The sequence below is a fragment of the Opisthocomus hoazin genome, chromosome 4 (assembly GCF_030867145.1).
Source record: "Opisthocomus hoazin isolate bOpiHoa1 chromosome 4, bOpiHoa1.hap1, whole genome shotgun sequence".
Lineage (NCBI taxonomy): Eukaryota > Metazoa > Chordata > Aves > Opisthocomiformes > Opisthocomidae > Opisthocomus > Opisthocomus hoazin.
The window spans coordinates 78644731-78788909 of record NC_134417.1 but is presented as its reverse complement, the minus strand read 5'-3'; positions in this window follow the sequence as shown (position 1 = coordinate 78788909).

Sequence of the window (144179 nt, the reverse complement as noted above, 5' to 3'; positions counted from 1 at the left end):
CACACTACAGCTGTGGTATTGTGCTGTACAGAAGAGGCTGCTTCTTGTAACTGAACACCACACAGATGATGCTCTGCTTTGTAGACAAGCTATTTTGTAGGTTTGGATGCTACAACAAGGATAATATTTTGAATTTCTGAGAGTGAATAGCTATGAGTACCGCACCTTTCTGATGGGAATTTACTGGGAATACAGCAGTAGCCGGTGATGTGTAACGTGGCTTGAAAAGGAGCTTTGGCTGTAACAATAATCATAAAACCTTAATAACATCCCTTTGTGTGCTTCCTGCCCTTGCCTTTGGGTGTGACTGTGGGGAAGGTGGGGTGGGTAGGAGGAAGCAGTGATGCCATGGCAGAGCTGGGGCAGGGGAGAAGGTAAAAACCGATCCCTTGGCAAAGTTGGGCTTCCTGATTACAGGAGTCCTTGGTGGCATCATGATGAAGAGGAGTTGCCATGGAAACCATTGCAAAAGATTAAGCATATCAAGGAAACCTGATTGTGAGAGAATGGGTGGAAAAAAGAGAATTAAATTAATGCAGAAATGATGTTTTTGTTTCATTCCACAAGTCATGGTAGAAACCTTTACATTCACAAACATCCAATTAAGAGAGAAGTTATAGTGAAATCTGCAAGCCCTGTTTCAGAAAAGCATGATTGCTCTATAATTAAAGGAAAATAAATAGTGTTTTACTATCCAAAATGAAAATCCAGTGGTGCAGACTCTGTTATTCTTCACTTTCCCACTGTAGAATCTGCCGAGTTTTTTTGACATTTTGAGGCAGACAGGCCACAGTGACCCCCTGGGATGTACTCACAGGTGCAGTGGCTTCCAGCCATGGACTGGCCAAATGAATTTCAGACATTTGAGAGAGGAAGGGAACACTTAACTCCTCATTCTCTTTTGTCACACGCTGGCCAGGCTCCTGGACCAGCTAAGCTGCACTCATTTGCAAGTTATGAGAACAGAATGGCAAAGGTCAGCAGTTTATTCTGCCTGTGCTGGGCACTGCCTACGCCAGCCCTTGGCATAAAGCAAAGCAGGCTTCAGGCTGTTTTATAGTCATGAGAAATAAGTAGCACAGCTGGCTTAGGCAACTGGGAAGAAGGTGGGCATGGAGGTCATGATCACTCCTTCCACTCCTGGTGACGCCCCAGGGACAACCAGGGCCTTGTCATCTGGACCCTACAAAGGGGACTAAAGCCAAGTACCCAGTTAAAGCTTTTATGCAGTGCCAGAACAACACAAAGTAGCATGGATGTACCGGAGAATCCAGCCCACTGACGCCTGCTCTTGCACCAGCACTTTGATGTGCCATCATCAGCAAGGGATTTGCCTCTTAAAGATAGACTGCTGGCAGAGTATGAAATTAATGGCACTGGCTTCACCCTGCTGCTACGGGAATGTTTCTCGTAAAAGTGGAGATTATGCTTCATTAGTGCAAGCACAAAATCTTGTGTCAAGAAAAAGCAATGAAGTGTTTTGCAATAACACAAGACACCCCAAGAATGACAGAGTAAGAGTGCACAGAGGTTCTTTCTCGGTTTGAAATAGACGTCTTGGACAGGCTGTGTCGTTAGAGCTGTCTTGCTTAGCTCAGAGTCTCTGAAATAATGACACTGGAAGGTCTGAAGAACACAACTCCTCCATCTCCTCCTTGGACTGAGTTGTGTCCATGCATCTGTGCAACTGGCCAAAGCTAGGCAGCTGAGATTTTGTCTTTTAAAGGAATATACCTAAAGATAATGGAACCATTATGTTGTCTTGCCATCAATTAGGAAATACAGAGCTGCACTTTTTTTTTTTTTGTTGAACCTATGTGATGACCAGTGCCTGATTTTCCATTTGCTTAAGGCATTGCCTGAGGTGACAGAAACTCACACCAGAGAAGACTAACACAGTCCTTCATGATTTGTTTTTACTACTGAACCCCAAAATTTTCATCCAGAGTGTCCTGCACTGCACTAGCCCCTGCACATTCATGAAAAAGGACCTAAGTAACTGGCACAGTGTTCATGGTATCAATACCACACCAGCAGGTGGTAGGTGATTAAACTTCAGCAGTGTGTCACTGAATGACAGAATAGTGTTGGTTATTTCACATCAGGTCCAAAAAGTCACGTGTTGAAGATGGCTTTGACACTGCACCTATCTGTTTTAGTTTACAGCTGTCACATAAAAACTGTGACCCTGGGCAATATTTGTCTTGATTTTGCAAGATCCGAGACCTTGTTACTGCATGGTGCTTTAGCTAAGATACCTCTGAGAGCCCTTTGGAAACTTGAGTTGGTGCAGATGATTGCTTTAGATGCTGTGAGTAGAAGTGCCCTGGTACTCAGGTGATGAATGTAGAATAAAACCCCGGATAAAGGTAATAGCTACACCCACAGACATCAACAGCTATACTGGTTTCCTGTTTGCATCTGGCTTCAACTCAAGCTGCTGAGATAGCTCTCTAAAGTCCTGCATGGCTGGAGTCCTACTCTGCTGTGACTGCCTCAGCCTTGTAGTAACAAATTTGCAGTGATATTAAAAGCCAGTTGAGATATATGTGCTCATATTTTGTTGCTGAGGGCAGCCAGGCAGGGTGCAGCTCTCACAATCTCAGCTGTGTTCAACAAGAACAAACGAGATGTTTCCAGGATCTGGCTCCAATCTGGTTTTCCTCTCAGGCTTTGTCAGAAGGGGCTTGGCACTTAGTTTGTTTTCTTGGTGGGTTTATATGCTGGTACACATCAACAGCATAACACGTAGTGTTTGTCACTACTACACATGGATTCTCAGTCCTGTACGGATCAGGAAATAAATAAAGTACAATGAAATGAATCCACAAAAGCGTGTTTTCTTTCTCATTCCAGCAGACAAGGGAAATGTATGGAAAAGAAGAGAAAAAACTTTCAGGTCTTGTAATTATTTAAGGTTGTATCTCAATGTGAATCTCTGGTAAGAATATACAGTGCTACAATTTTTTTTCTTTCTTCTGCCGTTCCCACACTGTTGTGCTGTACACTTTATTATTGCTGTCACAATCTTCTCTCTGTCCAATATGATTGCTATCCCCAAAGGTTTATTCTACATAGCAAACATCCTGTAATAGTGAACTACTCTAATAACAGGAAATTTATTTTTAAACTCCATAATGCCTGCTCCATATTAATCTGTTTCTTTTCCAAAAAAACGTTTGACATGAAAATCTACTAATATTGCCCAATGTCTGATTGGTTTCCACAAAACTTTGTATCTTCTGAAGTCCATGGTGTTCACTCATTTGAGATAGCAACCAGACATTTTTGCTTTCCTCTTCTGGTCAATAAATGCTAAGTAATAAATATCAGCAAACAATATCAAAGCAGTCAAACATCAAAGGTCAATGCTCATCAGTCACAGTGGTTTTGGAAGCAACTTTATTATTCTCATTTCAACCAGTAGCCGCAGAAAGAAGTTAACCCTTGAAGTGCATAGATTGTGGTCTAAAAGGGCTTGTGACTCACCATTCTGGTGCTCCAGAATGAGTTAATTTTTTCTTAACTGTGTGCCTCTTCCCTCCTTCTTTACCTAGCCTTGCCTTTGCGATATCCCTTTGGGGTCAATGACACTGTTATCCAATGGGTGATAAGACACCAGTGTTGATTTTTCTGTCTGTAAGTGATTTTCCTGGGAAGTAAGGAAACCCATCAAGTCAGCTTCTTCTTCAAAAGGCCCAGTAAGTTTGTATTCACTACAGCTGCTGGAATATCTAATGAATAGGTGTAAGCCTTTTGGGTTTGCTAACACAAGGAACTAACACATCTTAGACCATATTTTAATACTCTTAAGCCTGAAGGTTCACATTATCAAATTGCTGTTCTATCAAAGCATTTTCAATTGCTTCTTTTTTTGACTCTCTTTAAACATGATTTGACAGTACTTCTCCCAGATCCATTTTATATTCTGTGTTGCCTGCCTCAAGGATATCGTATGCATCTTTATCTTAATGAGGTTGAGTTCTGTATCTACTACCAGGCTATTTTGTCCCAGATAAATCATTATGTCTGCTTCTGTCAATGCATCTAAAGGAAGACACAGATGAGAACACCAGCTGATTTTCATTAGTCTGTCTCTCTTCTCCCTATATCACGGCACTCTGTGCTGCGTAACTAGCCCCTAGTGCTTCCCTCATCACCGCTCTGACACTGATCACCTTTACGCTTCATGGTTTTCCCTTTTGGATCTTCAGCTGGGCCTCATGCACTCAGACCAGTTTGCAGGAAAGAAAATGTGCTCTGTGTGTTAGACCCTCTGAGAATTCAAACAAAAGAATAAGACAAAATTTAGCAAAACTTCAACATAGCTTTCCTTCCCAACTTGGCTAAGCCCTTCTTCAGATAAAATGCTCACAAAGCTGCCATTGATTCTGACAGGAAGGATGTGCTTAATGCTTCGCATTGGTACTTTCCCTGTTAGCATTTGACTTGGACAACATTTAATAAAAAGCCTTACATGTCATGTCTTAATACTAGAACTGAGGCAGAGTGTAGAGCCATTAATTTTTGTATCTGGTGCCAAATATCCTGAGAATGAGTGCATTGCTACCAGTTCTATTTGCTAAAATGTATATGCTGTCCACTGTCTGATGGGCCACTGCACTCCTTTTAAGGGTTTTGAGTCATTAAAATAAAACAGTTACAAGACGTTTGGTTGGTTGTGTTTCCAAATCTCTAGATGGATAGTGACTTTATCTGACTTGTGCCTAATTGAACTTCTAGACAGGTGACAAATACCTCTTCCAATTCTTTGCTGTATTTGTTTTTGAAATGCTAGTTCTATTTATGGAATCCCTGTTGGGGAGTGGATATGGCTGAAGCTGTTCAGCCTGCATAATGAGGAGCTGCAGCCTGTCCCTCCATGCTGTCATGGTGACAACTTGAAGCCAGTGCACCAAATCCTTCACACTTCCATGGGTGCAAACAATAATGCTAGGCAAACTGTTCTTTACATAAGCTTGTGTCACCATTTTTCTCTTTTCCTTCTCTCTGGGTAGGCAGGATTAAATCTGTGTTAAAAACAAAGGAAAAAGGAAAAAAAGCCCAGTCAGTTACCCGAATGCACAGCTAATTTCTTTGGTGTAAAACACCTTCCTTTTTACTTCTGTTTCATATTTCAATAATTCTACTATATGTAATAAAAATAAAACATAGAAACATATCAGAACACTTCTTAGTTTTTTGTCCATCACCCAAAAGAAGAACATCTGTGTACAAGAGGACCCCGCAAACAATAAAAATTGAATAAAATGAAAGATTTCACAGACTTCTGTAAAGAGTTGGGAACTGTACAAGTCATGCCATGTGGACTGCAGTAGCAATGTCCTATTCAATTTCCTTAGAATTATTTTCCACATAAGCAAACTCTCTTTGATACTTTATTTTAAAATATTACACCAGTTCAACACACTTTTGCAATGAAAGACCAGTTGGCTGACTTCTAGAGAAAGGCCTCTCCTCCTGGAATCACCACAATATTTAGGTAAAAGTAAAGATTACACCTGTTATGATCCATAGTTTACACTCTTAAATAACACAGCAATTATGCTCTCAGATCTAATGCCAACATTCAAAATGTTTACAAAGACAGCTGAATACTGGGGTCAGACAGAGTGAGGTGGAGCTTCCCACTTTCTGGCAAGTGAGTGTTTCTGAATTTTTATAATGAGCAAGCCAAAGCTTGTAAAAAGTATCTATGAACTTGGATAGGAGTCTGTCCTTGAAGAGAAAACAGTCAGTGTGATTATGGGCAATAATGAGGCAGGTGGAGGGATGCTCTGAAAACATGTAATGAATGAATAGAAATAGAAAACAAAAGTTGAAAAGAACTTTCCTTGGCATTTACACTGTCAAAACTGTCCTGATCTTTGTTTGGTGCACCTAACACCTTTGCCTAGGCCTATGTCTGGGGTATATTTTGCTAACAAGGATGTCCTAGTATTAAAAGTAACTATGCTCGTAACTTTCTCTTGACCACTAGTTGACCGCTGTAAAAAATTTTAGGGAAATATATCTGAGAAAGAACAACAGATTCCAAAGAAAAGTAATGCATTGTAAGGAACAACAATAAAGTGGTGGAGGAAATGAAGGCAACAGCACCAAATTAGGATCATAGAACAGTTTGAGTTGGAAGGGAGCTCTGGAGGTCACCTGGCCCACCTTCCCACTCAAAGTAGGTAGCAGGGAGCACCCAGCTGCAGATTAAGCAGACTGAAATTCACTTACAAAACAAAAATATGAAGAGAAAGCATTTTTGTACAGTTAAACGCTTGCCTTCTCTTTATCTGAGACATAATGTGGTACACAAGGTGCAAATAATCCCCTCTGTGATACCATTCAATGCCCAGAATACTGCACTAAACAGCCCTCTTTATCAACTGCTTTTACTACCAATTACTGCTACACATGCCAGCTCCTGCTCCTCGCATATACTAGCTGACTGATGCTGCTGAAGTCACATAAGTGCTGATAATACCAAGAATTTGGCCTGCGCTTTATCAGCAGCCCTCAAATCTCATTACCAGGTGGGTAGACATCGTTATCTCTTTATCCCATTGGGAATAACAGTGCACAGAGAAGTTCCTTTCTGAAGGTCATACAACAAGTCACTGGAAGAGTCTGAAAGTAGAATTAAGGTCAGTTGTATCCTCATCACGGACACTCACATGTTGATAAAGCTGTTGGCATTGCACCCATGCAGTTATCAGGACCATTAACTGAACCTCCTTGTAGTGGGCATGGGAGAGCTAGTGACTAAGAACTGTCAGATGTACCTGTCTAGAAAGATGCTCTTTGTCCTGAAAGGTAAGAACCAAGCCAATGTTTACCTTATGGTCAAAATCCAGGCTTCTCTAGTGTTTCATGCTGCTGTCATATTTTACTTTGTGTTGCATAGTGGGCCCTTACAAAATACTTCTTCTGCCTTAGAAAGATCCAGAGTACAAGACACCTAAAACTGGAAGTGTTACTAAAGCCAGCACATATATCCTGAACTAAAATGAGCATTTCAGGTTTATCCACTGTGGAAGATTCATGAAGATAGCAAGACGGGCTACTGAGGCTTGCCTCTGCCATGATGCTCTGCCAGTGATCGAGTGAAATCCAGTGATGTTTTGCTACCCTTCCCATAAGTGAGTTTTATTTCATTTCTTTGTCATCCTTTTGTAAGATCAGGCAGGTCTTTCTGTTTATCTATGCAATTATTTTATTCGTTGTTGCTTTCTTTTCTTTGTTTCTTTCCCAGGAGACATCTATATTCATTAGATCTCTAAGTCTTTTTCTTTAAGTTCTCTAGCTATGAAATGCAATATATAATCCCTCAATTTATTCCAGTTTAAGAAAGAAAATCAACAGAAGAAAAGCTCAGGATATGTCATAAGATTTATTCCCACTTCAGTATTTTAGACAACAGATGATCCATTTACAAAGCAGTGATCTGTGTCCAAGACTGGACTTTCCTGACAAATGGACATTCAACGCAAAGCTACGCATTCTGAGTATGATTTCTGATTACCTATGACAGATACCTGAGGGTGTCTGTCTCTCTTATAGTTTGAAAATCTTTGTATGGCTCTTCATGTCAAAAATAAAATTCTGCTGAATTGCACTGAACTGATAAACTTAGGGGATGAAATGAGCTCCTGATTGTTGCCAAGAAAAATGGTATGATACTTGGTTCTGTTATTAATCTTGAGAAAATGCTTTAGGGTAAAGAATTACTGTTTCAAATATATGCGAGCACTTTTCAAAAAATGTTGAAGAGCTGAAAATAGCAGAAGAGAGGCAACTTATAAAAGAATAAAGGATTTTTTTTTTCTAATTCAAGCTCCTTAAAATAAATTTAAATGTCTGTCCCTAGTGTAGTGTCTAAGATAAGCTACAGATATTCACTGTTGCCAAGAAGGTGAAGGTGTGGTGAAAACACCACCAAGGGAATTAATTTCAGCCTATTATTCTTCAGCGTGTATATTGTTCACAGTATAATTCTGTTACCAGATACTATACTGAAATGGAGCAAGCAGAGCCAATTGGAGTGCAGGGATCTTGAAGAGATGCTCACAATAGCACATTCATTTTCAGCCACTATACAATATGCAAACGTATTCATTGTGATTCGTCATTGACCTTAGAACTTACCATCTACATGCCACAGTTCCCGTATGGCAAGTACTGTTCACAGTTTTCCTGCCATTTTGTCAATAAAGTATCTCATCACAAAAGTTTCACAAATATAGAATACAGTCAGAAATATCTTGAGAATTTTTTCCTTGCAATTTCAGAATTAGCCCTGTTTCACGCTAATAATTACATGGGGCCTGTGACATTCCTCAGCTCAAGATATAGCAATGACTTGATAAATAGAAACAATTCCTTTTTATGGTTTATCGAAATCGAGCCATTTGAGTGGGCAAATGAGATTCTTCTGAGGCACATCTGGTGTAGATAGTGTTTGGTGGAGCTGGGTTGACAGTTGGACTTGATGATCTTCGAGGTCTTTTCCAACCTTAATGATTCTAAGGTTTGATGATTCTGTGGTCATAGTGGGGCATAGGTAAACAGAACTCTGTTTCACCAGCTCTTTGGATTCTGGTGAGATGGAGAAAGGGACAAGGATGGAGAAATTTGTTGCCTTGGGGTGACAGTAGAGTTAGTGCCTGAAGCAGTCGGCACTGGATGTGAATTCTTCATCGGAGTGATAGCAGACTGACTGCCCTGATTCAACCAGGGAAGCTGTTCAGCACAGCCGTAATAAGATCCTCTGCAGAAGCACAGGCTATGTGGATCAGGGCTAAGGGAAAGGGCTACACCTTTCTACCTCTGGCCTTCTTTATGTGCGACTAGAATGAAAGGAACATCATGATGGATTTCCTGCTCTGATGCTCCTTCCTATCCCATCCCTAAAACAATTCTATTTCAACCAAACAGTACTACTGGGAGTGGTGAAGGAGACGAAAATGGCTACAAGCCATGAAGCTGAGACACTCCCTGACCATGGTGGGAGCTTGATCATGCATCTATTGAGTACTGTTGTCCTTCTCTGCCTCTTTCCCTTGTCACTGAGTACAAACAGTTACTGAAGAAACCCAAGGTAATGGGTAGAAGGTACCTTTTACAGAATGTGGTCATTTCCCTGTTTTGTGGGGGTCTGACAATCTGGAAGTGCCGCTGCTCATTTTATTCTTGGGAGTGTTTATCCACAGTCTTCCTTCACATTTTAAATTTTTAATCTGAGAAGTTCTGCTTGACAGAGAGACCTTTTACTGGCCAAGTTAAATACTATTCTATTAAGCAAAACTGTTCTGTGGAACTATGAAACCTACTCAGCTTACCAGGAGGCTCAGTAAGGGATAGTACGAATGGAGATTTAAATTAACTAAGACATTTGTAAGCTGAGATCTAGCCAACATTTCTGGAAAATTAGAAATCAAGAAAAGAAGGCCAGCTATCCAAATATTCTTATCCCAGCTATTTAATTTGCTAAGCATACTTGCATTGTGTTTGTATTGTATGGTGTATTGTATTTTACAGGGGTTTAGAATATTGTCTCTTGGTGGAAAGGAAGTTGTTAAACAATTGTCTTTTTACATCTGTCAGCTCAAGGCTATTCAGATTTATTCTAGTGGAAGGTGAACCTTTCAACTATTTCCTCATATTCATCTGTCTTATCCCTTGCACAACAGGCACAGAATCCTCCAAAACAAATCTGAGACTTTCACAAATGATGAGGTTACTATATGTAATTGTGAGCTCCCCACAGTACTGTACTCAGTACATATAAATAGATTATATGTTTTCTGATTATAAGAAACCTTGCCAGATAAATGCTGTTACACAAGTGTCTCATGCTAGATACTCTTCGGCACCAAAATGATGATATATTACACATTTTGAATAGTCTAGTCCACACACAATGTAGGACCCACTTGAACATTTTCATTTTGAAAGTTTGATTTGGGCTGATAATAAATGACTTTGTATTCCACTAATAAGAGATTGTGGGAAAGGTGGATAGAAGAGAAAAGACACAAGCTAATGAGGAGTGAAGCTACAGAGACTGAAAAATGAAGGGGAGCAGGTTTATCCATCCTTATTACTTGCACAAAAGTTAAAACAGGATAGGAATATCTGTTAAAATGTAGACCAAAAAAAATGGTTTCTGGCATCTCTCAACTCTGCAGAAACATTCTTGATAATTCATATTTCACACAGGATATCATAGCCACATATGCCATTTTGAGAAATTCAGATTTCTGAGATTTGAAAAGCTCTTCTATTTTTTCAGCACAATAGCGCTACAGTGCCTTAAATTATAAGGGAGTAAATCAAGAATAAAAGATTTCACTTTAGTGGAGTCTGTCTGGATTTACATTCTTGTGATTGAAAGTCTTGTTGTTGAAAAGCCATTAGATGTTCTATGTACTTGTTCCAAAATGCAAGAGGGCTGGTCGGTTATCTCCATAACCCGAGTAATGAGACCATTTCTTGCATTTTTGGGGGGAACAAATAATTTGTGTGAGTTTTTCTTTCATTTATTTCAAGTAACAATGAACAAACACTCTGAAAATGCAGGAAGCAGAAACAGCAGCAGGGTTCTAGCAATTTCAGTGGCTCTATTAATAAACTAATCAAGGCCAAAGCACGGGTGCAGGCACTGTCCTGTGGCAGCGCAGACCCTCCCCACATCAGTTCCCTCTGCCAGGCATGGCGTGGGCCAGGGCTGGGTCCTGACACCCAGCGGGGCCAAGGCCAGCCGGCTTTGCAGGGTAAGAGAGTTTAGCTTTGTGCCTTCATCTGGGTCATGCTACCTGCCACAAAGCAGTGAGAACCAGCCACAGCTTGTTTTATTTACGACTATAGAAGTGATCAGTGAAGTTACTCAAGGGTCACAGGAGGGAAATGAAGTGGAGCCACTTTGGAAAGGGAACAGTGGTTGGCAACAACTCTTTCTTCATAACACCTGGAAACAGTTTGATGAGAGAATGAAGAAGGTTCAGGCCAGTTCTCACTTTCATTAGTTGTTGGAGTTTGTTTTTTTCCCTCCTTTCTTCAGGTATGAACCAACAGGCTAAGAGAAACCCATATGTCACTGCAGTTTTCTTGGAGTTAGGTGTGAAAGCTAAAACAGGCATGTTGTACCTAGTGGCAGAGAAGCAAAAGCCCCAAATCCCAATCTATACAAGAAGGAGAATGACCTGGCAGTTGAGGGACTTCTGCACTGGTCGAAGAATGGGTAAAATGCAGCTTTATGGGGCAGACTCTTCCCACACACCTCTTAAACACCCAGATCCAAGTAGTGGGTGGGTCACACACACTGGGATGCTGCTAACACCCGCATGGCCCTGGGAGAAAAATGCAGAGGAAATCCAGAAATGCTGGCCTTGACCCCCTTCCTCATGGTCCGCCCATACCAGTCCTGCTGTGGCACTCTGCCCTGCTCCCTCCCAGCGCTCTTAGCCTAACTCCGCTGACCGAGAACAAGCACCAGTGGGAGTCTGTGGCGTCCCCAGTTGTTGGCTCTGCCTGCGAGCACTCTCCCACTGTCCCTCCCTCCCTTTCTGCATTCAAGGAGTCTCTTCAGTTTGTAAACTCTTTGGGGCAGCAACTGCTCGTCTGCGTGTGGCACTAAAGGACATCACTCTTGGCCGGCCTCAAGGCACATCAGAATAAATGTGAATAACAACAATAGTGACAAACAACATCAACATTAGTAATGACAATAATAATTATTATTGTTATTATTATACAGTCTACCAGAATGACTTGGTAATTATTTGCATAATTTGTATATATAATTTGCATAAGCAGAATAGAAGACTGTTCCCATATCCAGAGAAGATTTCAACCATAATGTTTTGTTCCCTGTATGTGCCAAGGATTCCCACTGGTGTCAGTGGGAGATTTTTTTCCTTACTTATTCTCAAAGCCAATTGCTTTGATGACAGAAATCAGTGGGAGTCCCAATAATATTTGGCTTCATCCAGCCGGGTGCTGAAGGTGCTTTGCTACCTTTATCTCCAGTTAAGCTCTTTGCAGATGGAGGTACTCAGCACTTTTCAGAAGCTTCTCACGATGTACAGGATTGAGCCCCCCAAGACAGCTGTCTTTGGGCTCTGTCTATGCAAAGCTGAGCAGAGATTATTTTCTTCTTCTTCATTTTAATTGTCTATTTACAAAACAGATTCCAGCAGCTCAAGAGCATTTATGGCCTAATGGAGAAAGCCGCAGTGGGTGGCTTTTTGGCTCTCAGAGAGCGAGAGCCTCATCAGTGGCAGAGGGAAGAAAGTATAGATTGTGCACACAAGGCAGGGCAAGGAGCGCAGGGGAAGCAGCGGCGACTTACAGAGGTGTTTGCAGAGTGCTCTTCCACAGAGCCTGGCAGTGCCTCCAAGCTGCCAGGCTCAGGAGTACAAACATTGTATTTCAGTTTTGTGCAGAGAATAGACTCTGAATGTCTGCAGCAGCGTGTGCTGTCATTTCAAGGGTGTAGTTTCTTAGGCTTCTTGCAGAGTTCTTTAACTCCAAAGCACTTGCGTGCTGGGTCTCCGTGTGAGGGGTGTAGCTCCTGGCACATGACATTGGGGCACTTTGCTCCAAAGGCAGCCTGATAATTAAGTTAGAAGGATGTTAAGGAAAGGGCTGCAAAATGAAAAGCTGGCATTTTATGGGAAGGCAGGGCAGAAACTTCAGCTTGCCACAGAAATACCCTTCCAGGCTTAGGATTTGCAGCTTAATGCTGCGCTGAATTCTCATATGTTGAGACAGTTTGACTTGGAGACAAACAAGAGTCAGCCTGAGAACTTAAAGATTGTAACACAAACTTTCCAAGGCACAGAAAGCTCTGGGCCCCTCTCTGCCCCTCCGTCAGACCTCCCTAGGCTGGGAGCAGGGCTCTGCACTGCCTGCTGCCGTGCGTCACCCTCTGCCTGCCGCGGAGCCCAGCAGAGCCAGGCGAACGCACTGTGTAAACCCTCTTCATCTGTCTCAATACCAGCCGGGTTAGATTATACTGCAGGCAAAGGCATGTTTTCAATGTTTACTTTCTTGTCGAGTAGTCAGTGCTCCCTTTTGCTTCTGGAACTGCTCTGGCTCTGCAGCTGGAGCGGAGTGTAACAGAGGACAGACTGCAATCGCTGCCATCTAAACACATTATTAAATATGGGCATGCCAGATCTCACAGAGATCTCTGTGAGATCTGGCCTTCCTGCACTTCTTTAACTTGGCACTGAGCAAGTCAGAGCTTGCTTCCAGTCCACACAAATGCGTCTGCACCAAGGTGGGAATTTCAGCTGCTAGAGTCTTAAAACTATCAGATAAGATAATTCTTTGTGCGATACTAATTCGTCTTCTGTCTCTGTAAATGGCTCTTACCTTGATTGTGAGGACCCTCCACAGATTCTCAGAAACTTCAAATTAATGATGTGTGACCATGAAGGGAAAAATAATGACCTTTCTGACCGTAAACCCAAATCTACTCACAGTGCTTGTATTTTCCATTTATTTTATGGCCGTAAGGATGATTTTGGGGTGGTTGTTTTTCCGTGCTGGCAAACATTTTAACCCAGCTACCCAGCCACCTCAATAATCTCTTAACTACTATCCCTCATAAACTAGCAACCCTACCCACTGTCAGCTGCAGTGTCATGTTGATTTTCACACAGGCCACATTACTGCCCCTGTCCTCACAACTCATTGCCTTGGGGAATGTCTGTCTGTGTACCTTGAAACATTTGTTCCACCCAAGATTTTAGTTTTAAATATTGACAGACAATGTGGGAAGGAAGATGCTTCCGAATCATTATTCACCACCTTTAGATAACAGTGCGTGCCCAGGAGAAGAAGATTTTTGTATCTTGTAAGTCCAAAATGCTTTAGTGGAAGACACAGGTAAGTAACCTGTACACTAAATGTGAGAAAACAAGCAACCCCTATAGATTGTTCCCAATTTCTCTTCTTATCCATGTTCTCATACACACAGATGTTATTCCCAAAACTATATCTTTTTCTTTTCCTATAAGTGAAAAATTAGTTTAGTGCCTCCAAGTCAGAAAAGGATCTGATACCCAAGTTTTTCTCAAAGTAAACCTCCATTTTTCTGCTCCTCTCCTGGTAATAGCTTCATCTTCCAGAGTTAATTTTCTTTTTGCTGTATTGTTATCTCCAGATTACCAAAAGTGATACCAAAACTGACTCGTAATAGTTGCCCACAGAACATTGTTTTTGCATTATATAGCATTGGGTTTGGAATATGATTACATTATTAGATTTTATATGTGAAAGAAGTATCTGTATCTGAGGAATCAGTTTGGAGGAGAGGAGGAAGGCAGCCTTTATGTCCTATATTGAAAGACTAATGCCTAGGGCTTGATTTTGTGTGTAACCCTGGTTTTTTTTGCACCTGCACAACACTAAAGGCATTTACATGTCTAGTTATTATACCTGATTGCTGGCTAATTATGAATGTGAGAAGGGAGATGGGGGAGGGGGGAAAATAGATCTAAAAATATATTTTTTCCTTGGTGTTATAGATAAACTGAGATATTTCCCATATAAAAACCTTTACAACAAGAGACTTTTGGCAGGGAAGTGGGAGGTATGGCGTATGAATACTGTTACAAATACCATTTTCTAGCCATGGCATCTGAACATAAGTGAAAACATGTTAAATGTTCTCCCAGTCAAATTTCAAAGCAAATTAGTCTTGATTTTATTCTTCAAACTTTCATTAAGGGTTGGAAAAGAAAATGCATACATGTTTCAATACCAAAGGTATAGCAGGTTATTTTGGTCATGGCTTTGTCAAGCAGGACTGTTTGCTCTAGGACTATGCTATTTTACAACTCCTTGTCCTCACTCAAAACAACAGTGTGTGGAGTACAGATGATTTGATGTCCTCAACACCGTAAATCACAGCTGCATCAAAGACATTTGCTAGAGGGAGAGGAAGAGGGAAGATAGAAAAGATTGTACTAGGGCTCCTGTATTTTTCTTACTCTAGAGAGGTTAAGGAAAAAGGAAGAAATGAGAAAGAAACTTTGTTCAGTAATGGAGTACGCGTCCATGATAGCTGACCAAATGCTCCCAAATGTGCTCATTTTGTCTGGCATTATGTAGAAGACATTTTCAGGGGTGGCAGGTTACTAAGTCCTCAAATCCATTTACTGTGGCCTGGAACAGTTGTTGATTTCCATTTCAATAGTTATTAGGGTTTTTTCTTTAGTCATCAGTGAAGCTTGAAATAAATACATTTTATTAGAGTTGGCAAGTCTGAGAACAGATGTGAGATCTCCCATAATCTAAAGGCAGGGAACCCATGGGACAACAGCGTTCAGGATGAGGGCTGTTTTCTTCCAGAAAGCATTAGCTGTGGAAATTCTCAAAGTGTGTGAGGTCTGCACACATTTCAGTTATGCAAAAGGAGAACTGAAAGGTATTTTACTCAGTTTGGGTGCTTGCTGTTTCATTCTGTTAATACACAGTAAGCTATAATGCATTCAGTCGTGATAAATTTCTTTGCACTTATTTGTGATGCCTAGCCCAGGTTGCACAGACATTTTACAGTGTTAGACCCCAAAACCCAGACTCATAAATCACAGAGAACATCTGTCATACCCTTGTGGGAAGGGTCTTAAAAGAGTGTCTTCTGAGCATCTCTGTTGTATGTCATTTATTATAAGTGGGCCCTCAGCCTGGAACAAAAGAGACCTCCTACATCCTCTTCCCCAGACAGCAATTAACTGACCTCATCTTCCCGCCCCCTTCATCAGCCCCCACAATCAATTATCCCAATCAGCCCTTCTGAAGGAGAAAACTGGGCAAACAGGTAAACCATTATTCTAAATAGTTTGGGGTGCCTAGAAAAAAACGTTCAGTGCAACAGTGTACTCATGCAACAGTGGCTGCAGTTGCAGAAAAACTGATTTATGAAAGGATATATGATTGCAAAGATCATTACAATTTTTTCCATGGGCTTTTTTTTGTGAATAAATGTTTGTATACATGTGCCTGCATGTAAAATAAAAATTCACAGATCTTTTGAGTTTTTTCCAATTTACTGGATAGAGTTTATCTAAGTTGTAGTAATTCTGTACGCCTGTTGCTGGCCTCTCAAAAAAAACTCTTGGTAGCATCATATAGCTCCTAATTGTTGTCAGAATAAGAATGTGTGCATGGAGGCTGACATCAGCCCATGGGGTTAAATAGTAATGTGGTAGAGGGCAGCAGACTATGGTTAAGTGAAGCAGAAGTGCTTTTGATCCCTGGACAGACATGGACCACAACGATGAGTATGCAAACTCTGTCATTCAGGTGACAGAAGCAATTCAGCTCCTCCCCTGGAACAAGACAGCTGAAACAATAGACGCTACTGTCCCAATCACTGTCCTTGGGGCAGGCCTTGACTAAAGGAGAAGGGGACATTTCCTGAATGGGAAATAAACATTGATTTGATTGTGGGAGTGCAGAAGAAGACGAACAAGAGGTGCCCTAGAGAAAATGGGAAGATCACTGACGGTAGTCTTGGGAGACAGCAAAAAGAAAAACAAGGTCTTTTGAACAAGTAACTGGTAATACTGGGGTTTGAACTTCTGGAAAAGAGAACATTTGTTGGTCTTAGGAAAAGTGAAAATAGAAAAAAGAATTTACAAAAGTGAAAAACGTCAATTCCTTTCATCAGTGGTATCACAACAGAAGTATTACTGAGGTCTATAGTACTAAGAAAAATATATGACAGATGCATGAATGAAAATGTTAAAGAATATTCTCAGACATTAATTAGAGAAACCACTCCCATATATTTTCTGTGTTTCCCTTCTCTTTTCTGTGCAATTTTCAGCTCACAGTTAATTTAAGCCACATGAAATTCTGCAGTATCAATGGAGCTGCATATAAGAGTTCTTGTGCACGTGATAAACAGAAAACTGGTACCACACTGAGTATAGTGTGCACATATACACCTTTGATTCATACCACAGATTGTGCCTTAGATCTCTGAGAACTAATGCAAAAATAGTAAGTGTCCAGTTTTGTAGCATTTTCCAGACAGTCAATCTTTTAGTAAAGCAACAGGTTTACTGACTGCATCCTTCTTGGCTGGCTTAAATGACTTCAGTATTCAAAATATCCTTTCTCAGCTTGCACTGTGAAACATGGGAAATCAGAAAAGTAGCTGTTTCTAATCCGATTGTTTCAAAGTCCATTCTGAAACTCGTACCCTGCCAAATCAATGGCAAAACTCCAACAGACTTCAGCAGAGCCAAGATTTTATCGATGATCTGGAATAAAGGAGTGATTTTTCCAGACTTCCACAATAAGTATTTTAATCTGGTGTTTATTTATGCACTACAAAATAAAATTTTGAGGTTTTGTCATTCTTTTATTGGTATCATTTTGCCATTATACTTCATATTCTGCCAGTTGACTAGAGATGAGCTCCAAACTACATCAAAATGTTGGGCTTGATACTAATGGAGCCTGCAAAACATGCTCTGGCTAAGGAAGATGTCCCTGTTTTTGTAACTAACGTCTCTATATTGGAACATTTTTACTATGAACAAGGCTATCTTCATGCTTTATTTGAACTAAAAGTCTAATGGAAGTAGGACCCTAAAATTGGAAAATGTCACTGCATTTACGTGGTTACATTGTACAGTCTTGGTATTTTCAGCTGATTCACTGAAGCTTGCTTATATATTTTCTACTGCATTTGTTAAGTTGCATTGTCAATCCTCATGCTGTTAGCAATATCAAGTGATCTTCACTTTGCAGAAAACACCTAGCTCTTGATTCCAAAGCACTCAATTACACAGCAGATAATTATTATTACCCCGTTATATAGACATGGAAAGAAAGGGGGCAAATCATCTTTCTTCAAGGACAAGAGTCCATGTGTTTTGTGTCTTCATCTAGTGTGCTGTGCAGTAGGCCGTACAACTTCCAGCTGGCTGCTGGTGATTAGGTGTTTTTATAGCTAGCTCTTTGTAATTCTTTTTCCTAAGATAAAGGATTGGTGCATGGCTGTAATGTCTATGAAATGCTAAAGCTGTTAAAACACAGTTTTTGTTGTATGTCATCCAATTTGCAGTTGGGAAATGGTAAAATTTCCTTAAATTGAAAACATATGTTGTGCTGGAAAGTAGGTAATGGAATTGCCACCTTTGCATGTTTGAGTCCCATGTCTTTTCTGCAATTTACACAATAATAAACCTAACTAACAAAGCTATTTTAACCATTATAGATCATTTTATTCGGTGATATAAGAGTCTTCATATGAGAGCTGGACAGGAAACATTTTTCATGTCTTGTAAAAGCTTTCGTAATTTTGAAATTGTTGCTGTTCAAAATCAGATGAGCCTAGAGGTTACTAAAAATGCAGTGCAAAAGAAGCTCCTCACCCATCCCAGCATGACATAAACGGAAGGCCAGGCACTCCTTCAGGTTATGGGATGCTCGACTTAGAGCAGGTGGTACTTTCTGATTTTCACTAGAAATTCCATACTTTTTAACTGGTATAAACATTTTAAGGAAAAAAAAGTTTTCAATGAATTTGTTTTCCTGTTTGAAAATTTCTGTCAAATACCCCTTTATATTTTCATCAAACATACTGTGACTGAGCTATGTCTCCTAAGAGACTTTGTACTGCGAGACTTTCTTGCTCTCTCCACTCAGAAATGGGCACTTCTTTCAGTATTTATTTTACGAATTGCAACCAGCCACCCTTAAAGTGTGGATTCAAAGTGTGCTGTGAGAAAAGCCTGTGACAATGTAACACAATTTCTCCATTGCTATCCTTCCCCTTTCTTCTTTCTCTGCCACTGTCTCCCTGCACTTGTTAAATGTCTTTAAAGTGAAGATTTCACATTTATCTTCAAACAAATGTGTCTTAGGTATTTTATTTTTCTTGGCTATATTCTAAATTTCTCTTTTAAACCTTCACTCTTACCTTCCAGAGTTTCTTCCTGTTGTGCTTGACTGTTTTCTTCCTGTCATCTTTTCCTCTTTCTTGCTATCTCTGATTGTCATTCCCTTTAGGATGGGAAATGGCTGCAGGCCAAAAGTCAGAGAGCAATCATAAAAGCTATCAAAGGAGGAGTAAGAGATGAGAGTAAATATGATAGTGTTGTCTTCTGAAAGCATAATGACAGCACCTACCTGCCTCGCCTGGTTATAGACAAGGTTATTCTGGGAGTGTTAGAAGGATAAAAATTGTACACTCCGTTCAGTCAGACACATGACTAATTCTGAGTGATCACTAATTAAATTACATCTGATAAATACAAAACTATTCCCTGAAACTTTATAGAAATAATAACTGTTACCTCCACAGAAGGCCTTAAACTTTGAGGGAGACTTTACTTTGAATATGAAATAATGACAGAGTAAGAAATGAATTTGTATTCCCCCCCTCAGTCTACTTAACATCACCAAAGGTGGTGACATACCCTCTGCTGATATGATGAGCTAGCAAAAGTAGTGCAGCATCTGTCCCCTGAAATTTCCTTGCTACTTCAACTTGGAGTTGTATATTGCTTTGTATTCTCTTCATTTTCTACCAGAAAGGATCACTCCATCATAAACAAAATAAAGTTAAATAATATTCCCATAATCCATCAGTAATGATCATATTTTAGTTTCCTTGAAGTTGACTTGACATTTTTTGTCTAATTTTCTGCTCCTTTTCTGCTAGCCAGTCCAATCTAGCATTTTTTACGTCAAAGAACATAACGTTAGTAAACACCTCGCGCTGAACACCAGGTACATGAAGGAAAACACTATGAACTTTGATGCATACCCAGAATTCTTGCTTTTCCGGCTGAGGGAGGACACAAGCTGGTGAGAAGACCTGGCAAGTGTAAAGGCATGGATAAGCCTATAGAAATTAATTTTTTTCACAAAATAATTCTTCTTCTGTAATTCTAGAAACTTTACATTGTTAAACAAATATTACAACAGGAAACATTTGAAGTACACTAGTAATCACCTCTCATTGCCCAACAGTTTAAACAAGCCACTATTAAAATAAACCTGTTTGCTGAACAAGAATTTCTTCTTTATCTTTTCTGCATTGTTCTCATTTTACTGTTATCTTGGTTATTGCTATTATAATTAGTCCCATTGCTTCTGCTGTTGTGCCACAGTCATGTTAAAAATAATATACTCTTTAAGAAATCCTATTGTAAGAAGAAAACTCTTGCAATTCAACCTCAGAAGGGTCCCCTTTCTCTTCTGTTGAGCTTCTTGTCCCATATATATTTCAGATCCATGTCTCAAGGACACCTCTGACCTTTTACAGCCAAATATCACAGCCTTAGCAACTAAGGTTAAAACTTATAGATCACAGTGGAGAAGACTATTGATGTATCATGCATCTCTGTATCATGTATCTTCAAGTAAAAAAATACTATTGGTCTTTGTGCTGTGCCATCCTCCTTGTTATATATTTGTGCATTGCCTAAACCACTGGATTTCTAACCTATGGTTAAGAAGTCAGCAACAACACAGTAACATTCTTACACCATCTCATGTGTTCAAATGCCAGATATACTCCTTTTAAAGCTACCAAGCAGTATATTGAAATTTGTTTGGGCTGCTGATGAAGTCAAAGTGTATAGCTAATTTACTTTACTAGAAAAAAAATTGCACTGCAGATCTGCCTCTTGCAGATATAACTCGTTACAATTTGCTTTCCCATTTAGGGTCTGGTTAGGCAGAAATATCTGTATAAGAGTATAACCCTCAAACAATGTCTATGGAACAAACCAACATCTTAACACACTCCTGCCTGCCTTAAGAGGCCAATGTAGAGATCTAGTAATGTTATGAGCTTAATAGAGTTAGTCTTTTCATAAACTTACCTCAGAATCATATTCACCATCTTGGGGAACATTTTGACATGACCTCATGCTGCAAGCAGCTCCTTGATTAGAGTGATTTCTGGAAGAAGTTTATCTGTGTTCTGCTTCAATACATTCCTTTTTTTTTTTGTTTCATCATTATGCTGGAGGTGTGCTTCAGCTGCAAAGACCAGATCTGTATTCAAACTTCTTCAAAGTTGGGGAGTGTTTGAAGTCTAAGGGCAAATGAAGGTTCTGCACAAAATAAGGTTGCAGGCAAAGGCACGTAGCAATTACTATCAGATGCAGGATGAGAGTTCCTTGAAAAACGTTGATGCTCTTGTTCTTCACTTTGTTTATGGCTCTAGGGATGAGTTTCAAGAAGCAAAAGAGTGGAAATAGGCCAGGATATGTCTCTGTTGGGCAGTCTGCTGTCCCAGTTGTTCTTCCTGAGCTCTTTTTATTTATATATGCCCATGTCTGATTTTCTGCCACAGTAAAAAATATATTCCCACAGAAAGCAAATATTCTTATAGTCTCTGGAGGCAAAACCAATGCAGTGTATCACACTGTGGCTTTGAAGTCCCAGCACAGACTGGAGAATGAGCGTGAAGCAGAATTGGCACACAGACTGGATGAGAGGTCAGACATCCATGAATTCTACTGGCTGCAGCTCTTGCTGTTGACACTGAAGAAGAGTGGCAGGTTCATGACAAGGTGTGGTGGCACTGACTGGAAAGGACCTGAGAAGGATCTGTAGAACCCTTAGCAGCTGCAAGGAGCCCCGGGGAAGAGGAAGAAGTCCTAAAGGGAATACTGAGACAGGCACAAACAAGATAATAAAGGATGCAGGATCCTGTATGCTACTAGATAAATCTCAGTGTGATTCTGGCTTTATCTGTCTGTTAACTAACATCCTTTGCGTGTGCAAACTTAGCTGCTTTTACTCAGTTTCATATTAGCAATGTAAGGAACCTGGGCAGCTCTGCCTCTTTTTCCATTGTTAGTGCTATACTTTAATGGTTGGTATCAAAGAAGGGGTGAAGTAGGAAGGCACCTCTGGAAGTCATCTAGTCCACACCCTCTCTCCCCTGCTCGAGCAGGGCAACACATAGCCAGTTGCCCAGGACTACGTCCAGATGGCTTTTTAATGTCTCCAAGGATGGAGACTCCACCACCTCCCTGGGCAACTGGTGCCAGCACTCGGTCACCCTCACAGTGAAAAAGTGTTCCCTAATGTTCAGAGGAAACCTCCTGTGTTTCAGTTGGTACCTTTTGCCTCTGGTCCTGTCACTGAGTACCACTGAAAAGAGCTTCTCTCTGCCCCTACAAGGAAAAGCTGAGGGAGCTGAGACTGTTTAGCCTGGAGAAGACAAGGCTCCAGGGGGGATCTTATTAATGTATATGAATACCTGAAGGGAGAGTGCAGCAAAGACAAAGTTACAGTCCCTTAACCACCTTAGTGGCTCTTCTTTCTATCCAATATGTCTATGTCTCTCTTGTACTGGGGAGCCCAGAACTGGACACAATACTCCAGATATGGCCTCATCAGTATTGTACAAGGAGGAAGGATCACGTTCCTCAACCTGCTGGCCATACTTGTCTAATGCAGCCCAGGGTGCCATTAACCTTCTTTGCTGCAAGAGCACATTGCTGGCTCGTGCTGCCTTGCTGGTTGCTATGCTAGAGACTCATTTCAGACATAAGCTCCAGCAATGGCTTCTTAGTAGCCATTGGCTAGACCACATCACCAGACATTGCTGCCTGGTTGCTCAGGAGAAGCTCTGTTCCCCAGAAAGTTACCCTGAATGTTTCTGCATTTCTTTGCCACGCTGGCAATGAAGGCAGAAAGTGCTGCCTTTGCCAGGATTGGAGCTCAGGGCCAAGCCTGTGCTTCCTGATGGGACTATTTGGACCCCCTGGGTTGTGCACAGAGGCAGAGAGCTTCACTTTGTGCTTCCTGTTCAGCTGCCCCCAGGTATGGCAGAGCAGAACAGCGTCCTCTGTTTGTGGCAGAGAGGCTTGTGAAGATCCTCGTTTTCTGCACAAGCTAGCTCACAGTGTTTGTGTACGATTTGTACATTAGTCATGCTCTTTTGGTATTGGTACCTGAGAAGGGGATTAGCTGCAGTCCCTATCAATAACACTGAGCTCTAAAATAGTTCCACATGGCAAAACATAGCCCCAAGTGAGAAAGCATGCATGATTTTCCTCTCACAGAGTGTATGGAACAAGCCATACTGAATGATGTGTCACTTACTAAGAACAACTTTATTTTTATCCTGATGGAATTCCAGGAAGCTAACTCCAGTGCCCTCACACTGACTGCAAATGCATGACGTGTCCTAATAGCTGCAGACGGGACAAGGCAAGTATGTAAAATTGACATCTAATTAGTTGTTCCAGAAGGAGCTGCCTTGTTGTTACATAAATGGTGTGTTTCTGACAGGCTTGAAGGTATCTAATGATTTATAACACTAGAAGAATTTTGATATATTCAGTCTAGAAAGGCTGTGAAGTTTATGAGACTGATCTTTTTATGTTTCTTTAGTGAGGCATATTGGAATTTAAACTAAATTGAAGAAAAGACCGTGTTTCAGGTCATCTTAACCTTTAAACAAGGCCCTATTGTTGGAGTAGGACAGTATCTCCAATTTCAAATTGTTTCAGTTGCATCTTCCAGTCCTGCAAAAAGAGCAGAAATCAACATCTGAAGTACGATGGTACAGTTGTTCTAATTCATGCTTTAGAATAATTGCAATTTGTTATCTATGTGCAGTGCAACACCTACACAATCTTCATCAGTGAGCAGGGCCCCATTTTTCTCAGCATGCTGCAGTTAGATCTTGTTCTGTCTGCATGCGTCAGATAAAATGTGTTTGCATTTGAGCGATTTACACAGTGTATTAAGGGGAACACAAAGATACATCATTCTTCTGACCAACAACATTTGGAACCGTCTTACTGAATTCTGCTATTTTGTCTCTCAGATTTTCCGCTACCTGTGTTTCTTGAAATACGGGATTTCTAACTGTACCTAGCAGCCCAATTTGAATCCCAATCAGATCCTCAAAGCTTGTGACTCAGGCAGGATTTTTCCCAGTCATAGAATAATAGAATCATAGAAAGTTTTGGGTTGGAAGGGACCGCTAGAGGTCATCTGGTCCGACACCCCGGCAGCGGGCAGGGACACCACTAACTAGATCAGGTTGCTCAGAGCCCTGTCCGACCTGGTCTTGAATGTTTCCAGGGATGGGGCCTCCACTACCTCTCTGGGCAACCCGTTCCAGTGTTTCACAACCCTCATTGAAAAGAATTTCTTCCTTATATCTAGCCTAAACCTACCATGTTTTAGTTTAAAACCATTACCCCTCGTCCTGTCACTGTTGTCTCTACTAAAAAGATTGTCCCCATCTTTCCTATAGGCTCCCTTTAAGTACCGAAAGGCTGCAATCAGGTCTCCCCACAGCCTTCTCCAGGCTGAACAAGCCCAACTCTCTCAGCCTGTCCTTCATAGGAGAGCTGCTCCAGCCCTCGGATCATTTTTGTAGACCTCCTTTGGACCCGCTCCAACAGTTCCATGTCCTTCTTGTGCTGAGGGCTCCAGAGCTGAAGCCAGTACTCCAGGTGAGGTCTCACCAGAGCAGAGTAGAGGGGCAGAATCACCTCTCTCGACCTGCTGGCCATGCTTCTCTTGATGCAGCCCAGGACATGGTTGGCCCTCTGGGCTGCCAGCGCACATTGCCGGCTCGTGTCCAGCCTTTCGTCTATAAGTACCCCCAAGTCCCTCTCAGCAGAGCTGCTCTCGATCCTTTCATCCCCCAGCCTGTATTGATAGCGGGGATTACCCCGACCCAGGTGTAGGACCTTGCACTTGGCCGTGTTGAACCTCATGAGGTTCACAGAGGCCCACCAGAAGTATCACATATTCCTGGGGTAGTGAGGGGAAATTAGAGGGAACCAGGAAAAGCAGAGTTTGGAAATGAAATTCTATCTAGTAACTAAAAGTTTTTTCCAAGCTTCTTAAATTATTTAACCTGGAAAGCTGCTCCAGCCAGATGAATAAGAGGTTATACCACATGATTTTCTTGCATTTTTGAAAGCAGCTCATAGAAATAGTTAAGGTTCTTAAAATAAAATTTAGGTACGCAAATTTTCATACAGAGGGTGGCATGTTAGGTATTGTGATACTAAACAGTGTAATTAAACCAAAACATTTCAGACATTTAAATGTCAGGACTAGGAGGTGCTGAATGCAATTAATAATACAATAATGTTTTCTGAAGGGAAAAAAGGTGCAAAAGGAAAAAGAAAAAATATTTAGTTAACATAATAATAAGACTTAGCTTTGAGCAGCTGCTTTACATCTTCAAACCATTGCTATATTATTAACTAATTGATACCAGATCCTCCACACGCTAGCTCAGTGCAGAGTTGCGGGGAGGGTGCTGGCAGAGTGCTGTTGTTGGCTGGGTAGGCAGATGAATGTTGCAATGGGAGTGGTAGGAAGTAGTAGTATTACCATATGCAGCACAGCACCAGGTCCTCTGAGTACCGGTTCTAGCAGTAGTAACCTTGCCTTCGAAAGGATATAATTGCTCTTATGGGGTTGCCTTACATGGAAACTAAAACAATATCAGGCTTTAATAATTAAATTACGCAGCAAGTCAGAGGAGGATGGATTTGTTCTCAATAAAACATGAGAGACTACTTGTTTTGGTGACGTAATTCCTGCAGTTTTTTTAAAAAAATGATTTGATAGCTGATTAAAAGGAGGGAGGGAGCTCAGTCACATTTGCCAAGAGCACACAGCAAATCAAGCTTTATGCCTTGAAATTAACTCAGTGCTTTGTCCAGATTAAATTAAGAAAGGAGGCCACCAAAGTGAGGAGTTCAGAAGAGCACTTGAGACTGGGAGTATGAGAAATGAACAGCAGAACTGAAATGAGAAAGGTATAAGGGAGATAGAAGCCATTTTCTGCTCCTACCACTCATTCTCTTCAGAGACTGGAGTGCAGAGAGAGGGAAAACTTCTTCAGGCACAAAAACCCACAACAATCCATCCCATAAAACTGCTTCAAAAATAAAGTAATGAGAGTGAGTGGGCAGTGACGGGAAATCTTTGGCACACACCTAACCGGTACTACGTAGGACTGCTGCTGTGCCCAGACACCGTCAGGAGAGCTCTATTTGTTGTCTGCTTGAAGGAAACATGCCACAAAAATTTAAACAAAATTAGAGGATTCTGGCACTACAGGCAAGCATCAGTTTCTTTATAACATACACGGGCTTTGGGGGCCTCACGGTACATTCTTTTTTTATACAGAAAAAGTGGTAAAAGACATTAATTGTGAAGTCCACAAAGGGGATTCAAGTGGAGCATTGCAGGCTGTTGTGTTCTGGCAGCCATGACCTTCCTCCCACGGCATAGGCAGCATCTCGTCACTTGAAATAGGGAGGATTTAGGTATGTAAGGGTTGGATTCCTTCATCTGAGGTCCAAGTCTACAGGAAGCACTCCTGATTCCTCAGCAGTCAAGAGAACAAATTCCTCTGACCTCTCTTAGGTGTACCCTTCAGGAGATGAATTGCTATCTAGCACTTTCTCCCTGTCCACTGTGAGAGTTTCGTGTGACTGAGAAACAGACTGCTATTTTTTGTTGCCCAGGTTAGGGAATGTGACTCACAAAGAGTAGCATCGCCAAGTTGTTACAAAGAGCCAGGAGCCTATTACAGTTAGAAAACAGGGAAAAGAGAAGCAGGTGAAAGCTTTTACCCTTTAATATGATTGGCTCATGGCTCTCCTAGGGATTGGTGACAGGAAATCTTCCCTTGAGATTGAGGTCCTACATCTCTTTGCTGCTCTGCCCACCTGGGTGTCAGCTGGGTGGCACATTGCAAGTGCAGAGGAAGCTCCTGCTCGCAGTGGAGCTGCAGAGAGGCATTCAGCTGGGAGACAGGACGGGTGGGCAGGTGATGAGATGCTGTTCCAGCTCTTCCCAAATGATTTACAGTCTCCTGGCACAGTAAACCACAGTATTTCAGGTTAACTTTCCAGGGCCAGTGGGAGAAGGAGGATTTAGCTCAAAGCACATTGTGTCTTGCTTCACTTGACCCACATGAGGGGTGCTAAAAATCTCTTCCATAATTATATGCATATGATACTGGCAGGGTATTTGCCCATTGCCATTAAATAACTTTGCTATGATTCCTTCTAAGTGGAAAATGTCTCAAAAGCAGATTTAGTGGCATGCAAATACCAGCTGGCCAGCTTAACAATCTGCAGTGCAAGAATACATTTAGAAAAATGAGTGTATCAGGTCTTGGTACTTAACAGAGTGGAGCAGCACATGAAGCTCCTGACAGACTCCTCAGCACCTTCACACTTACCAAGCCGTGAATGCTGCTGTGGTGCTCTGCACTGAAGGTTTGTTCTGAAATGTGGTCATCTTAGACATTTTTCATGGACCTTTCCTGAACCTGGGCTGAGTTTTTCACATGTGTCTATGGGAGTTAGCTGTTTCCCAAAGATGTGTAACGGAAGTTGTTCTTTGTACTTTTGAATATCCCTGTATGGGTAATTGATGGCAGCTGCTTAAAAATGCTATTGTAACTTAATCAAATAGGCGACTTGCTATGTTAAAAAATATGTAAAGGAATCATGACACTTTTAATGAGGCTTTTCCATTGGTTTGTATGACTGCTTCTATTCTGTGAAATATGCCCTGTCCATTACAAATTCTTTTATTGAGAGAGGGAATCTTGGCCAGTGCCCCAAGGTTATTACTCACTGCATTCAAAGGGTACTGGGGGGATCTTTAATTTCCAACTGTAGAGCCGGCAGAAGGACAGTAGGTTTAACATTTCCTCTGAAGGATGACACCTCTAAGAGTGCCACACGCTGCTTATTACTGCAGTACACTGGACAGGAGCCAAGGTCCCTGTATGGGACTTGAACCCACAAGTAGTTGGCTGTGAGACAGACATGCTACCCACAGAGTCACAATGAGACCTAGTAGCATCTTAATTTAACAGACAACTTTTTTCAATGGCAGTCTTTTGTCTTGAATTTTTATGATCTGTATCACTGAAAGTTTATTTTTCACTTCAACGTGCATTTATGGAGAATGACACTCTGCTTTCCTTTCCTGTATTGCTATTGGCAACTGTGAACAATATACTCTTCAATAGTTGCACCCATTTAAAAGTAAACAAAAATTGAATATCTTATCACCAGTCGCTCTAAGTTTCTTTGAAAGTTACAGCAAGAAAAAATCTGACCTGTTTTAAAAATAAGCTGGGGAAACATCTGAGTCCACAGCAGGCCACTGCAGCCACGAGTGGTCATACATTTTTCAGGTGTTTTCGTAGAAGTAAAAACGGAAGACATTCAGCCTCAAACACTTAGGACAAAATGTTCAAAATAGAAAGATTTTGTTTGCACTTGCATTAAAATATTAGATTTGAGACACCCTATAAATGTTAACACTTTTTGGAAATCAGGTCTCTTTAAGGTACCTCAAGCTGAGCCCAGAGTATCAGGAGCCAAAATCACCAGTTATTTTCTGGCATTTAAATTGGGGAATGTGAGTCCTACTATAATGCGTCTTGACGTTGGAATTTGCAGCAGCCAGGTGATGGACCTGCAAAAATGGAGGCAAGAAAAGCAGGGACATGAAGTGGGACACTGCTATGCAACTCCCAGGCTGCTGCAGCCCTTGCGTGAGCACTGTCCTGATCTTCCTCCATACTGTTCGTTACTGGTTAATGAAGCCTCTTTCTGAAACACAGCAGATTTTTCAACACAGGCATTTACTGCTTATTTCTAAGTCTGGTGATTTGGGTCCCCAGACATTTTTGTGGCTGCTTGATAAGAACACAGTGTCAAAAACTGCTGTTCTGGCTGGAAAAAACTTGGCATGGGGTGAGGCAGGAGGCAGTGGGGTGCAAGTAGGAAGGGGAGCAGGGGTCTGAGTGTGGCAGTGAACAAGTCTGATGGAAGACAAAGGTGGCCAACACTGGAAACACCTGGGGCAAAGCACCCTTGTTGTGGCACAAAACGCCAGCACTCTGCCAGTGATGCTACTGGTGGTGATGACAGGGGTGTTCGTGTGTTTTATTTTCTTGATCTGCAAAAGGTTGGGCACCCACTGCCTAAGCACAGGTCCAGATTTGCAGGTGCCTAGGAGTGGAGCTGCGGGAGCGCTACCCCAAACCCTGCCAGGCCTGCGGCTCCTCTCGCTTAAACGAGCTTCCCTGTATTTGAGTGTTTGCATAATCCAGGATTAAACTGTGAGAGCTTTACAATGTGTTTGCCCTCCAGATCTGAAAGTTTATTTTTGACCACAGCTAATAAATAGTTAAGACTCACATTTGATTAAAAGAAACTTTTACTAAGAAAAAAACAAACCCAAAGCAAAACTCATAAACTCCTTAAATATCAGAGAGATTAAAAAAATATATATATAAATAAAACATTAGTGCACTCAAGGGAAAATAATATCATTTTGATCTCAGTTAGAAAATATATTTGTTGGCACTTAAAGAAAAATATGAGCTATTCGGTCAGGTAACTAACAGGATTTTTAAGATTGGTGAAGATGATACATCTTCAAAAGCACCACCACTAATTTCTCTGTTCATTTAAATGCATCAGTTTGAATACAACGTGTTCCTCGCTGCAAGATGAAGTTGGTGGGATTTTTAGCTAGCAGGAATTTCTCCACAGGGCTCTCAGGCCCTGCTTGGACACCAGTTCTCCAGTAACCTTCCAGCAGCATCAGAGAGTCCCTAGCCTTGGGGATATCCCTGTGGCCTTGGGGGTATCCCTGTGGCCTCCAAAGCTCTAGGTAGGCATGGAGCTTTTCTCTGTACCTCCAGCTGGGATCTTGGGTCATTTTCCCTAACACAAAAAATGACATAATGTAATTATCATAGGCTCCTTTCATAGATAAGGAGAAGAAGAGTGACCTCAAGAGTGAGACTCATATCATTCCTGGATCCCCAAGATCTGAGACATCCTAGGCACCAAAGCCAAGTCTGATGAATCACTGTCTGATGGTGCCTGTTTTCTCCAGGGCCTGTAAAGATGGCACGAGGTCACCAGCACTGACCGAGAGAGCTAACTTTTTGATATTTGAAGTTAGATAATCTAGCCTAAGGTCAGTACGAAGTCTTCGAAAGATGCATGTTTCCTTAACAAATCACGCTTCTCAGAAGAGCAACCTTACCTTTTAAAACACAGTTTATACTTCTCTATCTTTTCTTGACTTATTCTTGGCATTAAAAACTGTTGCAACAGCAATGTCATCAAGGATGATCTACAAAGACAAAAAACAGAGGATGAAATTTACTTTAGAGATGAAAAACCATGTGTGGTGTTCTTTGCCTTATGGTTTATCTTGTGGTTGAAATCTGGTCTGCACTATTGATAAGACCATTAATTACTCCAAATAACTAATAAAAGTTTTCAGAAGTCTAATTCCCTCATTCTTCCCATAACAGTTGTGAGCACCTACCACAGCTTTGCATATGCTCAGTCGCAGAGCGGAGTCCCTGTCTGAGATATGATCAGTATGTCTATCTCATGCATCTAGTTAAGGAGTATATTTGCCAACAAATTTCATTATTAAGAAGTCACTCAGAGGTTCTTATAGCTGTTACAAGCAAAAAAGAAAAGTAATCAAGGAATTAACTGTTGTACAAACATTTACCTGTGAGTCTATTCATTAGTTAACCAGCAGTTCAAAAGTAATTTTCACTGCTTTAATACTGAAGCTATTTAATGACAATATGTCTATTTTAATTCCATTTTGAAGGGGTTATGATGGTGCCAGTTCCAAGAAGCCCCATTAATTTGATATTTTTCTGAAAATCTTAGCTTGGGATTAGATGAGAATTTCGTCTGTAATTTGGAAAACAATGGGAAGAGCGAAGAAGCAAGTATTGAAACCAGGAGTAGCATCCCAGGAAATCAAAATTATAAAAGTTAAATGAAAATTAACCAAATATTATTTTTAGTCTAATAGTTTATAAGCAGTATCTGGAACTTGAAGGGTGAACTGGAAACCTGAATGTCTTTGGGCACCTAGGTCTGTCAATTCTTTGAAGAAAAATAAAAAAGTAATAAATGAGAAGGGTGTATTAAATGTGGACAAGCTGCTCTACAGAAATATGAAGGTAGAATGTATGTAATAAACGTGCCTCATTGTCACTGACATTTGCAATTACAGAGTTAATAGGCTTTGAGAGCCTGCTCCTCAGTTCCAAGGCATACATTGCAAGTCATGGAAAAAGGAAACACTTCTTATAAATCAATGTCACAAAAAGTGCAAAAATGACTGCATTTTAGACTACAGTGAACAGATTGTAGTTAATGCATTAAGTATGGAGTCTGTTAAATTCAGAATTTTTCACCTCAGCTGCTCTCAGAACACATGAAGTTTTCTTGTTTGTCTTCAGAGAGACAAAATGGCCATGGGCCTGGATTGCTAACTCAGTAATTTTCACTACCTTTAACATCTAACATATAAATTCCTTTAACATTGTGTCCATGTTTGTACATTATATAATTATTTTCATTGGAAAGCACGTTTTAACATCTGGGAGTCATTTGAAAGAATGTAATCAACTATGTCCTTTTTTTTTTCTGAGAGTATCTTCTGTTAATATTTAACCCATAGCTGATTGCATGATTTACCAATTTAACCCTGACCAGCTGATGAAATTTTTCATCTTTGGCTGTTACTACACAAATCTATTATAGTAATAGAACTTTTTTCCCAGTTCTGCCTGTGTACAATGCTGTTCTTGTCTATGGCAGGCTGCTCCATTCATGTTGCTCTGCTGTGTTAGCGGGGCTAACACCGAGAACAGGAATTTCCGAAGTGTGGTGGAACCTCTTCAGGTTGAAGGTTATTTTTTGATTGCAAAAATCTTTTCTTTTTCAACAGTGGGCCAAATCCTGAGGTACATCCTTAGTTTCTACATTAAGTCTTATGTTTTCAGTTTTCACTCAATCTAATACATGGTACAGTATACACATATACATACTATAATGCAACTCAGAAGAACCTTAAAAGTTGATCAGATAATATTAAAAGAATACAAAGGTGCTTAGAAATATGCACACTGTAATACTCCTGGGGTATGATCCCAGGATTTTGTGGCACCTGACAGTTTCCCAAATTTTGCAGGCCTAAACAAGTTTCAGTTATTTTTCAAGACTGCAGTGGGGTAAAATCAAGTCTCATGGAAATCGGTGTCGGCTTTGCCTTAGCCTCACTTTCCTTGCCCTCCCTTCTTTTAGTGAACTATGAGGTCAAAGAAGGGTTGGGGAAAAAGGCCAGAAAGAACAATATAGCAATAGAAAGAGCGATATACGTCTTTTAAATAAGGTCTAGGAAAGGTCAAATAGTAAAGAGGTGAGAAAAAAATAACAAAATGAAAGGGCAGGTGCAAGTGAGAGAGCTATTAAATCAGAGATGAAATCAAATTGGGGAATAAATCAAACGACAGAGTCTAGACAGAAGAAAAGGTTGCAGGCCCTAAAAGTGCTGGGAGAGAGAATATGTCAGTGAAGACAAGACAAATCAAGATTTGCACACTTCTAGTGAAAGAGTGCCCAGCAGAGCACATCGCACATCTTACAGGGGAGGGACATGCAGGGGGGAAATTAATCTGTTGTGTGTATAGCAAGTGTGCAGAAATATGATAAAAATCAATTTGTTGCTTGATTCAGAAGCACCAGCTCTGATTGCTTAAATACTGAGTCTCTTCATGATGGAGGACAGCAGCTTTCTCCACCCAAACAGAGACGCGGTACTGATAATAATACCAAATGTTCATGCCTGAACGGAGAAAGGGGGAGTTGAGGGAGTTCCCCAGACATAAATCGCCCCACAGTTAAGTAGAAATTGAGTCTTCCTTCCTGCCACGCTAATACCACAGTCACTCTGGGGTATGATTTAATCTGTTTTGACCCCAAACTTTTGTAAAGATAAATTTCTGCACATTTTTTGAGAGATCTCATTCACTTGAGAGTAAGAGCCGCAGTGGTTGCACACATGGAAGATGGATGGTTTTGCTATTGTCTGGTCCACAGAGCAGTTATACTGTAACCATGCATATTATTGCACCTGTAATTGCATCCATCATACCTCCTGTAGAAACAAACAAATGGACTCCCAAACTCACTTAAAACTAGATAAACAACTGTTCTTTGGCAATGTGACAGATACTTATTGCCTGTGAGTAGCCCATAACAGATAGGAAGGACAAGGATTAGGGTGGATTTGTAAACCATAAATTGTAGAAATCCACTCAGAGTCTCCAAGCCAGACTCTTCCCTTAACTTTGCCTGAGTTATGCCAGAGGAAAATGTGTCCTTCTGTCGAAACTTGGTGAAACTTTGTGCAATGTCCTTTTACTGTGTTGGTCATTTATGTGTTAGAAAAGCTAGACCTTCAGCAAATCTGTTAGCTTGGTAATTTTTTTCCTCCCAATTTGTAGAAGGATGAAATGTTGCATTTTCTGTGGCTCTGCTTTGCTGTATAAAAATCTGTGAGATGAAATTCATTAGAAATAAGTGAAAATGCTGCAGAAACATTATTTTATCCGTGTTGGTTATGCAAGAGCTGAAAACAAAATTGCCTGTTTAAAAAACAATATAGATAGATATATAAAAAGAATTCAAACTTCCACTTGCTTTGCTTTTGCCCACAATCAATAAAAGTACAAAGTAATTAAGCAAAACTAACCAATACCAAAAAAACCCCAACAACCGAAAAAAACAGAGGATTAGCTAACCCTCTAAACATTAACTTACTGCATGGACACACTAATTCAACACTAGAGCAGATGTGACATTATTCATCCTAATTTACTTGGCCCACACGGATTTTGAATGCGGTGCCTGGTGAGCAGGGGCAAGCCAGCAGTTTGAGCAGTGCCTTGCTTTGAGGCAGTCCTGGCCACACGTGCATATCTCCTAACTCCAACTGGAGTGTGTGCAGGAGTAGGTGTGATGCTTGCTAAGGCATACCCGTAAGCTAGAAAGCTCTAATTGTGCTGTCTTAGCATGTCACTGGTGCTCAGGTGGTGCTCTGATCTTTCAGACTTTATCGCTGAATGAGAAAGTCCACACAGGAGTCAAAAGCAATTTAGGTCACAGAGAAATGTTCATTGCAGGCAGCTCTGACAACTAAAGATCATAGCTCCCTCAGCTCTTTGCTGCTCCTCATCTGCCTGCCAAAAGATTTGAGTGCACTTCTAAATTCAGTCCAAAGTTGCTCAGGAGTGAAGGCATTGCAGGTTCACCAGATCTTTGCATCCTGCACCACCTTGCAGTAAGCAGCCCGAAAGACAAAAATTTTTTAAAATTGAAAACCAGTTTTTTTTTAAGTAACAGCTGAAGAAACAAACTTGCCATGGAGGAAGTCTAGAATTAAATGTAGCAAAGTGAGAGTTTGTAAATGGACTTCCTCCTGCATTGTGTAGTGGCAGGACAGGGGCATTCTTACAGGGCTGCTCTGAACTTCAGCAACTCAGTGATGTCCCGGGTTTTGACAAAATTTGCAGTCTGTTTTGGCTACTATACTAAAAATCTTTCTTTCTGTAATCACTGTTGAACCTGTGTTCCCTACATTTCTCAATGGGCTCAGCACTTCAAGCTCTGTCCTCCCTCGCTGGGTCCCTCATGCTCATCCTGTGCTCCAGAAACATCCATTTTCCTGCACCCCACCATGCTCCGTTGTTTCCCAGAGGGCAGGGTGTCTCTTTTCTTCAAGGTTCCTCTGACCCAGAGCAAAGTAAGCAAGGAGGCTTCTGCTGTACTCCACTCTGAAAGAAACCTGGCATGCATTAGTGTATGACTTCTATGAAGAACAGCAGAAGTCCTCACAGTAAGCTCACATCGCCGAGGGAGAAGATAGTAAGCTTGACCCACCAACTCCAGTCCAGTGGTAGCTTGATTCAGCTATGAGCCCTGATTAATATTCATCTTTAATTCCTCTTGTCTTTTGGAAGCCCAACACCTATCCATGCATCCATCTCTTCAAGGAGGCTCCTCCTCCTCTCTAGGTGTGTCCCCACAGCCTGAGGGCATCTTCACCCTCTAGTTTAGGGTCAGATCTGGAAACTATTGATTTTGTTCTCCCTGAATCAGATGCTCTGGGAAGGATGACATATTCCTGAGGGTGAGACAACCCATCTGATCTGTGTTCAGAGGGGTTAGGCAGTCTTCACATCACACTTTCCGTGGGCAGGAGGGTTATTTCTGGCAACAAGCTAGGAGCCATTGGGAATTGCAGCATCTGCACTTCTACCTCCAGAAGTGGATTTCTGTGGCTTTGTCCAATCTGTACCTAATTTTCCTGCATGTCTCCCTGTAAACAAGCATTGCTCTGGTTAATCTGTATCTAATTTTCCTGTATAGTGCCCTGTAAACAAGTGTTGTGTTTCAGTTTAACAATACCCTGAGCAGTGATAAGCATAAAACATAGCAGAGGGAGACACAACAGCATAGTGACAGGAGCAGAAGAAAGCCACCTGGAAAATCTGACACGTGCTCTGACCACTGGTTCATGTTTTCTGTCTTTAAAATGAGAGTATATACGTCGAATGGCACTAGAGGAGGCAGAGATGAACTAAGAAGATAATGGCAGAAATGGAACAAAGAGCAAAGATGTCACATGGATAGGGCAGTGTGAGGGCACTGAAATAAAGGACCGGAGAGGATGCTGATCCTCCTCAGATGCAAAGCGGTTGCAACCAAGTGCAGATTCAGTGACTAAATGGCCAGAAGCAACAGCATCTTTTCCCTTTTTTCTGCTTTTTCATAGTTTGTGTGACAATAGTTTATTCTTCTAAGTTATAGAAACTCAGGCTTATGTCCATTCCTGTTCCAGGAAGGCAAAACATAAATGAATAATGATGCTTTCCAGAAGCATGCTTCCCTCTGAGGGTGACGGAGCACTGGAACAGGCTGCCCAGGGAGGTTGTGGAGTCTCCTTCTCTGGAGATATTCAAGACCCGCCTGGAAGGGGTCCTGTGCGGCCTGCTGTAGGTGACCCTGCTTCGGCAGGGGGGTTGGACTAGATGACCCACAGAGGTCCCTTCCAACCGCTACTATTCTGTGATTCTGTGATTCTGTGAAGTAGGGTGTCAGCACAGATCGAGTTCTGAAATGGATCCAGCTTCTTGGATAAAAATACCTGACAATTCACTGAGGTTTAAATCCTTGATGTTTTATTGTTTTGAGTTGATAGTTTAACAACAAATAGTTATTTCTTCTTGTGGAAATGTTGGTGTGTACAGATCATTTCACACAAAGGGTTTACTCTCCTTTGCTTGTCTTTCCTTTCCTGTGAAACATTTAACACTGTTATTTGGAAAAATCTCAGCTATGTACTGCATTTGAATAGAAGGAAGCAGTGTTGTGACAGCTAGCAGGGGACATAGCAAGGTGCCTAGTGCAGTTGTTTTACTGTGTGTTGCTCCTTTTGATTCTTCTGCAGAGTTCTGTACAAAGACAGCTGCTGCAGATTGAATAATGCGTCTTGAGCATATTAAGTGTATCCTGCATATTCAACACTGAAAATAAATATCAGATTCTCATACTATTCTCTATTGTTCAATAAATTTGGCCCATTGTGTGCCATTTCCCTGGCATGGTTTGTCTTTTTTCTCTTTTGCCATTTAGCATTTATTTGCCTCCTTTCTTTCTTTTTAATTTTAAGATATTACAATCATCCCAGTATTGCTGAGATGGAAACAGGACTTCTCTTCTTGCAGAGTCCCCAGGTGAACTCTGAAATAAATGGAATATAGTTGTTGTTGTCTGATATTTACTTGTATCTGAAACCTTATATCATTCACACCCTAACAGACTGTATTTTGCAATCAGGAGGCCAAATCCATGGCTGGCACAACTCCACTGAACTCACTGGAGCTGAACTGCTTTACAGAGTTGCCTTGTGAACCTAGACATTGTAACTGGATGTGCTGTAGTCCTTGGAGTGGAAATATCAATGCCTTTCAATATAGCACAACTTTAAATATAACCCCAAAGTCCTTTAATTCCTCTAGGGGTATTAGGTTAGTTTTATTAATAAGTGGGGAGGATCTTTTCTCCGCCATGCTTCATTAGCCTATGCTGGTAGAGAGGCTGTTCCTTGAGCCTATATTTCAGTTGTGAAAATGGAAGCATCTCTATGACATAACCACTTTACAAGGGTATTTGAAACTGGAACTGTACTTCTGGGAATGAGATCACATCATAGGCATTGACTAGTGTGGTTATTTCATTGCTCAAAATACTTGGGGGAAATCACTTCTGAGAATACTTTGTTACTTTAAATGTGTTTCTGTGCTGCATATCCCGCCCACCTCCAAGTTCCAGCCTGGCCTTCGGCTACTTAGACTGTCCTCCTTCACCTCCCCTCAGCCAGCATTAGCTTTAGCTCACACTTCGATTTTCCACTTTCCCAAATGAAAGCGGTTTCCCAATGGACCACTGTATACATGTATGTTCACCAGTCTACCACCAAGGTCTCTCATTTCAGGTCTCAACTTAAACTCGTGCTCATCTGTCATCACCTTCTTCCACTTCTGCCTATTTTAGCCATGTCTGTACTAGTGAATAAGGCTCAAGCGCTCATACACAGTTCTTTGTATTGTCTAATACTACGCTACTTCTGCCATGCCAGCCACTACTCTTGCAGGTAGGGATATAGGGAACAGCATGGGATGGAGATGGTTTCCAGTGGGCAGCAAGGGTCAAAAAACAGTTTAAAGGAGGGTGGAGTTCTGCTTTGACCTCACAAGCTGCCATGTGTCCCTTACTTTCCTGACCTGTTACATATATTAGCAGAGATGCAGCTGATTTGTAAATTCTAGAGAGTCTGGTTACAATTTTCCTGTTCTGACTGAGAACCAGAATCTTATTTCATTTATAGACTACACAAACTATGATGAAGGACTGTGTTTTTCCTTGTTTTTAGTACAATATTATTCAAATGAGTAGTGATATAATACATGGTAACAATAATCTTATTTTTAAGTCTTAATTTAAATTACATTTCACCTTTGGAAGAAAGGTTATATCTTGATGTTATTTATTCTGGCTTTCTCACACACACACTTACTGTACATTAAACTATAACTCAGGCGATGAATATGAGGAAGATGATGGATTTTAGAAAATAAGTTTTTCATTAAGAGGAAGAAACCTCAGTTCAGTTTATGAAAATACTCTGAATATATATTGCTAGCAGTAGCTAAAGCCAAATCACAAATTGAGCTGTAAAAGTTCTGTTTGGATGATTCCATTTTTCAGAAAAATCTGCATTTTTCTTATCTGTGCACCCAGCTACCTGCATTTCTCTGGATGTATCCTAGGATTCGGACAGAGACAGCATCTATAATAAAATAATGAGATAAATGAGTACTTAAAATTTTGTAGCTTTCACATGCCTTGAACATACAGCTATAAACTTTGATTAATATCAAGACAGCTAACAGAACCTGTGCTTTAAACGAGCAAGCAAGCTTAGATTATTGCACAGGAACAGGTGCCCGTACCCCCCTTACTTCCCCACTTGTACAGACTGTAAGAGGGCTACTCCCTGTAGAAGACTAGCTAATTGTAAAAGCAACTGTTCAGTTATCTATCTTAAAAAATGCTCTTGCCCTTGTGTAAGTTATTTGTTCATGTGGACTGCTAGCAGTTCTTTGTATGTATGTTTCTTGGCTGGTTTGCTGCCATGTAAAGCAAGTCTTACTCATTTATTCAACAATTTGTGCAAATTTAACATCACGTGGTTAATGATTTCCCTGCCAAATTCGGAGAGACAATTGTATTTAACTACAAACCTGATTTTAATATCCTATTTAAAAGTCTAATTGAACCATTACAATTTTGTCTTTGATTTGTTGTATCTTTGTGTGTTGTCTTGGAGATTTTAATGTTGTTTCCTTCTAGCTCTAGTGATACTTATAACATGGACGACATGTCTCTAGAGGCATAAAAGGGTGGAGAAGTGCTCTCTGATGGGACACAGTTCAGGTTACAAAAGGTCTGAGGAGGACACTTCACTTCTGTAAGATCGAGATGTTCTATTAATGACAATGATAGAAGAAAACAAGCAGCTAAAACTGGAGTTCATGTTGTGCCAATCATGTTCATGGAATTAGCCATGAAACTTCAGGTTCATAAAAATGTATACTGAACCCAAAGCTAGCTCTTGGAAGATTTCAGGAAAAATAAATATGTTAACAACTGCAAATAAGGCCTTCTAGCAGCAAGAAAAATGCATAGATATCTAATAAAAAGTGATGAGCCAAAGTGCATTCTCAATAAGGCAGTTTGAATGCAACAGATTAAAATGCCTCTTGTAAAACAGGGTAAGCCTTTAGTGGGTGCTGGGATGGGGTACTGGTTGGCTAACTGCTGCTGTAAAAAGGCTGTAGGATCCAGTACAGGATTTCCCAAATTCTGAAATCCAAGGGCATATTCGTCTCACATGTGACAGATCCCATTTACAAACAAGGTGGTTCTGGTGCTATAAAAAAATGTCAGGTTTTGTCCAGTGTAATCACAAAATGGGAGATGAGTACAGAAAACAGTGATTTTTACCATTTTCATTCCTTTTCAGTGTTTTAGCAGTAGTCGTGGAAAAAAAAAAACCCAGAAAGATGTAAGCAAATTCCCTCATTAGGTCTCTATTCATTTTATAGTTCATTAATTGGATGGTACAACAGCCTTCCTTTACCTCTGTACCAGGAACAAGGCATCCATTTTCTCATGCACAGATTGAGTAGCAATACTGCCACATTTTATTTCCAAATTAGAGGAAATGTCACTCAATGCTCATATTTAAAATGAGAAGGAAGAAAAGCATTCCCTTCATGAAATTTAAAGAAAAAAATAGTTCGAATCTGTTAAATATCCACTGACATTTGAATGAACTTAAAGAAAAGCATGCATCACATCTTCGATTACCACAGCTCGTACATCATATCAGGTACCATATATCGATTTTTATACTGAAATATTTTGACTTTCTCTGTGGTAAACAATTTCACTGGTCTGTTTATTATGCAGAAGACTAGGGGAAGGCTCCTGTAGCCAGATAGCCAGGGCATAAAGATGCCCTGTGTACAGCCCGTAGGCCTACTGAAGCATCTCACAGTAAGGATAAGCATAGAGAGAGATATACTGTATCTATAAGTGCATACCTGCAAAGACAGAGGATTCAGCCTCATATGGGAATCTTGGAAATTATTTAGCCATCTGCTCTGCAGATCACTCTGTCCAAATATAAACAATTTGGTCAGCACATCAAGGAGATTTCTCTTGTTTTCTGTCCCACACACATTCAAAAGTAATCTTGAATTTGAGGTCTTTCATTCAAAGTTATAGTCCAGGCTACAATCCCTACTGGGAACTGACATAAAGCATTACCCATAAAAGTTATTAAAGTGTTGGTATCTGCAAGTACTTCTGAGCAGCTGGTCTATATTTGATGTACGTCTCTGTTCCTGGCTCTTATAGAAAGGGACAGTACAGAATGAGCTAACTGGCAGAAATCTCTGAGGATCTTCCTTTGATATCAGCAGAAATTTTAGCAGAGTTTTCTTTCTTCTCTGTCTGCACAGAGAAAACCCTGGCATGCTTGAAACTGCTATGCTTATGGCTGCTTTCGTCAGTGCTGGAAACTACATGGTGTCTTGTAGATGCTCAGGAGCAGCCCAGGGAAACCAGGTTTCTCAGCCTGCTGATTGCTGTCCTAGCTGTGATACTGGCTTCAGATCCTTCAGATCGTTTGAGCCCTGTTTGCTTTTTAGGAAAACATACTTGATTGACTTCTTAAAATCTTAACACGTCACCTTCCAATATTTTTCATACTAGCTGTTGTCCAGTCCTGTGAAGCACTGAGCACTGTTACAGTCACAGGTCTTTAGCTGGACACTTAAGTCTTTGCAATGCTCCTGCCATGTGCCACTACTGGAGTTGGAGGCTGAACAGCTTTGTCCAGATAGACTTATCCTTCCACAGTGAGGAAGTAAAATATTCAGAGTAGATTATGTTAGCTGTCTGTCTGAGCTGCTTTAGCACATCCAAATAACTGTCCTATTTTTCATACAAGCCAGTAGCGTCCCTGAGTTTCATTACTTGTATCAATCTGAACACTATTTAAATAAAAAGGAAGAGCTTTAAAATACGAGAGAACAAGCCTGGATGTTTTCCCATGGGGCACTTCTGAGCACAATAGTATCTTAACTTCAATATTTTTTTTGCACCTCTTTCAAGCTAACCACATCCAGACTGTGGACATGCCAGGAAATGCCATTCTGGGACTAATTTACTGGTACTGAAAATGTTATTTCCAGAACTGTCACTTTCCAAGGGAATTTGAGTATCCACAAGTATTTCAACTGTGAGGATCCATTTTCTGACATTTGGGATCCATCTGCACTCCAGTCCAGCTGGAACCAAACGGGCCTCATCCATCTGTAATCTCCCTGAAACTGGCCAGGACTGTCAAGGAAATTGCGCTATGACCACACTGGAACCAGTGTTGGTGTTGGCTGGTACGGTTCAATGCTTTGTGTGGAAAAGGATTTAAATGAGATCATTTCACTACCCTTTTGGTAAATTCCGTTGGGAAACAGCTGGAGGCAATGATTTCATTGCCTTATTATTACTTGTGTTATAGGACACAATAGAAGCAGAAAAGAATAGGGGTTGTGTCAGAATTTTATGTAAAAATTTTCTCTCCTGCCCAGGCATCAGTAGTGGGTCAACAAAATACTGATCAGACCTGAATCCCATGGGCAGGCTAAAAATGGAAGGACACATCAAATGGGACTCCACAGGGGCTGTTCTTGGCTTGGTATTTTCATTAACAGATGATGGAATAGAGATTATACAGATGATAGAAACCCAGAAGGGACTGCAAGAATATTTACTACAGGGCAGCCCCTGAATGCAAAAAAAGTCTTGACAAGCTGGAGGCCAGTGCATTACTTGTCTGGTGGAAGTACTGGGTAGTCGCCTAGGCAGGGCTAACCATCTGCACAAATACATAACGTAGACCAGGCAGTTGGGTAGAGCAGGACATTGCAGTGGATGAGCATGTGAACAGAAGTCAAGAATTTCAATTTGTTGTCCCAGTTTCTTCTTCTTTGTGGGGATATAAAAGCAAGCATAGCTGGAAAGAAAGGTGAAGCTCTCTTTATGCTCCACACATCCCTATCCGGACTCAGCAGCAGACTTGCCCATTTGGGGCACTCTGAGAAGGATGGTGAGCAAAGGGACAGAGTACAGAGGAAAGCAACCAAGAATGAGCAGAGATCTAGAAAATCCAGCTGGCTGGGTTGACTGAGGAACAGATAATATCTAGTGTGAAGAAGAGATAATGGAGGGGAAAACACAATAACAGTCACCTATGCTTGCCTGGGAGAAATTAATAGAGTCCTGTGCTTTGGACATGAAGTACTATGTTGAATTGCTAAAGGAAAAATGGGACTAGACATTTGGAAAAACTCTTAGATTGTACAGACAGGAAAGAAGTAGGTAGTCTGCTGAGGCAGTGAAATATACAGCTGTACAGATCTGTGAGAACAAGGGTAACAAACAGCTTTCAGACAGGATACAATTAGAACTGATCTTGTTTTGGGAATATCCAACTTTCTGATCCTTCCAGTTTGGAGTAACATGGCTGTGGTCTCAGCAATGTTCCCAAATAACAGCTTTCCTACAGTGAAACTGCAACTAATCTGTGTGCTTCGAGTCCAGCCCAAAATCTGTTGAAAAGAAACAAAGAATAACTGAATTGAATTAAGATTTCACAAAGAGGATGATCTTCCAAGAACAAAGAAACTGTGACTGATGAGAGCTGCGGTTGTTATTTATTTAAGAACGATGAGATCGTCTCTGGCACTGCAGAGATACAAAAAAGAGTGGCATCTTCCCTTGTTACACCTTATGTTTGCGTACTTAACTAAGATCCAGATCTACCTCTTTTGCTGAGAAAATCCAGCAACTTTTTGAGCCTATAAAAATAGAGGGATTGGCTAGACACTTTCCAGAGCTGGCTTCCTGTAAGAGATAATGTCTGCTAAGTTAAAACTCTCCTTTGCTATACAAAGCCAATAGTGGATTAGTGCTTTTCTTGGTCTCAGTCTTACTTGGGATGGGTCAGCTGCGCATCCTCTGGGACATATTCTGGCCCTAAAGATTAGTCAAAGCACATCCTATAAGGAAAATAACTTCCCCACTAAACAAGAAAAAATAACCCAGCCAAACAAACAAAAACTTCACAGCAATCTTCAAATAGCTTCCTCAGGGGAGAAAGAAAAGGCTCCACGAACATGCCTTTCTGCATGTTCCTGAAAGTCAACAGTTTTCATTGGTCATGTGATGCTATGATCTGGTAAGTCAGGTAAACTGGAGCTAGACTCCCACAGTGGTATTTTGACCAGGTGACAGTACAAGCTGGTTTGGAGTGTTCTGGGGACATTAGATCTGCCTTCTTCAGAGCTGAAGGAAAAATTTCTGTTGCCACACAGAGATCCTTAGTCAGGTTCTTATTGGGAAAAGAATTCAGTGACAAATTTTACCTTGGCCTGAAAGAGGCAGGAACTACTTGAGGACCCTCCTCCCAAAAGAGAAAAATAATCCCAAATAAATAATTCATGTCCCTTATTAAATTGTATGGGTAATGAATGACAGTCGGTGTCTTACGAATGGGATCTGCAAGAGGAAATTATTCCTACAATCCACTGACGCTGCTCGTTTGGAGGGCTGCTGGTTTGTTTAGATTTGTCATTTGCGTATTTCCAGCTCCTCAGCTCTTCTGTGAATTGCTGCCTCTACCTCCTCTTCACCCACAGCTGGCCATCCACCTCTCTCTAAGCTGTGTGAAAAAAATTGCCCTCCCGCAAGTACACGGTTTTGGTTTTGTATACGCAGTGATAAATGTCGAGTGTAAAAGACTCTTTGATAATCTAATTCACTTTGCTGAATTATGATTCTGCATGCACCATTAGTTCAATCACAAACCAGCTACAATAAGAATTAGGTCTGTTTTGCAACATGAAGCAGACAAGGCTGTTCAGTGGAGCAGTCAAGGGTGTTTAACTCTACATTTGTTGTTGACTTTGAAAACAAACACATGTGTACTGATGTACAGCAATCTGAAAGTCCCATGCAGATGTAACAGCAGTGGCATTTTGGGATCCTGGGCTTGTGTTCAGAGATGGAAGTGGCAGAAAGGTGACAGTGCTGAGCAAGAGCCTCACATGGCTGTGCAAGTGGTACCAGGTAGCAGCTGTGGGGAAAGTGGCTTTCCTGGATTTTGTAGGAAATCAAAGGAATCAAAAGTGAAAAATAGGAGCTTCCATCATGAGGAGGTGATGCCAGAGGAGCAATGGGTTTAGACAAAGAGCACGGGCAAGAGCAATTTAGGAGGGACGCCACTCATCTCAACGCAGGCTTCAAATTCTGAAAGAGGAAACTTCATGTCACTGGGTTACACTTAGTATTGAATTCTGATCAGCTTTCCCTTCTAATAATATTTACCTTGACCTTAGCAGGGCAATTTGTGTCAGAGACGTAATGTCAACTTCTCCCTCATCACTTCTCCCTCATCACTCTTTCACGCCGCATTTTAACACCTACTCAGGAGAGGTTGGCTGGGAAACTCGAACCAGACACCATCTAACCGTGGCTGAGTGCCAGCCTACAGATACAGCCCAATGCATATATTGCTTAAGAACCTCTCCAGTATTTATTTTGGAAAGCATCATCCTGATATTTTCAAAATTAAGTAGTAAAGTATTTAGTATACCCTCTTCTACTTTCCTTTTGGAGCCAGAATTTTCAAAATGAAGTCCCCAGTCAGAAAAGTGTTCTTGGCAGGGAAATTACTTTTAACCCCTAATATGTTGTTCACTTGTGCTGTGAAGGCTCAGGCTGGTCAAGGGGAAAAGTCAACAGCTTTATCCTTGAACAATGCTGCGTGACATGGAGAGGGGTGACAATTCTGTGATGACAGCTCAGAGTTATTTCAGCACTCCCCTTATCACAGAAATGGTGCAAAGCCACTTTGGCCTGTAGGAAAAGGCAAAGTTGCCCCACTTGGTAACCTATGACAGTACTACAACACGAAAAGCACTGGAACAGGCTGCCCAGGGAGCACTGGAACAGGCTGCCCAGGGAGGTTGTGGAGTCTCCTTCTCTGGAGATATTCAAGACCCGCCTGGACAAGGTCCTGTGCAGCCTGCTGTAGGTGACCCTGCTTCGGCGGGGGGGTTGGACTAGATGACCCACAGAGGTCCCTTCCAACCCCTACTATTCTGTGATTCTGTGATTCTGTGATTCTGTGAAAATGTTTGCTATTCTCATATGACTGGGGACAGTAAAAGGATTTTCTGGTAATGAATTTTACGTCTTTTTTGTTTTGCCAATTAATGGTAAAGCAGACAGAGTAAGTTGCTTTTTGGACGTACATATTGAGAAGCAAGAATTTAATTCATTGCTTGAGATACCTTTTCTTAAATTAAATAAGAAAATATCTCACTACCGTGAAGTCTAGTAAGCCAGTAGATCCTTGTGCTTTCCTGCTTTTCCCGTGGCAGAGCTTATAGACTTGAGCGGCTTCATCCAGCACATTTGCCATTTGCCATGTCCAAGGACCTGTTCCAAAATCTATTGAAATGTGTACAAGATCTTCAGACTAGGCCCCAACTATTAAACAAATAATAATTGAACTTATTTTTGTTGTTCAGGATAATGACCTGTTTCCTGTCACAGGCTGTTGTAGCTTTCAGATCTCTCATTGTTATTCTCTAATATTTAGATTACAATGGCAGCTCAAGGTCCCAGCCAGATGACTGCTGCCTTGTGCTAGCCTCTGCCCATGCATACACATCAAAAAGGCAGTCCTTGCCCCAAAGACCTTAGTATCAATGCCATTATCAGAGAAGATTCTTACTGGTGTGTTTTTATATTGTAAGCGTCCATTACACTAAGGCGGCAGTAAACCCATGATCTCCATACTATTTATGGATTGGTTCATTACATTTCTTTTGAAAAGCAATATATATGTCTAAACTCCTATAAATACATCAGTATTGCTGCTTATCTTGCTTGTTAAACTGGCATTTTTGTAACCTCAAGACACTGCAGCTGTGTAATCTTTCACATCTATCTATCTGGCACAAGAACAGTGATTTTTTTTCTCTTCCTTGCTTCCATGTACGATAAAGGTGCTTTGATACACTGCTTGTAAACAAACTACAACTGCTACTGATTGCAAGTATATCCGCTTAGCCAGAGAAGTGCTGGGCTGTAAGGCAAGATACGAATTTCCACTGTCATTTGGTATTCTGATCTTCAATCAAAACTAGCTGTATGACAACAACAAAAAAATTCCTGTTTTCAGCCATGAATCAAAATCTCTGTCATACTAGAACTCCATTGGCAAATCCTTGAGAATGAGATGCTTTAAAATATTCAGAGTTTTCGAACATTGATGCATCCAAAGACAAAATGTCTAATACAGATATCCTCTGATGCTGCTGCATTTGTCATGTCTCAGAAGACAGAAGATCATGGAGTTCATACTCTCAATGAAGACATCTATAGTTTCTGTTACCTTTTGCAGGGATATACTTGGGTTTTGTGCTGGACTTATGCTGTGTGGCTGTGGTTATGAACAGCTGCAGTGAGGCTGGTGGCAGAAGTAACGAGTTCATTTTTACAGCTCAGTAGCTGTTTATTTTTTCTCTTCAGAAGTTTAGTTTTCACTTAAAATAACAAAAGCAAACCCCAATTCCTTTTTAGTTACAAGCAACTTTATGAGCTTCATGTCAGGAAAGGACCGTTATACTCGGCTCAATAAGGAAGGAGTCACTCCACAAAAACCATCAAACTCGCACTGCCATGAGGGCAACATGCCCGAGATTGGAGTCTGGCCCAGGGAGTGCTCAGTACCTGGAGAGATCTGCCAAGCTGACCTGAAAAGCTGCCCTTCAGAAGATCCTGGGCTGCTGGCTACAAATTACTAATGACTCCTCAAAAATTTAAGAAGCTGAAACCCTCTGTACAAGCACAGCTTTCTGTCAAAACCATGTGAATCTCATCAGGATCAATGTCAGCTAAGCCGACTCTGAAGAACTACTTTGTCGGCTACAAACCGTTGATAACTGACCTCTTGGGAATGGAAGGCAGTGCCTTACACATGCACAGATCCTGTCCCAACTGTGCAAATCAAATCTTGTGGGTGCCCTTCGAGAGGCAGGGAGGTAAGGAGAAGGAAATGGTATAGAAAGAATAATTTAATTCTGTAACGTTTTCCAGAGTTGACACTGGTTCTCATTATCTGCTACGTTTTATGCCTGACTTTTCTTCTGAGACGTTGATTTACATCATCATAATTAATTATGTAGGCCACAGTATGCTTTGGCATCTTTGCTGGTTTAGGAGCCTAAGCAGTGCATTCTTCTTCTGTCTGCTTTTAGCAAGAAATATTTCTCCTTTTATACAATATCTGTACTTCATAAGTAACAAAAAATCCTTTAGCTTTTCCTGTGCTAATCTTAGGAGTTTGATTCTTAGAGCCCTGCGTTTTTTCTGTAAATCCATTAAATGACCTGACCTTACTGCCTTACCTTAAAGTGAATCACATCCGCTGGTCACTTCATCCCACTGCCTACATTGCGGAAAGCTGGGAAGAAGCTCTGAAATGTGCCGTGTGTTCATTTTGTAAGGAAGACCGTACAGGACATCTGGGTGTTGGTGGACTGAGCAGAGAGAGGGTCACTGTGCTGGGGGACACCGTGCTGATCTCCAGGAGTCAGAGGCCAACCCTGGTAGCAAAAACTTTTCTGTTTCACACAGGAGGGACAGAGAGGGAGAAGGAGGGAGGATCTTGCCTGGATATGGACTTACGCTGCATCCAGGAGGTGACCCTGAGCTCAGACGTGCACCTGCACACTCAGATTTGATAACAACTCCAGGGTTAATGCCCTTTTCTCTTCACACTGTGATATGTGGTTGTCTGTCTTTTGCTGAAATCACCTGCCTGTGTTCACTCCGAGTTGGACCCCCTGTCCCTGGGAAGGCTAATCCATACATTGATGACTCTCTACATAAAGAGTCTCTCTTTAAAATGAAAAGAGGAAAAGTTTACCACAGCTAACTTGGATCTTGGAATAGCAGGTGGCAATTTAATTGGAAGATGTAAGCTGCTTACTACTAATTTGCATGATTATAAGATTTTGTAATTGCCCTGTAAAAGTTAATTTGGCATTGGGTTCAGTGAAACTCAACTATGTTAGCATGATATTGATGTGTGTATGAGATTTTTCTGTTGCTGTTTGATATGTTCCCTGCTGAAAGACCAAAGGAGAGATTGTAGAGGTTATTTTTAAATATATACACGTGCACACACAGAGGTGAATCTCATTGTAATGACCCCTGTGGGGCCTGGATAAATGCATGTTTTATCAAGGAGTTCACTGCAGCAAGAACTGGTAATTCATTCCTTCAAAATAATGAGGAAATATCTGATTTGAACTGAACATCGATACCTAGTAATTTTTATGAAGATTACCTCATTGATTAATATTTAACCTGCATTTTAAAAAGAAAAATGTTTAAGAAATGAAAATATACACTAAATATATCTTACACTGAGGAAAGTAAGAAAAAAAATGATTTTGTATTTAGGTCAACCTTGTATTAGTGTTTGCTCTAATATAGCTAATTAGGAAGAAAAAAATGCTTTTGTTATGGGACATGCATGAAGGGGAGTCTGAAGCAGAGCTTATCCTTGTGCCGTTTGACTTTGAGTGTGTATTACCTGCCTGCTGCCTTCCCACATTGTATTAGACACGTCTTGCAGGCTGCAATGTATAAAAGGTTTCTTCTGTGCAGCGCAGGGCCCTGTCAGAGGTTTCAGAGCAAGACTGCAGGATCAAGGAGCCGTGCTGTGCTGTGGAGAGGGATCAGCCTGAGCCTCCAGTGCGGCATGGGAGCCCGGGGCCGTTGGCTGGTGGGTGGGTATCAGTGTGCTTGCCAGCCCCCGTGCCGGACCACCAGATCTGCTGCTCTACAGGGAGCCCGGAGCATGAGGATACCTCTAAGGCAAAACAAAGTGCCCTTGAAAAGCTGAGAGAAGTGCCAGATTTGACACCTTCTTCCTCTTCCCCTCCCTGCATGCTGGCACCTCTTGGGTGTCAAGGGCAGAAATAAGCCAAGAGAGGAAAGATGTAGCAAGGGTTGTGCTAAAATGCCCAATTCCCATCATATATCTACACCAGCACAGAACAAAATACAATTGACCGAGTTGGTAAATTGCGCAAGCACATACCTTGCTAAAAGCACAGTAATGGAGTTGCTGATCATATATGTTTATATTAGTAATATGTCGATGTGCCTCCGTGGGCTGCAACCCAATGCTGCTGGACACAAACACACACACACATCCGTATTGGTTTTTTTATCAGGTGAAACTTGATTTCTGAACTCTTTATTTTTCTCTCCCCCTTTTCTCACCCTCCCTTCTTGTATTCCAGCACGTCTGGGGAAAGAAACAAGGGGAAGGCTGCACATGATGTTTGTAAATGTGATGTCCAAGTCAGCTTCACTGGGCATGGCATGGATGGGTGGATGTCTGTACACTGATCTACAGGGAGTGGAGGAGCCATCTAAAGACAAAAGAATGTATATTCTGCTCTCCAGCAGCAGAAGGTGGCCCTGCCAAAAGGGTGGCAGATCAGGATGGCAGGCCTGGAAAGTTACCCTTGCAACTGTATTTTGTACATGTCAGCAGGAAGAAAAACTGGAGGGTTCAGAATAAATGACTACTGCAGTTTAAAGCACAGGGAAATGTATGCCAAAGATTTAAATATTGCATTATAGTCCTCAGACAAATTATTTTCAGTAGACAGCATGGGAATGTTTTTCTAATGGGATACTGAAAGATGTGTAGATAAAGAAACAATTAGGAAGGAAATTGGAAATCTGCAGATCTGAACCTATCTTTTACTCAAATCCTTTAAAGTCATTCAGGTGTTCACAACTATTTAAATCCTTCACTTGTTTTATGTGCCTCAAACAAAGCAAAGAAGCAGCACTGTCATAAAGAGCCCGGCCCTGCTCCAGCTGGAATTACTCTGACATACAGACAAAACAAAACAAAACACCCAGAAGCCCAACAATGCCATTTCATGTGCAGCATTATATCTACTGAGCAAGAGGGAATGTGGGCATGCATCAGAGTAAAGTACTCTTAAAAGCTCATTTGGATGGTATGTTTTTTACCTAGAGGGGAAACTACTGTATATGCAAAACTCAGATGAATATTTACAATATCCAGGAATAGGTACGGGGGGGGGGGGGGGGGGGGGGGGAACATGCCACAAATGTAATCATCTTCTGAATGGTCCAAAAACAAATTGTTCTCGCTGCTGTTGCTGAGCAACAGTCTCACGATGGGAGTCAGCCTGTGCAAATGTACGGTGGGAGAGTCCAACCTACCCAGAGACTGAGAAACTAGAGTACGGGGAGAGGCAGCAGAGGGGGCCTGGCATGGCTGAGCTCTACTTCCCAGCAGTTGTGACCCCCCTAAGTACATATTTTCACCATTCTCCTGACCTTTCGCTGCCTACCCGCTCTCATAACAGGCTTAAAACAAATAGCGAAGCAAGACCAGAGAGCAATGGGACTCTGGCCGTTGTTGTTGCAGCCCAGTTCTTATCTAGGACATTTTCTGTGAAGTAAAGCATTAGCACTTCTTCTGAGGTGTTCAAAGGCTATGAAACTCTGGGGAGGGAGAGGGAAAAGCAAATAACAAGTCTACCAGACAATTCATGGGATTTAAAAGCAGTGGCCCTCTGTGACTTCAGCTCTGAAGACCACATGTGGTCTCATTAGGTGGTAACACAGTAAAAAACCACTGTCTAAAGGGACAATAATTCACTATATTTTGAAATAAAAATTCTGGAATGCTTAATCATCTGACACAGTATGATGTCAGTTTTCATTCACTTCCCTCAATGGGTTATTCTTTAAACAATTTAGAGACACAGAAAGGAAAAGGAAACCACAAAAATACATGTTCATATAATGCTAATAGACTGTTATATAGTAAAAAAAAATATTAAAATTGAAAACAACGAAAAAGTGATTTGTGGCTGACGGGATGACTTGAGAGAGTTTACTATACTGAGGTGTGGGAAATGGTACATTGGAATAGAGATATTTCAAACGTGTGTATGACAGACCTGGTAATTTAGTACTTGGTTGATTTTGCTGTGGTTGTTCATAATGCAGTGTAAAGCTGGCAGTCCTCTGGGTGGAGGAGTAAATCTGGGCTTGTCCTGGTTTTCATAATCAATACATTTTATAGCACTTTTTATTTTAGCTATTTTTTAAAAAAACTGACATGCATGATCATTATTTTTCTAGGTCTAGGTAACTTTTCTACCAACATGGTATTTGTAGTGTGAAACAAACTTTGCCTGGCTTTCATGTTGTATCCCTGAAATTACTATTCTACGTTAAACTCTAATTGAAAATATATTCTTTTAGGCTGAGGTATCGATGGACAGTTTGAGCCTTTATAGAAAAATGCTTGTAGGGAAGGAAAGAAGTATGACAGTAAAATGAACTACTGCAGCCTCAAAATGTCTCTTTTCAGCTTTGAAAGGTGGTACCCAGTAGGTGTTCTTAGTGATAAGAACTAAGTGTCCATATCCCAATCCCCAAACTGCCAGGGTTGCTCTGACCATCTGTGTGGACATATTTCAAAATTGTCACAGCTGGATCTCACCTTAATATTGGACCAAACTGAGTGGGAAGTGTAAACAAGCGTAACCTTTCACATGCTCCAAATCAAGATCTCACTCCTGTTAGGGGGCAGAAAAAAAAAAACAAAAACCAGAGAGAGTAAGCCCCTATGATCCCGCTTCCTTGGTTCAAGAGTTAAACTTCCTTTTAAAATACTGGAGAACAAATTTTTCCTGCTTGTTAGACTGACTGCCAAGCTGCTGCTTTTGGGGTAGGAGTTTAATAGAGTTCCTCACACACACAACAGGCTAGGTGGGAAATCGCAGAAGAGTACAGAGGAAACTCTCACAATATATTTCCCCCCTATTATTTCTCAGCCTATTTTGAAATTAGGAAATCATACGGAAACAGCAGGAGGATTCCTAGCCTTGCACTATTTCCTTCCCCTGTGATCATGAAGTTTTATTGCTGCATGAGCCCTGCTGCCTACCATTTCAGAGAAACTCAGCAAGAGATAAGGTTTTTCTAAATGTGGGTGGTCATGTCCATGTATTCAGCAGAAGCAACAGGGCTATTCAGCTTGAAAAAAAGGCAGCTCAAGATGAAGTATGGAAGAATAATTTTCAAAGAGAAAATAATGAAGAACTAACAAAAGCACCCAGGGAATTCGTTCTTTTATTTCCCCCCCCTCCTCAGTAATTGCTGCTGAAGAGGCTGGCAGTGAAATGACATCATTAAGTCAAGTTATCTCACTCGTACACTAGTGGGTAAAATTGGCTGAGATTAAGGGAAATTTCCCCACAGCTCAGCCTGTTCCATTAGATAGGTCTTCTGCTGGTGAAAAAGAGTCTTACATGCAGAAAGATGTCCTGATTCATGATGCAGGCAAAAGTATAGATACTTATCAATATTTAGGGAGATAGATTTTCAGTTTCTAGTATTTTAATATTATATGTATGTGCAGATATTCACATTTATATCCACCTTTATGAGTGCATTAACATTATCTGTGTCAGAGCATGTTTCTCATTTTTCAGAAAGTGTGTACAAATGACTTTCTTGGAAGGTAATTTCATCAAAACAAGCCTTTAAACTTTGCTTTTAAGCAAATAGCACATAATATTCCTAGGAAAAAAATGTTGGCTATTAAATATTAGCAACATATTTCTCATATTCTCATAAATAAGCAGCAAAGGAATATTGGCACAAACCACGCAGTGGGTAATGTTGACCCATAAGGAAAAACTTTCAAGAACTTCATATGTTCAGAGAAAGATGAAATTTTTGCAGCAAATTGGTGATTAACTGAATTGTTCCACTCACTACAGCTAATATTCTCCAGTCTCTCCCACAGGTATATCATGGAAAGTCATAATGGCAGAGATCTGTTCTTCTCTTTCCTTACATTATTTGGTATCCCCACAAGCAGTTCCGGGATACATGCTACAGCATGCTATAGCACAGTAGGGTGTGAGGATATAGTCTCCATTCTGCACCTGCAAGTAACCTCTCTGAAGATTATGAGGAAAGGAGCAACTCCAGATATGATACTACACTTAATTATCTTTTTGCTGAAGTTAGTTAAATGAAATTTGACTAGAAAAAGAAGAAAACATTCCCATTTTCACATATTTATGTATTTATTTGCTTATTAACTATAGTAATGGAAAGTCGCTACAAGTAGAGGCATACTGTAAAGCAGACAACTATTATGTAGTCTAAATTATGATATTGGACATACTAGTTTGAGAACACATGAAAAACAGTCCACAAAAAGCCTGGATCTTCCAGGTTCATCAGGGAATGTAGTAAATGTTAGAAGGACGAATCTGTGAAATAATGGCATGAATAACTAGCCCTTTTAACAGACCAACATTTTTATCTCAAAAGTTATGTTGTTAACTTCATAACCAAAGGCAATTTTCTCTTTCCTGAGCACCTGGATGCTACATGATTTTGTTTTAGTTTTGGTGCTCACTTCCTTCCCTCATGCTGGTTTTCAGCCTGCTGTGGGAGACGGGCGGTGGTGCAGTATTCTTGAAAGCAGAAAAAATCTGCTCCTCTGATTTGAATTTACAACGCAAAATGCTCTTCTTTTCAAGCTCTGCTCTGTGCTTTGTGTACTTTCATATGTTTAGAACTGGATTAATTTATTTTCTACACTTTCTGTTATCTCTTCTCTCTCTGGGGCTGTCACATCTCTTGCGCAGACAGGCGTGGGAAGGGAGAAATTATCATTGCCTTTAGACAGTATTTGAGGAAATATTTGGTCAAATTTATTGCTCTGCATCATACCTATCTTCATGATTCACTAGCTTCTCATTGCTGTTTCTCCATGGCCAGGTAGGGAGTGAGCTCTAGAGCCCCCTTACTCAGAATAATTGGATGCTAACAGAGGAGCCTAAGTTGCTTCTTTTTGTAAGTGAAATATCTCACACACACCCCTCCCCCACTCTGTGCCCTCCACAGGAGGATATTATTGCAGTTTCCTACCACACTGTAAGTTAGCTTCTGTTTTAAAGAAGATTTTAGGTTGAGATTTTCCCTTTTGTGCTTTAAGCCACCTTTTCACCATCTCTGGACACAGACGTGTCAGATCAGCAGAGGGCAAAGCCAGAGGATCCAGTACTCTCGTTGAGTTTTGGCTGGTAGAAAATGTCACTGTGCAACCTTTTCGGAGGTTCAACCTAAAGCACAGGACAGCCTGCGCCCTGGCTTCAGCGCTGCAGGAGCGGGTGCCAGGCGCAGCCATGGGGCTGCCTCTCCCCTCTGCCGCACAGTGCCGTCGCCCCGGCACAGACGAGCAGCGAGCCCGCGTACACGGGATGCATACAAACTGCTTATTGTCTTTCTGTCAGAAGCATCACCAAACAATCTCACTTTCCCCAAACAAAAGCAGATATGGATTGCAAAGCTGACAAGAAAAACAAGCAGCAACCCCTTTTAAAGTGAAAACACTGCCAGATGCCGTGAGTAACAAAGAGAACGAGCATCAGACAGATCCTGGGTGAGAGTAGCTTAATAGTTTTAATCCAGGTTTTCTTACCTCTAGCTGTTTAGGAGAACAGTTAAGCTAAAAAAGCCTCTTCTTTCTTTACGGAGCAATGCACACTCTGTGCTGAGTACCTTGGTGTAATGACTCTTTGCATTCTGTCAACTTAACGCAGTAATCTAAATATCACTGAGCAGGTCGGTGTTTGGGCCAGTCTTAATGAGATAGTATCTCATAAGGGATTGATCCCAGCTACATTTAAGTGGCCTCGCAGCTAGTGTTTTGCAATACACTGCAGATTCTGCAGCCTAGTAAAAGAAACAGAAAATCAGTAAGATGTATGAAGAAACGCAGAATACAGACTCTTAGTCCCCAGGACAATTCATGCTCTGTGGACTGCAGACTCTCGTACCAGGCTTACAGAGTCATTTATGTTTTTGTCTGCCAAGCATGGGTGACATCATTTGACAGGCAGTATGCTTACTTATCTGTTTTTGCAAAGTAATGCTTTTGCACATTTTTCTTCATTATAAGCTCTGAACAAGTGAGGTGCAACGTTCCACTTAAATAGCTTTTGCATGAAAACAGCAGTATCACAAATCCAGTCTGTAAGAGAGAATACAATAAGAGATAGAATTTTAAAAGCAGTATTGCAGAAGCAAGGCAAACTGTATTTCTTTAAGTGTTATTTATCCTTTTCAAACAGTTCACTTTGTGCTGTGACAGGAATCAAATGTATTCGATAGTACAAAATTGTTTCCTGGGAATGAAAAAATGATTGACACCTAAGTTTGAATTATTGTGAATATGTGGAAAAAATGGAATTTTACACATTGACAAAGCCAATAAGAGGTTTGAAAAGCATGTTTATATCAGGAGAATTTTAGTATAGAACAGCCTAGTTTTTAAAAGCAAAATGGTCTTCATGCAACAGGCTCTAGCTGTGAACAAAGTGCCATTCAGCAAGAAGGAACTAATTTAACAGCTCAGTTATTGATGATGCTGAGTCAGGAGTCTGTGGATTTAAAGTCTCCATTTGCTTCATCACTGGAAGTAGGGAATCAGCCGTAGTAAATAAACCAAAGATTTCTGATAAACCTGCACCAGAAATTATGCATTTCTGATTACAATTTGATTTCCATTAGACAAATGATGGGCCAAGTACTGAAACCCTTCCTCAGCTATAACTCCTTGCTTAGCCAGGCCAGTACTGCTTCAATCTAGTTGAGCTTTGACTGACAAAAGAAGCACTGCTGTCTGCTCCACACTCCCCGCCATCTCCTGGCACATGCAAAGGAGATCTTTGTGCATCCCCCCGGGGCTGGGCACTCCAGAGCTGTTCACTTGCCCGTGTCTTCAGCTAACACCTCTGCAGTGGAAGCAGTACGTGGTTAAGTACAATAAATTAACTGAATAGCAGAGATTGCTGCCTCTAGTTTTCTCAAATACGAAATGAAACTACTTTGTGTAAAGGATGAAAGAAACTCTGCTCTCCAACAGAAACGTCCAAAGGAAAACCAGAAGCTCATATCAACAGAGCATTGTTTGCCCAGAAGATTGGTCTTTCACATTCACAGTGCTTGCGCTGAATTATGTATTCCCATTGCCTGTATTTGTCTGGACACTATGGAACAAATTGTTCTATTCTACCTCTCTCCAGAAAAAAAGTGCATAAGCTGTCATAGTCTGACAGAAAATATTTCCCCCCCTTTTATTTTCACTGGGCCATTCCTGATAAACCTTTTCACACAATTACTTTACCTTCCAACTGTTAAAGTACTGTACAATTGTCAAGAATAAAGTGACCATTAGGAGGCATTAGCCAAGAAGTGAGAACCATAATTACTTCTTCAAGTAAGCAATAAATGAAAGAGTCTGAGTTTCCGGAGGGTCAGCACCTTTGCAGTCGTTTTCAATAGACCTTTGCTACCCTTGCCTACTTTTATACCAGATGAAGTGGAACACTAAATGTAATGCACTTAGTACCATTAGTCCTACTGTTGTTTTCTTCTTTAAAGAAAAACTTACTGGATCTCCCTGCAGCCTCACCCTTGCCCTATGAAGAAGCATTGAGAATGTAGACTTGTTACTGTACAATATCCTTTGCATGTGCAATAAAACCTGGATGTCCATATGGCCTCCAAATGGTCCATGCCCATCTGAGAAACAATGGAGCTCTGTTGTTTCTTAGATAAAAGAGTATCAGAAACAGTCTGACTCGTGGAGATAGGTCTGGTTTCTTTTACATTTAAGCGTATGTAGTTTTTTGACTCAGTAGGAGAATGGCTGGATGCTGTTTTCTTGAGGGTGAATAATGTCCCCCCTACTTCAGTATGACTTGATTTGTTGTACCACTGTCTGTTACATGTCAGTTCTGGAGAGGAAGGCAATATTCCCCCCAAGAAGAGGCACTGCTCTTTTCCCGACAGACCCTCCACCACCAGAGGGGCATTCAGAGCATGTGGTGCTGCAAACCAGACACCATCTCTAACATACAGCACACTCTGCATCTTGGCTGTTTTCTTGCCAATATATATATTTGTTCTATGCACTGCTTAATCTGTTACCTATCAATTTCTTGCCTTGGTAAATTAGATGACTTTTTTAAGAAGCATCTATATTCATATACAACAAGTAGGTGATGTTTTTCCCTTCTTTGTATAAGTATGGTCTATACCGATTACAGCAAGCCTTTGGGGAATATTACAGGATAAGAAGCTCCTGAAAACTGCTACTTAAGTACTTATCACCAGGAATAAATGAATCAGACCAACTTTCTTTTGTTTTCACTTTCAGGCAGATGATTTTGTAGGACAAGGCTCTTTAATTGGATGTCTCGGCACTGTGAGATAAACACAAATTATGTTTCTCTGCATAAAGAGAATATATCACAGAAAAGATAGTAGAGTGCAGTAATGCTGTCCATTATACAGATACATCTTTCTAGCTCACACTGATTGTCTGCATCAGCTAGGGTTTTCAACACAAATGAAAGCATATTCGCCTCAGAGGCGACCAGTCAGGAGTGCATGTTCCCTAATTAGCACTTTGATGTAGTTTTGTCCAGGTAACATACATAACTTTAATCATAGCAACCATTGTCTGTGATGGTCAGCAAATCCCTGGGTCACCTTTTCATCTTACAGTCTAAAGTCTCAAAGATAAATGCCTAGAAAGACTTTCTTTTAATACCTGCTTACTAGCAGGTGCATTATGGGAGGCTCACCTTGATCCCTAAGATGCAGAAATTGCTTGGAACAAAGACCCAATAATAATGTAAAATCTGCTCCCAAATGTATCTAATTCTCTGATCTTTTCTGGCTTATCTGCAAGTTTTCTGACAGAAACAGTAAAAGTGGTTTTTTATTTAGGAAGAGTGGTAGTAGACCAGGTCCCAACTTCTTCTGAACGTCTGTCAAAAGCAAAAATATTATAAATTCATCATGCATTAATCATATATACCCACTAGGGAATTTGTTGTTTGTGGCTTTAACTGTCATCGGGAAAGTCACACAACCAGAATTATTCCATTGATTTTGGTATTATAATGAATGAAATGCAGCTCGTTATCCCATGGTTCGTGCTGCATTCAGACTGACTCAGAAGATGCTGGGAGGGAACGAGCTGGATCTGTACCTAAGCTTCGCTAAGGAGCAGGACTCCTCATCTGCTCCCTTTTGCACTGCATAGGACACCATTGGGTTTCCGAGACCTCCCTGCAAGCCCGTCGGAAGGCTTGGTGTCACTGGACTGGTCAGGGTGAGGACTGTGGATGGGTGTTCATACCGCAGGGCAGATCTGTTGGCTTGGAATTATTATCAAGACTTGAGAAAGCAAAAATGATCATACAGCATCAGCTAAAGAATTTGAATCCAAAAGGTCTGAATGGAAAGAAGAAATGCAGGGTGATAGTGCAAGGCTGAATATCATTAGTACGAATCTGTTCTGACAAATGTGGTCAATGGTTTGTTTTTCACAGTTCAGTTAGTATTTATTTCAAGGCTAAGAGGAAAACACTATGGAAATTTCCAATCCACTCAGACACTCTATGGTCAGGATATTCTGCTAGGACCAAAAATCATGAAATCTATGTAGCAGAGTCTTTCTGTTTAGAAGCAGTCAGTGAGGGAGTGTGCATGCCTTTACCCTCCCAGCCTGCCTTACCCTGGGCCAGCAAACCAAATGACATGGCATCTGCAGAGCAGCAGCTTTGGAGGTAGTTCGGGACAGCCTTGAAGAGTCACCCTAGTGCGATGGGTGTCAGAGGTGTCCCAGAAGGTCCTGTTCAGAGAGACCAGTTACCCAGAGGGGACTTTGAGACCAGAGAAATGCCAGCAAGTGCGTAATGGAGCAGCAAGGGGCAGGCTTAGTCTGGGCTGTGCTCAGGCACCTGCAGAGGAGTAGTGACAAGGACATGGCTGCTCCTGTGGCAGAGGGGGACCTGGGGAGGGGAACGCTGCCAGCAGCCAAGGGAGGAAGGAGCGCGACAACTTAATGACTCTGACAAATGAGCAGCAAGCGCAGATCACACAGAGAGCAAAAGAAAAAGCAGTGCTGGGCGCGGCTGGGGCAGCCAGCTCCCGAAGCTGCCGCAGGCAGTCACCCCAGCCCCAGCACTGCAGAGCAAACAGCAAAGGGGCACGAGGCAGTGAGCTAATTAGTGGCTTCTGGAAGGAAAAACAGAGCGACAGTATGGCCACGCTCCACGTGGGATCTGATACAGCCCTTGCTGTGGTCAGCACAAAGATCCTGATTCGTCTCTGTGGGCTCCCAGTAAGGCCAGAGGAGTGTGAGGACAACCGCTGGGGAGAGGAGCCAAGCGAGCATGTGAATGACCCCTTTCGGGGCTTAGAGGTGTACCCCGTAACTTGTGCTGATATCTAAATACATGTGGAACAACTTTTTAAAATTATCTATGCTTCTTATCCCTGCCGCTGCGCTTGTTCTGTTAGGTGATTCCCACCCCGCGCAGAGGAGGCCTGCCTGGCCCTGCTGGTGCCTGCCCTCCGCTGACATCCATGCCTGCCTGCCCACAGTGGTGTCACCAGCTCCGGGAGCCCCGTATCATTTCTCCTCTCATTTCCCCTTAGGATTGCATGTACCGCAGCAAGGCCTCCTTTTAATCTTCCATCCTCAGCCGTACAAACCTGGATTTCATCTCCAGTCCCTGGATAATCAAGATATTTCAGCAGCTGTCAGTTTCTGGCACAGGCCTATTCTACCATTTTTTTTTAACAACATATTTTTCATAGTTGGTTAGAAATATGCAATATTTTGTCATAAAACCAGCCTCATTTGCAGGATTTGAATGATTTTTTTTTTTCCTGCTTTACAGTTACCTTTCTCTGTCTTACAGTTTAGAGATTTTTTTTCCAGTTTCTTGCTGCTGATCAGCACTTTTGCTTATGATGTTAGAGCTATATCTGCCACTAACCCTACACACTGCACTTCTGTAACGTCTTGTAGTGTGCGGCTACTGAGTGGATATTCTTTCTTGTTTTTTGTTCCCAGGCTCATTACCTTACATACTTTGAAACTTATGAGCCTCTTATCTGCCTCCAACTCCTAGACCATATATTCTGAATTTTGTTGCCCTCTTCTTTGTTTGGACTGCTCCTTCACTTTATATCATCAGCAAATGTAATCCACTTACTTAATCTTCTTTTTTCCAGGTCATTGATATATAAAGTGAAGAGAATTGATCCACACACTAATCCTTGTGACTCTCGTTTAGTCATATCCTTACATGTTAAACTGTTAGCGTACATAGTTACCTCTTAAAAAAATATTCGAGCTAGTTCATAGCTTACTGAAATCGGATATATCGAGAAGGCTGAGATTGCAAATATAGAGAAACAGAACAGGAAGAAGGGGGGGTATATGGAAGCCATCAGTCTTTCCCCATGGGGCAGGAGCTGAAAGGGGGGTCTCCAGCCTCCCCAGGAACGGCAAACTGCCCGTGGGCGCAGGGGCCAATGCGGGGTATGGGCTGAGACTACCAGCAGCCGCTGACAGGCTTGCATCTCCTTGGTGAGTCCCAACATGAATGACCCCCTGAGCATTTCCCTCTATCTAATGTTCTTGAACACGTTTTGAAGCTCCGGGAGGTTTAAAGCTGTCTTCTCATCTTCGTCTCCGTGATGCGAGAAGGAAGTCTTTGTAGTTTCTAACAGAAAGCTGTCATAGGCAGGTGTTAAAAGGGGATTTCTTATGCATCCCTTCACTCCCCAAAGTCAGGCATACAACACAAAGAACCTGACTTTTCTGCATAAAATTTAGTTAAATAGAATGTATGGATTCCTGTTATCAGATAGTTTTATTATCCACCCTGGAAAAAATCCCATCAGTGAACTGTTAAACATAAGCTTGCTTTTGTGAATTCATGCTGTCTTTTCATAATTAAATCATAATTTCCTCAAGCATGACCCTGACTAGTATTTAAATTTTTTCCTACTGCTGCAGTTAGACAAGCAATAGACGTCTCTTGCTTCAGAGGCTTTCCAGTCACCTTTCCAGAGAATAAAGACAGCCTGTCTTGTGCACTGGGCTGGGACTCGGGAGAGCTGGCTCTAAACCCTAGCTCATACACAGGTTCCCTGTGTGGATTTAGGCAATAGACCTAACCTACTATATGTCTTAGTCACATTTCTGAGCGGAAATAATAATTTCCTATTGTTTAGGAATCCTGCGAAGATAAGTGTGAGGCACTGAAATGCATGAAAAAATAACTATTAAAAGATTTTCATGTTGATGTGGCATGTCTTTATTGAATGATCTTGGTTGAAGATGTAACTCCTCAAAAGTGGTGGGCATCTAACTACAACAGTAATCAGACAGCTAAAGAAATGCTTTTGAGGCACCAGGCCCAAGTTTACATCATCAGACTGGCTTTAGCAGTGGGTCCAGCCTCTTTCAACAGAGATGGTTGAATAACAGACACTGCTGTAGCTCCATTACAACTGAAGATGTCTTTGCAGAGATGTGTCTGGGGCTGCAGCACTGGAGCTGAGCAGGGGGCTGCTGGCGGGCACCACATTCTGTTGGGACAGTTCCCACACCCCCTTGGCACTGGCTCCCACTCCCTCCCAACCAACCTCTGGAGGAGGATGGAGCAAGTGCCTTTTGCTTTCAAGCTGAGGTTCCACACTACCTCCCTGGCTGGTTTTCAGAAAGCTGCACAATACTGGGGTAAAAAAAAAGGCTCTGGCTGTAGAAGAAAAAAAGAAATAAAAAAAAGACCTTGTGCCTGCTGTTGTATCACACTCACTCATCCACTCACCCACAGCTAGCATTCCTCTGGCAGGACACCCTGTCTCCAGCTCCTTACTGAAAAAAAAAACCTGAGAAAAAAATTAGATTCCTTCACTAGCAGTGCATAACATTATTATGTCTATTTTACAGATAGGCTGGCTGAACTGAGGCAAGATTGTGACTTTTTCAGGACACCTGAAAGTGCTCCACACTGAGAATCCTGGATTGTGTCTGTCTTCTCCAACTCAAAATTTCAACAAGTACAACCAGGAGCGAATTTGTCAAGCATGGGCGAAAGAGACCATACCTTCCTTATCAGAACTGGCTAGCACAGTACTTCTGATCCTGTGACAGGGGAGCAGCTGCAAAGACCTCACCCTTATCCCATATCTCAGATGCATTCGTCCCTGCATATGCTGCACAGTACACAAGAAGTTTCCTTTGTTTTATTCCATTTTGATTTTAATGCCCCAATTGTAACTTAGATATCCTGCAAATAATGCTCCGATGAGACCAGGCTTTTTACTGAAACATGCGAAGGTGTTGTTCATCAAACTCATGGGTTCAGAAATTATTCGGGTGCTTATGAACAAAGAATTAGTCTGGCTACCATGATGGACATTCTGAATGGGAACAATTTACCATGGAAGGCTGTGACTTGGGGAAGGGAATAATGGTAAGTGTTAGGATCAATTTTGTTCACTTTCTGTACCTATAAAGAAAGAAAGAGGCAGAAGTGGGTTGATTTGTTGTTCAATTGTGAAGCAGCAGTCAGGACAAAAGAAAAGGGCAACAAAGTTCAGACAGAAAAGATAAGGATCCGGAGGAAGAAAGGCAACTTAAAAAATTCCAAATAATGTAACTTTTTTGGCTGGAAACAAAAATAAAAGCAAAGTAGATTTGCTATGCACTCAGCAGTCATGAATGATGAAATGGATGCATAAAGTACACTTGCATATACAGGTGCTGCCATTATGGATATACATTATAAATCTTCAGGGCACTAAAGTTATTACTCTTTCCCCCATGTCTCTGAATGCCATATTTTTCCAGCATGCTGGAGCCCATCTGGCCTCAAAGTTCCGTCATTCTTCAGACATTTCAATTTCTTGATTACCTGTCAGGTTATGACCCTCTATTGTTTTTCTTTTTTAATATCTCCTCCTCCTCACTGGGGAGATGTCCATGTGTTTCTGACATCTGCCACCCTACCCTTCTGTGGGCCCCATGACAAAGCACTAATTAATGTGTTTGTTTCAACAGTGTCCTCACCTCCTTTCAAGAAAAGGTCCAGGCTTTCTCTCAGAGCACCCATATTGATCTTAGTTTTACATTTGTGCTCTTCCTTAGTTTACCATAACTGTCTCCAGGTTTTTTATTGAGAAAGAATGGCCTTTGTATCCAGCAGTATTGCTCTTCAAGGTTACTACTGAAGGTGTTATCCAAAAACTATTTCCATTGTACTCCTTTAATGGAAAAGCTTATTTTCAGTTCCACTGTCAACCAGGACCACATTCAATCCCTTGATCTTCCTATGAGGTTCTGAATACCTTCAATTACCATTCATTCTAAATGCAAAGGCGTGACTGATTATTTTGAAAAGTAAATGCTCTCATGTTACAGGAAGCATCCAATTGCAAATTTTAAATCTAGTTTTAAATCTAGTTCCTTATTTCCACCTTCCTTCCCACATTCTTCTCATTGTAATGGCTTAATAGCATGAGAAACACATGAGGAAAATCTTGCCCTAAATGAATACACAGCAGGTGTGAAATTTTGGTCTGGACTTGTATGCTAGTACTTGGTCCCTTCTGATGACAAAGGATCATGTAGCATCCAGGGTTCAATTAGAATTGTACCCACTGGTTTTGTTTCATTTCCTATAACCACAACCAGCATGAGTTGTTCTTTGTGTAGTCCGAAGATCAAGCTGGACTTCTGTTGCTTCTGGGGCAGGGATGGGAGCCTTTCAGTGGAGTTCAAAACAGCCAGATGCTCAGTGAAGACTTACCTAATAGAGTCAACAGAAAAGGCAAAGGAAAGACAGTAGGACTCTGGTGTGTAGTAGCCAAGTTATCAATTTCACAATCAAATGAACATTTCTCTCACCAAAATTGTCATTCTTCCTCCTTTCTTCTCCCTCTGATCTAGCTGGGTCTTAATTTCATTCTATCGTAATCTTAACAGATGACATCAATAGTCATTGCCTCTGTATTATGCAGAGATTATGGTTCTTCCAGTGTGTGATCGGCACAGGGCAATGGGATCACTCCCTTTTATAATCTAGTTGGGGAATACTGGATGGTGGACCTTGAAAGAGTTTAAACATGGCCAAAGTGACAGACTGCTTACGAAGGCCAAGGTGGAAGGGGTTGTGAACACCTGCAAAACACTTAATCACCACGATGATTATAGAAGTAACCTCTGCATGAAAGTATTAGTATTACAAGCAAGAGCAGGTTACAGTGCCCTGGAAGTGAACTTGGAATGCAGTAGGGTCATGTCTGAAGCAGAGTTAGTTTTGGCCAAAATTGTGCCCTCAGAGGATTACGTGTTCCTCTCAAGAGGCCAATCCAGACAAAGACTAAATCCAGACATTGAAACTATGGTGCAGTTTGTATTGTTCAGGAGTTTGAGGGTTTTGGAAAAGATACAACCGTTTACATTCTTCAATCTACATTTTATTTGATAGTCTGATTTTCAGGCAGTAGTTATGAGAGAAACAGGGCTGATGAGCAGTTGCTTGATGAGCAGTAGGCTTCAGACTGCATGCTTTAGGTGGAGCTAATTTGGACACACTGATATTTCTTTTGGCTGAAGCCTATAATAATGAAGTGTACAGGATACTGCTTTAGTTATCTCATTATCTTACAACCCCAAGCAACCTTTTGACGTATTATATTGATTAAAGCAAGAGAAAGTTGGGCATTTCAGCATAATTTATGCAAATTGAAACCAATAATTAGAACAGCTAATTAGCTATTGGTATCTGATTTTATAATAATCTAGGAACCAATATAACAGAAACAATACATGCAAGTCTTGTTTGGTAATAGGGAATTTGGTTTCTTTAGACCAGCAGTGATCATTAATTTTGCTGTGTTTTGATGTAGTGTTTGTGTTAATATATTCCAGTATGTCTGAGGATATGAAAGTAACACCTGGTGTGCTCTGTGCAAATGTTTCTCTCTTTCAGGAGAAAAGCCAAAGGGGACATGCAACTAAACCTAGAGCATCATTATATACAGTCTGGTGGGGATAAATGCCCATACTTCCTGAGGCTGAAAAAACCCAAACTGAAATACGTAGTTCTGTTTATATATTTGTATATATGTAAAGAGAGTGCAGGGGGTAGTGCAGAAGGGGTATTTATGCTGAGAGGTTTGTTTGGTGTCTGTATGAACAGTACAAGGGGTTCTGCATCCAGGTTTTTGTTTACATCTACTTTCAGTCTATGTTTGCCATTTGTTAGTGGAGGCAATAAGCCCAATTAAAAGAAAAACCCTCTGTGCTCAGAGTTTTAATTTTGCTGATATCCCAAAACTGTCAAAGATAGATATTCCACCTAGATTTAAGCATAACAGCACTGAGCTTTGCTAGGCTACATTGAAAATAAAGACACTTCACTGCCTTTTATTTTCTCTGCTTCAAAACATTCTCTTCTCTCCTTGTGAACAATGCTTGTCTCCTTATGCAGAACTGAGATCTGGTAACTCCCATAGTTAACTTATTACACTAGAAAAAAGGCTCCAAGAATAACAGGCAGGGCCACTGACCCCGAGACAAAAACAGAACATTGTTCACACCAAGCCAAGCTGCTGGATTGCTGGAGAAATGCGGCATAAACTCAGTCAACTTTAGCAAAGACGGAAGTATCTACTTTTTAATTTCAGTACATAAATACATCAATGTCTTTTGAAAATAGCTTTTATTCTATTACGCCTTTTCAAGAAAGGTTGGGAGCTGAATCAGACCCTTTATCAGATGGCATTTTCCACTGGTGCAATACCTACAGATGAAAACAAAATTAATCTGGCTCTATCATTCACTTTATTAAACTAATCTTTAAAATGGGAAACTGGAGCCTACCTTTATGTGACAGAAAATCAGAAAGATTTGTTCAGACCTCCCATATATCTTACACTTAATAGGTAAAAGCATCTTCTTTCCTTTGTCCACTCACCCTATGTGCACATGCTTCTACTTATATAAGTTATTATGCACCCTTACAAGCACTTCTAACATTTTTATCACACGGAAACTGGAGCTTCCAGTGCATCTATATATTACAATGTATTACATCCTGTGTATCTATACATCAGCACAGCATTTCAGGCTCAATAAAACATGGCGGAGCTTCAGCAGGAATTTTCCAGCCCGTGAGGTGAACGCAGTGGTCAGCGGAGCTGAAGGGTTAGATACATCAGCTAATTTACACATTGCCAGATGCATTTTTGGAGCTGTACTGGAAGAAAATGAAAATTCTACTCTCTAACAAGCCTTCCTGAAGGCAGTATGAGAAAACGATTACATGCACCATAAATCTATGAAATCTCAAATCTCAGCTTTGGGCTGTTCAGAGCCCAGATTTTGACTCATGCCTACCTCTATATAAAACCTGAAAATCTAAGAGTTTGGCCTATAGCAGGAATACTTTCTACTTCTTGAATGGCAGCTTTTCATAATGGATCCAGGCATGGTCCTGTCTTGCAAGTTCGTCCCATAACACAGCCTATTTGAAAAAGTCCCCTTGCCCGCCATCCCTACCCACCCGGTATGTATATACACACGTACATATACACATACACACATATATACATATATATACACACACACATAAAGCAAAGCTAGTCAAAAGAGAAGGAATGTGAGAATGGCTACAAAAAATCAGGCTAAATGTCTCTCTTGCCCATTTAGCATGTCACCAGCAGTGGTCAATGGCTGAAGGCCACCAGAGATAAAAATGTTAGACAAAGGTATACAGTGACACTTCCCTTGAATATTTTTCCACTCTGCAGCAGTCTGTACATCAGGGCATGCCTGAACCAAAGATTTCTTCCTTTTTGATGGGCCTTGATGTCACTTACTGAGCACTTTTGTAAAAAAATTTTAAGCCCAGAAGCATCTGTCACCAACAAGAGCCTATGACTCTGCATTCCATAGGTTAACTATGTGTTATAAAAAGGATCTGATCTCGCTGTGCTCATGCAATATGAAGTCACTTTGCATATACACTGAAAGTCAGACTCTTGATCTCCTGCAGATGTGAGGAGTCCAAAGAGCCCTATTTATTCTTAAGATGCCCTGGCTAGGGAACTGGCTGGGTGAAGAATTCTTAGCCATTGCTGTTGCTGCAGAAGGCTTTTTGGGAAATGAAATCCCCAGTAGTTAAAGGAAGGGAACATTGCAGGGACAGTCAGACGATTACCAGCCAGGTTACAATGGTAGATGTGTAAATGTGCTCCAAATTCACGTTATGAAATAGCAGAAGGGTTGCTTTGGTCATCTCTCTTTCTCTGTACCTACCACTTAAACAGGATTTCATAAGATGCAGAGGGTAGGGGCACATGAAAGCTTGTTTGAAGCCCTCACACTTATTGAAGTTCAAGTGGCTCTGGTGGCGGCACGTGAAGGGCAATGAGGGAGAGACAGCTGCTCCTGCCCAGTCTTCAGATGTTAGTCAGCATCACAGGAAGGTGTTTGGGGAGAGTGTTGTAACTACAGAGGCAACTAAATAATTTCCCCAAAGCCATTTCTAGCCCACACAGCCTCTGCAGAGGTTGAGAAGTGAAATGCTACATAACCCCTGCGTAAATGCAGTAGTAGCAGTTGGAAAGAGAGTGGTTAATTTCCACTGCCACCAATTCCAATGATTGAATTTCAGCTGCTGGGTCAGTGTCCAAGTGTTCTACAGGACAAACCCGGGCTCGTCTCAACTTTTGGGTTCAATAGATGGTGTTCGAGATGGCCGATACAGTCTCGAAAAATGATGGACCACATTTTGAACTGTCTGTATCTGTGTGCATGAGATGTTACATTTTGGGCTGCATTCGGTGCCCTGGGACTAAGGGGCAGGATGGGAGGAGAGATCTACTGTAGACTAACTCCAGCTCTGTAGCTCCATGCACCTTTACACCGATGATCATTGCCTGAATCACTCAGTGGCATCTCACCAAAGAACCAGCAACCCACAAACTTGTAAGAACTGTAATGTACCAACCTTACTCTGGGCAAGCACAGGTCCTTCATCGTAACTATGAGTTCTGTGGTCCATGTGCGCTCAGCTCTGTCATCAGTTGTGTGAGACCTGGCTGCTAAGAATGTATCACGTTTTTGGGGGGTGGGAGGGTGGGAGGGAAGACTGCCCATGAATGCTTGTGGGGGAGGACTATAAAAAAGCTATTCAGTGCCAGTGGATATATTTTCATTCCACTAAAATGTGTGTGCAATTTTATATCTTGCAGTATTTGTTCAGTGTTGGAAACAGCCAATCAAACCACAAATTTGGCTTTATTTTTAGAAGTGCAACAAAAGCTAGAAAGCCAAACAAGGCAGAATTACAAGTAAACCATCCAGTTTCTCTCTTCAGCTAAGGACCTTTGTGGCTAGCTGTTTTACAGTACCTATTCTTCCTCATAACTTTATCCTTTTTGTCCAGGGGATCACTTTAATCTTTAGAAGCTGCAGAAGTCATCCTAAAGCCATTTTTCCTGAAGGGAGTACTTAAATGGAAAAGAATCCTGTTCTCTTGACTTACAGTGTGTAAAATGCTATCCTGATTCTACCAGGCTGAAAGCTGCAGTCCTCATTCTTTCCCCAAACTCTTGCATCTGCAAAGAGACCCACTGAATGCAGAAAGGCAGTGCATGAGCTTAGTGGCATGCCCGTGTGGTTTACATTATAAGGAGTGGCCTAAGAAGCCATTTTCCTTGCACTTTCCAGAGAAACTTCCCTGTTATTAAAGAGCGTTTAATCTGTTGGGATGAAAATTAAAATCAACTGAAAATCCACACAGAATCCTGAGACAATCCCAAATTGAGCATTTTCAGACACTGAATCTTTTCAGTTATTTTCAAAGATGTTTTTTCCCCCATCTGTAATGCCCTGCCTTGTGTCCTGGTTCATTCCCATTAAAAAATTCAGGAGTGCCAGCATACCACAAGTGAATCAGTGCTTCCAACATTTCCTGCCTGGTAGGAAGTAGTAAATACGATGAGAGAGAAAAATTGTTCCTGGGAGATTTTCAACCTAATTTTGTAGACTTAAGATATCTGATTGTCCTGGGAACTCTGCATTTGCAGCTCCCATTAATTTCTGTAGCAGGTGTCTAAATATTTCTCATGCCCAGAGGGTGACATATTTGTAGGAGGATGTAGATAAAGTTTGGATAAGCATGTAACAATACTCAGGTTAAACAAAGCAGAACTCCTTGCCTCTTGCTGTTCACCTGCTGCTACTTATTGTCATATATTAAATATGCGGGTGACAAAGAAGTGCCAAGCTGATCTGAGAGAGAGTCAGAGGATGGTTTCCATTTCCAAAACTACAAGGCGCTCTGCATGGGACGTGGGGTGCAATTTGTAAATTCTCTTTAGTGGATGCACTCAGTTTCTTAAATTTTGGGAGGAAAGAAAAAGGGAACGGAGGTCAATGACCTCATCATCTGTTTTCAGAGATTTGTTCTCTTAATCTAAACCATTTTTCTCCTTCCCTCACCCCTTTTTGGTCCCTGTAGGGAGGGATATGCCCTATCACATGATAAAGTTGCTGTGATTCAGAAGAAGGGAAGCCCACAAGTCTCAAAAAGTACACGACTCACACTTTCAAGGATACCTCTAGCTACCAATATAGCACAGTGATTTCAAAACAACTACGATGAGTAGGATGGTGGCAAAAGCTGTCTCTGAAGGTTTAATTGCTGCTTTGCTGGTGACATGCACGTACACACACAAATATTTGCTTAATTTGCTTCTGGTGACTTCCACAGAGCAAAGAGTTGTGAAGTGACAAATCAGCCTTAGTGCCTTAGCACCTTAGCCCCGCTTCAAGGAAAAGCACACAGGCATCATTTCCCCAGTGCCCTCAGGGTCAGGGACGGCCATCCCCACAGCTGGCTGTAGACTCGCTCAGAGACTCGACCTGGGGATTGCATGCCCAACTTGGGGAAATGGTGTTTAGCAGCAGCCACGGCACAGCACATATTCAATCTGACTATATTGACTGACTTAAGGAGTTGTCAGTGACAGTCTGTCCAAGTGGGACGAAGATGTCTTTTTTTCTTTTCTTTCCAGCAGTGGAGAACATGTGATGCTCATGTCCATCTCTTCTATGACTTGTTCGGGTATGGCCTTTGGCATACCAGGACTAAAGGGCATGCCCTTAACATTTCTGAGAGCAAAACATTACACATTCTTTCCTACGGAGGATTAAAATTGCAGCTTCAAAATTTGATTCATAAAATGAGCATTACAGCCCTGCCTATATACCCAGATTAATCCAAGGGGATCCTGGTCATGTTGCAGCCATTAGTTTCCGACATGCTAAATGATCTGAGAAGGATTCTTTTTTTAATTGAGTTTGGTTCCTTTCTATTTAGTTTGTTGTTTTCCTCATGTCACTTAAGAAAGTCTTAAGGACTATCATTAAAATACATTTTTTAACTATACTGGAGTTGGTATGGGAAAGTAGTGTGAGAAGATGGTTTTGATAGATGCAAAAGCTAAATTTCTATGTCTTTGTGTTAAAAAAAAAAATAATTCTTTGCAGCTTTCCTGAGAGCAGGATATGTAAGGACCACATTTTGACTCTTTGTTTTGATTTTTTTTTTCCCCTGGTGATTTATTTTCTTTTCTAAATATAGAAGTGTTGATACATATTAGCGATATATTAATGCATAACCAGATAGTCCAATTGGAATGGTGAAACAGGATAATGCTGATGAAGTGAAATGTTTCAAAAACTGACATTATTTTAGTATTTTGGGGTTTATTCTGGATTTAGAATAGTGTCTCTCCTGATTAGTTTTTTATCTACAAGTTGCCTGACCTACCTTCCCACTTCATTAAAACATTCTTTAATTTGCATTAAGTGACTAGAATTAGGCATTGAGGGTCATCTAATAAAGGTGTCTTAAGAGCTGGGCACTTCATGTTCTTGCCCATAAGTCTCACACTGCCAATTTTCTCTGAAGTCTATGAGATAACTGTGAGATATTACTCAGTTTAAAATAAATAGAAAATCATAATATGGACCATGCTTCTGTGACTCTGAAAGACATGGAAGAGATTTTTGTGCTTTTCTAATATAAAAATGTTCTTCTGATTTATTAGATTTTCTTGCCCTTTAACTTCAGATGTATCTTGAATGTCAAGCTTGATTTTTTTGTGTTTTAGTCATGTGCATTCATTTAGTGAGCTCAAATAATTTTCCTGCCTTTCTGGTTAAATTATGCCTTTTTAAAAGGTGTCCTTTAGACAAATAGCAGTCTCTGTTAACAAGAACCAAAAGTTTACAGACAGACTAGTACGTGTTTCTCAGAAATTTGATTGCCATGCTCCTGACTTGTTTTGAGTTGGATTTTTATACTTTTTAGAGAGGAAGTGTAGGTACAGATAGTATATATGAGCTTGTTTTTTTTGTAATGTTCTTATGATTACTTGATGGACTACAAGTTGGAATCAATTGTTCCTACAGCAGGATTTGAGCTATAGTGTTTTTACTCAATGGCTATATCTGTTGCAGATACTCTGTTCTACATTTCAGAGCAAAAAATATCATAATTCCCCTGTGTGAAGGATTAGTGAGAGTGTGTGAGCTTTCAAATACCAAGTTTGTGGTTTTTGTACAAAATGCAAAAAGGCTAAAGGATATAAAATTAAGAGTAAGATGGAAAATAATGTTTTAATTAGCGTGAAATGTTATTCTGATTTCACTTTACTTTGCTGAAAATAAGTAATAGTGATGGCTGTGACCTTACAAACAATAGCAAGAACCTAGTAATCTAGAGTCCCCCTTGAAGAAGGATCCCTAGACGATGTGCACCTGCTGACCCCCCCGCAGAGCTGGCTCTGCTGGCTGGACCACTGCAGTGATTTATCTACATTCAAGGTAGATCAAAAATCAGAGTAGTGTAAAATGTTGAATTGGGAAACACCAGGTAAATGAGAAAAGGCTGAGGGTAAGGCAAGAACAGTTTGTTTTTATAGGACATATAAAGGAAGATTTCTAAATGGAGTTTTGTTTTTTCAGCTACTTCTGCCTACAGAAGTTTTAGTTACTTGCCTCATTCCCTTGTCCTGCCCCATAAACTGGATCTTTCACAAGACAGTATCTTGTACAGTGCATATGGGTTGCCTTTTTGAGCCAATATTGGTGTCAGGTTCACATGGTTACTTTATGTTTCTGAAAAAATTAATCACTGATTTGCAATGCATGCAGTAGTTTACTACTGTCATCAAGAAGAACAAAAATCTAAATCTGTGTTTGAATTAAATCCCGCAAATTCTATGATTCTTGATAGTTGTTTCTGTATTTTTCTGAGGGTTGTTATTTTCATGTTAGATTAAATATCAGTATTCTTGAACATATTTTAAAACTAATGCATAACAGCCATTAATAAGGAAAGCATCAACGAATCGTGGCTTTAGAACCACTGGCACTACGTTCATGCTTTTGTTGTACAATGTGTTCCACCTCTTAGAAACATTCAGTTCTGCCCAAGGACAGTGCAGCAAATAATTAAAATTCAAGCACTAGAGGCAGTGTTTTTCTTTCCTTCTGAATAAATGTAGGAAAACAGAAAAGAAGGAAAAATACAGAAAACAAAGCAATGGATGATTCTGCCAGGATTCGTACCAAATATTGCCATGCTTTGTCAATGCGGGTTTAGCTAATGGTTTCCTGTTTGAAAATCGTAATGTGTATGAAAAGATATGGTCCAATATTCTGGTGCAGACCAGCAATTACTATTGCCTTCACTGGGACTGTAGATTGTGAGATAGGAAGGAAGCGGACCCAAACTCCAAGTGTTAAACATGCAAATGCATGTGGGGAACTTGTTATACGGGGGAGCTACCTCGCACGTACGCACTAAGGAAAACATTGGCTTGCTAATTTTTAGCCTTTGGATGACATTTGCAAAATAAATGCAGTTTGTTTAAGAATTTTCTAAAAAAGGGAGAGAAAAGTTTGTCTGCAATAAATGCAAGACACAAGGAAACCCTGGTGAATACGTATGACCAAAGCAGAGCAAACAAATCACGAAGTGCAGTACTCTGCAAGGAAAGCAGAGTCAGCTGTAAGGTGATGTTACAGGAGGGCTAAATCATTTCTCCCACACTTGGGGACACCAGAGGAGGGAAGAGAGGGAGAGCCCCCAGGGCAGCTGTACAGCAGGGACGTGAAAGCTATCGCCCTGCACCCCGGCTGTGGGGAAGGGGTGCTGCAAGGAAAGCATCCCAAAGGTGAAGGCAGGATTGCTGGAGAGGGGCGGGAGAGCTGGAGCTGTCCCTAGAGAGAGCTCTAGCCAGAGCTAGAGCTAGCGCAGCTGCCCTTCAGACCCCAGCGTCCTGCCTGTGCCCTGCGGCTGGGGCAGCAAGGCTTTGGCAGGGGGGCCCTGTGCTCCCCTCCCCAAAAGCACCTCTGGCTCCCAAGAGGTGTGACTGGGCCTCAGCTGTCCTAAGGCAGTGGTGTTTTCCTTGAAAACTCATCTTTATTGCTTTACAAATTCATTATAACAAGGGACTCATATTCAGACTGAAGGGCACACTTATTATCGTCCTGTGGTTTTCAATTAATAAGTTCACAGCTAACAGTTTTTAAGTACAGTGAATCATGCAAATTTCCGTATCACAGCAGCTAATTTATTTGTTTGTTGGGGAATAGCAGGCACCACATGAATCTGTTTTGAAATGAATTTTAAGAAAGGCAGACGATTTTGGTCCAAGCCATGGGAGGGGGGAGTGGGAGCAAGCAGCGGGGTAATGTAACGCAGCCTTTGCACAGTGCAGGGTGTCTAATGTGGGGTATGAAAGTGAAATGAGCAGCAGCATGGATCTAATATCCAGGGGACTGATAGTGAAGACCAGCCCTCACTAACTGGGGAATTTCTGGCCAGAGTTAACATGACTGTATCTCCAGGTCGGAATGATAAATTCCAGGTGCTTTCTGTATATGATTGCCAATGACTTCATTCTGTCTTCCACACACAGTTCTAGCTTTTGTTCCCGAGGCAGTTTTCACTGCTGGTTGCAAACACAAGGATCATTAAGTTACAAGCTGGATGTATTTACAGTTTGCAGCTAGATCTGAAAATAGTTGTCTGTTCTACCAGATTTTAATTTCAAGCCTGTCTGATGGGTATATAAGATGTGTTCTTACCTGTTCTTGCAACTTCACATAATTACTCTTTGGAATCGGTTGTGTCTGTAAGACACATAACAGAGCTCAGAGGAAGACTCAGGCAAGAAAGGCATAGCAGAGTGCTATGCCAGAGGTTTCCAGGACACAGGAATGTTGCAACTTGAGGGATTGCTGCTACAGAGTTCAGGCATGGACACAACACCCACAGAGAGTTCTGCAGAAAGTAGATTAGGCTGTGGCCGTCACTAGATGTTCGCTGGACTCCAGTGGTGCAAAGGCCCTGCTCTGTGTGGATGAATTTCACTCGTCGTTCATCCAGATAATCTGCTCACGTAGATGCTCTTATGTTGAAGCTGCCACTGTGTTTTTGGCCTGGTCTTTGTGGAGAAGGAAACCCTAGATATTTTAGTGACCCTTTCTAAATAATCCTCTTAGGCAAGGGACTGGGCTCCAGATCCATCCCACTGAATTTTAGGTACCTGAGGCTTTTAAGTGGGCTGTCCTAGGCTATATCATTGGTAAAGGGAACCTCATCTGTTAACTTAGATCTGGTGTCTTGATTTCTGATTTGGTTATGGAGGCAGGCTAGGAAGACTGAGCATCAAACGATGAGCTGATTTGATCAGATGTCAAAAGCAAGGTGGGGTGGTCCTGCATCAGCAGCACTGTTCCCGCAAGTGGCAGGTCGCTGACTCACCTTTCTGAGCCCTCTTCCAAGTCATCTTTCTTTTATTTATTTATTTTTAAAATCAGGCTAAGATATGGGCTAAACAAGTCTGCAACCTGTGCACTTTGTCTGCTTTATAAAATGGAACTAGTCTGCCTTATTGTAGTCATCTGTGCAAATGATAGCCCCTAAATGCTTACACAGTGAGACTGTAATCTGAACTATAATTTCAATGTAAAAGTGACAGGACAGCTAAGCAGGCCATCTAAGGGAGAGACTGAATGATGTTCTTGGTGTTTGAAAGGAGATGAAAGAGTCACTGATATGGAGAAGCCCATTTGAGATAATGGCAGCGGAAGAGGAAATCATTCCTGCAACACAAAAGATGAAAGTGGAAGTGGAAACACTTACGTGGCTGTGAGAAGGGATTTGACTGGTTGTGACTGAAAAAGAAAAGATGCTGGGAAGAAATAACATTGTGAAAGCAGCAAGGGGGGAAAGACACTGAACATTTTTTAATAGGGAAATAGACCCCTGGTCAGAAATAGGCACAAACTTAACCAGAGTGCAATAGCACTGCAAAATTTCCTGATGCCTCTCTTCATGTAGGATGGATATTCACATGAAGTGCCGGGATTTAATTAAAAACATATTAAACTGAAAAACTCCTCTGACTGTCCTACATGTGTATTTTTTTTCATGTTTTTCATTTTGTTTAACCATCCATAATGGGGAAAAGGCATAGTTCCTGCAATTCAAGGAACCTGACTTGAATTTGATGGTTTCTTCTACAACCCATAAAACTCACATGGCTAACAAAGACCATTTCTGACCTTTCACATTAAGATCACTCTGACTGCTTCCCACATATTCATCCCATCTGTCTTATTCTGGATCTGTACTTCTCTTCAGCAGTTAAAAAAACCCAACAGAAATAGGTGACAAAAAATGAAACAATTTAAGATGCAGAAGACAGGAAAATACTTAAATAGTGTCTTTAGAAGTGGTTTACATTTTTCTGTTTGTTGGAGTGAAACTCAAATGTCCTAGTGTTTTCTCTCAGTGGAGATGAAGGCAGAACATCACGGCGGACAGAATGTAGAACATCCCAAAAGCTAACATTAAAATGTTTTTTCACTTTGAGAACAACTCCTGCTTCACAAGCACGGAGCTTCTGTAGCATCACTTGTGCCAGGAATGTCTGTTCCTTTAAACAGAAAGGATCTCCCAACCTCTCCTCAACTTGGACCATACTTCTCCAACATAATTTCACATGTTTTTAATAAGTAATAAACAGGTAGCGGGAAAAAGATATTTGTTGTGACTCCTCATGTGGTTCACTAAGATCAAAATCTGGCCATAAACATATTTAATATGTGAACGGATTGTAATCAAAGCCTTCAGAAACTCAATTTCTGGAAGAAAACAAATCCTACAAGTTACAGCACTCAGGTAGACCCACTGAAGTCAGCAGAAATGTCTTCTTTGTCAAGGTGGTCTTCGAATCTTGGTCTTACAATAAACAAAAATTACATGCTGGAGGGTAGTTTAAATACCAACAGGCTCTCACAGAAAAGGAGAGCATGAAGAGGAGGACCAAGAAGAGAGAAGGGGGATGACACAATCAGAAGGGAGGAAGGAAAAAAAAAAGACACAGACTGGAATTGATCTAGAGGACAAATAAAGGTAAAGGGCATGCTTACTGCAGGGGAGAAGAAAATGGCAGAAAAAGAGAGAGAATGTTAGAGAGAAAGAGTGGGAAAAAACATCCCAATAATAGAAAAACAAAGCCTTAAAATAAGAGCAAATGCTGAAAAGATAGACAGAAACAATGGTAAGAGGAAAAGAACAAAACGACTGGCAGGAGGCCTCGGTGGCACTGTGAGGAGAGAGGCTTGAAAGAAACCTCAGCTAAACAATAGAGGGATGCGAGACAGAGGCGTGAGGGAGGCAGCACAGATTAAATGAGAACCAAATGTAACCTTAACAAAGGCTCTGAGATGTAGGCAATGAAAGCATGTTAATAGGGAAATGTTTGTGTGTGTGCATGTGTGTTTTCACATACTGGAAAAGATTCTTTCTCTCCCTCACCCAAAAAAAACCCCACAGCAGCCGAAAACATCTCAGTCTCAAAAACAAAAGCCAAGACCACTCAATGTCATTCTGGACTTCAGTTATCATCTGGGTTGTGTTTTTTTTTCTTTCCATTTCTCAGTTTTCAAACAAGCACCTCCGAGGTTGCTGCCCCTCCTTCAAATCCATTTGAAAAATTCTCTCTTGCTGTGATGGCTGCAAAAGATGTAACAATTGGCAGGCTGCTGCTGTGCTGAAACTAGTGTTTGTCGTGCTGATCAGTTTTTCTAGCTGTTTCCTTGTAATTCCTAGATGGCTCTTCGTACCTGCTTATTGTCTTTGCTCTTGGAGAGGAAGCACTTTAAAATGGGGCTGTCTCTGTGCTTGTGCAGCAGCCAGTGAAGAGGAATATTAGCAAAGATTCTCCAGTGATTGCTATAAGACACTTTTGAAAATTTCTGCCTGTGTCTGAGGGGTTCAAAATTGGCCTTTTTCTTGCTTGAAAGGAGGTATTTAGCTGCAACACTGCATTCCTGTTTACAAATGCTACATCAGGGCTCAGTGAAAAGGCTCCAGATCTGAAGGAGGGTTATAGCAGCACCTTAAAGGACTGACAGCTGTAGCTCCCGTTGTGCTGGTGCAGCAGGGGTGGCCAGGGTTGTGTGGCCCAGGCTTGTCATGCCAACACTTCAGGCTTTTTCCCATGACCCACCGTGGCAGGTGAGCATGCATGGTCCCTCAGGGTGTGTTTGTGTTGGTCCAGTCACCCACAGAACACAGCTAGAGCCAAGAGAGAATGGGGAAGAGAAGCAGAAGTGCTCAGGTTTGTTCTGTGTGTGGAGAAGTTGTAAATCCTGCTCCCTTTGTGCCCATGCTCCTGTGAAGGGTGCAGAGTGCAGGAGGGCTCCTCTGGACACAGAACAGCTCTGTCTGCAGAGGGGTGGATTTAACCCGGGTGGCTGCCCACTGTCACATAGCATCAACCTCCTCTGCCCTGACCCCCATTTTGTTACCTGCTCAGCTTTCTACACCAGTGTCTCTCCATCAGTCATCTCTTTGCCTGGTGCCTGGGACAGCAGATACACCATGGCCATATGACAGAGATGCGTCTGTGCTGTGCAGTCATCTGATGGGAAAGACAGCTGTTGGTCCAGCTGCGGAACGAGACCCTGCAGGGACCTTCTCCGAGCCACAGCCTCAGATGCAGCTCAGTGCATCCTTTCCCCAGCTTTATGAACCTGCATATGCTGCAGTTGCTCAGCTCTCTTCTGCAAAGCAGCACAGAAATACAGTAACACTTACCTCCTGCATAGACAGGTGGTACGAGAGAGCCCTTAAATCTGTGTGCAGCAGTATGGGATGTTTGAAGATGTTCCTTAAATATTGAGTGTCACAGATACTTTGTGTAGACTTTTCTTTTTCAGAAAAGAGCTGAGAACTGGTCTCTTGGGACAAGAAGGGGAACGTGGGAGAGGAATAAAATGCATTTGTTTACAGTGTAACTGAGCAGGGTTTTTTACACAGAGGGTGAAAGAAGCAACAAAAATGAGGAATAGCTGCTAACTTGACAGAGGAACAGCTTCCTGAATCTTGGTTAGATTTTTATTTTGATGTGCTTCTGTACCATGACCAGGGAAAACGAACTTTTAAACTACTAAGGGCAACATATGGAGCAAAGTGGGGAGCTGCCGTGAGTACCATACAGTGCTTCAAGGAGCTGATGCTCCTAAAGGCACTGCCTAGGTACCGTTCAACGCAGAGATTGAAACAGGTCAGGTTGTGAAGTCTGGAACAAAATTTGCCAAGAATTCCAAGCTTCTCTAGATCTATATGTGAATACATTACTGGGAGGTTGCAAGGAAGAAGTTCTGCAAGTGGATAAGAATTTCCCATGGGCCTAAGATGTGCTTCCATGCCAAGAAATCCACATTATTGAGTTTTTAAACAAATGATCATTAATGATGATCTTATTGATCATTGACACTGTTCTTGTAGAAGAGCCAGGAAAATGTTACTCAGTGCAATTCTTGCTGCTAAGGGGTTAAACACTTTCTTGGCTAAGGCTGCTTGCTGACCTTGCTGAAAGAGAAAAAACTATAGATCAGTGAGTGAGATTGTCCTTCCTTTAGAAGAACTGCCCAGAGAGACCAGGAAGATTACAGTAAGCGTGCAGAGACTAAGCTAGGAACCAGAGACTAGGGAATGCTGATTTCAGTTCTTCTATCTGCAGTCTTCGGGCTGAAATCCAGGGACCTGCATTGGCATAAACTATTCCAGTAACAGAGGATACATTGCTAAGGTCGACCTCACCTGGGGACTTGAGCATCACCGTACCTCAGTCTGCTGACACTTGGACAGGGAACTGGCAGAAGAAAAGATAGATTGGTCTGATCAGATAAATGGAGTCACGGCTAAATGATTATGCGTGACAAAGGAAGATCAAGGGAAGAAGCGATTATTAATACTCACAGAATCACAGAATGGTAGGTGTTGGAACGGACCTCTGGGGATCACCTAGTCCAACGCCCCTGCCAAAGCAGGGTCACCTACAGCAGGCTGCACAGGACCTTGTCCAGGCAGGTCTTGAATATCTCCAGAGAAGGAGAATTCACAACCTCCCTGGGCAACCTGTTGCAGTGCTTCATCTGCATTCTTCTCATCACCCTCATAGTAAAGAAGTTCTTCCTCAGGTTCAGATGGTTCCTATGCTTCAGTTTGTGGCAGTTGCCCCTTGTCCTGTTGCTGGGCACCACTGAAAAGAGCTTGGCCCCATCCTCCTGACACCCACCCTTCAGATATTTATAGGTATTTATAAGGTCCCCTCTCAGCCTTCTCTTCTTCAGGCTAAACAAGTCCAGCTCCCTCAGCCTTTCCTCACAGGACAGATGCTCGTCACCTCATCAACTTTGTGGCCCTCTGCTGGACTCTCTCCAGTAGCTCCTCATGTTTCTTGAACTGGGGAGCCCAGAACAGGATGCGGTACTCCAGATGGGGCCTCACTAGGGCAGAGCAGAGGAAGAGGAGAACCTCCCTGGACCTGATGGTCACATTCTTAATGCACTCAGCATACCTCTGGCCTTCTTGGCAACAGGGGCACACTGCTGGCTCATCTTTAGATTTCTCTTCGTGAGATATTTTCTTGTTCTCCAGCTATGAGAGAAAAGCAAATGGTGAAGGAAATGTTGAACATCCATTCACAGAAATGGTGTTACATTTCAGTCAATACAAGGGATAGGAGCTTGTATGAAAAAGGTCAACTTTGGCAAATGCAGGACATGATCTTACTGTTGGCCTGTTAACAAGGTTTGGAGTCTTGGAACAGCAGCAACAGAGAGGGTCCTCAATCCTCTGTTTCTCTGGGTGGAGCAGCGGCAGAATAAAGAAAATGCTTGGAAGTTTTTGACAGAAGAGATTAGAGCTGATATGATTAGAGCTATATAATTTACCAACAGTAATATCTCCAACTTAGCACTCTGAGTGTCTGGCGATGCCAGGCAGCCAATGGCAGCCAAGTTTACAACTGACAGCCAGTGTTTTCTTTTAACAATATTTTAATAACCTGGCTGTTTGAGCTTGCAAGTACCCAGCACCCTGTGTCAGCTAGCTGGCACCTGTTCTCACAAAGGTAATAGAAGTAGTATGTTAGACTTAGGAACAGCAGTTGGCTCTTGACAATGTGACCATGAATAGCACCACGTTCAGCTACAGCCATACTTCACCTTTTGGAATTAAATAGTGGGAAATACCAACAATGAACTCATCAACAGAGACTTGGGTAGGAGGAGAGATGAGTGGCAGTGCATTGATTCAAAACTCAGGTCACAGATGGAGACTGGTAAGGCAGAGGCCTGGAAGTGTTTATAGGAAACTGCATGGTGAAACTGAAAGCAATTCCTTAAGTTCTCCTGGATGAAGCAGAAGACAGGGTGCAAAGCACTAAGTAGAAATCTGGTGGGAGATCTTTCAGACAAAGCCAGTTGGAGGCAGATTGCTTTCAAAGGTGGCCCTGAAAATCACTCTGAAATTAAGGGAGCCTTCCATAACCTTAGTGTATTGCCTTTAAAGCATTGAGACAAGGACCATCTCCCCTCTGTGCTGACCTGCACTCCAATTCAATTACCTCTCCAGCTGATTGTACAAGCCTCTTCCTCACAACTGGGAGCTATTTTCATAGACTTCATTGTCTTAGACAGTTTTAGAAATGATAGTCTATTTCTAATGCAAGAGAGCCCTAACAGTGGCTTCCCTGCTAATGGACTGTAATTACAGGATTGATCCCACATCCCTGGCAATATGAACCTTTCTGTGCTTTCTAAGACAACAACAGCATAAATCAATGGTCTGCCAGAACAAGCTTCGGAGGATTCAGGGTGTATAGACCTTGGCATATATGCACTAAGTCTTGCTAAATGGGGACAATACACACCTGATTAGCATAGTATCATTAGCTTATCTCCATGGACATGTGAAGGTTTGTCCCTGTACTGTACTTTGTTTAACAGCTGGCAAGAAACTGATCATTTTCAAAACGGGTCTTTACACTTGAAAGTGGCCCTATCTGTGCTAGAGGCAACAGCAGGAGCTGCAGAAGACATAGAACAGATGTTGAACAAGATTCTCCCCTTGGGGGAGAATGATCTCTTTCTTCCATAAAGATACAGCACTGGCATGTTATTGGATAGGAGTAGGGAAACAAACATGGACTTTACAGTCTCTCATGGATAAATTGTCTGCAAAATCATGTTAATAAAGAGAAACACTTGTCTGTGGAGAGGATGCCTTTCAGTATATTCATGAAAAAGAATAGCTACTTCATATATTATATTTGAAAGTGAGACATCTGTTATGTCACATTAACAAAACTAAACTTCCGAATGATAATAGATCTGATTCTTCTCACCTTATACATTATGGGAAGGTACCGTTAAACCTGTTGCACAAAAGCCTTGGTCCTTGTCTCAACAAATTTTCAGCTACGCCTAAGTCTGGCCAGACATCCCACTGATGTGTGTTCTGACCCTGAGAGTCAGACTTCACCTCCTGGCTTCACTTCAGACCTGTGTCATCACTACAGACTTGTCTGGCAATCTTAATCAAGACTGAAGCCAGCTCCTGTTGCTGGACCTGCCCTGCTCCTGTTGCTGGTGTGCTATGGGGCTGTGCTGGTGAGACCTGTGCCCTGACTGCTTTGCTGCTGTCCTCAGCTCCTGCCTCACATTTCCTTGCTGAGCAGTCCAATCCTTTTGTCTGTACAATCAGTTGTATGTATCCAGCAAAGACGCCTAGATCCTCTAGCTCTCATTTCAGTGATAGTAGTGACATAACAACGGCAGACATGGTGGGGTCCTGTAGCAAGCTTATGCAGAATACAAATATGTGTCTTTGACAGTCAACTCCTCCACTCAACAGCTTAGGCGGATGCAATAGCATCCAGTGTACCAAGAGTCTGTCAGATTCAATTGTTCTGTATGTCCTAGAGGATGATCTCTAATTTAACAACAGAAACGTGTTTACTTCTTGTGAATCAGGACTCTGTGTACACTGTCACATCAATCAAACTGGTGAGTTAGATCAGTGGTTCAATTAAGCTCTGAGGGAAATGATCAAGTGATTTGTCTGACCCTATTGTTGCAGCCAGAAGATATTGCTGCTTATTAACAGTGAGAGTAGTTTCATCAGGTTTTTCCCGTTTTGGCATCCTATATGTTCCACATCCAACAATAAAAAGTTGCCTGAGGGGACAGGAAAACAACGCCCTTGCCAACGCCCCTGCCATCATGAAGTATACCCAGAAACTAAAAGGCTGGCTGAGAACTTTATGTGACTTTGCACAACACAATGTCCATTGGGTCCAGACAGAGCAAGAACAAACAGAATAGGAGCCAGATGAAGAAAATGTGAGTCTGGGACTAAGTCTTGGTGTTAGTGTCCAGCTGGCCTCATTATTAGCCAGATGGCAGGTTCAATATCAAGCTCTTGGAAGGGTCAGCCCAGCAAATTACGAGATCTGCCAACTGGATTTGGGAAAAGAGAAGGAAAAAAAATTGAAAGAAAGAAAAAAGCCAGATCTATCATGTCCATCTGCTGGGCAGATGGACAGCCAGAGAAGGATTTCTCATAGTCTCATGTAAGTATGATTCAGGGCTGGAGCTAAGTGATAATTCCTCAGAGTACAGATTATACCAAGAAGATCTCTAATCATTGCACAATACAAAACAATAACTTGTTTTGTAAACATGTTCAAAGCAATCTTTTTCTAGTTCTGTTGAATTAAATATCTCTTATCGTCTAGTGCTTGTTTCCACACTCCCGTTTGAATGTCTGATCTCCTTTGTGAGGGCGTATGAGGAGTGGCAAAAGAAGAACAGTAGAAATGTGGAAATGGGCACCATTTGTTACAAAGCATTTGGCACAGACTCATTGATCTTAATGCCAATCCAGATCACTCTGGCAAGTTCTGCGGTGGCATCCCCAAGACGTGCCTTTGAATTAATTTGTTACCCATGCTGTGCATAGGAAAAGAATGATACATGTCCTTAAAATTAAACAAAGCTTTTCGTAGATATACATTGCTCAAGTCCTCCTCTGAAAAGGCTTCCTTTTTCAATTAGTAGGTCTCTGAATTTAGGGCTGTTGTTGTCCCTTCTCCGAAATACTGCAGCAACATTTGAATGAAAAAGTCTTATAACCTCACAGAGATTGCATGGGACTTCAGATAATTAGGCAAATTGGAAATATCCAGAGAAGACTTCCCATTTGTAATTCTCCTTTGAAATTTCCTCTAAGCAGTAGATCTCTCAAATATTTGACTAGAGGAAACACAGCTACAATACCAGCTAGGACCATAAAATCATTACAGACTTGCCATTCCAGACTGCCCGATTTTGGTGGCCAAGTGAGGTTATGGTCCACTTATTACATGATGTTTTATGCTGATCTTGCTGCACCTTTTGCAGAACTAACCTAGGACAGCTTTTGCTTGTGGATAAGTTCCAATGTGTTTTGGGCACAAAGGTTTAGTACACTGAGCTTTGAGTCTTTACATGGCCCATTTACAATCTAGACTGTCTTACATAGAAGAACATGAGGAAAAATAAACATCCAAAGTCATATTCAAGCCCAAAGTTCCAATGTGGTAATGAAGGTTACCTCCAATACTCAAAGGTACGTCAAGACTCTGAAATACTTTTTTTTAACAGTAACATTTTTTTTGGTTTTATCTACCTTACATACTATCATATCATAATATCGTATGATAGAGTAGCACATTGCAGTAATTTTATTTTGTGGTGAAGTATTGCCATGGGTGACAGAGGATATTTGCTCTCTTTATTTAGCCAGGATAGGGTTGCTAGGACCTGGGAACCAGTCAGATTATTAGTTTCTAATACATATGAGTGACCCAAACTAAAACACTGAGGTGGATGCACCTGTAGCCAACTGATATAGCACAGTTCATGTCCACTTAACCTCTCTCCATCTAACTCCCAGGTAGGGCAACTCTATCTAAACTGTGAGTTAGGTACAGTCTCTAGCCCATGCTGATCCCTGAGCCGTCTGGAAGCATATTGGATTGCCTAGTCCAAAAACATGTCACGTACCTTGTTAATGGTTTTACAGTTCGGTTAGTGGTGTGCCAGTGCTTGGGACATGCGCTGACCATGCTCGGTTTACTGGCATAGTTGTAGCTGCAGAGTCCCAAGAAAGGTTAGGCGGATGAGGGCAGGGGGAAGAAAACCAGATTCAATTACCAACTCCTGTAGATGTACTGCCGAAGCCCACATAGACAAGTGGTTTATATTTCATGGGGCTAAAGACTGTTAATCCTGTGATAGATTATGGTCATTCTAGATTTGGCACCAAGGAGCAGAAAGAATAATTTTGGCAGAGATCTAGAATAATAACTTGATATTTGAGTAGGAAAGTAATGGAGAGCCCATGACAAACCTCTTGCTTGTCTCTGTTTTTTCTGAGCTCTGAGAGGGGAAAACCTGATGAAGGCAGACTCCGAATGAGATACTCAAAGCACTCACTTTCAGCTGCTGTTTAATCTACACTTCATACTGCTGCATTTGCACTGCACAAAGCATACATTACATGCACATTGCTGGTATGCATTTGCAAGGCACCTAAAGATCAAAAACCTAACAAGAATGAGATGGGGCAAAAACACAGCTTGTGAAGGAAACAGTGATGAACTGATTAGTTTTAAAACAATCAGTGAAGTAAATGTATGATTTTTACAAGACTGCTGCAGGCACCATAGATATTGTGTCACAGCCTTCCACATTTTTTTCAGATTAGCTATGATTTCTTGACTTTTCTGAGAATTTTGGGATTTGTCAAGAACTGAATGCAAGTGGGGACAGTGGCTGGAATTTGGCATGACATGTAGTCTGCAACAGAGTTTCTTGATGAGGACAAGGTACACACATGTTGTTGTGCGAGCATCACAACAGGCTGAGGTCAACACCAACCAAATTAGGAGAAGCAGAGAGCTGGGGCTGTGCCTCCCAAGTAGAGGAAGAGTTGCAGACTTTTAGACAAAAGCAGCATTTCTAGTAAGTAAATTGCAAAGGTTTCTCGCACTGCTTGAGTCAGCAAGAACAATGTTAACTTGTCTCATCCGGAAGAAATTTTCATCACTCTTCACTTAGTACATGCAGTTGACTCAGTGCAATCCTTCAGGAGGCAATATTAATCCAGGCAATATCTTAGTGTCAGTAGGCAAAGCAGTTACACAGCAGCACCCATGTAATTGAAGCCACAGCATGCCATTGCATGTAGTGAAAGCAGCTCTGTACAAGGTTACCAAATCTGTGAAAGCGAGACCCATATGAGAGGTTGCAGCCATTAACTTTCTTTGTCTTTATTCTTTTCATTATGTTTGAGGCTTGGTTCCAGGCTAGCAGCCTGCGGCAGCAGGCAGCAAAGACGAGGTTTTACAGAGATGCAGTCCCCAGAGAGAAAATGTGTGTACTCCCTAGATAATGTCCTGTTTATATAGCCTGTGGTTGGGAATGGCCTTTTCTGTGTTCCTTGATACACTGAGAGAGTAATTAAAGCCTCATTTTCATTTCCTTTTGTACCTTACTGTTATCACTCTGATAATTTCAGTGTTCTTAATCAACATTTGCAAGAGTAAACAATCTTGCTAATAACAGTGTTGTTCCATAAACATATCCTGAGTCGTGCAATGTTACCACAAGGAGGGTAAATGTTAGCATCTCCCATTTTTAGAGACAGAAAAATGGCAGAAGAGACTGGTAAAGTGGTCTGTGATTATCTTAGTCTGTGTCAGACAAGGGATTCCCAGCTGTCTTGTATTTAGGTAGCAGGCAGTTCTTCGTCTCAGGTTTTGTAGCTCTGTACAAAATTCTCCCATGTGAATTAGTCTATAGATTTTAACATGAAACAAAAAAACCCAAAATTAACCCAAACCAAAGAAAAAAACTCTCCCCCCCAAAAAGTCACACCACTGAAGGAAAGATTTACACTTCTTCAAAGAAGAACAATTGTTTCAGTAACAGGGCAGTGGATGACTAGTGAAGGAGATACACAAGTTGCCACTCACTACCTGTTGTACAAGGAAAAATCAAAGATGATGAACAAGCTTGTTAGCAGATATGACATCCCAAGCAACCATGAAGCACTTGCTGAAACAGTTGGTATTTTAGTGCCAAACATCTTGATCTTATCACTATCACATTACATGGCTAAATAATACAGAAGTGAATGTGATGTATTCTCTCCAGCGACGATGTTATCCCATAAATGGAAAAGTGTGGAAGACGGAATGTGCTATATAAGCATAAAATATAGATGTAGGCCCTAATTTCCACGAAAATCAATGAGCCTGCCTTGTGCTTTGCACTTGCATGGCACATTCCATCTTTCCTATGTTATTGACTCACCAATTAGAAAAATTAAAAAGCCAAGATAGGAGCAACAGCTGCAACACTCAACAAACAACACAGAGTCAAAGATCTAAAGAAAATCATGCATGTTTTTCATAAAAGGATAAATATTAGCAACCTTAAAGGCCTAAGACAATTCCATCATCTTTATCTCATATTCTTCTAGTTTAGGTATTGTTCAAGCATCATGGCACTCCCGTTGAATCCTTTGAGTTTGGATACCCATCGACGGAAGTTTACTCTGAGTGCAGATCTCAACTTAAGAAGCTCAGTGAGAGATCTATTTTTGACTAACTGTATTGTTATGACGAGGCTTTCCTGATAAGATGCTGGGACTGCTCTGGCTAAGCCCACTTGGATTTGGTGACTAGCAGGGTTGGTGCTCATGTTCACATGCTGGGTGCATTGGAGATGGGCAGGGCTGGACATGCACAATGCAAGCCAACAGCAGGGAGTCTGAGCTAAACTCAGTCACTCTGTAGCCCCACAGAAGCCCATTGATAAACTGGTTAAAGCAAACAATCAGGAAGGAAAGAGCATAATAATGGTGCTTTTGTCTAGTCACCATTTCATTCTTCTGATAGAACTGAGATGGCCAAGAGGTAGCAGTGTCTCAGCTGGTGTTTGTGATCTAGACGTTTGGGCCTAGTGAATGGGTAGTACAGGTTCTATGTTCATCTGAACTTCTTTTTAGAGATCTTTCTCTCTTATGTGTTTTCCCTAACTTCTAGAGATCCTCAGGGGTATGCAGTTGTAATGACAGATGAGATAATGGTGGGCCTAAACTATAAACCCAATATTCTTTGGGTGGGTGCTTCTGAAAAATATATGGTTAAAATTTGTCTGAAAATGATCTCTGTACATCCTGATTCTGGTCAGAATTAGGATCTAGCCAGTCGGAAGATATCTAGATGTTGTTTTAACCTGATGACCTGCAAGAACTTTCAGAAAGCCTGTTCTCACAAGAAAAAAATCATGTAAATACTGCAGATAATTGAAGAAAGGAGACTTCATGGAGCAAAACAACTCCTGATTCAAAGCTCATTTAAGACAAAGCTCTCCTTGTCCTCTATGAACTTTGAATAAACTTGAAAGCAAATCATGGATACCATATTACTTGAAATACTTTATTTTCTGCATAAATCCAGCCTACAATGTCAATAAAGGAAAGAAACCTAAATATTACCTGGGAAAGGACTGCCTGATGCACTGGGGAGAAATGCTACACATTCCTCCTGTTTTTTTCCTACTTTGATTCTTAGGAGACAAAATATTTGGTGCAATTTTTCTTTTAGTAGATAATATGCCAACATTAGCTGATATGAGGCTGTCACCTGCTCACTCTTTATAAGTAAATTGCTACAAGCTCACTGCTTAATCTTGCTGATTGGCAAGTCTAAGAAACAGATATCTGTAAAGGGACCTGCGCTGCTAATCAGTGCACCAGCAGCAAATTAAAAAATATTCTCTGTCATGCAGATGACCAGCTGGCTAAAGTAAATAGGACAGAAGTCCAAGAAGCTGCTGGGCCTTTCTCTGTGAAGTGAGAAAACTCTTTCATGTCAAGTATTTCTATGCAACAAAATCCGAGCAGAACACCCAGGGAAACCAGACAAGAAAGGCAGATGTTTGGACTGACTTCTACTCACTACAATTTGATTGACACATTGGTTGGCTTTGCTTAGTTGCTGAGGAGACCTGCATGTGAAGTGGGACTTCTCCCAAGAACTGCAAGACCACCTGTGACTTTAACCCTTCCTTCCTCCTACAATTTAAATGGTACCATGGGGATTCCTGTACCGGAATGCTGGTATGTCTGATCCCCCTGCTTGAGTTCAGGGAAATGGGATTAAATGGGTTAGAGATCGAGCTCACTTACTAAATCATAGGCAAGAGGTTCTTGAATATTCATACAAATATTTGTTGATCAATTGCCATATTCCTCCTTGAGTTCTGTAGCTGGTCAGTTACTTGTCAATATGGGTTGCTATTGCTGGCCCAGCAACCCGTAACATGTTGACCAGTATGTGGGAATTGAAATATTTTTAATAAATTAGGTCTAAAGAGAATAGAACATTGCAGACTGCTTTCTAACTGAGACATTCCTAAAAGACATATTCAGGGAAGTGGTAATTTAAGAATAATTGGATAGGAAATTGCCCAATCAATGTAGTCTGATGTTTACATATAATTTCACAATATGCTATTATGCTAACCACTTGATTGGCATATATTTATATTGTCGTGGTTTCCAAGCACTCAGGCAATACGGACCCAAGGCAAGGGTGACTTCTCTGGGAGATGAAATAGTTGTCAAATACAAAGAATACTGATTGCTGCTCCACTTTGCTTACCCATTTCTGCTGTCCTTAACAAGAGAGATGAAATGGCAAAGCCCAAAGCAGCTCACAGGTCAGAAATGAAGAACCACATTTTCTGAATCCGTGGAGGTTCAGCACCTTTGTGTTTATATTTTTTTGACCAAAGTGCTTCCAAAATCTGCTGAAAAAACTCTCCAGCCTTAACACGCTTTCCTCACCCTGTACAGCGTGGAGCTGAGCCTATACTGATCCTGGTAGGTCTGCACTTGGCTTTAGCTTCCATTAAGCCTGTGCAGTCATGCTGGCTCCTCACAAAAGAAGGGGTTTCACTCCAAATAAGCAAACAAACATTTCATATTGGTCCTTGCTTATCACAGTTAGTCCTGTCCTTATAAATAACATTAATAGTTCAATAGCTTTTGTACTTTTGCCACACTACCACTTAGTCAGTTTCCATCAATCACATGCTGAAATAAATCTCTGATAGAATCAAATTAAGTGCACTGTGAACAGTTTGCATCACTTCCCGAGCTTGGTCACTGAACAAGGACTCTCCAGTGCCTGTTGAATATTTACTTCATGCTACCCACTGCACAATACATTCTATTGCTCTTATCCAGAATTCTCATCCTTAATGAGTCTTTTAGCATGTGGAAAGGAGAGGTTTATAAATAACTACACTATCAGAAAACGCCCTCGAGCACTTCCTTTTACAGTATTTACTAACAGCTTTTCTATGTTATTTTTTATTATTTATCTTGAGATTAAAATCAGACTTTATTGTGTCATGTTCAATATTCTACAGGAAAATATATATAGCAGATCTTGTCTCGCCAACTGCCATTCACAAATTGCCTGCAAGATGCAAAGCAAAGTGACATGTGGCCCAGAAACTCATTATATGCTGTGATCGATCCAATTGTGTCTGTCCCTAATGGATTCTTATATAAATTCTGCCCTTAAGGTTAGTTCCACGAAAAGCAACATTCAAGACGCTAGTCCCTGTCCTGGAAATGGCTGTATGGACATATCTCTCAACAGGTGGTTCCTGTTCTTTGTCCTTGAATTCAAAGTAAGGCCCACAGAGCAACTCTTTGCAGAATATTGTGATAATTTGGAAATGAGAGTAACGTCTCTGAACTTATGCAGAATAAATGGATCTGAATGAGGCATAAGTAAGCTTATTTAGAAGGTTGCCCTGCTCTCCTTCTGCCTTTGATTATGAGCAGGACTTGGCGTTAAAGATCCCATCCTTGCCAAAACTGTGGAACTATTCATCATTCCAGAATAAATCTAAAACTGATTTAGAACAAAGGCTTGTATTCTGTTGTCCCTGTTCCTCCCCTGTTATAAAACCTATAGAATAAAGACATCCATTGGGGAAGAGTTGCTGTCATTGCTGATGAATCTATCTGTTCATATTTTTGAAGTAATTATCAAAGTAGTAAAAAACCTGTTTAGGTTTAGAATGAACACTTGCATTTGCTTGTATCTTCAAAAATATTAAATAGTCTTAAATAGAAAACAGCCTCTTCTCTCATTCTTCTAGCAGCATACACCTGTAGATTTGTGTATATCTCTGTATTGGGTTTCTGTGGCAAGTTTTTTGTAGTGGGGAGGCTGCAGAGGTGACTTCTGTGAGAAGACAGCAGAAGCTTTCCCCATGTCAGATAGAGCCAGCTCCAGCCGACTCCAGGACAGACCTGCTGCTGGACAAAGCTGAGCCCATCAGTGATGTTGGTATAGCCTCTGTGACAACTTATTTAAGAAGGAGTAAAAAGTGCTGCATACCAGATGGGAGGCAGGAGTGAGAATATGTGAGAAAAACAATTCTGCAGGCACCAAGGTCAGTGAAGAAGGAGGGGAGGAGGTGCTGCAGGTCCAAGAGCAGAGTTTCACCTGTAGCCCATGGAGAAGACGATGATGACACAGGTTGTCCCCCTGCAAACCATGGAAGTCCGCGGTGGAGTAGATATCCAACCTGCAGCCCATGGAGGACCCCACACCAGAACAGGTAGATATGCCCTGCAGGACACTTGCAGAGAGCCTGTGCAGGAGCAGGCTCTGGGCAGGAACTGTGGCCCATGGAGAGGAGCCCACTCAGAGCGGGTTTGCTGGCAGGACCTGTGACACCTCAGGGCACCCACACTGGAGCAGTTGGTTCCTGAGGGACTGTACTCCATGGAAAGGACCCACGTTGGAGCAGTTCCTGAAGGACTGCATCCCATGGGAAGGACCCACATTGAAGCAGTTTGTGGAGGACTGTAGCCCACAGGAGGGGCCCCACACTGGAGCGGGGACAAGCATGAGGAGAAGAGCAGCAGAGATGAAACATTATGAACTGACGGAAACCCCCTTTCCCCATTGCCCTGCTCTGCTTGGGAGGGAGGAGGTAGAACTGTTGTGAGGGAAGTTGAGCCTAGGAAGTAGGGAGGGATTGGAGAAAGTGTTTTTAGATTAGTTCTTATTTCTCATTATCCTACTGTGTTTATTTGGCAATAAATTAAATTAATTACCCGAAGTCAAGTCTGTTTTGCCCATGATGGTAACAGGTAAGTGATGTGCTAGTCCTTATCTCGACTCAATCTTGACCCACAAGCTTTTCATCGTAATTTTCTCCCACTGTCCTGTTGAGAAGGGGGAGTGATAGGGCGGCTCAGTGGGCACCTGGTGGCCAGCCAAGGTCAGCCCACCACAAAATCTGAATACATCTACTCGTTTAAGGGGAAAAAAAGATCTGATTCTGCTTATTTTATATATACATTTCTCTTCCTTTTATTCCTTTGATGATATATGGTATTTGTGGTGCAAAATTTCAAACAATTTTCAGATTACTTACATTTTTTTTCTCCTATTGTAAATAATGATGATAATAGCAAGAAATGTAAAGATTATAAATGGAAAATCTTTCTCTTTATAAGTAAAGTCCATGGTTTCTTCCAAAATTTGAATTGAAAATCTATGGTGGCTATAGTAGAATTGCCTATAGATCATCTTATTTCTTTTTCAATTTTTTAAAGAAATATTTCACTTTTGAAAACATTTCCCCTGGAAAGAGGAAACTCTGAAGTGGAATTTTTCTAGGACTTTCCAGGAAGAACCTGGATGCAGAATTTTTATTTTTGACACAAAATGAAGAGGTTTCGCGGATTTCCATTAGGGAAGATTCATCTACAAGTCACCCTTACTCTACTCAGAAAATATCTTCATGCTGGCATGCAAAAGGACTTAATTATTCACTTTTGCAACACATTTTCGGGGAAATGGGTTAATTTAAAACCAGGTACCTTTTGTGAAGAAACTCTCGGTTTTAAACTTTTTACATGTATAAGGATTTTTAAGGTTTTGGAAAAATAAGGAGTTTTAATGTAGTTTTATGTTTACTGGATATCATTCTGGACAGTTCTACCTGAGAATTTGCCAAAATGAACTTCTAGATGAATTTTGCTTGATACATTGTACTGCCATGTACGTGTGATTCAGGTGTGCCTCTTTACTGTATAGCATACCTTGCTACTTCACAGGCATGTCACTACGTTCACATCGTTGCTTTTTCACAGTTAGGCCCAGGAAACATATAAATGATGAACTGGATAAGATGGTGGCAAAAACTTTTTAAGGAAGTTCAGAGGCTGTGATGAAGGTGGATCTAAGAGGTAACAAATTCCTTTTGTCAAAACCACTTGCATCACTGCACAACATACGCCTTGCTATTCCTCTGTAACTGCACTAAAGCCCGCTAAGATGTCACCTCAAAATTCTCCATCCCAATAGCTCTGAAGAAGCTATTGATTTTTTTTGTAAATAATAAGCCCAGTTGCAGGAGAACCATAAAACGTCATGTTGCTCCTTCCGAAAGTGCTACCATGTAATGTCAGTAGCTATGGTTTTATTTAATTTTGTGATTAAAGTTTTTATTGATTTCCCTGCAGCATAGACTATATCAATATCTTTGGTTTCAAAGGACCATTCAGTAGCACAGAAATAGAGAAAGACTCAACATAGAAGCAAGTGCTTTATTTTAAATTTATGAACCCTCCATAGTGAGTCCCCTGAGCATGCTGCCAGCAATACCTTTCAATTGTGCAACTCAGCCTCTGCTGTCAAACCAAGTCCCTTCAGTGCCTCTCAGTTCACACACTTGTGTTTTTTAACTAGAAAAAATCTTGTTTAGGAGTCAGTAGGACCTAATATTATTATATAAAAGGCTTTTAAGCCCTGAAGTGAATTCCATTAAAAGTTACTGTAAATCACGTATATATCCCTTCTTTGCCATTGGCAGGCTATGGTATGCTGTCTAGGAGAGGAGGAGAGAGGTCCTTCCATCGGAGCTGATAAGGACAGGTGTGCTTTGCACTTCTGAAGATTTCTAACTTCCCTGGATTCAGCGTGCATGACGAAACCAAAGCCCTGGCCACTGGCAGACACACCTACAACTTCTACGAGATCTAGAAAGATGTGGACCAGTTAGAGCGGGTCCAGAGGAGGGCCACAAAAATAATAAGAGAGATGGAATTCCTGTTCTGTGAAGAAAGGCTGAGAGAGTTGAGATTTTTCAGCCTGGAGAAGAGAAGACTCTGGGGACACCTTTTCGCAGCCTTTCAGTACTCAAAGAAACTCATAAGAAAAATGGAGAGAGGCTTTTTAATGGGACCTGGAGTGATAGGACAAGGGGTAGTGGTTTTAAAGTAAAAGAGGGTAAATTTAGGTTAGATAAAAGAAAGAAATTCTTTACTATGCGGGTGGTGAACCACTGGAAGAGGATGCCCAGAGAAGTTTTGGATGCCGCCTCCTTGGAACTGTTCAAGGTCAGCTGGGATGGAGCTTTGAGCAACCTGATATAGTGAAAGATGTGCCTGCCCATGACAGGGGGTTTGGAACTAGGTAATCTTTAAAGGTCCTTCCAACCCAAATCATTCTGTGATTCTATGATTCTATAAACCCATAATACAGATTCAGTTGGTTTGTGGTTACAGGACTTCAGACAAAGCCACTCATCCAGCTTCCATGTTTTTCACCCGGGGTTGTTGTATAGTAGCACATTTCAACAACAAACATATTGGCAACCTTACATGGGGAAATCATTGCAGCCCACTCACCCCTGAGTGCATGTGCATAATTCCTGGCATGTCATGAGGAGACCAGGCCATGTAGGATTGGTGAGTTAGTAAATGACCTAGGCAGAAAATCCTTTCACAGAAAATACAGCCCAAATCCCCTAGTATACTTGAAATCTTTTTTGAGTAAACAGAGAAAGAGCAAAAGAAGAAATCAAATTCATAAAAAGAGTCTCCAGATAAAAATGGAGCAGAATTTACCTGAATGTACACGTTAGTTTGTTAATGTGTTTTTTTCAGACAAGAAGGATGTTGCCTAATAGCCTCTTTGACAAGCGCCTGTCTGATCAGCTCCCGTTTTCACTTTAGAGAGAGATTCCACATCTAAGTGGTTTGTAAAGGGTTAATCAATTATTAATAATACCTGAATAGATAATAGGTGCAAGGGACTTTGCCACAGCTGGATGTAAGCATGCTGGTATGAAGTACTTTCGTTAGTGATGAACCATAGATAAAAGCAACCTGTTGACCCGTTGGACTGCTTACACCCTTCTTAAACATCTATGAACGTCAGCAAAACCTTGAATGCATTTTGTAAGTAAATCCTTAGTAGAAAGTGTAATCCTTTTTCCTTTCATTTTCTCAGTCCATTGCTTTTAAATATTAAAATGGCATTACAGCAGAAGACCAGATTGCAAGGGTGTAAATGCAAAAACAGCCAACAGAGTGGGATACTGAGTGTTTGCAGGAGGGCCTAAAGAATTGTGCTGTGTCCTGCGTCAGAGAGCAGGCAGGATGAGATGACTTCTCCTCGGTAAAAACAACATGCCGAAAGAATTCAATAAACACAGATGAGCTTCATTTTTGCTACAAGGGTGGCCATTCCTCTTGACCCTCTGAGCCATGTGCCCAGATCTTTATGTGGCTGAGAGCCAGGAGACACACACCTCAGAGACCCTAAGGGAAAGGGACCTCCAGAAGCGTTTCAGAGGCAGGAAACACTAACTGCTCCCCAGGGCCCCGCCATCACAGCTGAGGCTGGGGTGGTCTGAAGTGACCGCTCTGCTCCGTTCCCCGGTGACCCCCCCTCAACGACAATTTCAGCCGCCTTGTCCATCACTGCCAGGGCTGCTCCTTGCACAGCAGAGTAGAGCTCCCACACTGTCTTGCCTGCACAGACCCATCACCCTGTTTTGCCCAGGTTTAACCCCGGTATGGGAGCCACGTTTCAGCTGCTTGCAAACCTCAATCTGCCGCTATTCTACAAGAACAAACAAGAAAAATAAATTGGAGAAAGGGAAAAGAGTGCTTACTTTGCTAACTGTAGCTGTTATCTCATGCTGTCTTTGTCAGTTTGTCACATCCATCTATTTCTTGTTGCGTGTAGAGTAGGTGACCTTTGGACAGGAATCCTGTTTTCACAAGGTGATCATTGCAATTCCTAAATAAATAGACAAAAAACTAATACACATCCCTGTATCTAAATTAATCTAGCAAGGAGCCGCATTTACCAATCCTCTAGTCTTGGCAAAACCATTAAACTCCTCGGGAATTTTTCCTCAGACCTTATGAGGTACTATTCCTATTATGCCTTTTAGACTGGGTTTGTTCCACTCTCAGTTCATGTTCAAACCACCAACGACTAGTTAATAATATTATTATTAAGGTCTTAAAACAGCATGTTTTAGCGCACAGATGCACAGTCTCTTTTTAAGCATGGGCAGAATATTTCCATCCTGCCAGGCTTAATTTCAGATATCTTAACTCCACAAAAACCTCACCACTCTTCACTGGAACACCACAAAAACCCCTAACAAGCAGACAGGGAAATATTTGGTCCTCCTTTCCACTTCCAGAATGTCTGATCATTCAGGACCCACAATAAATATTTCCTGGCTGACTTTGCCTTACACATGAACCACGTTTTGATGGGTTTTTCCCCTTCCCTTTTTTTCCCTTTTTTACAAGCATCATTGCAATTTGTCAGCAGGCAACTTGGGCCAATCTCACAAATACTTTAGTTAACAGCTTATGAAATGAAATGATGTAAGGGACCACTCCAAACAGGGTCAATTTAAACAGGCTGCCAAGTCTGTAACCTCAAGGGTCTTGGACTGGTTTGAGGGGAGGCACCAAGCAGTGTGGGCTTGCAAGGATTGCTGCCAGGTGGGCTGCAGATGTTCAGCTTCAATCCACTTGCATGGCATTCACCTAGGGAGATGCTAATTCGGTCCTATGCACGTGGAAAATCAGCATGCGTGTACACATTCACCCTGCAAAGGCCCCTCTCTGGCTCTGTTTTCCGAAGTGCTAAGGTTTAGAGGTAGGGTAAAATGACTCCATAGAAAGCTGCAGCACTGCTTGTATCAGCCCTGAGTTTGAATTCGTTTAGTCAGCTATCTCAGAAAAACAAAAACACAGCATCCCTTACTATAGATGGAAGTTGTGTTTCACGGCACATGCAGCTGCGGTCCCTGTCTTGCAGCTGTTAAATGAAGAAATACCACGTGAACACTTGGTCTGGTTTCAAAAAACCTAAAAACACTGGCCAAGAAAAATGGTACATCGCGGTGCTGCTTGGCCATTTGCCAAGACAAAGAAACTTGTAGATTTCTGGGGACAAGAGGCCATGTGAAAGGAATTTTCCTCCTTTCAAAGGCACATCAAAATATACCGGAGGGTTTAATTATTTATTTATTTGGTGTCTGCTCTTGGCAAAGGTTTCATTGATCACTAATGCAGTATCAGCATTAAACTCCCATCACTCGAAGAACAACCCAGTAAACAAGGCAAAAGCGGATATTTTAAAACTGTAGGTCTGAGGTGCAATGTAGCAGTTAAAAGCGGAATTATTTCACAGGAAGAATAACAAGTAGATGGAGAAGAGTCCCAAAAAGGCAACTGAAGATTAAAGTTTGTAGGGAGGAAAGGATTATTCTGTGGCGGAGGTCTTAAAAAAAAAACTATTGGAGCAAGATTCTTTTTTTGTTTTTGACTCAGGCTCAGACATTGGCATGGGCACGTCAACAGGGCAAAATGCTGTGCTGTGGAGCAGAGATTCACAAGTTTTCCCCGCAAGACCTACCTCAAATCCCTAAACAATATGGATGCAATGCTCTGCTAATGGCCGGTATTAATTTGGAGAAGGCAGTGCTTCACATAGGACTTTCCTCACTACCCAAGCTAATGCATATGTCCCCACAAGGAGCTGCAGCTATAACCTCCTTTCACTACCTGCAAAAAAGGGACAATTCCAGTGCACCTCCTTTGCACCAGGAACAATATCACACGCCTATCAGGAATGCCTTTAGAGTCATCTGAAAACTTCATTAGAAATGCAGCACAAAACAGTAAGCTTTCTCATTGCTTTTGTTTGGCTGTTTCTCGGGAAGGTTGGAGAGGGATGGTTAAAAAACCAGGCAGAGGGATATAGGACACCCAAAAAGAGATCAGGTCCTTTGGGGAGAATTATATTTTCTTTATGCTAAAGCATCTTCTGCAGTTAGCTTTGCAGAATGTCTGGCTTGAGCCAGCTCCTGGGCTTGTTTATGTACTGGAGACAGAGTGCCAAACTCTCCCAACAGGAAATGAATGAGACTGCAAAGAGAGGATTTCAACAATACAAGAGAAACTCATAAGTTTTGGTAACCATATTAGTTTATTGGTTTGTTTGTTTAATGTTGATACTATATTAAAGGTCAAAGGCACATTAGATGTTAGGGGAAATAAATATGCTGGTGAACAGATAAACGCTATGGAACCCCCAGTAATTAACAAGGTCCATATGTATAGCTTGTTCCTATGAGAACAAACCTTTTTTTCCTCTAGTCTGAAAACACAAATTCGTTTTTTACTAAATCTACAGGCAGGGTTTCTGAGCCAAACCTTGCCGCCCTTTCTCAAGGGAAACTCCCATTGAGCTCAGGGGGAGTTTACTCTGAATAAGACTTTGGCCTATTATTTTGGCCTTCTTTACCCTGCCCTTGAAAATCCCTTTCAGCTTAAGGGGCCATAAAATTTAGTGCTTGAGTCACCTCATACAGACCACACTTCTGTGAGCAAAGGACGTACTTCCAGACCCTTTTTCCTGGTTCTCGGAAATATTTCCATTTCTACTCAGTTTTCTTGCTCATATTCCTCTGTGTGTACAAAGTTAGTGGAGGAAGTTAAACTTCCTTTGTGCATTAATCTGCAATAACATCTGAGGACTGGAAGAAGTGGTTGTATCACGGACTTAGTCCAAAGCTCTAGGAAGTCGAGTGAAAGATTTTTGTGACATCACCAGTTTTAGGATTACAGTCCATTTGCAACCAAGAACTTCAGAAAGACATGTGTCCTGCTCATAGTACACTAGCCAGATAGCCTTTGCCAAGAATGTCTCACACATCTCTGGTAGAAGAAAGAGGTTAAAATCAAAGCCATCAAAACACATGGTTAACTGCATTGCATCTCATATGAAATATGCTTAGGAATCACCATCAGGAGATTACTATGGAGGCAAAATGCTATTTGGAGTTGAAACCAATGCTCATTAAAGGAAGCTGAATGCTTCATGCAGTGACCCCTCCCACAAACATAGCCTGTATTTGCATTCCCTTTGTGCTTCAGCAATCCTCTGTGGCTGCATCATTATCCCATGAGAAGTGTCCATTCCAGATGCTGAAGAATCAGGACGAGTATACAGTCTCATTTGCTCCACAGGATTCCCTAGAGCACAAGTGAGCAGAGCTGGCATTCCAGCCTTCAGTTGCTGGCCCTCCAGAGCTCTCCTAACCATGGTCATGAACTTATCTTGGAGAGATTGTTCAACATTTGAACTTATAAAAATAGTTTGAAGAGTCAAAATCAATATGACACCAAACATTTCTGGGAAAGAAATTTAACTATTGTCATTAGCCCAAATCTTCAGGGACAGTTCAAGATTTTTTATAAAGCCTTTCAGAGGCATCATCTTCTGTGAAGAACTTCAGAAAGGTAAGCCCATGGGTTTTGGATGACGTTCTTTAGTTACCTAAGGAACAAGTCACAGCCCTGACCAGAAGCATCGTCAGGGCCCGAGGTGAGCCTGAGTGCTCATTCCCACCCTTGCCCCTTCCCTGTGAGCAGTTACATCAGAGAGGCCACTGGGACAACTGGCATCGGGGACTGGGAGGGGAAACAAGGGGGTGAGCCATGACTCTCATGTTGAGAACTTTCGCTGAAGGGTTGTCAGTTTAGGATCTTTCAACAGTAATAACACTTGTTTCCTAAAGAAATCCAAAGGTAATAGATTACAGGGAGTACAAGGTATTTTATGCTTTGTGGTGTGATGATCAAAGGATGTTATCATTCCATTTCACATGTCGGCAGACAGTTAGTTGTTACTCCGGGTAGGTTACAGGTAGCTTTTGTTTCCCTTGAATGCTGAAACATTATCTGCTTGTTAGAGGATGGTCTGTGGGTGAGTGCACCAGGGAAAGGAGCAGAGGCTCTTCACCTCTCTGGCTCCCCTTTCTGCCTTGTCTAGGATTCAGCCTCGGGTTCTCCAGTGGGAATACTGGCATTGAGCGGAACACTGGGAAATAGAAAGAATAGAGGCAAAAATGCCAGGTGCCTCTCTGGTTAGTATTTACATCACATGCTCGAGAAATTTTGCTGGAATATCCCAAGGGCTTAGGATGAGACACAGGTCTGAGTTATCCAGAAAATAACAAACATTTGTAAAATAATTTTGCAATGGAGCTCGGGCTCCATTACTGGACTACCAGGGCAGTCCTCCTTCAAATTCACACTGTGGCTTAACAGTCACTGTGAAAGAGGCCAGACCTTTTTTATTAATCTGAAATCATCAGAAATCTTTAATTTTGGGGTGCTTTGCTCTAGTTTTTATATTGTTCTATATTTCCAGATTCCATCTGGTACCTGAAATGAAAATGTTGTGAGCAGCAATTCTAGTAGTACAGCTGAGATGGGAAAGAACAAAGGTAAATCCCAATCAAAAAAGCAGCCACATCTGAGACTAACATCCGATCTTGATTAGATTTTTAGCATGTCTTTTAAAGTTTTGCATCTCAGGAAGTAATTCCTGCATTTTTTTTTAACTGTAAAAGCCATTGGATAAACTGAATCTTAAAACAAAAACAAAAAAAAAGAAAGGGAAAAATGAAGATGTATTTGTAATGCAACATCAAACAATTGTTCTACTGGCACACCTTCATAATGGTTTCTTTATGCAAACTTTATAGCCTTCACACTGTTTCCTGATTCTGTTGTTTCCAGTACATTTATTTCAATGAAAGCAGCTGTAAACTTTTTAAACAAATCTGAAGATTGGTCCTTATTCTCATGCTTTAGGATGTGTAGTTATACAAAAAGCTTGCATAAACTGCTAGGGGATAGTATAAATGGAGCATCCTCCTCTTCAAGCTACGCCGTTTGCAGGCCCTACATAAATACATACTGTTTATGGTACACTTCAATGCTTCGTTTTATTTCCTATAGTGATCTTTTTTAATGTTGTTATATAGATGAAGAACAAAAAAAGAGCACTGGGTAAATTGCTTTGAATAAATAAGAACTGACCAGATCCTTTACTGAGACCTTGAACTGAATAAAATCAAAATCCTTTTACGTGTTTATATAAAAGAGTTCATGTTCTTCTACTTTCTGGTTTAATCCAGCCCTGTGAACATTAATCTGTCGTATACTGATCCAGTCACAACTCAACAACACTGCAACCTTTCGGGAGGCTTTATTGTGGCAGGATTTCTAGGTTAGCTTCTATTCCGTATGTTCTAAATTTGCAGGCATTTCTTTGGACCCCCAAATTTCCAGATAAGAACAGAGGTAACCTGAGCTTTGGGCAAAATTGGCTGATGAATCTCACACTATGGCTTGAGTCCCATCTCTAGGTTTGAGGCTTGCTTGTAATCAAACCAGAACAGTGATAATATCATACAAAATATTCTTCAACTTCAGCAATTTCAGTACCATAATATCTGTATAATAGCAAAATTTACATTGCTTTCTTGTCTCCTCTGCGTCTTCAAAGCATGTGCGGGATTTATTATCATTGTTATTCTTCTTTGGTATTTTATCTGTCTCCCCATCTTTGTTTGTTTTGCTGAGAATGAAAAACTGAAGCAGACGCAATAAGTTTTTGGTCTGACTTTGAAAGTTATGAGATCTGCAATCACATTCCCCTTTTTCAGGAGAGAACATTGTAATCTTTGGCCATATGTTAAGAGGATTCTGTGACTTGCTGAACTTTAACAGAAATGTCAGCTTCCCTAATCAAAGTATGTGTCAGGGTTGCTCTTTCAAATGCTGTAGATGATACCATCTCAAACACTTCATTTATGGTGTCAGACTGCCGAAAAGGATTTGCTTAAGTTTGCTAAGGCCATTGAGAATGATATCCTTAATGCTGTGTGGCTGGTATTGTCCTGTTTGTCTTAGCAACCTTACCTTTTAGCAAAGTAGCTAGATGACAAAGATATTTTCTCTAAGGATCCTTAACCTCTTGTGTTGTGTGTAAACTGTGCACAGAAAGCTTGCAATAATGTAAATTAAAAGATGTGGTTTCTCTTACCCTTTACACAGGCATTAGTCTAATACTGCTGAAATCTACCACTGTGAATGGGTTACTCTATGAATAGCTGCAAAAAGATTGGAAAGATACCAGGGTGGAGGCTTTATATGTTTTTCCCCTGAAAAAAGTGAACACTGGAGCTATCCCAGGGTCTCTTTGCATAATGTGGTTTAGCTCTACTAGCCAGCCCCTGGCAGTAGGATGCTAGCAGCAGACACAGTCCCAGTTCCAGACCCCATGTAAAATGTCCTGAGCTGTGCTCAGAATATAAGGTGAAGAAGTTTTAAAACAGTGTATTTAAGGGAATGATGGTGATTTCCCTGAGTATTTTCATCTTTTATTGAAATCAGTATGTGTGAAGGCTGCTCAGATGCTTAACAATTTCCTTTTGAATTTGTAAATTTGCATATTGAAAACTGTTTTACATATATATTCTCTTTAATTCACATGGGAAAGATATTCACTAAAGTATTTTATTTCTTTTTCTCATGGGAGAGAGAGCTGCTGCACCCATCTATACCTGTTTTTTTGTGAACTTTTGTCAAAAAACCACGCTGAAGTTAGACCTTGTACCTCTCATTCAGAGAGAAATCCAAATGAAATATGGGTGAATTTAGCCTGACCAAAGAACATAAGATTGGATTTTAAGATTTTAATGGAAATGCAACCCTGTCCTTTGAGGAAGATTTTTCCCACTCTGGATTAAAATAGAACTACCGTTTGCTGAGCACTTTTAAACAGAAGCATCTTTATTCAAATCTTCACCAAGTTTCACTAAAACTGATATTAAGTCATTGTAAAATATTTGAATAACTTACTTTCAACACTGCTCTTGCTTTTACATATTAATGCATCCTGGGCTGCATCAAAAGCTGCATGGCCAGCAGGACGAGGGAGGGAATTCTGCCCCTCTGCGTCCAGCTCTGGAGCCCTCTGCGCAGGAAAGACGTGGACCTGTTGGAGCGGGTCCAGAGGAGGAACACAAAAATGATCAGAGGGCTGGAGCACCTCTCCTGTGAGGAAAGGCTGAGAGAGTTGGGGTTTTTCAGCCTGGAGAAGAGAAGGCTCTACAGAGACCTTATTGCGGCCTTTCAGTACTTAAAGGGGAAAGGGGGCTTATAAGAAAGATGGGGACAGGCTTTTTAGTATGTCCTGTTGCATAGACAAGGGATAATGGTTTTAAACTGAAAGAGGTTAGGTTTATACTGGATAGAAGGAAGAAATTTTTTACACTGAACACGGTGAAACACAGAAACGGGCTGCCCAGAGAGGTGGTAGATGTCCCATCCCTGGAAACATTCCAGGTCAGGTTGGACAGGGCTCTGAGCATCCTGATCAAGTGGTAGATGTCCCAGGTCATTGCAGGGGGGTTGCACTAGATGACCATTAAAGGTCCCTTCCAACCCAAACTATTCAGTGATGCTATGATTCTATGAAAATAAAAGTAATTCTTTGTAGTAGAGATTATGTGTAGCATTTTGAACAAATCATAAAAGTTGTTTATGTTTTGCAATACACCAAGCCAAATCCAAAATTTTACTTTTGAGTTAACATTCTGGAGAGGTTTTTCATTCTTGGGCTCATTTTGCCTGTAACCTTACCAGGCACTTGGTGTATGCAATGGTCCTGGCCTGTCCATAACAGACCAAAGATCCTCCAGGATTTTCCTACACAGCAGGCACTGAGGTCCATATAAGCAAGGATGAGCCAGCTCCTGGCAGATTAATAGCCAAGACATTTACTCAGCACCCTGTCACACTACGCAGCACAGCCTGTTTAAAGCCTCCTCAGATTCTCTAACAGAGATTGTGGTGTCGTCCAGCTAGGTGAGGACCTGACTGGATGTGTTCCTGAGTAACCTGCTCTTGATCTGCAAAAGTGCCTTCCCACCTTAGCCAATTCTGTGATTCTACAATAGCTCATTACTCTTCCTCTCTTTTCTCCTGGCTCTTTGAATATTTAAGTACTTCATTTCACGAAGCAGGTTAATCCAATATCACCATGTAAAACTCCCAGCTACCCTTCCCAAGGCAATTCCCTCTCCTTTCCAATCTTTGCTGCCCTTGGCTTGTAGCAAGGAGCTCTGACAGATCTGTTTTTTTCCCCCTGTCTCCCTTGATAGTGGCATCCCTCTCCACCTTGCCCTGGTGATGTGCAGAATGAGAGCCTTTTCCCATTCTGCTGTTCTGCCGATGTGAAATGCATGGCCAGGGGGAATGGGGGAATGATTAGGGCCGGCGGAATAGCAGCAAACTTCAGGCTGCTGCTTCCTTTTCAGACAGTCCTTTTCCCGATAGTGTAATGAGGAATAAATTGGAACCTGGATGACTGCTCCACAGGAGAAGGGGGTAAGAAACTATCCCTCTCTCAGGGGTGCTTTTGCATGGCCCTCATTTCGATTGCTGAATCCATTTAAAGTTTATCTTTGCCCTGCGGTACTGGTAAGCAAGGCTGACAATTCCCCCAGTCCAGCAGCCTCGCTTTGCTGCCCTTCTCTTGGATACGAGCATTTCCTGTTAAAAGGATTCCATTTAATACCCTGCAAATTATTTGGGGTGATGCAGAGCGATTTATTTTGTAAGCCTTATGCTGTGGATTGAAATTGCTTTTCCTCATCTGAGCGCGTGGCAGCAGGGAGCGTGGCCCCCTCCTTGTGCTGTGCACGGGGGTTGCAGCGGCCACGGGTTCTGCTGGCACCCCGATGCCAGCTGTGTTTGCCAGTGGATAAACCCAATCCTGGCTCCTTCCAGGGGGCAGAAGGCAAAAAACCAGAGCAGACTTTACACACATACACAGCTGTTTGAAGAGGCTCAATCGCTGAAAGAAAACAAGGTTTCAATTTGCTTAACCCTGTCTGAGGGAGAGAAAAGGTTAGACCTGCCCTTCTCACTTGGGCTTTGTACCCAGGAAAACACCCAAGTCGCAGTCCCAGACGCAGGGTGAGTAGTTAGGGGTCCTGGCACTGACCCTAGGTGCTTGCCTGGACCAAGTGAAGGCAGAGCAAAGTCACACAGGGAGATAACAGTGTCGTACACTTCATCCAGCCTGTTATATAAACCAAAAAATACCAAATCTGGAGGCAAGGAATCCCCAAACTTCCTGTTTTTCTGAAAGCAAAGCTGCCTCAGAGTCATCTCAAATTAGAAAGAGGATACAAAAGAGCCGACTCATTTGTTTGATGTAGTTTAGTTAAGAACTCCACTGCAAAATACACAACTCAACATTTTCCTTCTTGACTAAATACTTGCCAGCAAACAAAGAAAAGGAAGTTTAAAACTATATGAAAGAACTCTCTTTTTCTCCTCCCCTTCCCATTTGCTTCCTTACCACTATTTTTCTTTATGTGAATAGCCAAAAGTCTCAGATGCAATTACACCCCACAGCATAGATATAATTCAAACAGACATTAAGAATCATCCAGCAGAATGCATTCCCCCATTATTTAACAGCATTTAGAAGGGGATTTGGTACGGATATGAATAACGAGAGTGGCTTATGATAGCTAAAATACATTTGTATGGATAGAAAACTTCATGCTTCATGGTTTAGGTCAATCTCTAATTTCTAGGGATTAGAATGAGTCTTTCATAAGGGTAGATTATGCTACCGCTTCTTTCCCTGGAGTATCTTTTACTGTCTTCTGAAGATCTGCTCTTAGTCACTGCCAGAGGGAAGGTACCGCTTTTGATGTCTTTGATTCCATAAGGCAGTCTCCACTTCTTGATGATTTATATTCAAAATAGGCCAGAAAGGTTAAGAATGGGAGAAATAAAGTAATGCCATTCTTACTTTAGCAATGAAAGACCGAGGCTTGCACACTTTTGTGGACTTTTTCAAGGGCATTTAAAGAATTCGTGGCAAAGTCAGACATCTTCATTGTCTTATCCACAACAAACTTATTCTTGGCCAGTTTTTTCTTTTGATGGAACGAGATCCTTGGTTTTAATTTTGTTCCAGAATGGAAATCACAAAAAAGATGCCTTATCTTGAGACTCCTAGAATTCATCAGAGTTTGATTTTCAATTGGGATGCAGTAAAGTTGGCTCACTTACTACTGATATCACTTCCTGAATGTGAATAACCATTTGAGCACTCATTGAAAAACACAGAAGTGATGGAATTTGAGATTTACCTAATGGGCACAAGAGATATGGAGTACTGAGGTATAAAAATGTGTTTGTGACTAATTCGTTAGAGGAAGTCCTCATGGAAGACATAGTTGATCATGATTTCCCTATAGTGTTGTGAAAATTAGTGTCTGCCAGGGTTATATCTACCCTGTAAACAAAAGGAGCTCAAGAAAGATGTTAGCTTCAGCTTTGCTTTTAAGAATGTGTAAATTTGGGGAGTATGAATAGCATAAGTTTCTTTGATCCTAGATCTTTCTCAGTGTTTCTGATCACCAGCCAGAATTTGAACATAATTCCATCTTGTCTGGGACAAGGGTATTTGACCACAAATTCGTCACAGCAGGGAAAGAAATTCCACGCTACCATTTTATTAAGATGGGCTCATTATCACAGGTTTTTTTTCTTTTTTCAAATTAAAGTAACATTTTCAATTTTTTTTCACTAGTTGTGGTGTCATTTTAAATTACTCTTCTCTCAGCTTTCTTAGTTTGTAAAATGCAGTTAACACAAGCTGGGAAGTTCTGTGCCTAAAGCCCTCTCATAACATGACATGATAGCACAATCCAAGTTGTACCAGGTATCCAGAACGGGAAAATTCATTACATTTTAAGTCCCAAGAATAAAGACGAACCCAGAAGAAAGAAAGAAAGAACACGTACTTCTCTGTCTCTCTCTCCTATTGATCTGAAGACCTAACAAATGCTTATAATATTAGGGGACCTAATAAATGCTTATAAATATCTGAAGGGTGGGTGTCAGGACGATGGGGCCAAGCTCTTTTCAGTGGTGTCCAGTGACAGGACAAGGGGCAATGGGCACAAAATGAAGCACAGGAAGTTCCGTCTGAACAGGAGGAAGAACTTCTTCCCTCTGAGGGTGACGGAGCACTGGAACAGGCTGCCCAGGGAGGTTGTGGAGTCTCCTTCTCTGGAGATATTCAAGACCTGCCTGGACACAGTCCTGTGCAGTCTGCTGTAGGTGACCCTGCTTCGGCAGGAGGGTTGGACTAGATGACCCACAGAGGTCCCTTCCAACCCCTACTATTCTGTGATTCTGTGATTCTGTGAAGAAGGTTTAAAGTTGAAGTTGAAGTTACCACAATATTCTTGTAGCAAGTGAGCTATGTAATGAATGTCTCATGGAAGGAGGGGTAAATATCTCCAGACAGTTCATAAATTTTGGTTTATAATAAAAGCTATACATTTGTATTTGAAAACAAGGAAAAAAATTACTACCTGATTTGTTCTTCCAAAATTTTTGGATTCCACAGCTCTCTTCACTCAGATCTGCCTGGTTCAAGCATGGGACATGGGCTATTCAACCTTATTATCATGCAAAACCAGATGGAGTCTGGTAGAAGGAAAACCTCAGATGAGAGGAGGTTTCCAGCCCCTCCAATGCGTGAGAAAGGATGATCAGTGAGCGTCCACCTTGCACCATCTGCATGTTTGTCAGTGAAACAAAGGCAAGGAAGTACATTTCCCCTCCCTAAATATGCATTGCACCAGCCTTGAGGTTTCAAAAACAAATTAAATTCCTTTCCTTCTGGTCTTACTCTTGTATACAGTGGTTGAAGGCTGTTCTGCAGCTGCCATTTACACTGCCTTACATTCTCGGGAGTCACTGAAGGTTCTAGCTGGTTTAGTTCTTCAGATAGAGTTTTACCAGAGTTAAAGCGCTCACTGGTATTTTCCGAATGATATACTGGATATCTATTCTCAAATAATGAAATATCTGTAAAGGTAAAGAGTGGCTTTTACCTGTGTATATCCTGAGCTGAGGGTCAAACACATGGGTCTAATACAACCTTATCCCCTTTCTCTGCTTTAAACCTCATAGCAGAATGACTTGAAAATTTCAGGGGCAAAATAAACAAATCAGACTGACAGAATTGGAGAAAAGCAGCTTAAGAGGAGCCTGTCAGCGCAACCTGCTCCCTTTTCTAACCTGGCAGCAATTCCCTCTGGGTTCCTGCCGTTCTCCTATGCATTTCCCTTCCAACCCTCATTTCTCTAAGGAGCTCCCTCAGCCCGTTTGATTCTGAACATCTGCTGGCACTGAACTCCTGCAACTCTCAATCTGTTCCCCCTTGGCTTCCTTCTTCCTTCCAGTTCATCTTTCTTATTTTTGTCTTGGTGAGACTTCCCTCCTTCTCTCTGTCTTCCTGCTGCTGTCTCCATTTTCATCTCTCCACCGTCCGGGTGACACTAGGCTGACTCTCGCTGGGGACAAGACCTGCAGGAGTGAGTGCCCGCCCCGAGGCAGCCACATCTGTCTGCTAGCCTGGTACCACTCAAGGGTCGGTCCTACCCTTCTCCTCCAGGCTGCCGCCATCCCACTACTTCTGCTTTGGTTGTTCTAGTGTTCATATGAGCTGAAGTAAGCAGGCTGCACAACCCTGAAAGCGCTAGAACACTAACCCAGCAGGAAACAGTGAATAGTTTTCTGTTGTTTCAGTGCATTAAACTGCCTGACTGAAGTAGGATGCTGCTGTATGAGGAGATTTAGTTTTCTTGCCCTCTATACCTGTAGCCCATAGTGTCAGGATCATATTGCAGAGAAATAACTGGTGTGCAGACGAGAGAGGAGGTAAAGGAAGAAAAAAATACTTGATTTAGGGGAATCACTGAGACTACATTGTCTTAAGCTTGACCGAATCTGTTCCACCATGTGGGATATATTCCATAGGCTGAGGAATACCGTGATCTTGTACACAGAGGGCCACTACATTGCTGCCTTAACACAGGCCTTCCTGCAGGAGAGTGCAGTTGCTCCTGCTCTTTGCTACAGACAAGTCTGACCAGGCTGAATATAAGCCCAGGAGCATTATAGCTACCCAGGCCTCTGTCTGGAGGAAAGAAGAAAGGATGAGGACTTGGGTTCCCCCACATTCAGCTGAGGGTTCTTCATATGCAGTTTTGTGCTTTATCTCATCAAAAGTCCACATGAACATAAATATCCATGTTAATTACATTATAATTCAGCCTTAAAGCAGAAGAAGATGAGACTGCAGAGGTGAAGTGCCATATGTCTACGAAGGGAAAAGTCTGAGATCACCCGCTGTCTCCACTATTTGTCAGGAACTAGAATTTTAACTCCTTTGCTGGGAGAAATGCTGTTAAAGTCAATAGAGTTTAATGGCTTAAGCATAAAGTCTAACTTTGACTTTAAGCTCTTTCAATAACTCTTTGAGTAGCCTCAGATTACCAGTTTACTCCCCTAATATAGAACAATCATTGACAACAGTACTATGACAGGGACATCATTCTTATTCCAATACAAAATGGTTGGGAAAAAAAAAGCAGAGGAAAAAGAAATTAATACGGAGAAATAGGTGACTGATTTTAGAACAGCATATACAGAACAGTAGAAGAGGGGCTTGGGGAAGTCAAATGCACATTTGTCCTAAGGGACATTTTTCTTGTCTGTCATCCTCCTGTATATTTCCTGCACAGAAGCATAAGCTTGTAAATGACCTCTGGATAGGTAACATATTGACTTTCTTCCTACTTCTTCAGGTTTTGAAACACTGAAATTAGACTAAACTATTCCTTATTCATGCAGTGTAAATGAGACAAATTCAGCCCTGTTAGATATCTGACCTGAAAAAAAATATGCATGTTTCCAGTGCAGCAATCTGCCTTATATTCTTCATGTTGTGTAATACCTTGTTGTACCAACAAGTAGGTAGGCAACTCGTCCGCAACAAAGACAAACATATTTAGATGTATTGTTAGTGTAAAGTAGTTGTGCTTAATTCCCCTTTCTTTCCTTGATTTTTTGGAGGAATCTTTCGTAGTCACCTTTTTCCATTCCTGTATGTCTGCTGTTAATAAATTATTGCTGTTCAGTTTAATTCATTTTTTATTATTCTTCCAGATCTTTTTATTTTTCTGGTGTTGCTGAAAATAAATCTTTCCAAGAGCTCAGCAGTATATTCAGAGGGATGTTTTGAACAGAATGGGTGCTTCTTCTAGGAGTTAATGGATTAGAAAATAAGGAAATAGTGGTTTGAATTTAGTTAATTGTCTTAAAAAAGCATGTATTGATGAATGCTGTTAACTAAATTGTCATGTATTGGTTTTGACATATTCCCCACTTGAGTCTTCATGCTGTCTCTTTGTTTCTATGCTGAGTGTATGAGCCATGTCCTAACGCACCACAGATCTGCAGCCCCATTTCCTATGGAAACTAGGCTTCTGCATTCAGCTCTTGGGCTTGTACTCCTCTGAATTTTGAACCCGTTGACTGATTTTGACAGAGAGGTAGAAGCCCCAAAGATAACCGAGTTCCTACGATCTTCAGTAAAAGAAGTTGCCATATACAGATATATTTTCTAAGTGACTTGACTGAAGGAAAGGAATATTATATATGCACATGTGGTCAGACTTCAGAGAATCCAAGCAGAAAAGACACCACAGGAAAACATATCTGGATGACAGAAATAAGCTTTAGTCCAATCTCCTTAAAAATCCAAAGTCAATCAACCAAGAAATATAAATCGTAGCAAATCAAACTTCATTAATTCTAGGGCTCACCAACATAATTGTTTTCTTGTGCCAGCTCAAAACATTCTCATTTTGTTTCCTTAGATGACCTTACTTCTGTAGCCAGTGTATTTTTGTTACAGTTTATTCTCAAAGCAGATCCTTCTGCAGCTGCTGCACTTTTTCCCGGGCTCCTTCTGGTTTCACCTCTACTGCATTTCCAAGTATTTATTTTGCTTACAATGAATCAAGCTCTATCTAGATTTTAATAGACTGGTAAGTCAACTGAATCAGCGCTGTGTTTATGAACAGGACCTATGGCTACTTTTGTATTAGTAAATTAGGCATGCCCAGGAACATTCGCTGGCACTGAGGCAAGCTGATGCAGAACAGCCTGCATCCGTACTGTTGAATTATCTTACCCTCCTGAGCAGGGTGGCTGAATGCAAACTGTCTGTGGAGGAGGACTCCTTCCCGGGCTGTTCCTGGGAATTGTTTGGCAGTGTGTTAGCTGGTGTGTTTGTACCTTTGCCAAAAACATGCCAGGCATCATCCTAACAATTTCATAGTATAAATAATCAAGCTTCAGTGCCTGGGAATGTCCCCTGGCCCTGACTAACTAACCGTGTAACATTAAACTCCTACATCCTTATCTACAGGCAGTTTGTGCATGGCCATCTCTGCTTCCAGTGTGCCAATTCAGTGCTCATATGAGTTGGGTATAACCTATAAGCTAAGCATATGAGTTGAGCATTTGTAACCTATTCAATTTAAAGAAAAGAATAAGCTGGGACCTTCCAGTCAAATGAGTTCAGATCATTTTGACCAAAACAGAGAAGCTGCATCTCATATAATCATCTCAACTGAAGGCTATAAGGGACAGGATTTCTGATAGAGAGGCTGAGGAATCAGGGCAAACCAGGGAAGACGTATGAATAAAACTGATCCCGCATAGTCCTGAAGCTCCAAGTTCTCAGTGGTAATTCTTTTTCTCTCGTAAAATTGCATATTTCCTGGATTTTTCAGTGCAGTGATTTTAATATAAGGCCAACAGGGCTGAACTGCTTCCGCAGTGCATCTGAATTTCTCTTTGCTTTCAGTCACAAGCCTTATAATCTGCTAGAAAGCTCTGTTTGGATATGTCGTGTTTTAACCTAAGCCAGCTTTCCTTCCTTCCTTCCTTCCTTCCTTCCTTCCCTCCTTCCTTCCTTCCTTCCTTCCTTCCTTCCTTCCTTCCTTCCTTCCTTCCTTCCTTCCTTCCTTCCTTCCTTCCTTCCTTCCTTCCTTCCTTCCTTCCTTCCTTCCTTCCTTCCTTCCTTCCTTCCTTCCTTCCTTCCTTCCTTCCTTCCTCCCATTCCTTCCCTTCATTCTACTCCTTCCCACAATACAAAATGCATAACTAATCCTTAGACTCCATTGAAAAGCCACAGTCCAGAAAATCACCTAACCACATGCTAATCTCAAGTGAAGAGGCTACTCATACGCTTGAAGTTATGCAAGTACTTAAGTGCTTTTGTAGATCAAAGTCTGGATTTACTGATGTGTATCTGAAGATCAGAGGCTGATCCATTACTCCAGAACACCTTGGAAATAGGTTTTATGTTTGCTCCTTCTTCTCTGTTTGCATTCCTCTGAGACTTTGGTAATGAAGGGAACTATTTATTTTCTTGCTACTAACGTTCTCAACTGGAAAGCAGAAATCCTATTTTTAGTAGTACATTATCCGGGCTCAAAAGAGAGAAGAAGAGGGAAGGAATGAAATAGTTTATGAATATAATATACTTCAGATTAAGATACAGGATTACTTTTTGAAGACTTGCTTTGTAACTGTTATACCTGTTAGGGATGAAAGGAATTAGAATGGAGGCTCGTGGCATTGCCGTGCCTGTGCCTGCATCAGGGTTTCCATGCTCCCAGGCATGATTTCTCAGGGCCTGCCTTCTCAGTAGCAAAAGCCATGCACTCCTGAAGCTCGTCAAGCAAAGCTCAGCTCAGGGAAATTTTTTTTTTATTTTTATTAATTTGTTTCCATAACTTCTTGCTTAATTTATTCACATTTTAGAAGAAGTTCACATGTTTTAAATACTAAGTTGCCTTTAATTTTACTCTTCAAAACCTGAGTTAATTAAAAAGAAAACTCAGCTACAAGGTAAAGAATTATTTCACAATCACTCAAGCCCATATTTCTCCTCTCTTCTGTGAGAAGCAACTCATAGAACGTAGAACTGGCTGATCTGTAGGAGAGGTGAAAGCAAGAGAAGCTGCTCACTTAGAGCCTTGCGTCTTACCTAGACACTGTGGGAAGTCCTCAATGAATAAAGCATGGGACCAAAATTTTCTATGAAGCTTGGAGACAGGCAATTCTTCCGTGTAAACCATCTGACTTTCCTGCTGGAAATCCTCTGCGGAAATAATGGAAACATGCCCCTGGACAAGAAAGTCCCTATCTCTTCCCCAATGACTCAGAAGGTGAAATTCATTTCACACCAGGACGCCTTCTTCAGATGGATGCTGCTGGTTCAACATTTTAAAATGGTCTTCATAGTACTAATCTGCAAGTGATCTATTAATCTTCCTCTTCCTGGCCCTCTTCCTCCTGTGGCCTAAGGCTCCTGTCAGTTTACTGGGAACATGGCAATATCATTCGTTCAAAGGGAAAGAAAAATCCTTTTCAAGATGTCTTCATCCTGGTTCTTTGCTCTTGGCAAGTGACAGTCCTCTCCTCCCTCTAGTTCTGCTCTTGTGTGTAGCTTGTGACTTCTTAGCACAGAAACTGCCATTTATCAGACTGTTGTAACACCTGCAATTGTTGATGGGATCTGCTTTTGCACAGATGCAGTATTTAAGAACAGGATGGTTCTGCCTACACTGGAGTCTAGGCACGGCCAGATAAGAGACTCAAGGCTTTTCCCTCTAAACAGCCACCCATGCTGTAGGTCTCCTGGTAAGGTCTTAGTCATTGCAGAGCTGGGTGGGCTGGCAGCACGGAGGCTCTTGATTATTGGAAGAGGGACCTTGCTTGCTTGTGGCAGAAGAACAGCTACCATCCGGTTTGAAGGGCATGCAGAAATCATCTCTTAAAGCTTGCAAGATCTTTTTCAGTAAGTGGGGAAAAAGTCTTTAGATTAAGACACCTGATGTATGATGATAAAACTCAGCCTATGAGGTAAAATACTTAATGAAATGGAGTCCAAAAGAGCGTCAAGGAGGAAAGCTCAAGGAGAATCAATTAGCACTTTCCAGTCATCAAAACCAAACATGCACAACCATAGATGTTCATCACAGGTGAACCTATTCTCACACAGGAAAATACATGGGTGGTGAAAGTAAATAGCTGCATTACCCTAAGGGCCTCGTAATCATCCTTAATTATGAAGAACAACCATTATTACTATTATTATTACTATTAGACCTGTTAGACATAACACTGGCTTCAGAAGGATTTGAATTAGGCCTTAAAGTGTCCCATACTAATATGGTACTGGCCTATATTTTCCATCTCTATTTTCTGATGCTTTCTTTAGTTTTGTTTTACCGTAGTAAAAATATAGCTATTCTAGTGGAAGGAATTTCATCTCTCAGTTTCAAACTCTGCTTTTGCTCAACAAAATTTTATTGTGTCTTAGTTTAGTTTTTCATTTCCATAGTGTTTGCAACAGTCTACATATAAGACCCTGACAGATATAAACAGTTTCTATAAGAGCAAAGATCTCTCCCTAATATCATTATGCTAATGCTTTGTGAGCATAGCACCTATGGGAATTTCATGTTGTCAGGGTTTTTTCTAAAAGATATGTGTTATGCCAGTGTAGAATATACACTGTCTCTGCTTCAAAGTTAAATCAAGGGAGAGAAATTTAATCCAACTTGCAGGGCAACTATTCAAAACTAAATAGAGCAGTCACTTTCAGTAGAGATAAGAACAAACCAAAACCATGGTGCTAACCAAATTCATGACATTTCATTTCACTCCTTACCTTTCTTTTTCATCACTACGCATGCCTGATCAGAGTAAATCTGGTCAGGTTGTCCCATTTCCTCTGAAGAACCTGGTTTCTTTATTATAACAGACTTTGACAAGAGGCATTAAATGACTTTCTGTTACAGACTGGGAGCATCTTAATTACATGTCCTAGGTCCAATTTTCCTTGTGTACAACTGCCCACAGTCCCAGGCTTCCTGAAGGTGATCCATGTTACAAGTCCACTACTCGTTCAAAAAGGAATTACAGGAGTTAAAACTCAGGAACTCATTTGCTATGCAAAATCTGTGATTACAGTGCAGGTTGCTGGCTTCCTGGGAGCATAGTCCAGCTCTTTCATAAAGGGGATTCTACGTCATAGAGTATTTTATTGGGAATGTAAGTACTTTTATAAGAAAAGGATTGATTTTGCAACTGGCACAAGATTCTAATGACTGAAAATAATGTATTGATTTAAAAAAAAAAAATAAAGCCATCTTTCTATTCATAATGGAAGGTACTGCCCTGCTTGAGATTTCTCACTGTAGGCCTTGGGTGAAGCTTGCAATTTTGCTCCTACATAGTGAACATAAAGCGAGGAGTAGGGTGTTAAGATGGATGGCTTTTTTATTTTATTTATTTAAACCAGGTTAATGTTAGCTTTTTATGTAGACAGAGAAGTGGGGGCAAGAAAGGCTTGGGAATTAGGTGGGAATAGATACACCAAAACAAGCAGAAGCCTGGACTCTCTATCCCGCTGTATGCCGCATACCACAGGACTTGAAAGTAGTCCTTCAAGTCCTTCAAGATTGAGACTTCAGGCTTTCAACTGCCTGCCCACAGCTGTGAATGCCTGGTTGGAAAGGTAGGACTTACGACATAAACTGAAACAAGTCACACTGTTCCAGTGACCTGGCTGTGTATTTAAATGTACAAGAAAGAAGGAGGCAGAGCACTGAAACATGTCTTGTATTGTTACAAATGTAGGTTTAATCCCTCCAAGACAGATTTGTCAAGCTACACTGGATGTAGAGGTTTCTCAGAGCTAATGGGTTCACGTGAGCAAGACATGAGGCTTCTAGGAGACGTTCCCCAGCTGTGATATTTTTTTTTGACACAGAATAATCCACAAGGAGATGGTGTCCCTTTGCCACTCTTCATCATTATTGTTGATGTACAGCATTTCTATTTTTTAAGCCAGCATTTGCTATTATTATTCCATTTCTTATTGCTTGTTTTATTAATTTGCAAGACTTACTGCCTAGCAACAAGTGGCTTTAATTTTTAAAAAATATAAATTTAAAAATTAAATTTAAATTTAAAAATATCCATAAATTAACATGCCATCCCCAACAAGTGGTGGTACTGAAACCGTCACTAACCTGTCTCTAGCTGATGATTAAAGGAAGGGACAGAATAATAATCTAAAATAAAGCAGTGCAGCAGCAAGAGTCACATGCACAATGTGCACTGAAGGAGCTCTGTTCTTCCTTGCAAGCAGTATCACATTGAGTCCAGGAGACAGGAAACCACCTGTGGGAAGAGGAATCTGCCTTTATGGATCGGGAACAGCAGTTTCAAGTTTGTCCAGCCTATCTATGTTAAGCGGATGCTTTCCTTTGTTCTGCGTGCTGGTACAACTACTTGCAGTTACTTTGTGTCTGACAGCTGGTGTAATCTGCATGGTGAGCACTCTGTGCCCAGTGTTAAACCCTACTGAGCAAAGTGCATGGGCCAGGTTTTCTCTGCGGTGTAGAGTAGCTCCACTGAGGCAGGGAATGAATAAAAGCCAGTCACTGAACAGCAGCAGTGGTGGAGCCTCAGTGTACCTTGTGGTTGTTTCTGTTCCAGTTGTACTCACAGTCACTGTGCCAACAACCCACAGAGATGTTGTGTTTGTACTTTCGCCTAACTATAACTTTAAGGCTTGATCCAACGTTCACTAAAGCCAATGGAAATCTTTCTGTTCGTTTCAATGGGATTTGGCTCTCGCAGTCCTTGGGGAAATCATAAATGTTCAGCCTATGCTCTGCAGGCCATGTACAGGTTGCTAAGATAATTTATTTATGTCATGGCCTGCCCCAAACCTCTTTCTTCCCCTGGGAAAATGTTCCCTCCCCGTCATGTGATGGTGACTTGGAAAGAGGGCAGCCGGGAGCAGGCAGTCTGGGTTGCTGCAGAGGAAGACGGGCCTGCCTGGCTTCCCACTTTTTTGGGTATGTCTGGTTGCTACCTGTGTTCTACTCTACCATGTGTGCAAAGTCAGTCACTTAAGCATGAACATACAAAAATCATGCATGTAGCAGCAAGCCCACAGGAGCCCTGTGAATAGCTTCTGCTCCACAGGACAAGGTATGTCCTGCTGGGAGAGCTGGGTCCCACACCATCACAGTCATAATATCACGTACCCAGACCATAAAGAGAGAGTGCTGGGTTCATCTGTGGTCAGAGGGAAGGAGGTGTGTAGCTTTTGCTGCTCCTGTGTAACCAACTTTCCATTCTTTCATAGTGTAAAATTCTCCCTGGGTTGCAGCCCAAGCCTTTCAGGAAGCAAAACAACTTGCTGAACATCATGAAGAAAGCAAGTTGCTATGCTAAATTGCTGGCAGCAGTCCAAACCCAGCAGAAAGTTTAGAGTAGTATGAAAACACAACACAGAAAAATCGTGTGAGCAGCACTTTTTGTCTGCTGCAAATAGCTGGTGTGCATTTGGGCAACTTTTTTCTATTACGCAACAAAATGTTTTTTAAGAAAAGGAGAAGGAAAGTGAAAGAGCATTTTCTGAAAGGGAGACCACCTGGTATGAACATAGCCGTGGTTGTTAGCTTTGGCAGTAATTAAGAAGGGGCAGTTATTCAGCAGCCTCAGCTTGTTGGCAGTCTCTGCTCGGTGCCTGTTGCTCTGGTGTTCATAATCACTGACCAAGGACACGCGGTAGGAAAATTAAGGGTTTGAATGGGTTTGGAACGGACCGACCTGTTTTGCTGTCTCTGGAGTGACTCTTTCTAACAAAGCTACACTGAGTCTGCTTAACCTTGCAAAGTGCAGTTTACAGATACCTCCAACAAATTAGTGGTATTAGCCTGTTAAATTGATTAAAGCAATGTTAACATGCACAGACTGCTACTGAGGCTTGGCTAACCAGCTCAAAGCGAGCTTCTCAGTTTTATGCAGCTTAGACATACTTTCGCAGGGCTGCGTGGGACTTCGTCACTGTCACACACTGAGCACTTCTTTCTTCCGGTGCTAACACTTGCTGTCTTGTGCCAACACTAGCTAGTCCCTCTATAAAAACACCCAGTTGCACATTTTGTAGCTTCTGTAAGCCATGTTCTTGGCTTAGTCTCCAGAGGCTGCAATCCTCCCTGTCTCTCCCCTGACGTGTCAACCTCCTGTTGATTTTTACTTCTCCAGTTGCCTGCAATGCCTCCGTCTTGCTCCTTCATGGCAGGGAGCTGATAAAGCTTCAGTTTCCTTCCTTTCTATGCTGTTTTCTTGCTTGATTAGAGAACTTATAGGCTCTCCATTCATAATTTTTTCTGGACTCCCTCATCCCTCCTCATGCCGTTTTGAATATGTTTGCCTCAGTTGTATTTCTCCTGCCCTTTCTTCCCTGATATCAGAGTTTCAGCTTGACCCCAGTTTCAACTCTTCTGTTGCTGCTCCCTGGCATAGTTTTCTTCATGTGTTTAGGTCAAATGATACCAAATCAAGCCTTGAAGTTCTTTCCAGGTCAGCAGTTATTACGAAAAAGGAGCATTTATTTGGCTGCGAATTCCTGAGAGGTTTAGTTTTTTCAAATGAGCTTTCTCTTTTGAGTGGGGGTGTGCTGCTAACCAGAGAGACATTGGCCAGTGCCTGGGCATCTGTCAAGGTGGACAGCATTGCAAGTAACCGACTGCTGAGTGCAGCGGTCACCCAGATGCTGAACAAGGATATTCTTGGATGTGCAGCTATGGGGTTTGTGTGCCCAGTAAATACTGATTCCTTTCTGCAGCTCATCTTCTCTGCCATGGTTGGCAAAACGACCCTTGATTCTCGCTTCTCTTTTTTCCTTCTCCTGTGGAGTATCTTGGAGTCAGATCTCAAAGTTTTAGTGATGCTTTAATGGAAACAAAATAACTAGCCCATGTAATGGGCAGTTTCCTGGCAGATTCCTTTTTCTTAAAAGTACTATCTGAGTGTAATGAGTTGAAACTCACGAGTATAATTAGCAAAAGGCTTAAGATACTACTCTCTGAACTTAATTGAATTTAATTTACAGTCTGAACAATTACATTTACATGTTCAAGCAAACGTTTGCCTTTATTTTAAAGTCTTTACCTCATCTTATCTTCCAGACCTTAGTGAGGCAAAAGTTCATTCGTTAAGCCTTGTGGTACTGGAACATCTGTCTTGACTTGGCTTGGAAACTGAATTTGTGAAATGTGATCCATGAACATATGATAAAAGGACTTAAGCTCTTCTAACAGAAAAAATGTTGTCAGCTTCTAAAATGTATGTGCTTAAGCCTTAAAGAAATGTTGTGTAGTATTAACACAGCAACCTGCAAGTTCACCAGAAAAAAGAAGGACTTACGGTAATTAAGCAGTGGACTGTGTTCAAAAGATGTAGGGAGTGTTGTGGGGTTTTCGTTGTTTTTTTAAAATTTATTTTTATTTGTTTATTTCAGGTGAATTTCTAAGCTTCCTGCTGTGGAAGGCTATGTTGCTTTAAAGTATATTCATTTTGCCCTGTCACTGTGGGACTATCTTGAGAGACTGTATAAATTTTATGTATGTAAGACACATGACAATTTGTTTTCCTGCAGTGTGTCCTAATATACAGGTATTGCAGTTAGCCAAGATCATCATGCTTTACAGATCTGAGTGTCTTGGGCAGAAATTCTGCTTCACCAGCCAGCAGTCATGAAACCTAAGGCAGAAGTCAGCATGAGCAGACTGGGCAGCTGACTGTCTGCAGCAGTAAACTTCAGAGCCCATTAAGGTAAATAAAGGCCCCTTCTGTTCTCTCCTGGACTTGGAGAGAAAATTCAGCAACCGTTGGGGACTTTCTTCAAAGCAACAAGAAGTCAACTATTCACCAGAATATTAAGTGTTGGAAAGCCATGGACGGCAATATCCTGCAGTAGCAGGTGTGGAGGCTGAAGTTTGACCAAGTAGAGGAAGATGGGAGAGGTGCGAAAAACATCAGCTTGTGAGCAGCAGAACAGCTCACACTGCAGACTGGTGGAGAAGGACGTGCTGAACAGATTCTCTGCTGTCCTGCCCGCACTCTTGTATCAATATTTCTGGAGAAAAACTGCTTCTCGAGAAAACCTATTTGAGAGAACTGAGTGTAAAAGCAATATAGTTATGTGGTTACAGCTTGTGCAAAGGCAACCAAAAGACAAGTTTTACTCTCAGATATTCCAGTTTGGTCCTGCTTTGGCACACAGCAGAATAATGTCGTCTAAGTCGAACAGTAACAACTATATTCTCACTCTGACTTTTTCTCTTGCCAAAGCTTTAAACAGAGTCTTACAACTTCTTCTTACAGCGAATAGACTACTGGACCTCACAGCTCGCATGCCATACTTCTTGCTGTGTCTGGGTCTCCAGAACTACGAAAGAGTCTCTGTCCTCTCCCTGAGTGTCATGGCTAGAAATATCAATATGCAGGTTCGTGATTTCAAATTTGACAGTGGTCAGAAGCCCCAAAAAGGAATCATTAAACTGCCAAACCAGGCACTCTACAAAGTACCTAGTGTCTGTCTCCAGTAGTGTTAGGGCAAGGTAAAAGTAAGGTAATTTGGTTTGAAGGAACATCTCTGAGCGTGCCCATGCTGCAAGACACCTAAAGGCATGCCAGATGCCTTCAGGCTAGCCAGGCTGCAGCAGCAGCAGCGCAGGGCTGCCTCCCGCAGTGAACTCTCATGAGTAAAGGCACTAGAGCTCATTTTAAATTTCATTCGGGTATGTCTGCGGGACCTGCAGCAACTTTAATGTGTTGCCCAAGTATAGGCCTGGAGCATGTCCACACAGTATTACGTAGTTAAAACTGCAAAATCCAGGTCCAAACAGAAGCTGATTCTGTCTGTGATGAATGAAGGTGCTGTGATTCCTGCTGGTGGCCGTGGGATTTTCTTGGTCATGTCCATGGCTGACCAGACCTGCAAATGTTCATATCTTCACGTGTCTCCTTCAATTATTACACCTATATGAAAAACAACTGCGCAGAAACCCACAGACTCTCGCTTCGTGTTTCCACACAGCTCATGTTGTAAATGGTGTTGTCTTTTACTACACTAACCATTCGAATCAACATATACAAAAGCTCTCATCTTAATTTGACAGCTCTTTCTAAATGGGTGTGCATGGGAGAAGGCCTAGTTCACTGTGTGGGGTCAGCTGTGACATTGGCCTCTTGGGAAAAGGTTTGGCTTCCGGATCTTCGTGCAGCTTGCTTCTCTGCAAGCGCTGGGCTTGCTGCCCCCTTCTGAAGTCATGGTGTTGCACAGTGGAATTTGCTCTGGGCTTTGAGAAGCCCTGCTTGGGGCTGTAAGGCTCCTACCTGTCCATGTGGCTTCTTCCCTCTCCTCTCATTTCAAACTCAGGAACACATTTGGAAGTTTTTCATGCTTCCCAGCTCTGTCGAAACAGGGGGGAAGCACACCTGCCCAGTTCCTTTGGTCACAAGCACACACAGCACCCCAGGGTGCCAAGGGGAATTATCTAGGTGCAAGGAGGAAGGACAGAGCCCTCGCACCTTCTTTTCTCTCACACCCACACACCTGCTTGTGGGCCTAAGGACGTAGCTCTGATCCCATGCCTGTGGCTACCCTGCTTCCTCATGAATCACACCACCCACAAAGTAAGCAGGCTTTAAAACTTGGCATTATGAAAAACAGAAGTAGACTTTCCTGCTGGTAAATTAATCTGCCAAGGCAAACCCATCCCTTATAACATGAAACTTTAACAAGCTCTTGCATTGAGGAGCCCTAATTTGAACAAGGAAAAGTTTGCAGAGAACTGGAACCTAACTTTTCACTCAGAGATAAAGCTACATATCTCTCTGCCTGCAAGCCCATGAGTATTTAAAAAAAAAACACAAAACAAAACAGAATGTCTTTACATATTTAAATAAATTAAAATCAACCTTCTCTAAATGGAGCTTTCAATTCAACTCCTTAACTGAGTTTCTAAAGGGTGAGTTCCACTACAAAGGAAACTTATTAAAGAATAATGAAGACTGTCAAAAACCATATGCTTAAAAGCTGGTAAATACCAAAGTAAGGCATTTAGTCATCTTGACTGGGCAAGGTGAGGTCAGAAAGAAACAGCAACACAACTAGCACCATGGCAATGGGCTTTTCATGTTTCTTATCTTCAACAATTATTTTTTTAGAAAAAAGTCTTTCTTTTCTTTGGTCATACATTCTCTTCTGTTAATCACTGTCTTTGCTCTGACCCTCTGATACAGAAATTCTCTTTCATGCAATATTTTTACTTGAAGTGGTGTCTTTCTTTTTTCTTTTTTTTTTTAATTGAAGATATGCTTCCCTCACTTGGAAGAACAGACATCAGAATGAAAGAATAACATATTCTAAGCCATTGGTGAAATGCTTTTTCAGACAACTATATGTTGGATAGATCCTGGGACTGTCATTACTTTCTTGACATTCATTTATACTGAATCAGTTAATAAGTCAGATGTTATGTCATGTTAAACTTTTTTTCCTTGCTTATTTTCCCCGCATTAATAGCCATATTGTAATTGTACACAATGCCCCGAGCTAAATCTAATTCCCTGGCACTGGTTTACAACTGTAGAACATGTTCTGATGGGGGTAGCCCTTAAAAAAAATCACTTTAAAAAAATATGCAGGCATAAAGAACTGATCAGTTGACATCCAGTTTTTGCTCTGTGGGAACAAAGTAGTTGTTAATTATTTTACTTTTCTTGTTGTTGTTCATTCCTTAGCATATTGTCTTTTCTTGTTTATAAGCAGCCAAATGATTAATGGTGATAAGGTTCAACAAGGGGAAGTGCAGAGTCCTGCACCTGGGGAGGAACAACGCCATGCATCAGTACAGGCTTGGGGCGGACCTGCTGGAGAGCAGCTCTGTGGAGAGGGACCTGGGTGTCCTGGTGGACAACAGGTTGACCATGAGCCAGCAGTGTGCCCTGGCTGCCAAGAAAGCCAATGGAATCCTAGGGTGAATCAAGAAGAGTGTGGCCAGCAGGTCAAGGGAGGTTCTCCTTCCCCTCTACACTGCCCTAGTGAGGCCTCATCTGGAGTACTCTGTCCAGTTCTGGGCTCCCCGGATCAAGAAAGATGAGGAGCTACTTGAGAGTGTCCAGCGGAGGGCTACATGAATGGTGAGGGGAGTGGAGCATCTCTCCTACGAGGAGAGGCTGAGGGAGCTGGCCTTGTTCAGCCTGAAGAAGAGAAGGCTGCGAGGGGACCTAATATATACTTACAAATATCTGAAGGGTGGGTGTCAGGACGATGGGGCCAAGCTCTTTTCAGTGGTGTCCAGTGACAGGACAAGGGGCAATGGGCACAAACTGAGGCACAGGAAGTTCCGTCTGAACAGGAGGAAGAACTTCTTCCCTCTGAGGGTGACGGAGCCCTGGAACAGGTTGCCCAGGGAGGTTGTGGAGTCTCCTTCTCTGGAGATATTCAAGACCCACCTGGACAAGGTCCTGTGCAGCCTGCTGTAGGTGACCCTGCTTCAGCAGGGGGGTTGGACTAGATGACTCACAGATGTCCCTTCCAACTCCTACCATTCTGTGATCCTATGATTCTGTGATTCTGTGCTGTTTCATCTTATGTGCTGTCTGACAGCCTCAGCGTTAACAGAAATCCCACTGCAAAATGTTCATAAACTTATCGTGACAAGAGCAGGGGCCTGGAATACTGTGCTCACTTGTGTAAGAGTGCGACTGAAATTGAACCTTAAAGCCAATAGTATCTGAACAATCAACACTACATATGTCACAGTTTTTTAAGTAAAGCAAAAGGTTCTCCAGTGTGACCTTGATGTGTAAGCAAGAGGTAATTAATGCAGTCATAGGTGCAATTTCATGCGATGTGAACTTCCCCCTCCAAAATCTTCATAATAAAAATGAAAGTATATTTTGTTATTTTTTGTGCCAGTAGTATTAAAAAAAAAAAAAAGTCTCAAGTCACAGAGCCAGGATTTGATGGCCAGAGGACTCTGGAGGGAGTACAAGGGAAGTTTTTTAATAAGAGGTAATGCTAATTCCTGTCCCTAGGAATAACATGGTGATGTGGTTCTGCGACTTGCAACATCCATTTCTACTCCTCTCTTTTTCCAAGTCTTTTACCCCAGCCAAGCAAATAATAAAATGCTTTTATCTTTACCTTAGTAAATCATGTCTAAACTAGTAAACAGAATGTATTGTTCACAATGAGAAGCTATTCTAAAACTAAAAACTTTTGTTTGAGTCTAGTTCTGACACAGCTGAAGATTTTTGATATAAACCTCATGCATAATGAGAAAAAGTATATTTAACATAGGCCATCTGTAATTTCTGTGTCAGCAGTGAGCTACATAATTGTTTTGAAAATATACATTATTCATTATATATGAGTACTTATATAATCTAAAAGAGACATCACATAAATCATTTCAACAAAGGGGATCAACTCAGTTCTGGCCCTAATGTGTGTGTGGGGTACTCATTTCCAAAATGTAAAGTATATTTTAAAACAAACAAGTGAATTTATTAAATGTTTTATAAAGCTGACGTAGCATTGCATACTTAGGGTGACAGAAGTGTTTAACTTTGCTTTCCAGTTGTCTTACCCTAAAAGTTTGTGAGGCATCCTGCCATGAAAAATGTCTTTAGAAAAAGGGAAAAAAAAGAAAAAGGCTAAGAGAGAGAGAGAGGAAAAATGGAGAGAAGAAGGGAAGAGGAAGGAAGGAAGGAAGGAAGGAAGGAAGGAAGGAAGGAAGGAAGGAAGGAAGGAAGGAAGGAAGGAAGGAAGGAAGGAAGGAAGGAAGGAAGGAAGGAAGGAAGGAAGGAAGGAAGGAAGGAAGGAAGGAAGGAAGGAAGGAAGGAAGGAAGGAAGGACACACATGGACAAAACTTGTGCCTCTACCTTGAAAAGTATTTCACTCATACCATCATTGTCAAACAAGGATTCCTAATTGTTGCTGTACATAATTATCTCTTCCTACAAATTTAAGTCTCAAAACTAATTATTAAGCATCGCAGGTAACATTGACAAGAAAGTGCAATGATCTGTAACATCTACTTAGTCTGTGTCATTTGAAAGTCAAACAGTGCTTTGGAAGCAGGACACCCATTTGAAGGTCTCATGAGTACAGTTTAATCTCCTTTTGTTGATAGTCTGCTTTGCCTGCTGTAGTCCTATTTGTCTCAATTTTTTTCACGGAAAAGATAACAGAAATTTATTCAAATTTTGTTTGTTTTATCCCAAAGATAATTAGTATTTCTAGTAGGATTTGTGCACTTTACTGTACGTGATCAAGATTTAGAAATCCACCTTTAAGGGGTTTTTGAGAGCTTCTTTTCAGATCAGAAGAATAGCAAAAGTTCTGCAAAACAGAATTCCAAAACAATTGTGCTCAGAAAAAATAGAATTTTACTTTATTTTAATATTCTTTGATCATATTTACTTAGTTTATAGTGTCATCATAAGGCATATCATCTTTTCTTACTATGTTATTTTAAAAATAAGTAAAAGCTGTACTCACATTCATTATACTTAAACATCTTTTCCAGATTAGAATATGTTGTTTATCCTATAATAAAATGGCTGACAAAAAAGAATATAAGGCAAATAGCATAAAAATTAGAGGTTCCATTTTATTTTCAATATCCTTTGGCTACATATATTAATATTAATACAAGTACTATTGCTCTAATTTATATCTTCAATAACTTATCTGCTATACTAGAGTATGTGTTGTAACGAAGCTACAAGTGTCACATACTCCATTACAACACAGAATCACAGAATCACAGAATATTAGAGCTTAGAAGGGACCTCTGTGGGTCATCTAGTCCAACCCCTTGCTGAAGTAGGGTCACCTAGAGCAGGCTGCACAGGACCTTGTCCAGGCGGGTCACACAGGTAACGCTGTATTCCTGAAAATGTGATGCATTCCAGTTAGAACTGATTAGTGACTGTTTGTAGTTACTTCAAAAATTCTGTGAAATGAAGTCTTTTGCCCTGTTATCCATGATGTACCATAATTCTACACTGCTTCTGCTAACATTTCATGCAGAATTGTAAACAAATAAAAATGAAGGCAAAGGAAAACCATGTAGAACTCATGCTGACCTGACAAGGAAGTTTGCATGTTGATAGAATGGTGGTAGCTGTCAAATTGATGCTTCGTCATTCACATTGTTTACATGTCTGCATAAATGGCTGGACGACCTTGGGCTTTTCAATGTATGACACAAGTTAAGATGCCCAAGTATGAAAAACTATGATTAGCATGAAAAAGAATCCATAAAACGGAAATCACAATTGGTACAACTGTGAATCCGGTGCATGTAGGTGCTTAGGTTTAGCTTAGGGATGAGCAGCATCCATCAAGTGAGGAAAAGCCCTCCCAGAATCTCAGCCCAAGCTGGAATGAAACATTATGTAATCCTGCAACTTTTAAGTGTTATATCACTTGGACTTGCTGGCCGAGCGCACAAGGTAGGCATGTCAGCAGGTTGTGAAGAGGCCTATTCCTGCAGTATTTGTGACTGCAACTAGAGAGGAAAATATTTTTATTCAAGATTCTCATCTGAGTCTTGCAAACTCAGACAAACAACCCAACTCTGTTGAAGATTTGAGCCTGAAGTGTCTGCACAAATAGAAACCCCAGCAGCAGAAAGACACATTAGCTATAAATTGGCAAAAAGAAGACACTTTCCACGAGAACTCTCCATATTCGCTATTTCTTTCTTCTTTTGCTGCACTGCTGTAGATCATTTCTCTTACTCTGTCTCACATTGTTCTTGGTTAGTGGCACTTGCCTGGAATTAGTTTCTAATTGGGATAAATGAACTGCATGTATTCATGGGGCCTGGGCAGTTTTTTTTGGCTTCCAGCAAAAAGCAATGAATGAGCAGATTCTGGTGGCTGCTGACAGCTGTTTCACATAGGCACATGTTATCAGGGCAAACACATGTAAACGATAGGAATAAATAACATGCAAATGTTTATAAATTAAGTGAATTTAACTTTATCAGATTATCCTCAAGCTAGTTTTAGACCGAATTTAGTGGCACTAAGTCCTTCAGCAAATAGCACAGAGTAATGTTTCTTATTAACAAAGTGTAAGTATGGCACCTCTTTTTTTAACTTTCCACTTGATACCTACAATGCAGGAATTTCTAGTTCAAGACAAAACAAGGGCAGCAAGCAGTGTGTACCAACCATCACAGGTGTGTACTCACAGGACCAGGTCACCATCCCATCCTGCCAACAACTTCACCAAACCCAATACCTACAGAGGTATGTTCTATTTTCTAGCCAAAAACATTGCTGGTTTTGGCTTTCAGATCTTGGCATCTACAAAATACTGTACAAAGAAACATCTGATGTGAACTGTAAATCATAGTGGGTGTTAGATGGTGGCTTAGTTTATCTGGATACCAAGAATGGTCTGGGAAATTGGAGATAGAATCCTTCACTCATTTTCCTTTTTTTTTTTTTTTTGTATTAGAAACTATCTGCAAAAGGAAGATTCATGCAGAGTAACCGATATTAGTCCCCTGTGTCCTAAACAGAAATCACTGCAAGAAGCAACCAAACGTCTTTAGAAAACACTCAAGGTCTAAGCTAATATTCCCGTGACATCTACGTCCACTGAAGTATGGTAAATACCTACTCTTCTCCGGGTGGTACCCACTTTTACAACTCTCCACCACTTTTCTGTAAAATTACTTAACACCACTATGATGGATTTCCAAATTATACAACGTTCTTTTTAAACCTGACTTTTACACTGTGACACCTTCAACTCAGCTCTAAGTTGACGATGTATAGTATTGTTGCATAGTGATAGTCTTGTTTAACTAGAGAGTTTACTCAACAATTTCCACTTTCTGCTTCTGCTGGGGTCTGCTTTTGTCTCTGTGTTATTCAAGTCAAATTGCTAGTTGCCCTTCAATATGTTAAATTGCCATTCATAGCTTCTGCTAAATATAGTTTTATCCATAATCCTATAGTGGCTAAATTCATCTGTACTGTTAATACCATTGATTCAATTACACTCCGAACGAATATCGTGTATTAAATTCTAGCCTTCTTTTTTGTTCACTACACATGGGAGCTAATCACGTAGGATTTTGATGTAAATCAAGAACAAAAATATTAGAGATGTGTAAATAGTTTTATGTCCAAAAATCCTTGGAGATGTAGCAGAATTGAGTTACAGCGAGATTCAAAGCTGAATTCAAAACAAGTCAGACTTTAAATTAAAATCAGCTAAACTTCCTTAGGTCCTTAGCATAAAAATACTGCACAGTCACTTGATTATTTTTTAACAAAGATTTTGGATTCTGGTAGTTGATAGTTGTTACAGTAGCTGTTTCCATTGCATATTAAAAACGTGTTTCACCTCTAGCTAACACTGTCTGACCTTTGGTCTTTTCTTATTGGGACTGCATCTGCTGATTTGAAGAATTTGCTGTAAGATAGCCTCTTCCTTTTAGATCAAGCTACCTATTAATTTTTTACATGATCAACAGAATAGGCTGTTCTTTCAACCAATCCAACACAATATCTGTTCACATAATGTCTTGCCTATGGACTTGAACCTGATTTGTTCTCTATTTCCTATGAAATTAGGACGAATGTAGATACTAACACACTGTGCTTTTTACACCCTTCCTCCTTCCTCCTTTCTTTTTCTGTTTGCTTTCTTTCTGCTTTTACAAAATTCTGATTAATCCTGCTCTGAGAATAATGATGTCATTAGTTGTTCCTTCTGAAAGGGCTTTTTCTTACTAGAAGTACAGTTTGGGGCTTAAATGACCCTGGGAGTTAATCACTTCTTCCCCACTGGGGCTTAGATTTGGAACAAAGTAATTCTGGAAAAAAGATCTGGCAGATGAAATTATTTTCTTTCTTTCTCTGGCATATTGTCAAGGTACATTTACCTGTGATAAAAGCACCAAATGAAACTCTTAAAAAATTAAGTCTTCTAGATTTAAGTTTTTTTCTTGCTGTTTGGCTTCCTAAGGTTTATGCACAGTTGCATGTTCATTCATCTGCTCAGAGATTTAAAAAAATATTTATAGTCTTCACTGCTGAGGAAAAGATTCTAAATAAATGATCCCTCTTAGAATAATCTGGATTTGACAATTTTGCTCAGGACGTCTTGGCGGATATCAAGAAAATCAGATCTCGAGAGAAGGCTGGTACACCCTCCAACACATTGTCAGATAAAAATACGATAATTTTTCTTTCCATGAAAGGAAATCATTTGTTGGCCACACTGAGACACAAACAGGATTTCTGCATGGTACCATAGTGTATTGATGAGGAGGAGGTAATCATTGCATTCCTGTGGAGAACCTGTGAGGGAGTTCTGTGCCCGAATCATGTTGGCACAGCCCTAGTACCTGAAGCCCTGAGCCTGCGGTGTAAGCATCAGTGGATCCTGTTTTCTGTTTCTGCATTCATTGATAACAACAATACTTATCAACAGTCTGGGAAAACAGACACTCCTCAAAAGTATATGTGTTATATTGAAGTCGGGATGCCATTACAGAGACATCAGAACTTTGGCTTACATTAAGTCACAAATACCACTGCACTTGCATATGCCCCAAAGTAGAGATTTCACTCCAGCTAAAAAGCACTGTGTAACAGAGGTAGCAGATGTTTAATGGTTGCACCATTGACAATGTGTTTAACTGTTATTAATATTTATAATTCAGTAATGATAACCATGGCTCCAAAGTGCACTAAATGCACTACTGTTATTGCTTTAAGTTAAACCTTTGTCTCAGTTAATTGGCTATGTGTCCCACTCCTATGTGGCCCATATGGTGAGGCCAGGAAATAATAATATTGTTATACCGGAAAAAATGAGTGACTTCTCTCCAGTGACTCTTTGGTCTCCAGACAATTATTGAACTGGCTTAAGCAATGGTCATGCTAAACGACCATCACTCAGCCTTAAGGAAAGGAGTAATTAAACTGCATTTAGTGAGATTCTTAGAAACAACAGAAGCCATTGCCCAAGGCAGTGGGTCACACAGCAAGGCTTAATCAAAAGCTGCTACCTGTGGCCTGCGAGATTGACTGGTTGTAACTCCAGGGGTGCAAGGCTGGCATGGCAAGATATGGGCATGTATTTTCAGCAAAAGAATTGAGTATAAAGCCATCAGAGTGAGAAAAGTAGTCATGGGCATGGCCAAAGAAAATGGAGAAGACTTTACTTTGTCATTGAACTCGGCAGAAAGAAAGGCTGGGGATTTCTTAGCAGTAGCTAGTGAGGTGCAGGAAAGACCCTGTGATGTGTCGTCTTTCAAAACGATGAACGTACACCAGAGAACACAGCCAAGATATATACCAAGATAATACCCACTGATATTTGGCAAAGTGGGATTGCCAAAAGGGGTAACAATCATGCTACTTCGATTTTATATCATCCTTTCAACTGATAGCCCTAAACTAATCAACAGATCATGACAGCAGTACTGTACTTCTTACTTATGTATAAATTATTTTTTTAAAATGTTTGTGTGTTTAATTAGGCTCCATGTGTTCTTTCACACAATCACAGAAAACATTTTTTTCTCCCTCACAAGACTGGATCTGACCAAAGGACCCCAAACATGGGATGAGGGATTGAAATAGCAGACTTCAGCTTGGTTTATATCTATATTACATATAAAACATCGAGTTATATTTAGCATAAAGGGACCCTTTCACAAACCTCCTGGGGATCTCAAGAGAGGAGACTAAGTTTGCTCAAGCTATCCTTGGCAGTTTCCCTTACTGAGGTCTCCTCCTCCCCCCTGCAAATCTTTCTAGATGTGCACTCGTCCTATCTATCACTCGATGTCCCAAAGCCTATTTCTATGTTTGTTATATTTATGGGCTGGATTTGGCATGTCTTACTTCACTGGAACCTTTGGTTTTGGGGGTGCCATTGCCCTTCTTCTGCATAAAAATAAATGCTACCAGCTAATGCTGCAATAAAGAAAAAAAGCAGCGAAAAAAAACCTGAGAAGGACAATGCTGCATCTCCCACAGAACTTGTTCCTTGGCCTTTGCAAATACCAGGGACAGGATGTACTGACTACTTTTTGCTGACTGCTACCATTAGGAAAGAGGTTAGATGGTACTTGCTTCCTGCAGGTCTGGCTGGCTGATCCCCAGATCGACTCAAAGGGCTTGTAAACCCAAGTCCCTTCCTGTCTTTGCCCAGTATGCTTTTGTCCAAGAATCCCCCTCCTTGATGAAGTGTATGTGCATGACAGAGTTAGAGGTAATGCTGCAGAGAGATGCACAAGTGGCGGAGGGGCAGTCCCTACCTGTGCTGCAGCTGAACCAGCCAAAACACCCTCCTGCCTACTGGGTCAAGGCATTAAGTACATTGACATTCTGGATCCAAACCATGGATAATTTTCAGATAACTTACTAACCACCACTGTTTTTTCTTTATGACTAACTTCATCAAAACAATTACTAGTAATACTAATAATCAGTTAGTTATTAAACCTCACTGCACCAGGGTGTATTTATAAATATGCGATAACTTCATGTCTAAAGACATAAAGAAGAAATGAACTGCAAGCCAGATGTTTTTAATATTTTAATTAAAAATAATCAAGACATTAAAACAAAACACAAGAAGTCAAAAAGAAAACAAGAATCTAGAAACAATATTAAAACAGGTTGTTAGTTGAAAATCTTCTTTCATGAAGCTTCTGCAGTCTGGAACTGTTTTCTTCTACCTCATCAAATCTCATTTTAAAACATTTTCCCTGTCCCTGCTCATTTCCTCTGTTCCATTTTGGTATATATGAAGAAGTAATGTCCTGTTATTTGTTGAAAAGCGTCATGTACTAGGTTCATATATTCATACTTTAACAATATATTTGTAATATTGGTGGAAAATAATAATGAATCACATCTACACATTCATAAATGCAGATAAATGCACTCTTGCCAGTATGTTCAGCACCTCTTTACCCACCAAAGTCCTGATTCTTGAATGTTATGCTAACAAAATGGAGAGTATAATTGCTGATATTTCTGATATACATTACTCATTGTTCCAGGATCTTCTGGAAGCTGCCAGGTATTCAGGGAAATGTTTGAGTCCTAAAAGTTATATGAATTATGTACTTCTTGTATGAAATTTCAGATGATCCAATATTTGTTATACCCTATTTGCTATTCATCATTTGCTATTCATTATACTTGTATTTATAAGTTTCAGTTACCCAATCAGGGAATGCAGACAATAGTATGTGATTTGGTTGACCAGTCAAACACTTCAAATAGTGAATAGATGACACTAACAATTTGAGAACAAAAAAATAGGCTGAAATCTGTTCACGTAAAACTGTTCAGTGAATACTTACAAATAACAAATGTGTTTGTAGAAATCAGGATTGTTTCCAGAAAGATTCATGAACTGCAAAATGGCCAAATTAGCAACAAACACTTTTTGCAATGGATAATTCAATCAGTCACAGACTGAAGAGAATTCAGCAGAATCTGTGATTCTCCTCTCAGGAAATGTTGAGCAGAGTTTTCTTTCTCAGCTCGACCATCAAAGCTGACTGGAAAACATGCTCTTTTCTTGCAAACTCCAGTTTGTATGAGATGATAAGCAATGCTTTTAATCTTAAGAGTATTTTGCAAATCACTGTCCTCCCTTTCTTGAGTCTGTAGATATTTTTCAATCAATCACATTGATTGGCAATAAACGGAGGCACGACTGCATTTATTAAACCTGAATGCCTATTTAAGTACCTAAATAATCAATCATTTTTGATACTTAGCTTTAGAAAGCTGGCTTAACTACTTTTGGGCAGCCTCAGAAAGATGGTGTTGCGACTGGTTGCTCTCCTCTTTCAATGTTTGTAGATTATCTGCAAGAGCCACAAAAAGACCACAAAAGTTCATAACTGCCCCTTGTCTCTTCAGGCAACCAAACTAGTGGTATAACCATGGTCTGGTGGGATGACTGATGGCTGAGCTGTGTTGCATAGATACAAACTATTGTACAGATTTGGCAACTCTTTTTAGTAATATTCTAGCTCAGGGAGTGGGATTGACGTTCCCTGCCTTTAGCCATGTTAGAGACTACTCTACTTAGTCATCTAGGTTCCTTTGATGGAAAGAGGGAACATTCATCTAGACTAAGTCACCTGGGACAGGAGAGACGAATGACTGTGGTAGGAGACTGGATAGCAGACACATGAGGAGGGATACGTAGGGTGGTGTTAGAAATCCCCAGTATTCCATGTGGCCTCCAAATGCCTCTCCAGGAAGCTGTGGGTCCTTCCTAGCTCCTGTGCCTGAAATGGTGAATTTTCTTCTTTTACTGTAATGATACTCACACTGTTGCCTCTTCACGTGTGTGTACCACCTGGTTCACAAAGCCCAGGAGCAGAGGTTGGCAGGAAAGTCAGGAGAAAATGCATTTGCAGCCTGTACAAGAGCTGTGGAAAAAACCGCATGGTCCTACCCTGGCTCCCTGCCTGCTTTGTCCTCTCTGGAGTGCATGAAAAACAAGGATGTGAAACTACCTGTCTTCCACCTGACCACAGCTTTTGGGACACACAAGTTATGGGAGATACTCAGGTTACCTCTTACTTCGTGCCTCTCACCTGTTTTTCTACATATATCAAATGTTTCTTGATTTCATCATCAGCTCCTTGTGCCAAGCTACAATGCAATTAGCAGTGAAGCAGCCATGCAAATTGCGGAACAGTGTCACAAAGAGCCGATTGATTAAATTTTTCTCAATCTATTCATATGCTGTGTACAGTACCTACTTCCATTTTCTCATAAATTACTCCATCATCACTTTTATATATGGCATCAAGCTGCAAAAGTTCTAGTAATTGTCCTGCTTCTTTAACTGTGAGAATGGTTTCTTCTGCTACCCACAGTTTAAATAATTATAAGAAAAATGTGCTGTATATTTTTAAATGTTCTCTTTAATGTGTATAACTATGTTTGTTAAGTAACAAACCCATGAAAATAGACGGCAACAGAATGAAGTACATCAGAACAATACTGAAAAATTGTTCATTTTGGCTTACAGCACTTGTCACAATGAAATCACATCTTGAAATTCACGTTTACATTTGTTTATGTATTATTTTACTCCTAGGAGGCTGTAATCTTCAGTCCTGGAAATGGGGATAAATTTAACATCAATGATTTGCTCACCTACTTTATTATTTGTTTTCTTTTTTTAATATATATGCAGATCATATCCTAGCCATGCAGCTATGTTTTTTTTCTTTCTTTTATTTTTCTAACAGGAACATGTTGCTGTTTTACAAGCCTTAAAGGATTTTTTTTTTTCCAGATTAATTAAAAAAGGCTTACCAGGCTTGTACAAGAAAAAACCAGATGGGACGACTGTGTAAGTAGAGTCATTCATTTACATCAGAGCTTGAAATGAGTGGGCTACTCAAGTGCGTCAAACTCCATAAGTAAAGCACAGTTTGGACAGTAAAATAGACTATTACAACTAATCAAATGTTAATACTGGGAGTCCAAGAATGACCTTAGGTTACTGAATCTGGCAAGATGCTTTTATCCACCTTGAGTTGAAAAGTGTCACAGAGGATAGCCTGAATGTTCACTGGAGAAACTCTTTTAAATAGAAGCATCATAATGTCTCTGAGTCACAAAGCTTTGCAGAATGCAAAGAGGTCACAGCGTGGTCATCCCCTTGAGGAAATCTGAGTAATATAAAAATTTTCTGCCCTCTGACTTGACTGCATGGGTGGCTGAGTTATTTTACCACTCAGGAAACCTTGAACAGCAAAAATGCTGATCAGAGGACAAAAGTTGTGGTACTGTTTTCCTTCCTCATTCAGTTTCTTTCACGTTTATTTTGATACTGGGGGTTTTAAATTGCATGGAATGATTTGGCTGACTATTTTTCCAAAAAAGTCCTGGAAAGAAAATCCTAGAAGACTTGTAAAACAGAAAAGCTTTTATTTAAAAAAAAAAATACATGAAGCAAGCAGAAAGTAAATTAAATTTTAGACAAAGGATAGAAAATAGAAAATGGGACAGCTCAGCCATATTTAGAAAGGCATGAGTACTCACACATGTATGTTCTTTGTCAGTGTAAAAATAATACCTAAATATATGCAAACAGATCAACTCACACAGACATTCATATGGCACTCATACAAGGATACTAGCAGAGGCATACTTTTTTGCATTCCTTCATCATTTGAAATTATATATAATCTGGCACATGCCATATCATATTCCTATTAATTGATCTCAAGAAATTTTTTAGGCTAACATCATTGGTTTTTAATAATTTCCACAGTTTATTTCTGCCAGAATATAGTGTTTCTGAGAATAATACAGAAAGAGTCTTACTGGGTAGTTGAAGGTGGTTTGATTCCTGAAGGCGGTTTGTTTCCTGAAGGCGATCATACTTGCTTTTAGTTAGAGTGCTTTTTCATCTCAGTGCATTCCCAAACTTCTCAACAAGTTCCTTGAAGTCTGAAATTCTTTATAGGGATGTTTAAGAACGAAGTAAAATAACTTAGAAGTGATAAATTCATTAAGAGCTCCTCAGCAAAACACAGCTATAGATTAGCACCTGATTATCTTCTGGCTTCTGTTCACACATTTATACGTGGTAAAGGCAGAGTGTGGAAGAACTTGCTGAACTGGTTTCTCGGTTAGGCTTCTTCCCATCTACCCCTACACAGGTTACATCTCGCCATTAAGATAAGGTTTTTGGGATAAGGACTATCTCTTGACTCAATATTTGTAAGGCAGCCTGCACAGCGACTACTGCAAAACACAGCAAAAGGAAAAATTCCTACTCACGAGGCCATAGTTAGATGAATGTAAAACCAGCTGTTCTAGCTTAGGCCAACAGTCCATCTAGCTGAGGATCTTGCATCCGTCAGTATCCGTGGGTAAAAATCTAAGGAAGATCAAGCATTTTTCATGCTTTGCGTGTTCTGTCTGAAACTCTTTTCAGCTCAAGGATTTCCTCATCTTGATGAGATTTTCCTATTTAGTAATCTCCAGAGGGCAATTCTTGCAAGTAATTGTCCAACTGCCTATTGATATGCCAATTTTATGCACAACGCCCTCTTGGCAAGCTGCCCCACAGGTCCACTGCCCACCATGTGAAGAACCACTCTCTTTAGTTTGTTCTGAACCTGACCTTTATGCATGCACATGATGGCCTCAGTTCTTATTTTCAGCAAAGAAAGCGAGCTGTTAGTCTTCATGTCACCCCTTATTATAACGAGCTCTACGAAAACCTCCCGAAGTTTCTTGTCCGAACTGAGGAGTTCCAGCATATGCAGTTGTTGTTTGTGCAGAAACCATTTCAGAAAAAAAGGGGTCATCCTTGTTGCCCTTCTATGGGCCTTTTCAAATCCTGATACACCTCAGACACCATTTTATAAGTAGAGCTGGGACTGCTTTTCCTTATGTGCATCACTTTACATATATCTACATTGCATTTCATCTATCATTTTATTGCCCAGTCACTCAGTCTTTGTAATACTTCACAGTCTGCCCTTGCCCTACAAGTCTGAATAACTTTGTAGCATCAGCATATTTTCTTACCTTACTTCCTACTTTCTTTCTCAGGTCATTTTTGACATTTCGCTCTGAGGCAGTGCTGGTTTAACCACCTTGTACCCACTGCACACCCTCAGCATGGCTGGAATAGCAGTCCATGACATGGACTGGGGAGACACAGTGACCTGGATCAGGAAAGTGACCTGCATTTTTTTTGCTGGGCAGTTTTTAAACAGGGAGGCAGGAAGAGCATAAGCTGATACAGCTGTCAGACATGGCAGCTTATTCTTCCACTGCCCAATAGTGAGGTGAATGAGCAAGCTTAACCTTGAAATCATTGACTTGGACTGACTGCAACACTTACACATTTAAACCTTTGTGGCCACTGTAATTAGTGCCCCAGCTGATAAATAAGGCAAAGTATACAGAAAAGAAGAGCAGGTGTGTGAGTTTCACCTTCTCTGTGGTGATTTTTGTGGGTTTATAAAGTCTTTTTGTGTGGTAGCAGTGAGAGATTAGGTAGAACAGCTTACAGAGAGGAAAGAGAAGGAGGTAAAGAGGAGGGAAGTAAAGAGAAGAAAAGGAGGACTGAATGAGGAAAAGAATGCAATGAACATACAAGGGGGTGCCAATCTACAAACCTTGTTGTTATATATATATATATATATAAGAGCAACGAGGCTGGTGAAGGGTCTAGAGAACAAGTCTTATGAGGAGCAGCTGAGGGAGCTGTTTAGTCTGGAGAAGAGGAGGCTGAGGGCGGAGCTTAGTTCTCTCTACAGCTACCTGAAAGGAGGTTGTAGTGAGGCAGGTGTTGGTCTCTTCTTCCAAGTAACTAGCCATAGGACAGGAGGAAATGGCCTCAAGTTGCATCAGGAGAGGTTTAGATTGGATATTAGGAAAAATTTCTTTGCTGAAAGAGTGGTCAGGTATTGGAATAGGCTGCTCAGAGAAGTGGCTGGGTCACCATCCCAGGAGCTGTTAAAAAAAATTGTGGATGTGGCATTTCACAGAATCACAGAATCACAGAATGGTAGGGGTTGGAAGGGACCTCTGTGGGCCACCTAGTCCAACCCTCCTGCCGAAGCAGGGTCACCTACAGCAGGCTGCACAGGACCTTGTCTAGGCGGGTCTTGAATACCTCCAGAGAAGGAGACTCCACAACCTCCCTGGGCAGCCTGTTCCAGGGCTCCGTCACCCTCAGAGGGAAGAAGTTCTTCCTCATGTTCAGACGGAACTTCCTGTGCCTCAGTTTGTGCCCATTGCCCCTTGACCTGTCACTGGGCACCTCTGAAAAGAGCTTGGCCCCATCCTCCTGACACCCACCCTTCAGATATTTATAAGCATTTATTAGATCCCCTCGCAGCCTTCTCTTCTTCAGGCTGAACAAGGCCAGCTCCCTCAGCCTCTCCTCGTAGGGCAGATGTTCCAGTCCCCTCATCATCCTTGTAGCCCTCCGCTGGACTCTCTCCAGTAGCTCTTCATCTTTCTTGAACTGGGGAGCCCAGAACTGGACACAGGACTCCAGATGAGGCCTCACCAGGGCAGTGTAGAGGGGAAGGAGAACCTCCCTCGTCCTGCTGGCCACACTCTTCTTGATTCACCCCAGGATTCCATTGGCTTTCTTGGCAGCCAGGGCACACTGCTGGCTCATGGTTAACCTGTCTTCCACCTGGACACCCAGGTCCCTCTCCACAGAGCTGCTCTCCAGCAGGTCCACCCCAAGGCTGTACTGGTGCATGGGGTTGTTCCTCCCCAGGTGCAGGACCCTGCATTTGCCTTTGTTGAACCTCATCAGGTTCCTCTCAGGTTCCATTTCGGAACATGGTTTAGTAGGCATGGTGGTGTTGGGGTGATGGCTGGACTTGATGACCTTAGAGGTCTTTTCCAACCTAGAATTCTATGATTCTATGATTCTATATCTTAATGTCTGTCTTCACCAGTGCATGCCTGAGAGCGTATCCCATTGGACTGAGATGCTCAGGAACCTTTTTCCCATTTAGCTGTGGCAGCTGCCTAAGAACCTGTTCATCCATTGGGGAAACCTTAGGAGTGCCATGGAAGTAGTTTCATCGGCATCCTTAATGAGGTGTATGGAGCACCCCACCTAAGCAAAAACAGAAATCACGTCTAAATTATTTCTGCAGCAGTATTGACTAGCCCAAGCTTAAAGTATTTCCTATTTGGATTAAGCATTATTCATGTGTAAATCATAAGTGATTCCAGCTTTAAAAAAGAAGGGTCAGAGATTAACTGGACTCTAAAAAAGTTAACCCGGGATCTTATGAGGAAGAAGATGGAAGAAATGTGGATCAAATTTAATATGGGTTTCTCAACTTCAAGCATCTTAATGTAGACACCTAAGCTCTTCACTCTAATCTTCCTTTAGCCAGCAAAGACAAGTATTTTAGGAAGCGATTCATACAACCTCTTTTGCATGTCTGCTTTAGAATGGATTCGAATGACCATATTGATTACATCACCGTTGACTGTAAAAAAGCTTGCGACAATTATTTCAGAAGCAGACATCTTCTAATGTTCTGAAACCACTTTAAGTCTTTCCACCTTGCTTGTGTCTGGAAAAAGTTAAATAACTTATGAGCTGATAGCCCATGCATTGGTATTAAAGTTTAAACTTGCAGTTAAATCTTTCAGCAATTTCTCAGGATGACTGCCTAGGTCATCTCAGTCATCTTAGGACATCCAAGATAGACGTCACGGACAATACCTGTAATTCTTCACTTACCCCACTTGTGTCACGATATTTCCTGAAAATTCTGCTCATCATTTCTAGCGTGAGCTACTTACATGCTCCAAGTTTCAAAATGTCTACAGCAATCTCAGTGGCAGCTGTTTACCCACAGCTGTTTGAGTAGCAGAGCCATTTGATAACAGTGACAAAAACTGCTTAGTAATGAAGAAAAATAAAGGTCTTTTTTTTTCATTTCCTTCCCTTATTAAAAATCAATAAATGAAAGATTTAGCAAGTTATGAACTACTGAAAACAAAGGACTGGAATGGAAAACATTATACAAATTAAATTATAGTGATCACTGTTGCCATGATTGTGATTTACAACACATATCTCTCCTTGCACTAAGAAAGATATAAAACTGGATGTGAAATTAGTTGGAGAGCAATGTTTTCCCGAGTACCAGATTTCTAAAAATTCCCTGACTGTGACCAGTTTCCTCCTGTGTCGCAATCACATTGCAAGTAGCTTTATGTCCCAGCTTGAAAGGCATTCGACAGGACGTGTGTGAAAATGTAAGGTTAGCTAGCCTTCTTTAAGGCAAGCTAAGGAAGCAGAATAGGATGCTGAAAAGTGGGACAACCTTAAAGTAGTGGGACATCTGGCTGCCCTGTACAAGATGGAATCGAGCAGCTGCTGAACTGTCACAGGAATGCTCCACAAAGGCGCACAGGAATTGCCATTCCAGATCAAGCTAATGGTACCAGTACCAGATGCTTCAGAGGAAGATGTAAAACTTCTATAAGAGGCAATTATGCAACAACATGTTGGTGAGAGAAGTTTCTCCTTGAAGTCTCGGACATTTAGCATATGATTTATATCCTGAAGAAAGTGGATTGATTTATGTCCTGGAGAAACCACAGTTATCCCTATAATTCATATAATGGCTAATCCTTTCTTTTGAAACATCTACTTTATTTTTCTGCATGTTACGGTAGCTGTGTATTATTAGGAACCAAATGTGAAGATACACTGTGACCAACTGAAGCTTAAGGAAGGTTGTAGAGGGAAAATGCAATGGTGTAAATTAGAATATGACCAAGAGGCCAGGAATAATCTCAAAAAAATGTGACACACATGTTTTTGCTTTTAACCACATGACAGCTTTAGGAATCGCAGAAATACAGCTAATCTAGCACAGGTTGGAGCATCCAGGTGTGAGGCTGTGCGGATCGGGGGAAGTGGGAACAAGCCCTGCCTGCTGGATGAGGCCCCCTTTCCCTCCTTACGTCAGAGCAGCTAACAGTTTCACCACCACAGAGGAGGAGCACCCACAAACAGTCTCTCAAATTCAGACTCCACAGTCATTAAAATAACGCCTTAAATCCTATTCTTCTCAGAGATGGAGACTGTATACTCTCATCACACTGCACGCAGCCTGGTATTATCTTAGGGCAGCTTGTAGTCCAAATTTTGAGCAGGCCATTGAGCTACTTCTGAGACCTGTTAAATGATAGACTTAGCCAGTGGAGCTGTGTCATTGAGACGGTTTCTGTAAAGCAGGCATTAAATCCCCATTGGTCAGGGTTGCTACAGTAGAATGAGCAATTTTTTTCTCTCTCAGAGCATGAGCATGTATTCTAAACTATTTATGTTAAGAAAATGCATGCCAGGATCTGAATGTTTGCTAGGTGTATGACATGATAGGCACACATGCTACAGCTATGTACATCCTGCTGCTGCCAGAGACTGTATTTCATTCTGAACTACTTAAAGGAGTAATTTAAGTTTTATGGCAACCCACAAAGTGCACCAGCATATAAACACATTCTCATCTGAGAGAGGGGTTTTGGTCCATGCTACCACTTTTGAGCCAGCACAGAATAGTAAAGATACAAATGGCAGATATCCATTTAAACATAAGCAGACTGAATAATTAAGTCATTCAAGTGTTTCTTAGATTATAAAACTGTGAGGAACTACTGTTCTAATCTAATTCAATCTTTCTGAAAGACATCCTGTTCTGAGTTACAGATTTCCAGAGAGAGAGGTTTCGCCATAATCCTTCTTGAACTGTTCCAGAGGTTAATCATCCTCTTTGTAAAATTAATGCCTTTAAATCTGAATTTTTCCAGCTTCAGTGTCCATCTACTGCATCTTGTTATGCCTTTGTCTGTTGAACTGAAGAACCCTTAATTATCAAATGTATTTTCTCCATGGAGATACTTATAAACTGTGATTATGTCATCTCTTAACCTTTGCTTTGATAAACTAAACAGATTGAACTCACTGAGTTTACTGTCCTTGTTTTCTTGTTTTTCTTGTCCCTTAACAATTCCTGTACTTCTCCACTAAATTGGTCCTTTCCCCTCCCCAGTTTGCAGACAGGCTCATAAGATGGTGAACCAAGAACAGGACCCATTATTGTAGTCACAGCCACACAAATAGACAATACAAAGAAGATATAGCAGCCCAACTCCTCCTTACTCTTCCAAGGATCACAAAAGCCAGATTTGTTCACTTACTATTCCCTGTTTACATTTTGAGACCTACCATTTAGTCAGTTCTAATAAACTCAGTGTGTGCTGTGTTGAATTTTCGCCATTACAGCTTGTTAAATAAATGTTTGCTGGGTGCTCAGATGAATGTCTGTCATAAATCTATGTATATTGTATCAATGCTGTTTACCTTTATTAACCCAGCTTGTAATCCCATCAGAGAAAGACATCTGGTTGGTTTGACAAGAACTATTTTCATAAACTCCTGTTGATTGACATTTAGTATATTATGCTCTTTCAAAAGTTGCCGTAACCCAGTTGATATCATTTCATAAGGAATTATTCCATCAGCTGCTGAAAGACTATGTTCTGTCCCTGTGGAATTTCTGTGGGTCATTTTGTATTAAGTTGATTCTAACTTGTATTAAACTTATCTCAGACTTTTGTCATATACTATAATGCAGCCATCTCTGTGAAGAGGCTGCCTTACACAAGCAAAATGACCAGGGCAAGAGTGCAAACACTTCCCTACAAATTAAACTAAGCAGGCAGTCATATTTAAGCTTTAGGCTTGCAGAAAATCAGTCTCTCCATGTAAGAAAAAATCCTTGATTTACAGCCCAGGTGAGTATGTTTATTTAAAAATATGTTAAATACATTATGATAACATAGGTCAGTATATAAAAGGATGCATTAAACCCGAAACACTTAGATTTCTCCAAAGCCTATGTCCCAGTGATAATGCTATACTAGTAGATAAAGAAAATCCCTATCATTCATTATAAAACTCTTAACTCCCAAAATGTCATAAAGGCAATGGAAATAATAATAATATCCAGTATTCCAGACCTGAAATGCAAACAACAGACGTGCAATAATATGAAATGTAATCAAAATTCCTGAAGTTCCCGTAAAATAGGTTTGGAAATTGTAGTGGGCTCTAGAGCATGACAACTTCGAACGTATGAACAAAGTAAAAATAAATTGATGAAAAATTACTACCTAGGTTTTTCTGGTGTTCTATAATCCTAAGATTACATCAATAAGAGCATTGCCCTTTGGAGCACTGTAGCATCTAGCCTTTAAGTTATGCATCCAGGTTTACTACATACTCAGAACACTGAGATGGATAATCCTGTAAGAAGTTCTAACTAAAACAGTGTGGTATGCTGAACTGCAGTTTCTTAAATTAGATAGTAAGAAATGACAATAAAAGCAGGAGTTCCACATCCTCCCTCCTTGATTCCCAGGGCCTGGGCACACATTACTCCCATTACTGCACTGATTTCTCTCTGCAAGCTAGAGGCAAAAAATTGTTTCTATAGTAGGTTCTCTTAAAAAACAGGTGGAGAAGGAAATGCTATTATCCCTTACTCCCATTTTCCAGAACTTCCAGAAACCGGGGCACTCATGTAGAAGGTGGGGTTCTGGGTTCAACTCCCTTCTCTATCTAATGAATCTAAACCCTGTTCTCCTGACTCCCTAAGGCACCATAGTCATTAAGACGACCTTTAGGGGGTTTGTGAAGGTTTGTTCTTGTTCCCGCATACTGAAGTTCTTCCACTTTACGTGACCCATTTAAACAGTGAAATGGAGAAGAGAGAGATTACTCTAAATTCCAGGGTTTAAATCACTCACAAGAAAGTGTAACAGTAAAACACGCCAATAAATGACAGAGTTCCCTAACCCAAAGCCCTGTTACTTGATAGCTGCTTGCTTCCTTTCTCAGTGAGTGTAGAAGTTAGCCATATAAAGCAGAAGAGACTCAGGATGGGAGAATGAGGGTATCCACACCTTTCCACTCAGGTTAGTAGTAAAGACACATTCCAGGAGACAGAAGATGAAGGCTCAAATCCACCTAGACCTAGGAAGAAGATGAACTTCTGTCCTGGATTGGTGTTTTATCTATTGATGAAAAAAGTCACTAGCTGCTTTCCTGTTTCCTGGCTTTATTAGAGGCAGAGCAGCTATTAGGTTTGCTCTAGAAGACACTGATCATGGTAGGAGAATCCTTGTGAGTTATAGCAATATTTAGGCCAGGGACAGGTCTTGAGCTGTTTTGCAAATCTGCCTAGAGTGGGAATTTAAGAAAACTAGGGAGTATTAATCTCACCAAACTTGAGATGACTAACACATAACATGTTTAGTCTAAATTGGCTTGGTTCACTCTGTAATGGAAGCAAAGAAACAGGTGCTGTGAGAGAGCAAGTCACTGCAGCTATCGTATAAACAACACCTTTCACAAATACCTGTTTTGCTCCAGCGACTATAGAAAGAAGCTAAACAATCCACTCAGATTAGATACATCATTTTTAATGTCTCAATTGAGGCAAAATGAACCCTACTCTTGAAATCACAGATGTATTTCAGGTTTAAGGGACGACTACTGAAAGAGTTGTGGAGCTAATTTGTGGATCTGAGTACCTGAGATGACCAATCACATGTACTCCTTCTGGTTATGGCCTAATCTTTTATAGTTGGACTGAAGAAAAAAATATCTCACGTATTTCTTTTACAGAAATTCAATACCATCCCTTTGGAATTCATCTTGCAAGTCTAGCAGCATATATGAAGTGTTGTTCCTGCTTTCTGTCACACGCGGCTTCCCTGTCCTTTTCTCTTTGACTGCATCAGCATAATCCCAAGAAAAACTTGTTTTCAGGGCTTAACTCCACTGATGAGGTGTGCTTAGTTCTGACAGACCCAACATACTTTACTAAGCTCCAATTCAGTCATCAACATAGTTGACCCAAAGCTGACCTGAAGGCATAAGATAAGGTCCAAGACTACCAGGCTTAG